The 113,965-nt window shown below is 36.4% G+C and overlaps 4 protein-coding genes and 1 long non-coding RNA gene across 14 annotated transcripts; 1 reads left to right on the top strand and 4 right to left on the bottom strand.

The window, feature by feature from the left end:
- Nucleotides 1-478: 478 nt before the first annotated feature.
- On the bottom strand, nt 479-18,325 carry tango6 (transport and golgi organization 6 homolog (Drosophila)). Of its 3 annotated transcripts, none has more exons than XM_039693098.2 (18): nt 18,175-18,325; nt 17,166-17,818; nt 16,225-16,341; nt 15,987-16,134; nt 14,999-15,105; nt 14,652-14,814; nt 14,425-14,492; nt 14,227-14,339; nt 13,970-14,146; nt 13,118-13,244; nt 12,664-12,858; nt 12,139-12,273; nt 10,706-11,200; nt 8,662-8,719; nt 7,581-7,739; nt 5,381-5,532; nt 3,890-4,003; nt 479-802 (listed from the first exon to the last, which is right to left on the bottom strand). In XM_039693098.2, the coding sequence occupies exons 1-18, from the start codon at nt 18,224-18,226 to the stop codon at nt 626-628; spliced, it is 3,210 nt and encodes a 1,069-aa protein (XP_039549032.2). In that variant the 5' UTR covers nt 18,227-18,325; the 3' UTR covers nt 479-625. The 3 variants fall into 3 exon arrangements, with proteins under 3 accessions (XP_039549032.2, XP_039549031.2, XP_039549033.2); XM_039693097.2 differs by having other exon boundaries at nt 14,999-15,108; XM_039693099.2 differs by having other exon boundaries at nt 14,999-15,108; nt 17,166-17,855; nt 18,175-18,253.
- A 1,423-nt stretch (nt 18,326-19,748) lies between these two features.
- il17c (interleukin 17c) lies at nt 19,749-21,294 on the bottom strand. Of its 2 annotated transcripts, XM_039693195.2 has the most exons (3): nt 21,215-21,294; nt 20,862-21,085; nt 19,749-20,401 (listed from the first exon to the last, which is right to left on the bottom strand). In XM_039693195.2, the coding sequence occupies exons 1-3, from the start codon at nt 21,218-21,220 to the stop codon at nt 20,170-20,172; spliced, it is 462 nt and encodes a 153-aa protein (XP_039549129.2). In that variant the 5' UTR covers nt 21,221-21,294; the 3' UTR covers nt 19,749-20,169. The 2 variants fall into 2 exon arrangements, with proteins under 2 accessions (XP_039549129.2, XP_088972531.1); XM_089116405.1 differs by lacking the exon at nt 21,215-21,294 and having other exon boundaries at nt 20,862-21,184.
- A 2,557-nt stretch (nt 21,295-23,851) lies between these two features.
- On the bottom strand, nt 23,852-61,328 carry zc3h18 (zinc finger CCCH-type containing 18). 6 transcript variants are annotated; one of them, XM_039692514.2, is made up of 19 exons: nt 61,144-61,328; nt 59,058-59,944; nt 58,027-58,111; nt 55,364-55,515; nt 55,180-55,275; nt 54,741-54,898; nt 53,827-53,856; nt 53,081-53,192; nt 52,531-52,817; nt 32,597-32,782; nt 32,165-32,296; nt 31,955-32,050; nt 30,686-30,886; nt 26,773-26,886; nt 26,471-26,667; nt 25,733-25,923; nt 25,548-25,647; nt 25,270-25,366; nt 23,852-24,882 (listed from the first exon to the last, which is right to left on the bottom strand). In XM_039692514.2, exons 2-19 carry the CDS (start codon nt 59,931-59,933, stop codon nt 24,657-24,659), a joined length of 3,336 nt encoding a protein of 1,111 aa, XP_039548448.2. In that variant the 5' UTR covers nt 59,934-59,944; nt 61,144-61,328; the 3' UTR covers nt 23,852-24,656. The 6 variants fall into 6 exon arrangements, with proteins under 6 accessions (XP_039548448.2, XP_039548447.2, XP_039548445.2 ...); XM_039692513.2 differs by having other exon boundaries at nt 25,548-25,644; nt 26,773-26,883; nt 30,686-30,925; XM_039692511.2 differs by having other exon boundaries at nt 26,773-26,883; nt 30,686-30,925.
- A 2,448-nt stretch (nt 61,329-63,776) lies between these two features.
- Nucleotides 63,777-82,477, top strand: trhr2 (thyrotropin releasing hormone receptor 2). Its single transcript, XM_039691802.2, has 4 exons — nt 63,777-63,961; nt 66,498-66,894; nt 68,810-69,227; nt 77,743-82,477. Exons 1-4 carry the CDS (start codon nt 63,952-63,954, stop codon nt 78,442-78,444), a joined length of 1,527 nt encoding a protein of 508 aa, XP_039547736.1. The 5' UTR covers nt 63,777-63,951; the 3' UTR covers nt 78,445-82,477.
- LOC148977430 (uncharacterized) lies at nt 66,815-99,562 on the bottom strand. Of its 2 annotated transcripts, XR_016145385.1 has the most exons (4): nt 99,277-99,562; nt 77,735-78,070; nt 69,836-69,950; nt 66,815-66,901 (listed from the first exon to the last, which is right to left on the bottom strand). It is a non-coding gene; the product is annotated as an uncharacterized LOC148977430 (long non-coding RNA). The 2 variants fall into 2 exon arrangements; XR_016145384.1 differs by lacking the exon at nt 66,815-66,901 and having other exon boundaries at nt 69,513-69,950.
- Nucleotides 99,563-113,965: the final 14,403 nt, after the last annotated feature.

Genomic DNA, 113,965 nt, shown 5'->3' on the forward strand with positions numbered 1-113,965 from the left:
TATATATATATATATATATATATATATAAATACACACACATGCTTGTATATGAAGAGTTCAGATGCAAAAGCCTCTAAATGCCATTTGAAATTTTCTTCTTTAATGATGATTTTTATCAAACTTGTATATTTAAGTTCAGTAATTTCACTTAGATAACAATTAATAGGTAATTATCATTGCCATTTAAGTGAAATTACTGAACTTAAATATACAAGCTTGATAAAAATCATCATTAAAGAAGAAAATTTCAAATGGCATTTAGAGGCTTTTGCATCTGAACTCTTCATATATTTATTTAAGAAATATTTTCATGTATATACTGTATTTAGATTTATATATAATTTATATTACGTGAATATAAATATTTGTGATAAAAATCACAGTGCACCCACATATATTATGTAAACACAAACTTTTATATGGGATGCGATTAATCGCGATTAATCGTTTGACGACCCTAGTTTTTTGGTTTGACAATGGAAATGTGGGTGTGAAAACCGATTATGGAGAAGAAGAAAAAAAGCTGAAAATGTATAAATTATTCAAATACTACAAATCTAAACGGATGGTAGAAATCTAAGAGGTCTACAAAAAAGAAAATGTTATGTAATTTCTGGAGCGCTTTCAAGGAAGTACCACAATCTTTTTCTCAAGTTTTTGCTGAGGGAAGATGAACCTCCTCATGACATCATCCAGCTCCTCCAGAGCGAGCTGAGCATGGAGTACAGCCACATCATCTGGGTCCGACCGCACCACCCCTTTCAGAGCCCGATACAGCTCAGATAAAACATCCCCAAGAACCTGAAAAAGAAGAAGAGGAGTCGGAAAGCACTTGGTAAGCAGATTTACTGTACAACTGAAAGCGAGAAAAAGAACAAACAAGGAGGAATTAATGAGTACAGTATACGTCTCTTGAGGCAGGTGGTCTTTTGACCTTCTCCCTCACAGCAAGAGAGCACTTTTGTAAGCAGTCAGGTGTTTTAGCCTCACACTTAGAGGACACCAGGCGTTGTGACTTATGGTTTACCTGGACGAGCCGTCTCATTACTCGCTGCAACAGCTGTACCGAGTAGCAACAGTTTCTCATACAAGAAGGAGTTTAATCAAGCTCCATCCTGGGAAACTCAACAGGCGGCGATGACAGACATGACTTTACACCCGGGCTTCTGAGTCTAGTAAAACTTGTCCAATAAAGTGCATGTGCAAATATTTCAAGGATCAGGGTACCAACTAGGGTGGACATTGGTGCTGTAAATCAGGGGATCAAAAGTTGAAAAGGTCATTTGCAGCAGCAGTGGCCAGTTCGGTCATGGGATCAGTTTATGTGCATTTATAAAGGGGTTTTAAGATGTTTTATGTGGACAAACACCCCAAAAATTCCAAGTGTTACAAATTAAAGTAGTAAAAAGGCAGAAGATTTAGGGCAAACAAGGCCCCATCCTGACATTTTGTATCAACCTCTCTACAAAATTAAACGTATCATCTTATACAAGAAGGTCTCATTGTTACACAATGTAATTATATATTTAAGTGCCGAGTAACATGAATCAACTACACATACTTACTATAGGTTTTAAGGTAGGATTAGGATTTGGTTGAGGGTTATGTAATTATGCATAATTTCCTGTGGTAAGTACATGTAACAAGGACAAAATAAGGTGTTACAGAATCTTATTATTACAAAAAAAACAGTCTACAAATATTAAACTACTTTATACTATAAAATTAAGAAGTTTATAATTTAATTATTTTTCCTTATTTATAATCATTTAGGTTGATTTTTTTTCTGTAGAACATACTATGATCACAATGGGAAAATCTGGCAAATAAGATGTATAGAAATACATTTGATAAAGGAAATAAGCAGCATCAACGATCAAGAGTCTCTTTTTTCATGAAAAGTGTGACAGTCTTGTGATTCATACCCTATTATATTTACATAAATATGTTTTAAAAGAGTTAACTGAAAAAAATCATCACACTGTATTTTGGGAGAACAGATCTGTAGTCTGGGAGGTTGGAATGTCAATCTGCCAGTCTGCTAACAACATCAAAAAAACTATAAAATATACAAATTTCAGTAAGTGTGGTGTGGTTCATATGATCTCACAACAGGGTAAACATCTGTTGAAGATGGCTGCTAATAGTCCAGGGGATCAGAGACTCAATGTCCTCACATCTATGAAAGCTAATACACACCTCTGATTGGTTAATGTAGTTACAGCTGTAACTCTGAACTTGTGATGCATCAAACTTTATAGAAGACTTCTCAAAAAACTTAACTCAGCCTGCACTGTTACCATTATGGACATTTATTATTTTTTGTTTAACCTCATGGTCACTAATAAGTACCATAAAACATTGTCTTGGCAACCTCCTTCAACACACTAGCATAGCAGGGATAAATTATGCATGAGCAAGGACCAACTTTCCTTATAAAAAGCTGAAAAAATGGTTATCACATGATTTAGATCTATTCATTTAATCATCATGCACCAAATGACCTGTAGGAGCTGTAGTCGGAAATGAAAGGCATTGCTGGGAAAGTGATCAGGGCCGTGGGAACAAGAGTGTCTCCTGAGAGTGACGATTAGACAGAGCATTGGTTGTCTTATACTGCAGGTGACCTCTAAATAAGAGAGTAGAACAGCTGCTGCTCATCAGTCCAGATACTGGAAGAATTCCTCCCACTAAACACATGCATTGATGAATCAAAACATCTAACAATCTACTCAATATCCTCACACACAACAAAACACAGTGATGGGACTTCACACCTTTAAAGAAATATGTCTGGTTAAAAACATACTGTAAATGGATAGCATCTGTGGCATGCTGTTGAATACTACCACTTACCAAATACATTTATAACGCTACATAACATAAATCCTGAAAATGTGCATCAACTTTCCCAAAAATATTACGCAGCACAGCTGTTTTCAACAGGGATAATAATAATAAATGTTTCTTGAGCACCAAATCAGCATATTTGTCATGATGCTGAAAATGCAGCTTTGCCATCACAGGAATAAATAACATTTTAAAATATATTAACATAGAAATATAAAATAATTTATTTTAAAATGCTGAATAATCAATACATTTTAAAGTCCTTTCTAAAAGCTTTTCATATTCCTTTAATACCAGCCACTGGATAATCACAAGTTTCATGTTTAAAGCAGTAGTTCACTTTAAAAAAAAAAACTTTTGCTGATAATTTACTCACCCCCTTGTCATCCAAGATATCCATGTCTTTCTTTCTTTAGTCAATAAGAAATTAAGGTTTTTGATGAAAACATTCCAGGATTGTTCTGCGTATAATGCACTTTACTGGTAACCAAACAGTTCAAGGTCCAAAAGACAGTTTCAGTACAAACTGCAAACTGTTCGAAGGGCTTTAAACGATTCCAGACGATGAATAAGGGTCTTATCAAGCAAAACGATCGCTCATTTAAAAAAAAAAAAGTTTAAGTTTTATAAGCTCAAATGGTCGCCTTGCTCTGTTCTGTGATGCGCGTTCGTGACTCTCCTGTTCGAACTCGTTCATCAAAATGAACGAATCTTTTTGGGGAAATGGGCGACCATTTGAGCTTATAAAACTTTTTAAATGAGCGATCGTTTCGCTTGATAAGACCCTTATTCATCGTCTCGAATCGTTTAAAGCCCTTCGAACAGTTTGCAGTTTGCACTGAAACTGTCTTTTGGACCTTGAACCGTTTGGTTCCCATTGAAGTCCATTATATGGAGAAAAATTGAATGTTTTCATCAAAAACCTTAATTTCTTTTCGACTGAAGAAAGAAAGACATGGACATCTTGGATGACATGGGGGTGAGTAAATTATCAGCAAAATTTTTTTGAAAAGTCAACTACTCTTAAAAAATACTCACCTGAGTGGTTTTATCACTGAGGCCCCTAAGGACCAGAGCAATGACATGGACCGCAGCCCTTCGAACCTCTGCTTCTCTGTCTGTCTTTATCAGGGCGGTGAGACACGTGCTCAGCTGCAGGAAACACACAAACAAAGGTCAAATACAAAGGACGTATGCAGGCCGCAGAGATCTGCAATGCTGCACTAGTTGATCTTTACGTCAATGTAGCGGGTCGATTGATGTCTAAACACACGCACACGGGTTTGCAGAAGGCTGATGCTCAAGATGGCCTAGAACAGCCTGTTGCAGGGGCTCTTTCATGAATAAGCAGCCCAGTTAGTCACACTGACAGAGATGCTTATTCATGAAGATCTATAGACCACTGCTGCAGCTCAGCGACTCGAGTAGATTTTCTCAACGACCATATACACAAGCCCTGAAAAATAAACAAACTGCTTTCCAACTGCAAGGCATCACACATTGGCACAAAGTATCAAAGAACTCTAGATTTGTATTTCCTGAAGGAAACATCAATGCTTGTAAGGCAGCAAAAGTACAATGCTAAAGTCTCAGGTAAGCTTAGACTTTGATTCTACATAAAATAATGATGACATGACTGATTTCCCAGTTTGATGTGATTCTAAATCACAGGCAATTAAACTTGATTTGATTCAATGCTGATTCTTTATATCAGTTATGAATGTCCATTTCACTTACATATGATGAAATAAAATAACTAATCAATAAAATAGCCAGCTCATTTGTATTGTGAATTGGGCTGTACAAATACTGTATGTTTGCATCAGCCATTGAAAACAAGCTTAGAGTAAAAGATTGATCTTAGGATTGTATGGATCAATATGGGGAGTGCTCCATTAAACGAAAAGCGATATTTTTTCCCCCAACCCTTAAGACACTTCTTGTTTTCTATTGGCTGTGTACGAGAATCAACATAACGCAAATTCAACACATTCGGTCCACTTTCAAACGCAGCTACATATGGTTAAGTAAGTGACTAGAGTAAAAACGGCTAATCACAATTCAGTATACAAATGAATTTAAGAAAAGAACAAAAAGCATTCCAATATGCAAATATTATAGTGTCACCATATTCAGTTTTGAATTGCTAACATCATAAAATGGAACATTTTTATTTACAGATCTATTTTGAAAGCACTTAAATAAATGTGAGCATACACAATCAATTGCTACATAAAGATTTGTGGTCAAGACATTGGCTGATTTTAATGAGCAAATCAGTGAGTTCAGGTTCACTCATCTATCACCCATCTGCACCAGCAGAAACCCTGATCTCAGCACTACTAGTAGTAGTAATCTTGTGTAGTGAGGTGTACAGCTGTGCCGAGTAAAGAGAACGATGACATCAGACTAGAAGCAGCCTCAGGGATCTGCTTAAAAAGAACTAATTACAGACTAAACTGTGCAGATTCAGCTTTTCATCAGCTTGTCTAGTTGACTGTTTGGTTTTGAATACTAGAGTGGTACTACCTCTTGTGCTAGTGGTCCGAGGGAAAAGTTGAGACGTTGGCAGAGTTCACCCAAATTAGAGAGGCTGCTGGCACGCACACTACTGTCCGTGTCTCGTGTGCCACTCAGGAACACACCAATCAGAGGGCGACCATAGTGTGGAGCAAGGTCACCTAAAAGAGAAAACTTTTTATTTATTTATTTGTGAAGATATTTAGTTGTATATAAAAAGACATGCACTACTGTTTAAATGTTTGGAATAATTATGATTTTTAAAAAATATTTTTGGAATAATTAACTTATGCTCACCAAGGCTCAAATTATTTAATTAAAAATACAGAAAAAAACTGTAATATTTTGTACTATTATTACGGTTTTCTATTTTAATATATTTTAAAGTGTAATTTATTCCTGTGATGGCAATTTTGTTTTGTTGTATATTTTGTGTTGGATATTATCCTTCTGAAAACATTGAAATATTTTTCTTTTTCCTCAAATATTAATGGTACTCATTTATCAATGTTGAAAATAGATTTTGCTGCATGGTTTATGAACAGTATTTGTGGGGTATTTTTCAGGATTATTGAATCGAAAATCCAAAACAACAGCCTTTATTTGACATTTAATAGAAATGTCTTCCTTTACTGTTACTTTTGATCAATTGAATGCATTCTTGCTGAATAAAAGTAAAAAAATTATTTACTTTTTCTAAATTCAGCCCAAACGTTTGAATGGTAGTGTATCACTTATTCCACATAAATACTAAGCAGACAACTGTTTTCAACATTGATGATAATAATTGTTTCTTGAGCAACGAATCAGCCTATTAAAATTATTTGTGAAGGATCATGTGACTCTGCAGTAATGGCAACTGTAAATTCAACTTATTCATATACTTATTCATAATATTATTATTCATATATTACTTATTCATATGTAATATTTCACAATATTACTGTTTTACTGTATTTTTTATCAAATCAATTTAATTTGCTTGATGAGCATAAGAGACTTCTATCAACAACATTCAAACTCTTAATAATTACAAACTTTTGACCCGTGGTGTATATACAGACGTAAAATAATAACAAATATCACATGTACAGTGCAAAAAATGAGAGCTCCAGCCTGAACACACACAAACACACACACACAGCTGAAGTCGCAACTCCTCTTCCAATCTCTCCATCTCAGTGTGAAAGTCTGAGAAAGTCCACACCTACAGCATGAGCAAAGTCACTAAACTGGGATTTTTTTTTTTTGGCTTCTTTTTGAGCTCTGACAAAAAAAAAATCCCCCTCACACTAACAGGTATTAGTGTAAGGGGAATTTACATTCTTTATGGGAAATAAATAAGGATACAACTAGACAAAAGCTATTATAATGGCTGCCAGGTGGGTCCAAAGGGACTTACTCCCCACAGCTGATTTTTCTGGCCCTGTCCGAAATATCATTCAAACTGTATAAAACCTTCCAGAATCCATGTGCCAGGACCTATTCAGACATGAATGTCCACTTGTTAAGCTGACCAATCCTCCAAACGGATCAAAAGAGCTTTAAAGGCTATTGTGGACTAGATGTACAAGAAAAAAAATGGGTGTCTGATGGGAGGGAAAAAGAACAGGGGCAAGAAAAAGTGTAACATACGCTTCTTTGATCCAGTGCTTCTTGTTAACTGTGGCCATCTGTCCCAGCACCTTATTAAGCGACACGTTTAATTGGAAACCAGTGGCACACTTATGCAGGAAAAGGATTCATTTATTTGCCTACATTATGAAACAGCATGTTTTGGTTAGAAATTTAATTATTACAAAATCAAGGATTTAGGGATTGAAATAAGTGTCTCATTAGATAATACTCAAGGGCTGAAAATGTAAATTGAGCTCAAGTGTGTGATGTGCAGTGTGTGATGCCCCCTGCTGTGTGTGAAGGCACTATGAATGTGACAGAGAGCTGTGAGACTCATTGTGCGGTTTCAGCGGACTGCAGCAGCTGTTGGGCTTTTTCAGAGCTCGGTCTGTTAGCGTTAAGGAGCCGGGCCAAGGCGACATGCCTCAGACCCAGACTGAATGATCTCGAGACACAAAGTATAACCGCACACTTGTGCTAGGGATACGGCACTGCCCAGATCTGACAAACAGATCCTGAAATGGAGCTAGTATTTTAAAGGAAGAAAAGAATACAGAAAGAAAGAAATATGAAAAAGAAAGACTGTGCTCACCCATGGCCCTGCAGGCTCTCATTAAAACCTCGCCCACTTTGAGGCGTGTCTCTAGGGAGCGCTCTCTTTTGGGGGGACCGACAGTTGCCCCGGTCTGATACTCTCCCAGCAGTCTCTGCAGAATCTGCTCAGGAAAAGAGTCAGCCAACACTGCCAACCCTGAAACAGAAGAAAAAAACAGCTCTGAATAAAGGCTAAAACTCTGACAGACCCTTTTTAAGACAGGATGAATAGAAAGCACAACAGGCTGCCAGAGCATTACAATCTTAATTTAGCTATTCCTCAATAGGCCAAAAAAGGGATGGATGAGATGATTCTGACCATTCATGGACAAAAGGAGAAATAACATTGGCTGCAAATACAAAGAGCTGGTTTAGCTAATCAAACCAAAATATAGCACCCCAAATCTGTTTGTTGGCCCAGATACAGCAACCTTGTAGATTTCAAAGCTGTTCCTAAAATAACCTGACACACATACATAAAAGAAAATCCTCCACAACTGCCGATCAATATACCCCACTGCTCAAAAGTTTAGGCTCAGGAATACAAAATATCGTAGTAAAAAAAAAAAACAGTAATATTATAACAATTTAAAATAACTGTTTTTTCAAAGACGAATTCCCAGCAGTCTTTAGTGCCACATGATTTGGTGTTCAAAAAACATTTATTATTATTATTATTATTATCAATGTTTGTGCTACTTTAATGAGCTCAGGAATCAAATGCTTTATCTATTCATTATGGCAAAACAAAAGCCTGGTCATTTAACAAATGAAAGGTTTAACCAAACGTCTGGGGGCTCAAACACATTGCAGTGTGTTGAGGTAAAGCTGGCAGGGAGAGTTTAGCTGGCAAAAGTAAATGAGGTCAATGTTATGTCTGTGCTTTATACTTACAACTAAGTAATTAAACCAGTCAAAACCAAGCGGTTTTATTATGTACCATCCCAACTACAAATAAATCTAAATGTTACATTAATTTCTAAAAAAAAGTCACTTTTTTAAAGTGTGATTGTCATTTATTTGGTTGTATTTCGAAGGAGTTAAGGCTGGTTTCTTTCTTGAACTAATGAATCAATTACCTTGAATAGCAGACAGATACACAAAAGAGTCTTCATGTTCCAGGTTTTCCAGAAAGAGCTGAAACACATTGAAATAATTCACTGAAAGCTGAGAGCAAAGAATTAGAGCAGAGTTAATTAATTCCTTAGACTAATTATCACTGACAGTTTTTCAGCTCTCAGCACGTTTACAATAATGCAAATTAAAGCATGTCTATGGCCTGCGGTTTTAAAAGATTTAAATCAGCTCACATCACATGAGGTGAAGTGGTATGAAATGAAAATGAATACTACAGATAAGACAATTATGTGTTAAGAACTCTAACAGACACTGATACAAATAAATATTTAAAACTGAATGAATCAAAAGAAAGAAATTCACATCTATGTTAATGGGTTACTGGGTGGGTGTTATGTCACTGTGTTCATGTGTGAATTAGTTGCGTTGGACACAGAAGAGACTCTTATTACAGAGAATATTAGATGAGACATTGCAGAAAGCCGCTCATCATAACTAGATCCCACGAGAGTCTTCAGACACCCTGAAGCAAGAGGTTTTACACACCAAACATCCCACCTCATTTATAAAATATGGTCTATTCTAGACCCTCACCCTCCCTCAACACTACTAGCACACAGGAGAAAGAGAAACACTGGAAGTCACTGGCCCAATTAAACAATGTCACCCAGGGAAGAAGAGTCTACGCAAATCCCAGGAGAGATGTGCACGTGACACCAAGCTTTTAGCATCAGAGAGAATAATGCATACTGGGAGAGTAAGTGTTCATCATATACTATAATGATCGCCTGCATCAAAGCGCAATGACAACAGCGTTTTGGGGCCTGCTGAAAATACAAACTTGTGAAATCTGTTTTCAAAGGGCAAGTTTTTAAAAATACTGTTATCGTCTGCAAATGTGTGAAAACGGTGATGTCATACACATGCGTATTATATGTTCAGTCTATTGGCATGTACCGTTTCTTTACAAAGTGACGTCGGCAACAACTGACATGCATTAATACAGCATTTTTTTTTGGGCGTTTTTGCGGCTCCGCGTGAACATTGTTGCTGTTTGTTTGCGAAAAATGCAAAGGAAATCAATATCCAATTTTAGTACATAGTTGTGTAAGCGTACCCTAAACCAGCGTTCCCTAAACCAGAATATACAGTGATTTGTGAAATGGAAATAAAATGCAGGAATTAATAATACTAATATTATTTTAAAATTTTAGCATTTAAAGTATTTATTTTTCTCATGCATTTGGCAGATATGTTTCCAATTATCAAAACTATTTATTTATGTATTCCCTGGAAATAATATATATATATATATATATATATATGAAGAGTTCAGATGCAAAAGCCTCTAAATGCCATTTGAAATTTTCTTCTTTAATGATGATTTTTATCAAACGAACATATTTAAGTTCAGTAATTTCACTTAAATAACAATTAATAGGTAATTATCATTGCCATTTAAGTGAAATCACTGAACTTAAATATACAAGCTTGATAAAAATTATCATTCTAGAAGAAAATTTCAAATGGCACTTCATATATATATTATAAAGTTCATCCATTGTCAATGATGTAGCGACGTATAAATCACATCGGAATATAAATCAGAATTAATTTAAAAACCAAGCAGATTTCTGTAGATCAAAACAGCTACATTTTCATGAATAACATGAGCAAAATCCCTGATTATGCAGTTTCTGAAATTACTAGATTTTCTGAACATTTTCTGTAAATGACCACTTTCATATCATACATCAGTGTTTCCCAACCCTGTTCCTGGCGGCACACCAACACTGCGTGTTTTCTTTGTCTCCCTAATCAAACACACCCGATTCAACCCATCAGCCCATTAACCCACCTGATTATGAGCTGATGGGTTGAATCAGGTGTGTTTGATAAGGGAGACAAAGAATACACGCAGTGTTGGTGTGCCGCCAGGAACAGGGTTGGGAAACACAGTCATACATAATGAAAAAATGCCAGGCCAGTTGTATCTGCTTTAACTTACATTCACAAATACAAATACATACACATCTATACACTCACTGTTAGTAGTTTCTCCTTGTTCTGCAATGCCTCCTCGTCTCCATCTCTAACAGAGCGGGTCAGTGAACGCAGAGCCACAGCTCGTGTGGGCACATCTGGGTCACAGGCTTCCAGCAGGCACTCAGAGAAAGCTTTACTGCGCAAGGCCTCAGAAATCCCGGGATTGGGTATTCCTCCAGCTGTCTGAAGGTCTTTAACTTTGGGTGTTACACTAGGGTCTGTTGCATGTTTGGGATGTGAGATTGATTGTAAAGGGACCTGGGGTCTGGCTGGGAGGGAGTTTGAACTGCAGCCTGCAGGTTGAGTAAGACTATGGGCAGTGCTGTGCTGGCTGGCTGTTTTAGGGACAGTTGTAGGGCGATAAGCCCCGTGTGTGGCAATAGTGGCCCTCAGATCGGACGCTAGCTCCTGGATAACTGGCTCTTGGTGCTGCTGGGAAATCTGTTCCAGGTGGGGCAGCAATGCAGCCATTGATGAATAATCATCTGCAGTAAGCTGAAAGAACATATACAGTACAAGTACAAATAGGTAGTAAATAATATGTACATTAACAAAGATTTTAGGCTGTCAATTATGCTGATTAATCCATAAAAATTAATTGCATATCAATATTGCAAGGAACTTCCCCAATATAACTGGGAAATTATCTTTCAATATAATAAATGCTTTAAATATAATTCAAAGAAATTACATTAAAACATAACTTAAGATCTCTTTTTGTTTCATTTCATTTTAATCAATCACACCAAATTAACCCTATAAGTGGGCATTAGTGCATATTTTGTGTGCTGTGACTGGGCACAACTTCAGTTAGCAGTTTATTTTTTATAGTTTTAGTTTTCATTCAATTTTTCAGTCATTTCATTATGTGCATTTGTCATTTAATAGTTTTTTTTTTTTATTAATTTATTTATAATTGTAGTGCTTCAACTTCAATTTTAATTTATTACAGAGTGAACATTTATAATTTTCAGTTTGTTTTTTTAACTAATATATATTGGTCTTTACTCTGACATAAATAACAGTCAGAGTAAAGATATTCTTTATTGTGAGTTATATATATATATATATATATATATATTTTTTTTTTTTTTTTTTTTTTTTTATTTTTTTTTTCAATTAACAGAAATATTCTCACAAGTTATAGTTAACGATAATAACCCAGGGTGCAACAAACTAATTTTTAACTACTGTTTAAAGTAATCGCATTTATTCAAGGTCATGGAAATGGAATATTTAATAAGTATACAAAAATAGATCCATTCTGTTAAAAAAGTGTAGCATGCATATCACACTGCAGGTGTGTACATACTGCTTTATATATACTGCTTAATATGCAATATGTTAATTACCCATAAAAACAGCTAACAGCATATTACTAGAGGAACTGAGTGAGCAAAGAACAGCAGCAAAATGTATAAACTATACACTACCTCAGCAGCTCCAGAAAGTAGAGTGGCCACAAGCCCTATTCCCATACTGAGAGTCTGACTCTCCACTGGGCTGTCAGTGCCACGCTCCAGACTAACACATGCTCTCTGCAGCATGGATGCTATGAACCCAACCACCTGTAAGCAAAGAGTGAGAGAGAGATGTCTTGAGAGATCACACCTTATCACTAAATAAAGTAGCACAACTGCGCTCTCTCTACCAGCCATAAGAGGCTCACACATGTGCCCTAAATAACAGTCAGAGTAAAGATATTCTTTGTTGTGAGTTAAATGGAACAGATCTGGCCAGGGGATGATGTGCTCTATTTTTAGAAGGCCCATGTTTTATCTTATTAAAACCTCAGCTGAATGAAAGCAGAAAAGACAAAATGATAAGAAAGCTTAAAAGAGTTTAAAGTTTAGAATTAAAACTCAAATGTACGACTTCACTCAGGAAAAGAGTGAAGTGGTATTCACCATTTAATACATTTAAATAACACTGAATGAAGGATTTCTTCTATATCGCACCTGAGTGGGTTTGCAGAGCAGCTGTGTGTGTGGAAGACCCTCACACATGATGGCCAGTGCCTGCAGCAGAGCAAGTCTCTGTCCGTGTCCACCTGCACGCCCCAGCAGATGCTGCTCTAACTCCAGCAGCGTCATAGATGAGGTGTTCACTTCCTGCTCAACCTCGTCCTGCTCAGCAGCCACAGCTGTTAAATCCTGGAAACAACACAAAACATGTAGATCTCAGCATCCACTTTCAATTTCAAGCCGCTTTCACAATATTTAAAAGTCAAATATGGGATTTTTTTTAAATCCACTTAAAGTCTAAAAGTTCTTTTTAATCATCCACATCTTAAAGCATTTTTGAGACCTCAAATCTTGCTATAAAACAATTATGGACATCCATTCATCTTATAGACATTGTTGAGCTCCATTATAAATGGTCATGCTGAAACAGACTGGCAGAGGTCAGCACCTGCAGAAGCAGGAGGAAAAACTCTCCAGGCAGGTCACAGTCCTTCATCTCTTCCAATAACTGCACCAGACACTGCACTCTCCACTGCTCACCTGAGACCTTCTCATACAGAGCATCATCTTCATCACTGTCAAATCACAGAAAAAGAGCCAGCTAATCATTGTTATGCCTTGCAACATACACTACTATTCAAAAGTATCTTATGTCCAACAAGGCTACATTTATTTTTTCAGTTTTTTTTTTTTTTAAATAAAACTGATTCCTGTGATGGCAAAGCTGAATTTTCAGCATCATTACTGCAGTCTTCAGTGTCACATGATCCTTCAGAAATCATTTTAATATACAGCTTTAGTGCGCAGGAAACTTGAGCTATGAAAACCACAAAACAACGTACAGAAAACAAAAGAAACCTTTAAAAAGTTGTGCAACTTATTATTGAAACGATGATTTTTTTTTTTTAAGATTCACTGATGAATAGAAAGTTTGGGGGGAAAAAAACAGAATACTTAAAACTAATTTTTGGTAACATTATAAATGTCTTTACTTTCATTTTTGATCAATTTCACTTGATATTATACTAATATAAATAATGCCTAATTTGATGAAAGCATATTACAAACAAAATTAATGAAATCAATATTTTACAAAATATAACCTCTAAATTCATCACAAAACACTTAAAAACATGCATCATCTTTTTTAAGGCTTCGGTTTGTTTTAAAATTGACAAAAGTGTGATCTAGCCAATAGATTCTGCTATTTTTCCAATTAGACCACCGCCTGATAAGCTCAAAATGGCAAAATACTTTAAACAAAACATTATTGTAGGGTTCTCATTTAATAATAGCCTACCTGATAAGCTCTCTCACTGTAAGTCTGGCCCCTCCTTCACTGCCAGGTGAGAACTGAAAGCCATGTCTGACTCCACCCACTTCTCCCAGCAGTCCACACAAGCGTTTCAGCAGCAAAAGAGATGCCGAGCGCTCCGAGTGAGACAGGCACCATATCAGGATCTCCTGACAGGGTGTACTGTAGGGAACAACCACTTTTAGTCTTTTCCAAACATATCAGAGACTTCTTAAAAAAAAAAGAAAGAAAGAAAGACTGACCGTAAATGAGATACATTCTGTTTGGTGAAGCAAAAGAGATCGAACAGCGTCGAGTAGACATCTGCAAGAGCTTTCAGCAGCACTTCTGATGGATTATTACCCACCACACAAATCTAAACACAATTAAACAACGTTCTCATGTAAATTTCATATACTTGATGATATGGCACATTAGACAATACAGAATATTTGGCTTACTTTATATACATCCTCAATACAGCGAGTCAGCTCCCACTCCTCCACTGTATCCTGGGATAGGTCATCTCCTGCAAAAGCAATATTCAAGAGAATAGACTTTGCATCTGAAAATTATTCCTGTGTGTTGGGACAAATATTAGCAAAGCAACTTGATGCAGCCTTTTCGCACACTAAATGATATCAGCCACTATAAAATGCTAAACTGCAGTCACCTAACAAATACTAACCGGTTCCCTGTGCACAGCGGCGAAGGGGGGAGAGAAGAGGAAAGAGCAGGAATCGCTGGCCAAACTCAGGCTGAACCTGCAGCATGATGAGCACCGCCCTGGTGGCCACTCTCTGGAACTGCTGTGCAGTCAGCTTGTCTTTGAAATGCAGAAGCTCCAGAATCTAAATCCAGTGATTTTACATTCTATGATTAGAGTACATTTCAAAAATTATTTATAGGTTTTTAGGTAACTTGCTTTTGTTATTTGACTACTAGCATCTTTTGCAAACCAAATAAAATGACTCGAAATAACCATACTAGCAATAATCTCACTATTTAGACTGTAATGAGAGAATATTACGTCACCTGTGGACACACTTGACTGTAATAGCTCTCCGCAGAGAGGGACTGCTGAGGACAGGAGGCAAGAATCTTGGCCACAGCGTCACATTTCCTCCAGTCAGAGTCGCCACCTGCTGGTCAGCAATGTGAAACAAGTAAACATGACTGAAAAGCACAGGCAAAACATTTATAAAAAAAAAACAGAATGACTTTCCATGGAATGATAAACCTATTGGAAACACATTGGGAACTTTGTTATGTACTGGATTTGTTATGTATGGTATGAAAATACACATTTTTCCACCACCGTTCAAAAAATTATGGCTGAACCCACTGACACTGTGCTGTTTATAGAATATGCAAAACATTTTAGGTCACCTAGCCATTCTAACCGAGACATAACATGTTTGTCTCCTTCACTGTCTGCTGTTTTTTTGGGGTCAATTGACTGTAATATTCCAGGCAACAGCACACGGTTCCAGGATGTTGTGTTTTATTTATAAGTTTGCGGAAAACAAAAGATAAGCACAAACACAGATTACAATGTATTTATAAATTTGGATTTGTATTCACATACATGCATACTAAAAATAAATTGTGCAATGCATTAGCAATAAATACCAAATAGGTTATCAATTGTGCATGTTTTATTTTAGCCTGTTTTCTAGTAAATATACTAGGCTGCATTACTGAAAGAGTTTTAAAATGGGTTTTGAGTTTAGTAACAAAAATTGTATGGCTGGTATAATGCTCATTTTTATAATATTAATAAATAATAGCAAATAAGACATACATTACATTTCTGAATTTGAATAAACACTAATTGTAGACAATATTTACTCACAATTAGCTAAAAATGTTTGAGAACACAAAATATGTTTTATCCACTGAATTTTGGAACTGACACTAGAAAGATGGTCTTGAAACTTGATTCTATTCCATGAAAAACCTTTTTCAAATTCCAGTGTTTCTCTGAACCAATCACTCAGTACATTGCTAAATTCACCCTTACCTCCGGTGCCCTCTAAAATGGCCCTCACCACTGCCTGGACGCCTTGTGGTTGCATTAACCTGTCAGACAGCAACTGTCCACACAGGCGCCTCAGCCAAGGGGGAGCTTGGGATAGAGCCTTACCTCCCCCTCCAGCACACCTGCCTACCTACAGCAATACACAGGACATGTCTCTTTCAAATCACACAAATACTAACACATCAGAAAAGTATTCAGAAAGATAGTGGGCAACACACACCTGTTTAGGACCCCCTTGCAGAACAAGCAGTTCTTTGATGACGATTGGCTGATACACTTTCCCAAGAAGACTGTGGAGTGCTTCTTTGCAGGTCTTGCGCTCCTCTACCGTTAGTCCCTGTGGTAGATGAGATGACTGAATTAGTTCAACATTTATCTAGAACTCAGGATTCTCACACTTACTTACATTCATGTCATTCTTCATTATTGAATAGGGATTTTAAAAAATATAGTTGTATTTGTATTATTAGTAACACTTTACAATAAGGTCTCTTAGTTTATTTATTAATTAACCTGAACTAACAATGAACAAAACATTTGTTACAGTATTTATTAATGTTAGTTGATAAAATGATTTTAAAAAATAGTTCATTGCTTATTCATGTTAGTTCACAGTGCATTAACTAATGTTAACAAATGTTTGATTTGAATAATGTATTAGTAAATGTTAAAAATAAAACATTGATTTAGATTAATAAATGCTCTAGAATTATTGTTCATTCTTAATTCATGTTAACTAAAGTTGTTAACTAATGAAACCTTATTGTAAAATGTTACTGTATTATTTATTGATATTTTGAATGAGCTTTTAATTTTATAGTTTAAATTTTTTTTACTTCTTATACTTTAGCCTAAACATACAACAACATATTTTTTCACTTAATATTTATATTTTCAGCTTTATTTAAATTAACAATAACTCTCTCTCTCTCTCTCTCTCTCTGTATATATATATATATATATATATATATATATATATTTTTTTTTTTTTTTTTTTTTTTTTTTTTTTCATGTTTCATGACTTTTCTATCATGGATTTAGCAACATTTCCTTGCTAAATCCAGGTTATCCATGGCTTTGGAAACCCCAGATCTAAAAAGAGACCACTAGTAAAATGTATTAAAATAGGATTAAGTATTGCTTTGATATCAGTATGTATACCTTATTACTCTTTGTACCGTCTCCTTCAGGCCGCTGGGGTCGATAAGCTAACTGACACAGAGCTGCCATGATGTCACCCAGGTGGCGCGTAAACACAGGAGTCGCTAGTGATGATGACAGAGCAGACACCTCTAGGAGCACATTAGCGGTGATAAGTAGACGGCGTTCCCCTGTAGGGGCGACATCGTGTCGGACAGCTCCCTCCACTGCTGCCCCAAAGGCTGACCTCAGCCCCAGTGCCACTCCTACACCAGGAGCTAAATATGGGCAGAGACCCAGTGTGACCACAAACTGCAGCACAGCGCCCAGTGTCTTTTGTTGGGCCACACTGAGAACATCTGGGGGGAGTGGTGGAGCTGCTTCAGGGGTCGCAGGATTTGGTGCAGCAGGAATGTGGTCAAAGGCTTCCACGAGGCGGTTGAGGTGTCGTGCCAGGCAGAGCAGTAAGAGAAGACATTCCTGAACAAAGCACCAGGTTAGGTCATTAGCATCACTGCAAAACCATGGGATGTCTCTCCTGACCTCCTCCAGAAGTCGCCGGGCTTCTTCCAGCTCTTTGCCTGAAGACATGCTCTCCCGAAGCTCTGACAGGTTCCTCTGGAGAGCCAGGACAAGTGCTGTTTGTGTGCTCTGTCCATCGCTCCACTGAGCCTCTGGGAAAGAGTGTGAGTCCATCATCGCATGCCATCACTATTTAACAGATTTGCAAAACATTTAGCTAAGCCTGCATGACTTTCTTTCTTCTGTAAATCACAAAATGAGATGTTTGGGCATTCACTTTTATTGTATCGAAAAAAATATAAACTGAAAGTGTAAGCTGAAGCTTATAACATATTTAGTGTCTTACGAAATAAATAGAGAAAGTCATGCAGTTTGGATTTGGAACAACATGAGGGTGAGTAAAAGATGACAGGTTTTATGGGGGGTGGAAATATACTAATACTACCAAAGCATGTTGTGAAACAACACTATTTAAACCCGGATAACGTGTGTTATTTTTTTTTCTTACCTCGAATAGGTTTCGTTAATATACTGAGAGACTTTATTAGTGCCGTGACCATTTTACGCCACACTGCTGTGTTGTCTACTAAAACATTGTCGCGAAGCTTTAACGTAACTGTGGTTGAAAGTTGAAACTGATGAGAAAATATTCAAAATAAAAGTCCCACAAAATAAAAGCTAAACTCACACGAAAGCCAAAAAGAAAAGCAGAAATAAATAATGCAATGGAAATAATTCATTCGATAATTATCATTACTACATTGTACTCATTCAGTTTATTTGCCACACGTATGTCCAAAAACACCACACAAGACAGAACAAATACAAATAAACAAGGCAAAATACAAGCACAAGAATTAAAATACATACAGACATTTCAGCCAATGCACTCAGTCTGGACGTACCTGGAGCAGCTCACTAAGGGATTTGAGAGTGCCACCATGATAAAATACAACTTTTGCTAGAATTGTATTTTATATCAAATTCCACATAGTCAGAGCTTAAGAAGCTCCTGCAGCCCAACTTGGACTAAAGATAACAAGGTCATCTGCATACATGACATGATTCACCAGCATGCCACCAATCATACAGCCAGTGTTGCAATCATTAAGTCTCCTTGACAGTTCATCTATATATAAATTAAATAAAATTGGGGACAAGGTTCCTCCCTGCCTAACACCATTGGACACTCTAAAGGGGGCAGGGGCAGATAAACAACCACCTCATTTAATATGCATCTGCTGGTGGGTACAGCCTACCAATAGGCAAGAAACCTCACAATATACCCTTTGCTTTAGTTTAATAAAAAGCTGTTTGTGATTCACTCTATCAAATGCCTTGAAGGCATCAATAAAACACATGAGGATAGTGGAATATACAATTTCCTTAAGAGAATAAATACACATATGAATAAATACACAATCCAAACTAATAATCCAAAGAGATAAACCCACTCACTCTATCAAGAAGGATTCTTTCCATTACCTTGGATAAAATACTAGCCAATGCTATAGGTCTATAATTATCCAGGCAGCCAACTTTTCCATCTTTGTCCTTAATAACTGGGACAAGCAATTAATAACTGGGACAATAGATTAGATTGAATCTATGCCAGGGATCAAAGAACAGTAAAATGATTATAATAAAGTAAAATGTAGTAAAATGATTGCTAGAAGGGAAGCAAGCCTTAAGACTGGGATTTTTCAGACACTCTGCAGTCATAAAATCCATGTCGCATGCTTTGTTATTAGGTAATTTCCATATCAAATACCTCATGTGTCAGAATACTTATTGATTCAGTACTGATAGCAGAGTCCTCCACATATGGATCATGTTTTAAACAATTAAAGAGGGAGCTGTAGTGCGGTCTCCATATTTCAGCAAAATTATCTTCTCTGGAGAGTCCTTCAATGGAGATTTACTATTTCATACATCTCAATGGTGAATAAGAAGTACTGTAAAGTAATTATTTGAACAAATGGTACAAAAATACATTTACTTCATCTATTACCATTTACAAAACAGATTTTAAATCTATATTTAGGGTGAAATATGATGAAACAATGCATGAATTAAGATCAGCATAGATTTTATTCAACATAATACAAATTGCAACACATTTTATCGTCATCACTGAAACTTGATATAACTATTCCTGTCATTGACACAGTTATACATGGACAGCAATAGGCACAATATCAAAAGTTCACATATTTGAATAATTTATACAAAAGTTAAATAAACAATAAATAAGTTATTATTACATAAATAAATAATGCTCTAAATAAAGTAGTGTTTTACAAAAAATACACATAGATCTTCCCTCAAGAAAGACTATGTTGGTTTTTAAGTATTAAAAACATGTGACACATGCAACCTTTTCAGCTTAATCATATAAGCATATAAAAAAAATGTAAGTATCTTATCAAAAATTGCATTTTAAAACAAACACGACATGGTAAATGAGACTCGTCTCTACAGGTTTGGTTTATATTGTCCTCTCTTACTGGCGAGGGACCACACAGGTACAGGCCACAGTCACTAGCACGTGTTCATACTCTAAAGAGTATTTGTTCGGGTCAGACGGGCATGAGACCTTCTTCAGGAATAACATAGATCTCTGCACGGGCACAGAGTTGTAGGCCATATTCTCAACCCCGTTAATGATGCATCCTTCACACAAACACTTTGCTTCCTCATATGATTTGGGGTACATATCTGGCTTGTGCACAGTCCTGAAAATACAACAGATAGAAAGGCATGAGTCTTGTAGCAGGTAACTAAATTTGGTGAAATTCAATAGATATTGCAATACATACACACTGTTTATATAGTTATTTGAACACTACAAAACAGGCCTCATAACAACTCCGCCCAGTAAAATTTAGGCCTATATGATCAATAAGTTGACAACATATATTTTTACATTGCTTTAACTCATCAAAATAAGTTAACCAAGTTAAGTTAATACAAGATTCATCTAATTTTTCAGTTTAATGTAATTTAAGTTGAAATGACTTAAACATCCAAGTCATTTGTACTTAAAAAATATTTTCCCCATTCATTTTTGTTATAGGTATAAAAAAAATATTTAAATATATATTTGGTTGAGATTATATGGAGGCTGGTTGGATTAGCAATCCTTCACTGACTTCTCTGGTAATATAAACACGTGTTGGCGAGAGCTATATTTACCTTGTCCGCCAGGGGGAGAGTGAGCGCTCACTGATGTGCGATAGAGACTCAGCGGCTTTCTCGCAGGTGTCCGCCGAATGACTGGTGTCCTTCGGATGCGGGTGTCCGACGTGTGGAAGAAAAGCTTCGAGTAGCTTGTTGTGTGCCTTGTGGAAACATCCCAAATGTCTTCCTTCCACGATGTTCTCCGACAACAAGAAAAATATTCCAAAAAACAGCGAAAACTGCAAGCCAAAGAATAAATAAGTAAAATAAACAGGGTGTAACATCAATTTCTTAATGAAGAAACATACAATATTTCATAGGTTAAGACGAAATGTATTACTTTGTAAGATGTATTTTTTTTAACTCACCATCATAATTTGATTAGACTTTTTTTTATTATCAAAACTCGAGTGATGCTTCAGAATCAATGCTCAGGTTGTGGCCTCTGGACTGTTATAGCCTTCATGGTGAGGGCTTTTATACTAAACTCACCTGTTGTCCATCGCCAGGGAAAATCCAAGTCTATGAGGAAATAGTAATAAATATTTACTTCCGTGCTTCCTCTTTCATATGAAGCCCTATTTACAAAATCATCTTGAAAAAAAATCCTTCAGACCTTCACTTATTTATTTTTTTTCCATTAATTAGCAGCTGTAAAAGGATTTCGGTTATTAACAAACGAGGACCATCACGATTTGAAGCTTCCACAAAATGGAGGGTTTCTGCTCTCATTATCGCAATTATTCCTTTTGAAGTGATAAGAAAACAATTTCATTCATTAAAACGCGGTACTTAAGTAATTTATAGCTGTACATTGTGTTTTTTTGATAGGAAAGGGGAGATGTAAAACTTTTATTAAAAAAAAAATCCTTTCATTATCAGCTCCATTAATATCATTAAAAAAGAAGTGATGCAAGAGAAGCCTAAGACATCTGTTAGTCATATAAAACATTTTCCAAACTTACCCTGCATTTCATGATAAGGCTAAATCATTAATATGGAGAGGTATCACCAATATTCAGATGGAGAAAATTTCCCTTTTTCTGAGCATTTTGTGACCTTTTCAAATCCTTGGAACAGTGAATGTGGACATAAAATGTGGGAGCCCCCTGGATGTTTTGGACATGATAAAAGAGTCCTCTGTAACAGGTCATTCATTAACTTAAATGAGCTTTAATAGCACTTTTCTGTGGGGTTGCCATCATGGGACAAGACCAAGTGAATTTCCCAACATCATGATCAGCCACTCAGAAAAAACATCTCCCCAGGAGTCCCCTAAGCTTCATGCATAAATTCTATACATTCTATGGAGAATGTGAAACTGATGATACAATCACACAATGTGACTAACATCAACATTTAGATACTATAATAATCAGCACTTTTCTATTAGCTAAAAAAATAACTGGTATTCAGAGCAGATTTCTCTAATATGCGTTTAAGTAGTTCACTTTAAAAAAAAAAAAAAAAAACTTTTGCTGATAATTTACTCACCCCCATGTCATCCAAGATGTCCATGTCTGAAAAGAAATTAAGGTTTTTGATGAAAACATTCCAGGATTTTCTCCATAAAAAATGAACTTCATTGGGAACCAAACGGTTCAAGGTCCAAATGAGAGTTTCAGTGCAGCTTCAAAAAGCTTTAAACGACACCAGATGATGAATAAGGGTCTTATCTAGTGAAACATTCGGTCATTTCAAAAATAAATTAAAAAGTTTAAGTTTTATAAGCTCAAATGCTCGCCTTGCTCTGTTCTGTGATGAGTGTCCGTGACTCTCCTGTTCAAACTAGTTCATCAAAATGAACGAGTCATTTTTTTCGAGTCATGACTCGAAGGGTCCTATATAGGACCCTTTTTAAAGCCCTTTGAAGCTGCACTGAAACTCTCATTTGGACCTTGAACCGTTTGGTTCCCATTGAAGTCCATTATATGGAGAAAATCCTGGAATGTTTTCATCTAAAACCTTAATTTCTTTTCAATTGAAGAACGACGTGGACATCTTGGATGGCATGGGGGTGAGTAAATTATTAGCAAAAGTTTTTATTTTAAAGTGAACTACTCCTTTAATGAACCATCATTTTTTTAAAAAATTTTAATAGCAAACTTTTTACTGCTTCTGATTTATACAACCCAATTATTTGTTTGTTGTTAAAGATGCCAGCTACCAGAGCTATATTCATGGTGAAAAAAGTTATATAAAAAGTATAAATATAAAATAGGGAAAGTAAAAAAAAAATTTTTTTTCAAGAGTTTATTTTTGATTCAAATTTCAAAACTAAATCTGGCCTCACTTCATTAAAAATCCTTTCATAAGTGTCAACTGAACAGTAAAGAGTCGAGACATCCCACTCCATCAAAATATGCTTCAGCAATAAAGAACTTGAGCAAGACGGACATAAAGAGACGTCGCCCATTAACAAAACCGTATTAGTTAGTCTGGAGTGACAGCAAGTGTAGATAACGGTGTCCACCAACCACATGACTGATTTTGTAGTTTATCAATATGCTGATTCCATTTAGCTTGCAATTTTTGCGACATTACCATTTAAAATAAGTTTGAGGTCTGAAGGTAGATTTGGACAGCTCCAAATACTTTGAAGCCAACAGCATTGTATATTGTATTCAGCTGCACTGACACTTGTGCATCACAGTAATTTCATGATGTCTTAATTTAAAATGACTCATGAAAGAATGTGGGTGTGGTCCAGCTTATTAAAGATTATTTAACTCTTACAACTTGTGACGTAAAAATGTACAAACAAAGAAAGATGAATAATATTCCAACCCCGTCAATGAGTGATCTCACTAATTTGCTTTAGGTATTGATAATAAGCTACAGGAAGACAGTGGAACAACAAACAGAGCCATGTAATCAAATAGAAGCCCACAAACCGATGATGCAGATGTGCACATGCTCTGCAGAAACAAACCTTCATATTCACACACATGGGGAAAGTCCTCAATTACATATCATCTTTCCATCAAAGAGGAACCATGTCAACATTTATTCTCTTTATCAAAATAGTTTATTTAGAAGCTTTTTTTCTGTCACAAAAAGCTAGACGGAATTATTCCTTATCTCCAGGAGTCCCCATTGCCGCCTCTCACACTTAACTAAAAATGAGGGACAAATAAAATGGAGGTTTTCACTTGAAAAGCTAGGGGAGGGGGGAGGGGACAATGCAGAATCTTAAAAAAAGCAATACTTCACATCACTGCCATTGGTTCTCTAGTATCATACACTTTAAGCAACAGGTCATCTGGCTTTGTAGTTGTACATGGTGAAAAACAGTAATGGCTAAACACATGATGGCAGATACATAAAATCAGGCTCTGAAAAAGCCGTTCTAGATTCTGATTGAGTAGGACTGACGTCAGATGCATCCAGGAAGGTCCAAACACCTTAAGTATACGCCCGTCCGCAGTAACTCGCCCCATAAAATAACAGGAGGGAGGGAAAAAAGCAACTAGAATGCGAGAGCGAAGGGATCGTGGCAGGATGAAGAGCAAAAATGAGCACTGAATGTACAGGGGTTTTTTTTTTTTATCTTTGAGACACTACAGTAAAGATTCCATCCTCCTGTGAAAACAAACAAGTGAACAGCGCCACTTCTCAACTTTATCACATCAATATAAAATCTAGACAATCTCTCTGAGGGGAAAACGAGCAGAGACGTAACTGCGGTCTCTTTTCCCAAGGACATTATGCGAGACATCCTTAGAGTTCAGAACGGCAGCCATTTCCCCGTTTCTGGCAAACACTGGGCAAAAAAAAGGATGTCCCAGAAGTTGGATGATGCCAGCTTTATTATTTCCCAGGGATTTTGGCCCTTTTGCGGGCTATGGCGTCCTCGACAGCCTTTAGCTGTTTTAGCAGCTCCTCGCGGCGTGAAAGGGTGCTGCTCGGCTTGCCTGAGCCAGAACTAGAAGCGGAGCCGGAACCGGATCCGACCCCGGGCGCAGGAGTTTTACCTGCAGACACGGCAGCAGGGCCTTTCCCAGAAGACTTGGGTGGAGGAGATAGAGGACGCTTCCTGGAGAGAGAAGAATTAAGAACATGGGATATTTTTAAATCTTTAGTCTTAGTCACAATGATAAAGCTTTTGTTATAAAACACCCTTGATCCATCATGCACATAAAAAGGGAACTAAAGCGGACCAAACATGGGGATTTTTTTTAATAAAATAAAATCTGGACTAATAATATTAACAATAACTCACTGCTTAAATTAAAGAATGAGACATCTGCACGTTATCTACACAAACATACCATATCGATGGTTCTCATGCGAACAAATCAAATGAATAAATTTACATACAAGCAAAACCATTATCAGACAAGAACTTATCAACTGATGGAAATCACCATATATTTGAAGGGATATTCAGGAGAGAGTGACAAAAGAAAGTGGCAGTGGGTACCTTTCTCCTTGCGGAGGCATGGGCCGAGGACCCTGGCCTTTGGGCCGATCCATTCTGGGAGACAACGGGGGTCGCCCGGGCATTCTCCTGTCTCGACCTATGGAGAAATCAGAGAGTGATGCTTGAGGAACCGAGAGAGCAGATTGCAATGTGGTGCACCACCTCTTATTTCTGGACATCTCTTGAGCAAAGAGCTAAAAGCACAACAGTATCTGCTCAGATATCAGATTTTTGGAGGGGTTTTCTAATGGGCATTAAAGGTGTCATGTGTTGTTTACCTCTGTCAGGTGACATCGCCATCCTCTTGCTGAGAGGCGAAGGGGGTCGCTCTTTATCGGCAGGAAAGTACCTTTTCCTATTGCCTCTGTCGGTTTGCTGCTGGCCAAAGAGGAATAAAGTCGTCATTGATCCATCACGCACTTCAACACGGCTGCCTGAACGTGAAAGCGCCTTCTCCATTTACCTTGTTTAACAGGGTGAGTTTGATGTCCTTGTGAGAGCCGTATCCTCCTGGAGGACCCATAGGCGGCGGGTGCATGGGGTGACCTCTGTTCCCAGATCTAGGCATGCCGGAGCTAGTTTTGGGGGGGAGACCGGAGGGGTCCACTCGTTTCCGCTCATCTCTGAATGGCTCTTCTTTCTTTGGTGGTTTTCCTTGAAAGGACACCACACAACAGTTACTTTAGGTCAATGCAACATTAGTTTGTAATCTAATACAAATACATCTAATATATATTAAGTTCGAATTCAACTAATTCAAATCTAATTCTAATAAAAAAAAAAAGTTTTAGTTTACAAAAACAAATATGTATGGCCTGTTATAGAGTCATACTTCAAAAAATGTGACAAATTCTTATCAAATCACTCTCTAGAACATTCTCATTCCAATTCCATGCTGGTGGAATGATCTGCCCATCATCATCCGGAATGCAGAATCCCTGACAGCATTTAAAAGACAACTGAAAACTCATCTCTTCTGTGAGCACTTAATATATATATATATATATATATATATATATATATATAAAATCCTTACTTGGTTTATACCACTCTGAGCAATGTTTGAACTTTGTATTTTGAGCACTTCTTGTGTTGTTGTTGCCTCTTCACAATGACTTGATTTAGTCCTCAGATGCAAGTCGCTTTGGATAAAAGCATCTGCTAAATGACTAAATGCAAATGTGTCACTTAGCCATAGTACCTCTGTCTTTGTTGGGCCCCCTGTCCCGTGGAGGGCCCCTTTCTTTGCGGGCATGGCCTGGAGTGGGTGATCGTGAGCTGGCGGAAGACACGGGGCTGGCCAGGTCAGCGTACATGTCATCCGAGTCAGCGCTCCTGACCGAGCTACTGCTGGATGAGGCCGACGATACAGATGACACGCTACTGACCGACAGAGACCTGTGAAACCACACAGACATTTGGTTATACCATGATTTGAACATTTCAATGCTTTTGAATGACTCTACTTTTTACACAGATTCTACATCTGTGTGCATCCCATACCTAGACTTGTGCGAGCCGGAACGGGACCGGGAGCGTGAGGCGGAGGAGGAATGGGATTTGGAGCTGGAGCCAGAGAAGCTGCTGCCACTTACACTGCCACTCACTGATCGCCTGCTGGAGAAAAAGAGAAAGCGAGAGAGAGAGAGAGAGGGAGACAATGAAATGTTGGTCAAGCACTGGAGACAGAATTAGTATAGTTAAATAAATGGTGCAGTATGCCTGTCAGTGTCCCGGTAGAGGGACTCTTGTCACTCTTTTTTTATTGCCTCATCACATATTTTAGTAATCATCTTAAATCATATACAATTCATCCTGTGAAAATAAATTGAAATTGTATGATGCTTTCCCATGGAAACAGTATTTTAAAACCTTTTAGCAGGCTCAATTTTTGTGATATCAGCTTCAAAAGTGGAAAGCAACTTAGTTAGATAGGCTTTGATTTTAAAAGCAATTTTAAAGTCCAAATTATTTTGTACTGTATATATATATATATATATATATATACACACACAGTACAAAATACATTTATAAATTTATTTTAAATGTGTTAATAACTAATATAAATAATATTAATAAATTTATTTATTAATACATACTTTAAATTTATTTAAAATATATAATATATATATAGCTAGAAATAAATGTTTAGGTCTGCTTTAAAGTAAACAAACTTTTTACACTTTCATTTTCTGACTTTCACTTCTGTTGAGTTGTCTTGTTTGTGAAGATCAAACTTAGGGTGCGTCTAAATTACAAATCATGAATTACAATCATTCAAGTTCCCATCTCTTTTTAAAAAAAGGGTGGCGACAGTTTACAGTTCAAGGTTCATTCAGACAACAGAACATTTCTGTAATCATTACACATCTGCAAGTAAAAAATCCAAAGCACAGGGAAGAATGTACAAAGCATCCGTGTCACAACTGGCATTCTTATGCGTGACAACCGAGAATGTTCCTCTTTGACAAGTACAACAAATTTTTGAAATGGAAGCTAGTCCTCAATTAAAATCAATCTCCAGGGAGTTTGTCAAAACAAAATGATAACAGGTCCTACATACTTCCTTAAAATAAACCCCATTTCAGCACACAAATTATTATAACTAGTTATATATAATACCATTCATCATAGTAATAAATTAATAAAAAAATTTATTCAGGACTTGAACATTTTCCACAAAAGTGTGGAAAAGTGGGTGTAGAGGGTGAGAAGAGTGGAGATAACCAATAAAACAGGCCTAAAATATCGGTAAGACAAATTATTGTTAAAATATGAGCAGAGAAAGAAAAATCTGTTTCTTATTTTAAAACCACATCCCTATGACAATAAACTCAAAAATCTTATCATTAGAGACTACTAACAACTATCATGAACAAATCAAATAAGTTTTTAAGAATTTTTCTTAGAAATATAAAAAAAAAAAATCAGCATAACTTTTCACAACTTTTGTATGGAAGCTTGTTTCCGCCACTTAATGAAAAAAAAAAAAAGTAATTGCAACTTTTTATCTCACAATTGTGACTTTTTTTTCTCACATTTGAGACTTTACATCTCGCAATTCTGATAGTCAGAATAGCGTGATATGAAGTCACAATTGCATGTTATAAAGTCAGAATTGCGAGATATAGTCAGAATTGCATTTATAAAGTCAGAATTGCAAGATATAAAGTCAGAATTGCGAGATATAAAGTCGCAATTGCATGTTATAAAGTCAGAAATGCATGATATAAAGTCGAAATTGCGTGTTGTAAAGTCAGAATTGTGAGATATAAACTATTCTGAGGTGGAAAAAAGTTGAGTCTTTTTTTCCCCTTAGAATTGGCCTGATAACTTGCAATTGCGAGTTTATATATCACAATTCTAAGAAAAGATGTCAGAATTTCGAGATGTAAACTGGCAATTGTGTTATAAAGTCAGAATTGCGAGATGTAAATTCGCAATTGCAAGATATAAAGTCGCAATTTTGAGAAATAGTCGCAATTGTGAGATAAAAAGTCTCAATTCTGTCTTTTTTTGCACAATTGCAACTTTATTTCTCAGAATTACGACTTTATTTCTCACATTTCTGACTTCATATCTCGCAATTGTGAGATAAAAAGTCGCAATTATTATTATTTTTTTATTCAGTGGCGGAAACAAGCTTCCTACTATTGATCTATATGAAAAACGAGGAAAAACATTTAAAAGGTCTAATGATATTTTCATTACATTTATGAGTACTACAATCTCTGAACAACTGACATGCATCCATTTAACACGGAAAGAATAAAGACAGACTTTTTTTGTCTTTTTGACTTCTTTGAATATTTTCTGTCTATATCATTGTCTTCTGTATATCAGAATAATTCATAACATCAAGTTCATGTTCATGATTTGCCCATGGCAACAAAATGACATGTTGAAAAATCCAAACATGTGAGCTGTGGTGCATGAGGTGTGATTTCTTTTCTGAGTGATCATTTTTTCACCATTTTAGAGTGGTGGAGAATAAGGCAAAAATCTTGGAGACGTGGCCAATTAAACACCCAACAAACACGCACAATGCCCAACTGCAGAGCAAGAACTTAAAAATTTTGCACGGGCAAGCACCAGCCACATATCCAGATGTATCAAATGTGTCCTAAACAGCAACAGCATCTGGCCAAATGCCATGATGACATAATGAAGTTATGATAACGATGACAAGTCAACAAAAGCTTCTTTGTGCTGAGGCATAAGAACCAGCGGGACAGGAGATTTTCCTAAACACCCACACAGGGTATTCCACATCCACAGTGAAACTTCACTCTCACTGCTACAGATTTCAGAAGTGATCACATGCCGCTTCCCTCTGCTGACAATTGCCCTTTCTAGACACTCTCGTGCTCTCACACACGCAAAAACACACACATGCTGTGTTCAGCCTACAGCACTGGTCACTGGATAATGGTTCACATGCAAATACACTCAAAACACAAAATGTAAAAAAAAACACAAAAAGCACACCATCAAGCTAGAGACAAAACCTCCAGTTATTATGATGCAATCCCTAAAAGAAAAAGTTCTACCACTATTTATGACTAACCCTCAGGTAAATTAAAATAAATAAATGCTAACAAATCAATTATTAATGAATGTGATAAGGGTCTTGCTTTAAGTTCCAAAATGGCGAAATTAATAAGAAGAAATACATCAATTATCAAAAATGTCATTTTGGAGTTTGAAAATCCCAGTCCTCATCACCTCATGTGTGTCACTTTTTGTGTTTAACAAGAGCAGAGATTGATTTTCTTTGTCTTTTGTTCTTTGATTAACCTAGCAGACAGCAGCAGGAATATTAGGCTGCTATCACTTTAAGAGCTTGCACCTATCCAATAAACTGTTACACAACACGTGTTTTCTCTCAACTATTTGCGTTCCAAAAATGACTGCATTTTCTTGAATTCTTGGCAAGACTGGCATTTTGACAATTTTGTATGTATTCGATCATTTAAGCCACGAAAAAGTCGTCAATATGGTTCTCGCGAGCTTATGAGAACGCTACTTATATAGATCAGCGATGCACACATTTTAGGTGTGAGTGTGAAACCTGTGAGAATTAGTCAAATTATGTGCAATACAATCACCATTTAACCGGAGTGAGTGAGAGGAGGTGGGTGTGTGTCAATACGCTGTCGGAGAGAAGAGAGCAAGAACGTGCAGCTGGTATAGGTGTATCGATACTGGAGAAAAGGAGTATTTGAATCGTTTCAGATATTTCATTATCAAAACATTTCGAAATATTAATATTTTTGAGAACTCTAGTTTGGAACAACATAACGAGTAAATAAAATAATTTTCAATTTTTAGTGGACAATCCTTGTAAATGGCCATAAAACTTTGCAAAGAGCGATAGTTTATGTTAGTGGCAGAATGAACGTAACGTTTGCTGTACCTTCGAGGTGGGTTGTGCTGTTGACGTTCTTTCTTACGTCCTTCTCTCATGTTGGGGGGTTCTCTAGGTTCTCTGGGTCCAGGAGGTCTTCCAGCTGGACGGGGGTTGGGGGGCTTTCCAGCCTCTGTGATTGGCTTGGGTGGTTTCCCCGGCTGTTCAGGCAACAAGGGACTGGGCATCATTTTGGGAGGTCCTTTCTCCCTGCGAGGAGGGGGCAGTGCACCAGGCTTCAACGGGTGGCTGAATGAAAATATGCATTTTCACGTGCATGCAGTGAATGAACAAATGGAATGGGTTCTGTTCTGATAACTAAAGATAGAAACAGCCAAAAGGCTAAGCCTCTGTGTTATTGATTTAATTGGCTGTGTTGATATAGACTAGAAGTACACAGGTGTTCAAAAGTATGGGGTTTTTAAAAGATTCTCAAAGTCATACATTACGCTCACCAAGCCTCAAATTATTTCATTTATATATATATATATATATATATATATATATATATATATATATATATATATATATAAAATAAATTAAAAAAATAATTTTTGAAATTATAAAAAAAATAAGTGAAATATTATTACAATTTAAAATAGCTGTTTTCTATTTTAATATAATTTAAAATGTTATTTATCCCTGAGATGGCAAAGCTGCATCATCAGAAATCCTTCTAATATGCCGATTTGGTGCTCAAGAAACAGTTGTTCTGCTTTATATTTTTCTGGAAACCATGATTCTGGATGTATTCAGGATTCTTTGAGGAATAGAAATCAACATCTTTTGTAATTATTATTAGTGTCTTTACTGTCATGTTTGATCAATTTAATCAGGTACATAATCAGCTAAAAAGAAGGATATAATGTCAAGAGCGATTTGATGGAAGCCATTTCATTCTCAAAACTATGCATTGTCAAAATTCAACTGCCGATTAATAGCGTTTCAATGCTGATTTTTACTCGCATTTGGCGCTTTGAACCCTGGCTATGCTAATGGTATACGTGCATGAAATAAATGTATTAGAAAACTTAACATTTTGCAGCTTATTTAGCAATTGTTTAATGTAATTTTGAAATTTCAATCATTATATAGCATTACGACAATTCACGTGGGTCATATTTTTAAGGTAGGAAAATACAGAAAAAAAAACACACCACTAAGCATCATTGCTGACTAAAAGTATATCTTTCATAAATAAGAAAAATCTTAATAACCCCAAACTTTTGCAAGTGTATATTCCAAATGGGTTTTGAAAGCATGAGTGTGTGCATGTACCCTTTCACTGCAACAGGAGGCTGCTCAGCTTTGTTTTTATTAGTGTTTCTTTGTGCCGAGGGGGTTGGTGAGGGTGAGGAAGAGAAGGATCGCGATCTAGACAATGGAAAATAAAGTGATTAATAAAAGCAAACATTCACAGCAAAACCCAGCCATTTATAAATGTGGTATACTAAATGTTCAGAAAGTCATTAAATCATCATATCTTACCTAGAGCGGCTTCCACTGAAAGAACTGTGCTGAGAGGAGTGGCTTGAGTAGGAACTCATTGAAGAAGACCGTGAACGAGATCGGGAACGGGAAGAGCCAGAACCTGTGAATGATGAGGACCGGGATGAAGACCTGGAAAATTGGAGAAATGGATAAATGAAACCACCATCTCTTAAAAAGCAACTTGAAGGGGTAGTTCACCCAAAAATGAATATTATTTATATACTCGCTCTCATGTAATTCCAAATCTGTATGACAAAAGAATATACTTTTTGACCATATAATGAAAGTCAGAAAACAAAACCAAAAAAAAAATCTATCTAAATATCTTTTTGTGTTCCAAGAGAAAGAAAGTCAGACAGGTTTGTAAATGAACATGTAATAAAAAACAATTGGTAAACTATACCTTTAGCTAGAAAACGATTACCTTACCTAGATGAATTGGAAAGAGAAACTGAAGATCCAGAGGGCCTGTGTCGTCTGCGGCCACGGGGAGGGGAGCCCAAGAGACCAGGTCTTCTCCTAGGGGATTTAGACCTGCGCCAGGGGTCCTTCCATTCATCTGGCCTCTTGGCCAGTGGGACCATCTCCTTCTTTGTCGGTGGCTCTAATGGCCCTCTGAAAAGAACAGCATATAGAATGCATCAACAAACATTTATCTTAATGAAAACCACTGTTGAATTTCCATATTCTCTGTAAAAGAAAGAAGCCGTGTCATTTACAATGTAAAGTCGGCACTGATTTGTCATCTAACTGACACTCAACTGAAGTAGTCTTCCTTGTCAAAAATATTTGTTAATTTCCTGAAAAACAATTTAAAAAAAAACCCCAAAACATGCAATTGTCGTTATAAACTAATACCATTATGTAAACAATATTAAGTGATGCTATTATCAGATGGCATAAGTTACAGAGACTTCACCATGTTTAATTATTCACAGAGTGGTGGAGTTGCAACAGTGATAAAAGACATTTCCAAATTGAATTACTTATTGTAAAATGAAAGTAAACTGTCATTACAATTCAAGTCAAGTAATTTTACTTAAAGGCAGCAGACTACATCCTCTTCACTGATGTTGGTATCCATCCAACTACTCACCAGGAAGCTAGAGCTGCCAAAAAGTTTCTCATAAGTGTTAAACGTCTATTCATTTGTATTCATTCATGGGACACTCTATGCAAGTCTCATAAGAAGTTTCCCCACTTTTCCCCAACAAAAAAGTCCTAGAAATGTATTTTAGTCAGCTGTTATTCAAAAACAATCGATTACGTCGATGGCCCTGTAGTGTTAAACTATCATTGATGACTTTAGCCAACTAAATTTACTGCTATCAGGTCCCATGTGTTTTTAAAGGGTAACTAAACCCTAAACCAACTTTTTTTTAGTAAATGATCTGTAAGAATGTGGCTTTATTAGCGCTGATCATTGATTTGAGTAAGTTTTTTGACATTTGGGTATAAAGTATTTTAATTATACAATATATGGAGTAAAAACATCTGAGTGCTGCCCTCTTCAGTTTGAACGGTGGCTACGGCAGTTGAATTGGATTTTAGCGGCTCTTCGTGACATAAGCTGACGTAAGCACATTCCAGCTCACCACACCCTTGGTACGAGCTACCCCGCCCTCGGCAGTATAAAAAAACATCTCGTTTCGTCAAAACCACTGTGCGTCTAGAGTTGGAATTATGAGTATTGAAAACGATCAGGACAGGATATCTATTTAGCATAGCATTTAGTTATTTAGATTAATTTGTGTAGCCTAGTTAGTTAGCAGCATAGTACAGTTAGGATAGCTTCAAGTTAGCGTAGATTAATCTGTGTTTAGTACAGTGGCTGGCCAGGATGGTTACGGAATAGAGGTGGACATGGGTTTCTACCTCTGGAGAAAACAAACGCGCCGGTGAATTTTGCTGGATTTTTTCACAAAGCGGCAAAATATCATTATGAATATATGCCAACAGAAAGCGCACTATTGACATCAACTCGACAAAACTCAGATGCCGATCACGATGCGGGAGTTAAGAGACTGCAGTTTGAGCCAGTGGCTTGAAATGATATGGCCCTGTGTCCACAGACAATTCACCCTCCTCCACTTCAGATGAAGGAGAAAAGTCCTCGACTTCAAATGACCGCTCTGTTGCAAAGCTACTTGCATCACTCCAGTCACTATCCAACACTGTCCGTATGTCAACACGGACGCTCTGAACTCTCTTTCTGCTAATCGGCTTTATTTATTTATTTTATATTTATTTCATTATTAATTGTTCTGAAAGGGTCTATTTATTTTATATTCTCACCAATTCAATGTTCAATCAATATTCAAAAGCAAAATGTTATCTGTTTGACCACAAATGTACTTGAATATTTTACATGGCATTTTTACCCCCTTTTTTTGAATGAGTGCATCTTAAAAAAATAATTTATGTAAACAGTTCAAATCAATTCGGTATAGTTTTAAATTGTTTTATGCAAGTTTTTCACATTGACAAGTTTGAGGTTGACATTTATCATTTTTTTCTATTGAATAAAATATGTTGAACTGTTTTTCTTTTTGTTTATTGCACTTTTGAGCTATTTATCTAGTTACTATTGATTTATTACAGACATAGCCTTCAAATTGGGAGAGTAAGGATTATTTGGATGTATGGCATATGAAAATGCTCAAAAGAATGACAGCACAGCATATGAAAATAATATAAATAGAAAGATATACTCTGGTGGAATTGTTCTATGGCAGGTCATAAAGGGTTAAAGGGAGATGACATCAATGCTATAGAAACACTTGTCTATATCTTGTTTTGAACCCTTGAATTCTGGCAACTTGATATCTAGTTTTCAATCTTAACTGCCGTTACTTCCTGCAGAAGAGCATGAAGATTTCCCCTGTGCTTCGGTTGAAAGAAATGATAAAAAATGATAATTTTTTTTTATTATAATGCAAATGTTAATACCATTTACAAAATATGTTTAAATATTTTTGCAGTTATTATTGGCTCTCCAATAATCCTATGCGGATGTTCAATTTCTCTGGGAAGTCTTAACTTGAGCTGTGCTAAATCAGACTCAGAAAATACATTACTGACTTCCAGTCCATAAAATCCAGCACGTAGACCTTAGCGATCATTTCACCTGACCAGCTGGCCCTCAAGTAATCCCATTTCCAAGTTTAATTTATCTTGCCTGAACCGCTTTCTTGAAAATAGAGCAGAAATATCCAAAGTTAGAGAGTGGGAGTTTTTGAAACAGTTGCATATTAAACCTCTGGTTAATTAAAGATCATTATATTACAGAATTAGTCAAACAAAGTGCATTCCACATCATCTACATTTAAAGTATGCCTTTAAATGACTAACATAATCCAGCCTAGTAGGAACTGGAATGTCCTTTTGGGTGACGTAAAAGTAAACAAACCTCAGGCAGACCAAGTATTGCAGGGTGTCTAAAAATAGCACAGACAAGCTGAGCTATTTTTAGATGTGAAATCTAAATATCTTAGGTCACTTTCCTGTTTGTACGGAAAAAAGGAAGGAACATCCTTCCGTGAAATTCTCGATACAGAGCAGTAACATGGCAAATGCCCAATTTAAAAAAAAAAAAAAAAAACCCACAAATGTTGCCTTGGCTTTTGGCTTGCTTAGTTAACTTGGGGACATTAAATATTCAACAATATTATTGATCTGTGTTGTATTACTTTCATGTTATCACTGTGAAGCTGCTTTGATACAATCTGTATTGTAAAAAGCGCTAGGTGACTTGACTTGACAATTAAGTCACAAAACATAGGAGACAAATGCTTAGTTCAATATATGTTCAGTTTCGGATTTATTAAAGTAATACTTTTTGAATATCATGTTTTACTATATAATATGTCTGATGTAAAATGGACTTCGTTATTCATTAAGACTTTCAGCTGAATAAAGATAAAGTTGCGTTATAATTCAAATGACATGGTTTTTAAAGCAATTAGTTAATAACTGCACATGACATGTACACTACCACTCAAAAGATTGGGGTCAATAAGATTTGTTATGTTTTTGAAAGTAGTTTATGTTCACTGTAAGGATGAATTTGGAATTTCTAAAGGAAAATATGTGCTGGTAGTGATCATGGTCTGTAGGACAAGATGTGTGTACATTGGGGGTCTGCTAATTGGCACACCTTTAATACAGTGGGGGAAGTTGTAGTCTTCTGATTGGTCAGTTTGAATGTCTAACATTTGGGTTTTAGTCACATGGTCAAGGAAATGATCAAATACGACTAACTTTTCTAGGGGCCTGTTCTTTGACTCTCTTTCTCTAGCTCTAGTCTTGAGGCTCTCCACCTTGACTCTCTTTTCCACAGCCACTCTCTTTCTGGTAACATTTTACACATATGCTGGGTACGATTAAAGGTATAGACCATTTCACAAGATGTAAACAACACTGGTCCAGAAGCACTTCCTGTTTCAGTTTTTTAATACTACATAAGAGCTGGGATAAAATACAACCAACAGAACATTTAAAACTGAATCAAAAAGTTAAACAAACAACTTTAAGATGTTTTCTTTACATGTGAAATAAAGAAAACAGTTACAAACTGAAACAGGAAGTGTTTCTGGACCAATGTTGTTTACATTTTGTGAAATGGTCTATAAGTTATCTCATACATCTATTTTTTTAAACTATTTTAAGCATAATCAACCAGATATTGCCATTTAAAGCTACACTGTGTTATTTTTACCCCCATCTAACAGTGAAAAGGTATATGACCATCCAGTGAATATTAGTTTCTGTTCCTCTCAATTCCAATTTTGGTGGCCAATGTAGTCCAAGATTAACATGGCTTCCAGTTCGACCTCGTCCATGAGTGTTAACTCAAACATAAACACGAAAGGCGAAGCTTGAATTTACGGGTATGTCCCTCTTTGACTCATGTACTTTCAAGATGGAGGGGCAACATGGCGACCGACATTAGAACCCCTTACACGTATGTGTTTTCAATGGCATATTATACACTCACGAGAATACTTTATTGCTTGAACAAAGTAAATATACATTAATGAGCACATATATTTTTGAAAGAACTAAGTGTTTTTAGCTAAGAATAAACTAAGAGTTACACAGTGTAGCTTTAACCATTTCAATTACAAATGATGTGCAAACTAGTTTTGATTTGGTATTAACATTTATGTGCTATCTATTGCAATACAATATTGTCACACTTTAGCAACACCGTCGTTGGTATAAGTAGCAGGTGATAGACTAGAAATGTACAGTTTTCCACCATCTTGCTGATAACGTTTCTTTAGTAATTTGCCAATCCTGCAGCCTGAACAACTGTAGGAAAACTACTAGTGGTGGGGGAAGAAAATCGATTTTGTTCAGTATCGCTATATTTTGCGCACGCAATTAAATCGATACAGTATCGCAAAGTATTTCAATATTTATTTGTTTCACTTTCAGGTTTTCTCTGCTTTATGTTACTCAACTGTATTTAAATAATTTTAAGTTATGTGCTAGGAGCACACCATTCATGTGAGAGGTCTCCAATTCAGAGAATAATTACGTCCTGTGCCCTGAATGTTCAAGGACAAAAGTTTTTGCTCTATCCACCTAATATAAGTCTTTGGACTTCAGTTAATGTGTAGAAGATAATGTTCACAGAATTAAATGCGTCATTTGAAGTGAGTTGAGCAGTCTTATTTTCCTCACTTTTTGTAATGCCTTGAATAATATGGGGGACATGAATCGCAATATATTGCAGAATCGAGTCGTAATACTTGCAAGAATCGCAGTAATATTGAATTGTGGCCCAAATATCGCAATTGTATCGAATAGTCACATTTTTGCCAATTCCCACCCCTAGAAACTACCCTTACAAGATGAACAATACCAATAAAACAACGGATCTCTAGGAAAAAACAAACAAAAAACGTACCGTTCCCCACCCACAGTTCGGCACACACTTGAACTATTAGAAATTTTATCAGATTATTTTGACATATATGAACAAAATGTTTCCTCCAAGTGATACTTGGAAAGGATTGTAGCTTGTCAGACGATACAGCTGATAACATCTCTTAACTGTGATTTATGGCCCGAAGCTCCCCGAGGAACTTTCTGATTTAGTGCAACATTCATATATAGCCTGCTCACACTTTGAAATATGACGTCAAGGACAAATTCATCACATGAAACGGGTTGGCACTTCTTGAAAAAGGGGTGTAACCCCAGTGTCCTGGCCAAATTCCACCACCTCCATTGAATTAGCTCTATCACTCTCTCTCCTCTCCACTTGTGCTGTTGTACGGTGGGTGCTGTTGCATCATCCAAGTGGATGTTGCACACTGGTAGTGTTTGAGGAGAGATTTCTTGACATGATTGTAAAGCGCTTTGGGTGTACAGTACTACATGAAAGCGATACATAAATGCCTCATTCATTCATTCATTCATTCAAGGTGAACAAAAATGTGATAATTAGCGGCCAAGACCTAACTAAAAACCCAACTCCACCTGGATAGTTGCTCTGATTTTCACGCAAATTGACCCAGATCATCTTCAGTATTGAAAACCCCAAAATCGCAATTAGAATATTGTGAAAAGGTTTTCATAGGCATAATCATCAATTATATTAAATATAGCATCAATTACAACAAATAAAGACTTGAAATATCTCACTTTGCATGAAATACGTCTTCATATAATATATTAGTTTCACCTGTCAAGTTGAATTAGTGAAATAAATTAACTTTTGCATGATTTTTCATATTATAATACTTAGGGGAGGTTTAAACACCTCACTCATGGGGTGAGTGAGGTCAAATTGCAGAGAAAACACTGTAGACCATCACAAAATCTGATCCCTGCAGAAAACAGTGGAGGACCTCGTTGGCCTTAGATTGCATTGTTTTCCTTATCACAGGATCAAGATTGCTCTAAAAAAAAAAAAAAAAAAAAAAGGTGTAACCCAACCTTCAGCAGATGATGAAACTTCCAGACACACCTCTTTGAGCAGGTTATAAAGGTGTTCTGTACTAAAATCAGACTCACACAGGAAGAAAGTCTTAGGTCAAAAAGACAGCAAACAATGCAGCTCGGCAGATTCACACAGGCTTACGTAATTAACTGACAATCCCAACAGTTACAATATACACAACCGAGCAAAGGTTTTGTAATGTTTTTGAAAAGTCACTGGTGCTAAACAAGGCTGCACTTAATAGATCGAAAATAGAGTAAAACAGAAATATTGTGAAATATTACAATTTAAAATTTTATTTTTAAAATTATTTAAAAATAAAAATGTAAAAAGGTATTTTAAAGCAAAATTTTTTAAATCATTCTAATACGCCGATTTGCTGCACAAGAAAAATATTTGTGCTGCTTAATGTTTTTATGAAAACCATGATCATTCTTTTCAGGATTTTTTGATGAATTGAAAGACAGAAAAAAAATTATCGATTAAAGCTGTGAAAAGGCAAGGAAGCGGGGGAAAAAACACCAATAAACAAAGACCTGCACATTACTACAAATGAATATAAAAATATGAGCAAATAAGTAAAAAATAAAAGCAGTTGCATTTTGCCCATTCTTCTTTCAATTTTTGGTCTACATTATTGTGTTCTGTGTATCAGAATAATCCTTCATGATCAGACATTGTATCCATGTCCATATTTGCACATATTTCATTTGAAGATATGATGAAATGTATGCATACACTGTGCCGTTTCATGTTTAGAGTAGAGTATGTGAAATATATCTTTAAAAATCTGAAACACGCTTGCTCTGGTCCGGATATGAACTGTGATCCGCATTCCCAGTATTGTTAAACTCATCACATAAATCAGAAACCGCTGTCATACACACATCGCATGTTGGTTTTTTTCAAATTAAATCATTGCAGGCATATTTTTTGTGTGTATTAAGTCAAACTAGAGTTCAGATCTCATCCCAGGAAAAATGCAAACAACACTTTCGTGCAGAGTTGAACAAGCACGCAGAACAGGTCTTGTCACATTTGAATCATCTGCTGTAATGAGATCTCATGCATAATACAGCGCAGTGATATGACTAAATTAGTATATTCTCAAAAATAATACAGATAAATAACCACTTTTCCCTTTAATAATAAACATGAGTGCTATTGTTGTTTTCAATGACATGAAACCTGTACATTTCTGTTAATTTCTAAAAAAAAAAAAAAAATGTTCAGGGTTTTATGGCCCTTTAAATAGATTTTTTTTAATATAAAAGTCTTCACCGTCAATCTAATCTATTTAATGCAACCCTCACATGAATAAAACATTAATTTCTTTTTTTGGTCTGTACTTTGGCTTAGACTAGAAAAGGATAGGACATAGACAAAAAGGATGTAGAATAAATTCTTATTAATTTTACATTCTGCTGAATATGCTTTAAAGTACACAGAAAAACTTCCATCCACATGTACGTTTTGCATCAACTAAGTGCAAGAAGTTCTATATAGAGTCTAGACAAAACTCTCTGACATTACTCGTGTTTACAAAGACCAAATCTGAATGAAAATCTGTATGATTAATCACCTTTACATTAATCACCTTTGTGACGTACAATGATGAAACCTAAAAAGTCAACATGAAAAATGACGCAGGAGCACAATTCCAGTATTGCAAGAGCTGCCTGGTGAAAACAGCCAAACAATAGGCTACAACCTGTTTTGTTGCATACATAACCCTTCTGTGCTATAAATATGAAAAAAAAAAGTTTTGTTTTGATTTTTATTCCTGGCATTGTTCCAGTTCCCTTCGCATTTTTCTTCACAGGTGAAAAATGTTTAAGCACACGTGAATAATAGTTCAAAGTTTTAAGAAAACGTGACAATGAAAGAAAGCGTAGAGTACATCTATGAACAAAGTGGTAAAACCACAGAGTAACCGCCAAGTCAACAAACACTCATGACACACAAACCATTCAACAGTTCAATTAATATTTCGAAATGCCCTGACATAATGGTGAAGTCTGGAATATCACATCACATCAAATGATACAAATAATGGAGAAGCAGAACAATAGATCAAAACAAAACAATGAAAGGGGCGACACAGAGGAATATACCAGACACCAACACAATGGAAAAGAGAACACGGATCAATTCCTCTTCTGGTCTCTCCACATCTTTGGACAATCCTGATTCCATAAAAATAGATTTCCATTTAAACAACAACAAAACCTTTAACAGAGATACTTCACAATAAACCTAAAAAAATGTATTATGACTGTCAATTTAAAAATGGTATTGTAAAAAGCATGCAGTGCGATAAAAACATTGACAATTAACATTTTTTAAATTGAAAATTTTTTCCATAATTTTGCCGGTATAGAGAGAGCGCATCGCGTCATAATTAGGGGTGGGGTAAAAAATAAATAAATAAAATCGATTCTTAGATCGCGATGCAGACGATTCTGAATCGATTCACAAATGTCAAAAATTGATTTTCAAAAAAAAAATTATTAGATATACGTTTATAATAACGTCATTTTGCAAAAGACGGAACTCTGAAGCGCGGAAGTGCAGTGCCCGGACCGTCTGTGGCGTGCACAGAGACGCGATCCATTCCATTCCAAACACTCTAGTTAAAAGCTGACGTGTGGAAATATTTTGGCTTCTGAAGTTGAAGGGGGAAAGGAACTGGACAAGAGCCACACTATTTGTAAGCTTTGTAGAATAAAACTAAAATATTTCGGAAACACAACAAATATGAGAAGCCATATGATGCGTTTCCACCCAGAGGAGGAAAAACACTCAGCTGTACCGGTCGTTGTTATATTATTAATTTACTACAAGTAAGCTGCTAGTTCAGGCACACATTTATTTTCCTGTTGGTTATTTGCAATGTTAATAAAATATATTGTATGTTAATTCTTTATGGGTCATTTAATTTGTACTTTTAAAGCAAAGTATTTATAGTCACACATACACACACAAAAAGATTCAGATAATCGATTTAGCATCGAATTGGACCCATCTGAATCGTAATCGAATCGAATCGAATCGTGAGGTGCCTAGAGATTCCCACCCCTAGTCATAATCTGAAAACCAGGAGAGGGGGCAATCCAACCAACTCCATTTACTTTGTATTGCGCGATGCTGCCTCCTTGTCATTCCTGACTTGTAACAAAAAACAAAACGTCAGTGTGACTGAAGTTTTTATAAGCTGTTGTGTCGACCCCCCAAAAAAACTACCGTCTAAGGACACAAAAGTGGATAGACAATGAGACGTTAAATTCTTCAAATAATATATGTATATTTGTATCTTTGCTTTATTGTATTTGTTATATTGTTCCTCTTATTTTCAATAACTAAAGTAAAACAAAAAATAACTATCATGATATAAATAATTTTTCACAAATAACAATTTTTCATTCTGTGAAATTAGATTTTTGATCATATCACCAACCCCTAGTATCAGTTAGTCAAATGCTGTATTGAGGCAGTTTCAGTTATGAAATGGTGTTGCATTTCCACTATTGCCATTTCAAATGTTAATTTCCTTAAACGATTCAATCTGTATCTTAAACCGGAAAACCGATTGAGTAGCGATGACCCAACATTATGCAGGCATATCCACACATGAAAAAAAAACAAAAAAACTTGCCTTGACACATTCAGGTAAAGCGGTGATTATGCACACCTTTCAACGTCACAGGGAGTTGCTTCTTGCAAACAGTGTCAATCGAATTTTAAACTCCTATCTTCACCACGCCTAGGAAATGCTTCACACAGAGAACATCCAGGTTTAATGATTTCCTTCCTTCATTCATTCCTCTGACGAGCCAAAAATTCCCTTGTTTCATGATCACGTGCTTGCTGCTATAATGAATGGTCACAATCATTTTCGTCATGTCCTTTTAAGGCGTAACAATAACAATTAGATCAAACTTTCACCTGTGGTGTAGGTAATACAAAGCTATGAAGTAATGTAATCCAAAATCATGCAACATCTGCTAGTTGCAGAGGCTTCATTTCCACACGGCATTGACAAGTTTCATGAGGATATTAAATGAAAAAAATCTTACCTTGACGGACTTACAACATATACTGCACATTTTGCACAATAAACACACACATACATACATGTACACACACACACACACACATATATACATATATATATATATATATATATACACTCACCGGCCACTTTATTAGGTACACCTGTCCAACTGCTCGTTAACACTTAATTTCTAAGCAGCCAATCACATGGCGGCAACTCAGTGCATTTAGGCATGTAGACATGGTCAAGACAATCTCCTGCAGTTCAAACCGAGCATCAGTATGGGGAAGAAAGGTGATTTGAGTGACTTTGAACGTGGCATGATTGTTGGTGCCAGAAGGGCTGGTCTGAGTATTTCAGAAACTGCTAATCTACTGGGATTTTCACGCACAACCATCTCTAGGGTTTACAGAGAATGGTCCGAAAAAGAAAAAACATCCAGTGAGCGGCAGTTCTGTGGGCAGAAATGCCTTGTTGATGCCAGAGGTCAGAGGAGAATGGCCAGACTGGTTCGAGCTGATAGAAGGGCAACAGTGACTCAAATAACCACCCGTTACAACCAAGGTGGGCAGAAGAGCATCTCTGAACGCACAGTACGTCGAACTTTGAGGCAGATGGGCTACAGCAGCAGAAGACCACACCGGGTGCCACTCCTTTCAGCTAAGAACAGGAAACTGAGGCTACAATTTGCACAAGCTCATCGAAATTGGACAAAAGAAGATTGGAAAAACGTTGCCTGGTCTGATGAGTCTCGATTTCTGCTGCGACATTCGGATGGTAGGGTCAGAATTTGGCGTCTACAACATGAAAGCATGGATCCATCCTGCCTTGTATCAACGGTTCAGGCTGGTGGTGGTGGTGTCATGGTGTGGGGAATATTTTCTTGGCACTCTTTGGGCCCCTTGGTACCAATTGAGCATTGTTGCAACGCCACAGCCTACCTGAGTATTGTTGCTGACCATGTCCATCCCTTTATGACCACAATGTACCCAACTTCTGATGGCTACTTTCAGCAGGATAATGCGCCATGTCATAAAGCTGGAATCATCTCAGACTGGTTTCTTGAACATGACAATGAGTTCGCTGTACTCAAATGGCCTCCACAGTCACCAGATCTCAATCCAATAGAGCATCTTTGGGATGTGGTGGAACGGGAGATTCGCATCATGGATGTGCAGCCGACAAATCTGCGGCAACTGTGTGATGCCATCATGTCAATATGGACCAAACTCCCTGAGGAATGCTTCCAGCACCTTGTTGAATCTATGCCACGAAGAATTGAGGCAGTTCTGAAGGCAAAAGGGGGTCCAACCCGTTACTAGCATGGGGTACCTAATAAAGTGGCCGGTGAGTGTATATATATATATATATATAATTTATATGTATTTCTATATTTAGATGTATTTCTAATTTATAGTTTTCTATATATTTTTATAAAATTAGTTTATTTAAATTAAAGTTTATTGTAAAACTTTCACATTTAATCTAACAAATAATGTAGAACCAATATAAAGACGGCATATTTTAAATATTTGTTTAATGGCATACTTTTACTATACACTAAGAATGAGTATCGTTCCAGATCAGTGATCCCAGTATCACTGATACCAGTACTGATACTGAGGTCCCTATTACATGGATTTTACAGAGCCACTCTGAAAGACACGTAACCCTACACAAGTAAATAATATAAAATATATATATGATTTTGGCTTCCCACGATCAAATTCGCATGATTGAGCGATATTTTAAAATGCGTCACACCATGCAGCTCAGTGTTGGGCAAGTTACTTTTAAAAAGTAATTAGTTACAGTTACTAGTTACTTCTTCCAAAAAGTAACTAAATTAGTAACTCAGTTACAAATTTTAAAAAGTAATTAGTTACTTAAGAAAGTAACTATTGCGTTACTTTCAAGTAAAATTACATTTTAAATGCTCAAATGTGACCCCACCTCTACCCCTATTTAACGGAACTTAAAACACGTGTGCATGTTCAATTATTTATGAAAAATCTGAATTTTATAATGAAATGGACACTTAATACAATACATTAACAGAAACATGAAACATTGTACACACATCTAAAAAAAATGTTGCTGTGGGACAAAGTGAGACTAGTGAGACTCCAATCAAATGCCATGTATGTAGATATTATGTTTATATAGTGGATCAATGCAAATAACACAATAGATGTTTTGGAACTTTTGATATTTATTGCCCCTCAACAGGCCACAACTGGGCAAAATTAAATTAAGTTTGTTAAGCTGCTGAGTTATATGTTCTCATTAACTATATTATTTTATGTTTCTTACTGTTATTTTGTTTTTACTTTATGCTATTTACTGTTACTAAAAATGTGCAAGAGTTCATTGTGCGCATGTGTGAACAAATGGGGACTTTTATTTTGACTCAACTTGTGTTCCTTCCTTGAGATGAATGTCGTGCTGCTGCTCCCTCTCTCACTGATGTTATGCCAGCGCATTGAGGCGAAAACTAACAAATAAATAACACTGAGAAATTGTATCTGGATTGTTCTTTAGAGGATGGATGATCGCAATATAGTGCATGGACATGACAGACGGAAATGAAAACTTAACATAAGCAATACCATTTAGAGAAGGCTACTTTTGGATTATTTGGGCTCGTCGGCATACCTGTCTCTCGTTGACTGACTGGCTTGTGTTATTCCTTGTGTCCGTTATTCCTGTCCGACTATGCGTTATGATGGGTCGTTCGCAATTCATGAGCGTTAGTCGATAGTGATGATGGGTCGTTCGCGGAGGAGCGGAGGTGATGATGGATCGACTCGTTCGCGAATGAGCTTTTGATGGGTCGTTCGCGATTCACGAATGAGCCGACTCTTTTATTTCAACGTCGGGAGCTGGCTCGCATATCTGAAGAGCCGACTCTATTTTTACAAATTTAGCCTATAGAAATTAAATAATTATATAATAAAAAGTGAAATATTATAGTCAAAGTCATTTAAAGAGCCGTTTGTGAGCCAAAAGAGCCGACTCTTTTCAGAGCTGAGTCAAAAGAGCCGAATGCTCATCACTACTATGCGTGCTTTAGAACACCCGCCCAACTCTACCTCTGATTGGCTTACAGTGACAGTTTACTCTACCTCAGCCAATCGTCAGCATTTATGCGCTTGTCTCGTGCTCAATGGAAGAACAGTAAAAAAGTGTGCCTCTCGCTCAGAGATCTAGTTGGTCTGATGGAAAAAAAAAACAGCTTCATCAGTTGTTATAGTAACGGGACGCATTTTTGGCAGTAACGGTAACGGCGTTGTTAAGATGAGAAGAGTAATTAATTAGATTTCTCGTTACTGGAAAAAGTAATGCCGTTAGTAACTGCGTTATTTTATAACGCCGTTATTCCCATCTAGTGTTGTCAAAAAACTCGGTACTTCGGTACCAAGTCGGTACTAAAAAAAAAAAAATGTTACGGTACCAGCTTTTCTAGGTACCGAATACCAGGTTAATCCAGTTCTAGACGCGCTGTCTGAAAGGTGCACAGTTGCGTCCTCTTCATAACGCTGATATGTCTCTCTCTCTCTGAATCCACTTGTTGACACGAAAGGAGGAAAGAGCCACATATGGAAATATTTTATATAAGAGGTATAAGAGAAATATAAGAGGCCGATTACATGCAAATTCGCAATTTCAAATATAGGCGCGAGGCAAGCGCGCTCATAATAAAAACTCGTTGCATAGCAACGACAGACGCCGCGTGAGAGCAAGCGCTTTGGAAAGAATAAGCACGCACAAAAATATAATAAAAAAAACACGCGCGATATGTGAACGGCCTCTAAAGTGGTTTCGGGGTAGTTTTACGAGTACATGAGCACAGTAGTATCCACCCGACACCAGAGTACTGGTATTAGTATCGATGCATCCCTATTTATGTCATTTAATGTCAGTGCCAGTTCTAGGCGTATTCTTGCCTTTATAACTCAGCAGTTTTAAAAAGCCTTTTCAAAATTAAATATGAATGCAGTTTTAGATTAAATAAAAGTACAGTCAAATCAAATAAATTTTTTTTCTCTCCTGTAGCCTATAGTTTGGTAATGCTACAATAAGATACCATTTATCAACATTAGCTACTTCACATCAACACATTGAGTGAACAATATATTTTTACAACATTAATTAATGTTTGTAAATGTTATTTAATAGAAACACTTGATTGTTCATGTTTGTTCACTTCATTCATTGTGCATTAAATAAATGTTAACGGATTAGAACTTTACAAACAACTTTAAAAATGTGTTAGTGTGTACTATTGTTTATTTTAGGTCATTTTATCTAATTTTTTTCTAAAGTGTTTATAATACAAATGTACAGTTTCCATTCTTGTAACCGTGATAAACACTTAAATATATGTAAATTTAAACTAAGCTTTGGTACCGAAATTGGTACCGAGAACCGTGAATTTTTACTGGTATTGGTACCGAATATTGAAATTTTGGTACCGTGACAACACTATTCCCATCACTGATGCAGCTTAGTTTCTAGAGGTCGACCGATAGTTGATTTTACAGATACCGATATTTAGGTTTGACCGTACATGCCGATAACCGATAATTCAACCGATATTTTTTAAATGTTTTTAAATATAATTATTATTTTTGCTATTATTATAACCTATTATACGACTGCATGAGTCTTTTATGTGCATGTGCTTGCCAAATGTCAAACATTTTGATAAAGATAACATATTGGACCAAAAAAAAAAGTTTGTGATTGTCTGCATTTGAGTGTGTGTCATGAGAGTTTGTGAGCATGTGCATCTGTGAGTGTAGTAGAGAACAAGTTCTGACATTAAAAATAAATCCTGTTAAGATTTCTGATTTGTATTTTTCTTTATTTTTTATAAATTATTTATTGTTCAGACAGCTTAGGTCCCTTTAAACAAAAATATACATATTTTTGAGCACTTTCTTTAAAAAAGCAAATGTAAAGTATACATGTGTATGTTTTTGTGTTAGTCCATTTTTTTATTATTATTACTTTAACAGCTCAGGAATATTCAAGGAGCAAGCCGTTTGTGCACTTTCTGATTTTTTGCAGTGTGAATTTTCACTGTCAGTTGTGTTTTTGAATAAAGGGCTGGAAATTAATGCTTGCTTTTTTGTTTTCAGTTTTTTTTTATCAGATTCATCAATTAATCACGCAGCACACGATTAAAATATAAATCAACAGATTAATCGATTATTAAAATAATCATTAGTTGCAGCCCTAATTTATGCAGTCAGATTTCACAACTAATCACTGACACTGTACCATAACCAGGTTTTGCGTTTCTTAAGCGTCAAATAACAAATACTCTAATGAATTTGATCCATTAATCGAACTTCCATTGTGCATAGTTCTGCTTTGAAATGTTTGGTTACATTCTGTTATGGAATATTTGTTTTTTATTGATTGTATATTTTAGAGTTTTATTCACATCCATTATGTATGTACAATGCAAGTTTATATTTTCCTTCCTAAAATATATTTACACAAATGTAAAATAGTGCCCTGTTGAAGTTGCTACATTTTCGTTTAATTTATTTGTATTTATTCTCATGATTATCATTTTGGCCATAATCGTACGGCCCTAATATTAAACCCGCAAGGCATATATTTATTTAATTGAATCACAGTCTTTGTGAATACACAATAGCACTATGCTATAGTATGGTTTTAAAATATTTTTAATACATTGTGCAGCCTTAGAAAACGTTTGTAATAATTCATGGATTATCAACCTTTGAAAGAACCACTCCCAGTGTTTTGCCAGTTACTTGATATTGGTAAATTGCCCTAATATATACAACATGTACACACAGTGATATTCAATAATATTTTTTTAAATAAAATATATATATATATATATATATATAAAATAAAAATATCCATGTATATAAAAATATATACATGGATACAATGTTTATTTATATATTATTATAACATTTGTCTATGCACCTCATAAAATGTAAAGTATTTTAGCAAAGAGAAATTACACAATTCAGTTTTAATAAACAAAATGTACTGTGTGTGTTGTAGTTTTCACTTTCAAATAAGATCAGAGGAACTGAAACTCCATGTTTATAGATTAAAGACACAGGGCCAGAAATAATTAAATGATAGTGCATTTTTTCAAGTTTCAAGCTGACCAAATTGTTACGTTCACACAAAATGGGGAGAGATACATCAGTTACATGAAGTTTAGAAATTTGAGACACAACAGCATTCTTTGAAGTCAAACAAACTGGATAGGTGTGAATCTCTTCCTATCCTGCCAGGTAAATGACTCTATGCAAAAGTATCATGGGACAGATTCATGCATTTCATAGTCTCCCACTGTGGAATACTGAGAACACAAGGGATTTACTTGTGTAAGCCGGAACATTTGTTGTGTGATCTTGGCTTAATTGGTGAAATGCGATCTTTTTTTTTTATTGAGGAAAAATGAAAGCTGATGACATGACGTAGAACGTCAAAGAGCAGCACTGGTGTGGCCATGAGATATGAATCTCCAGGAAATTTCCCATAAAGTGACCATAATCAAATATGCAATCTGAGTCTGTGGTTAAGTCAATACAGTGATAAAGACATTGCTGTGAGGGGAAATAAACCCAACTTGAAAAGACTATTGTTATAATGTCAGGAAATGCCAGAAGAATTAGAATGTGTATTCAACTTACAACTGCAACAACTAGGGGTGCTCCGATCAGGATTTTTGGGGCCGATCACCGGTCCCCGATTAATGGAAGCTCTATCACCCGATACCGATCATCACCGATTACAGGGTCTATTTGAAGCCTTCTATTTATCATGTAGCATTATTATTAAACTATATTTTACAACAATGTACATTAAGTATTACATTTAGAGGACAATGTATCATGAATTTACACCTCTGTATTTATTTGCAAGCAACATGTCCAGCATATTATCTTAGCAGCTTGTGCTTGGTTATTGGGAGCAGCTTAGGACTTGACATACAACTTTCCTTTAGCATATAAAATAAAATAAATAAACATAGAACATCTGAGTCTTTAGCTTTAGACCACGTAAAACTAAAAACTGCAACAAAAAAGGCTATAGCCAAAATAATGTTTTGAGTCAGACAGCCATTCGTTTTTCTAATACACTTAAAGGAACACATAGTAAAGTGCACAGCAAGAAAAAATACAAATAACTAACAACTTCCATATCTGTATATACCCATAACTTTGGGATGGTTAGTTAGAATTTGTGGGCATTTAGAGGAAGAGAGAGAAAGAGAGAGTGGGGATAGAGATTATTAGATTCAGTTCTCTCCCAAAGCTTACTTCTTAAGCATCAATATTTTGTTAAAAAAAAATTGTGTTTGCAAGAACAGTTGCCAAATTATTTTAAACAGATTAAGAAAGCCACCACTGCTGGTCACATGGTTAGATTGATATGTTTAGAGCTAGTGAAGCCATGTCCTACCACTTTAAGGATCAATTTTGTCCCCCACCAATTTTTGTAACATTGAGGCACGGACGTACCAAATACAAATAAATAAAACATCAACTAGCCTAGCACAGCATTCAAAATCAAATCAAAACCTAGCGCTAAAATGTGTTTGTTTTTGAACTCAAGCTGAGCGCTCGTTGCCGTGGCGATCAGTGGATACAGTGTTCTCTAGCTCGCACAGTCTGCACTCGGACGCGCGCTTCAATCTATCGCCGTTGCGGACGGACTCTATTCTTTCCGGTGATTTTACGAGTTAATCAGAGAGGCTGCACAGTGGCGTGGTACACACATTGAACATGGATTGCTAGTGAATTGATTTTTCACACACCTTGTAGAATTGCCAGACAGCTGAAGCCATTTTTACCAGGGCATAAAAAATTGTTTCGCGAGTTTTGCGCCATCTGACCGCCGATTACACATCCCAAAGCAATTATCGGCCAATTGTGATCGGCGACCGATCAATCGGAGCATCCTTGGCAACAACAGTGCAAATAATCTAATAGAAGAAAAGGCACCCTGCAGTTGTTAATTTTATGTTCATTAACTTTTTAAACATAACATACAGGGCTAAAACAGCTACATGAACATTATTTTGTTTACATTTTATCCTTTTATTTTTTTTAAAGATATTATAAAACTATAATTTCAACTCTTCAGTTTCTCAACTCCACAATTTGTACTGAACTGGAAAACGTTGTGACAATAGAAATAAGAATTATTCAGATTTTTTTTTTTAAAGGGGTGGTTCAGGATTTTGGGCAAGTTAGCCTGGGTAAAAATTTTCATACAGTCGTTCCAGTTGCATAGTTCACCAGTGCTAGGCTAGCGCGAGTCAACGGTAACTGCTAGCCTGCCATTAAAAACAGTTTTACCCATTCCACAGTACAGCAAAAGCAAAAAAAATAACAACGCGGGACTATCGATGTAAATGTCTGTTGAGAGAATAATGTTAGAAATCAATCATATTAAAGTTGTTGCTGTTTATTTGGCAAATTAATCATGGATGGTTTTAATTACAGGTTAGAAACGTAACCCCTGAATTGTTATTCTGTGCTTAAAATTAAGTGGTGCAACAACTAGATTTAGACACATGAATAAAAACTATGAATACCAACAAATGAATAAAAAAACAATATATTGACCATGTTCTGTTTTCTATCATGCGGCATGCACAACTGTGATAACGTAAGATCCACCCAAGTGCACCATGGGTAGAATCAAGTTGAGTGTGAAATCAGACAAATGCTACGGGGGGCGCCGGGAACAATCACGCTCGGACCGCAGCATACGTGCCCAGTGTGAAGCCCCTAAGTATTAACTTGGTACCGAAGTACAAGTCTTTTTGACAACCCTATCAACATGGAGTCTGGTGCAAATAGTAGCTTATTTGAAAAGAAACTTCTCGCTAGCCAGAAAAGAGACAATATGACCAACATGCAAAATAAGTATGACCACAGTTTGTCACACAATTAAATCTGAATGTGATCCAACCACAACAACAGACCAGCATACAAAAAGGGGACTCTCGCTGTATTTAAAACGCAGCCGTCTCTGTGAAGATATTGTATAGAAAACACCAAAAGAAATTAGTGGAAGTGCATGTAGATTTGTGGTCAGAATTTCCATCCATCCAAAAAAGAAGTACCAAATGACCTTAAACGTTCCACAATTACAAAATACAGGTATTATTATTAATTATAAACCTAAAAACCTCCATCCCAAAAAGATGCATAGCAGCCAGGCAATCAAACTGGAACAGGCAAATTTCATCAGTTTTGTGATTTTGTGACATTTTTTTGACCTCTTCGTTATTTTGACTTTAAACTTTGTTTCATCTAAGACTGTAGGAAGCTTGAAACTGACCTGGGTGGCATGTTTGTGGGCGAACGTGGTTTGAGTGGCTTCTCCTTCTCATCCTTTTTCTCCCGTGGCTCTCTGGGAGGCCGCTCTCTTGGCCTTCCCTCCTTTTCGTCCCGTTTCAGACGATCTCTTTCCCACTCCTCCTTCCTTCGCCGGCTCTCTTTCTCCCGTTCCCGCTCTCTCTCCCTTTCTCGCTCTCTCTGCCTGCGCTCCCTCTCGCGGTGGTCTCTCTCGTTCTCCCGTTCCCTCTCCCGGTGGCGCTCGCGTGGATCACGCTCCCGCTCTCGGTCCTGATGCGCAAGAGAAAGAAAAAAATCAGTAGTACAAATAGAGGTACACAGCTCTCAGGGATACTTAATTCTGCTCAAATGTAGCACTGAATGGTTAACTATTTTTGTATTATACACAATTTTGGCATAATTTGGTATACATATCATTCACATTGTGAATATTTAAAATTTAAGTAACTTCGCAATTTAGTTTTATGCTAAAAGCCCTTTGGAAAAAATAACAAAAAAAACTAATGAAAACAGATCAACACTACATCACTCACAGGGTAGTACGGCAGTGGGGTCTCTGTGTACTGCACTCGGAAATTCTCATACTGGCCTCCTCGCCAAAAAGCTTCCATCTCATAATCGTAGTATGGGTCACCATATGGATCACTACCACAGAAAAGGTCGTTAAAAACACAGTTGGGAAGAGCGATAAACTGGGTTTAAATGAATAGTGAGGGTAGGGGTGGGCAATATGACCAAAATTTTATGTCACAATATAATTTTATTTCATGATACAATATATATATATATGGCACAGTGGATATAACACATCCCTTTGGTGTGAGAGGCCTGGGTTCGAATCCACTGTGACAGCAATGTGTCCCTGAGCAAGACACTTAACCCCTAGTCGCTACAGAGCCGCGCGACCTCTGACATATATAGCAATTGTAAGTCGCTTTGGATAGGCGTCAGCTAAATAAATACATGTATATACATCAATCAGTACTCACACGCTAAGAAGCGTACTGAAATGAGTTGTCTTTTGCTGCTCATTGCGCTTCAACTGTTTAAAATCACCTTTATTTAAACCGCAATGCTTAAAAACACATGCAAACGATAAGCTTTCGTGACGGCGTACCACAGCAATGTCACATGAGTGTAACTGTGATAGAGACGATGGCCCAAATTCTCTACCGGTTGATCGTGTTTACCGGTATATTGCCCATCCCTAAGTGAAGGGGTACAGGTTAATATACATACAAATTGTATTGAAGGGAAGCATTTCATTTATAGTACTCACCCGTAAGCTGGATCTCTGAACTCTATATCACTGCAATGCAGAGAGAGAAAAAGGGTCAACATTTGAGTACTTTTTTAATCAACAATAATTAAGTTAAAATTTACATGAATATTTAAGGATCATTGTTTATTTTAGGTGCAGTGATAGGTCATCATTTAGGCTTATTCCATTTTGCCCTTTGAGCAAATGAATGAGCAAAACAATAGTTTTAGATGGATGATAATTACCCATTACTATCTAACAAACTACCCACTACGCAAAACGAAAAAAAAAAGTTATCACTCACTCACCCTTATCATATCATTCCAAACCCGTAAGACTTTCGTTCAACTTCAAATCACAAATGCAGATATTTTAAAAGAAATCTGAGAGATTTTTTGTCCCCTAATTAAGTCTACGCAGTTACTACTTTGTCACTTAAAGAGATCGTAAAACTAATCCATATGAACCGGGTGGTTTAGTAAAGTTTCTGAAGAAATTTGATCACTTTATATGATGCTTTTATTTACATTTAAACATTGATTAGCGAACATAAACAGAAGCTCAACCGAACTTACTGAATGTGTAAGAAACAAACCTCATTGGTTCACGCAGAAGCTCAAACGGCTGCTTAACACAAGAATGAACCTCAATGGTTCTCGCACATCAAGCGAACATGCTTGAGCTTCCAAGTACCATATCTGATGTGTGCATTGATAAATGTTTTGTATGTGAATAAAAGCCTAAATTAAATCTGTTCGTCATAAAAAGCAATCGTGTCTATTCTAAAATTTAGGGTTTGTAACGACATGAGGGAGAATAAAAGATTACATAACTTTCATGCCTTTAAAGCAGCAGCAGAAACGTATCACTGACCAAAGATAAGTGGAAGAGATCACACTCTAATAAGCTACCGATAAGTTATTGTTTCTTACCCAGCATCTCTGATCTCTCTGGTTATACGATACCCACGTTCCCTGAAGTAGTCGTTTTCTTTGTCAAAGTCTCGATCATCTTCACCTATGGTTACGGTAAAACGTTTTTCCTCGAAATCCGGTTCCTGCTCTTTACGGATGGTGGCTTTCTTCAACACCTTAAAGGAAAGCAGATTTTTTTTAAGTTGGAATCTTACAATGTCTTCCTTAATATAATGTATTTTGATACACAGGCTATGCTAAGTATAATACTTTCATTATGTTATCTCAGTTACAGAGTTGAAACTTGTGATCACAAAACCATTGCTCAACACACTAAAGACTTATTTGAATGGAGGTATAATAGTACTAATATAATATTACTTACCTAAAATTTTTAAACCTCTTTAAATAGTTGACTCAAAAAGGACCAAACAAAGTACGATGGTGAAAACTGTACCTCTTTGGCATGTCTAAGGCCTCTTTCCCAGGCACTCTCCACCGGAGGATCTACAGGCGGCGGAGGGGGAGGCAACTCTTCAGCAGCAGGGGTTCCCTGAAAGAAATGACGATTCAAATGTTGAGTTGAAAATGAAACAATTTCAATTCAAGAAGAAACAAAATAGTAGAAAACAAATGCATACCCAGGGGTTAGCAGGCATGAGGGGGTGAGGTCCTCCTCCAGGAGGAGCTCCGTTAGGAGAGAAGGGGTCTGGCTTGGAGATGAGGGAGTAATTGCCTTTATCGTTGACTCCTGGATGGATGAACCTACAGATCATGCCCCATGTGCAGTTACCTGTCAGAGACCAGAGAGAAGCCATTATGATATTTAAATATATTGAGCTTATTGAGCTGATATATAAAATCATTTTTTAATGTATATATATGTATAAAAAAAAATATCATTCCAGTTGATACCTTTTTGTACCTTCATGGTAAGCTCAATATATCGTATCATGTATACTGTATCATATGACGACAACTCGTACATGGGCATTTTTTTTTACAGGGAAAAAAATGCCCCTGTACGAGTTGTCATCAAATGGTACAGTTAAGCAATCTCACGAGCATAAAGAGTGCACACGAGTGCTTTTTTATCCTGAATAGCATATGTGAAAATGAGATATTGATTTTACACAAAAGTTCAATCAAAAAGTTAATAGTGTAATATTTTAGACAAATATTTTGCTCAATTGTGCCAACAACAATATTACCTTTAAAACCAGAGCAGAAGTGTTGTACATTTCCTAGCAATAGACAGCAGTGTTTCGTTACTGAATGAATCCGCGTTTTGAGTTAATCGGTGAAGTAATGATTCAACGGCCAATTCATAAAGAGATTCCTGAATGAACCGTATGAACAAATTGAATAAATGAATGAATGACATTTACTCAATGACATTTACCACCATCTACAGGTAGTTTTAGTTTCTTATTTAGAAAAATTTCATTAAAAAAATAATTTCATGTTATAGGGATTTCCCCCACCCAAAATTACAATTGTGTTTATTTACTTTTACTTAACCTCATGTAATTTCAAACCTGTATGACTTTCTTTTGCGGAACATAAAATTAAAAGAGAAAGAAAATACATTCCTTTCTTTATTATCAACAACATGAAATGCTTTAAATATCACAGATAATGTATAATTATGAAAGAAAGTAATAATTATGAGTATAACAAAAATATTACATAAAAAAGTTTTATAAAAGAGTTTCAAATAATTTAAAAACTTGCTAAAAATAATATAAAAATATTTTGTTTACCCGCATGTCATGTAACTACTAACCTACATTAGTGAACCATGAGCTTTATTATATTAATTATCTTACAATCATTATCATTTTTCTTACAATAATATTTTAGGTCAAAAGCTGGGAAATCCCTGCATGTACATTTGAAATAACATGAATTTGTAGAAAGTATTTAAAGTATCTGTTAGAAAGTATAATTTAAAAGATAAAAATGTAGTTGTAGTAGATTACAAATGAAGTTTGAAGTTGCTGATTCCGATTTTCTTTTCAAGAATTATAATTGACAAAATATGCAAACAAAAATCTACTTTTCTTCAATGCAAAATTGTATTCTCATAAACAAAACAAGCAAAATGTCAGTAATGAAATAAGAACAAATAAACAAATTGCAAACAATAGCACAAATAAATGCAATAAAAACAGCTTTAAGTTTAAGTTAAAGTTAGACAGTAGATTTGTATTCTCAGCTAACAAATACTACAGAATGTTAAGTAATCAACTGGATAGTTAATTCATTGTAAAACTTAAATACAGATTAATGCTTAATCATAAAAGTTATTCAGTCAAAAGCAGCGAGTGATTTTCTCAGTCTTTTGTTCTTTGATTAACCTGACAGACAGCAGCAGGAATATTAGGCTGCTGTCACTTTAAGTATGCGTTTTCTCTCAAATACTTACGTTCCAAAATTGACTGTTTAACTGAAAACTTGCCAAGATGGGCATTTTGACAATTTTGTGTGAATTTGACCGTTTAAGAGCATAACCACTCATTTCAGTACTTGCAACTCATTGATTGAAAGGCGGCTTTTTGTGCGTGCCCCTTATATAGATCAGTGGTGGGTACACTTTTGGTGTGAAGAGCGAAAGCTGCAGAAATTAAGGGGTCCAGCCCAGTACTAGCCAGATATAACAAATAAAGTGACCAGTGAGTATGAGTGAGTGATTGTCTGATGTCTGTGTGTGTCTAAACTATATTTTGGTGACAAATTGGTACCCACAAGTGACTAAAACCTAATAATATTTCCAAAAACCTCCTTTTTGTGTCATCCTCATTTGTAAATCTGGTATAAAAATAAAGTAATTCAAGTTTTTTTTAAATGTAAAAATGCAGAAAGTTTCGTGTGATGGGTAGGTTTAGTGTAAGGGGATAGAATATACAGTTTGAACAGTATAAAAACCATTACGTCTATGGAATGTCCCCATTCAGATGTATGTGTGGTTTCATACTTTTTAAATAATTAAATTAATTTATCACGTTAACATCAAAACCACCTGCTTGTTTGCAGGATTTGCTCTGAAGATACATTTGCTCAAGGTAAAGACAATGTATTCAATTGCTCCCCCTACTGTTGTAATTTGGGTATATACATCAACTAAATGAATGACATCCATATCAAACTTGATAAACTTTCCTTGATAACAGACTTTCTATGTATTACCTATTATAAAAAAAGACTACAAGTTAGCTCAGATATTAGCCAAATCATTACATTTACAAATGCTGTATTAGAAGATGTATAACCATTCAGAGAATTCAGACGAATGAAGAACTACCTTTCATGAAAAACCTGCAGATAGGTCGGGGTCGGATCTTTCTGTCCATGGGGTCCTTAACCTCCCCTTCTTCAAGGTCATCATCCTGAAATGAACAGGAAAAAAAACACCTATTACAGCAATTCATAAAAACGGGTTACTGATGTTATTGTTTTAATCTAAATCAATGGCAAATCATTTACTCTACCATTCAAAAGTTTGGGGTCAGTAAGATTTTTTAATAAGAAATTACTCAGCAAGGATGCATAAAATGCATCAAAAATTACAGTAAAGACTTGTTCACAGTGTTACAAAAGATTCCCATTTCAAATAGCCTACCGGTAAATCCTATTCTACAATATTTTCATAAAAGAATCCCAAAAAAGTTATCACAGTTTACACAAAAATATTAAGCAGCACAACATTGATAAATAATAAGAGATGTTCTTGAATTCAACATATTAGGCTGATCATATTAGGATCATGTGACATTGAAGAAGACCGGAGTAACGGTGCTGTTCCTTTGCCATTCAGGAATAAATTAAATTTTAAAATATATTAAAACAGCTATTTTTAATTTAAAAAATATTTCTCACTGTTGATGTTTTAAATGGACAATGAATTAATAGAGCAATGGTGACTTTTTTTCAAGAAAATAAAATAATCTGACTGCCCCCAAACGTTTGAATGGTAGTGTGTGTGTGTGTGTGTGTGTGTGTGTGTGTGTGTGTGTATATATATATATATATATATATATAGGTGATCCATTGAGAGATTAAGTATTTTCTGATTTATATTGATTTTAATTTTTTTGATTATTATTTATTAGATATTTTTTGATATTGATTTATTTTGATTTAAAAAAATATATATTCAAAGGCTCCCTCGACTGTTGTGGCCTGGCCAAACAATCCACAAATGTTGAATGAACTAAACTAAGAAAGGATAAATGTTTCATCATGAAACCATTAAAACTGTTACAAATGGCTCAGCAGCAGTGAACTGAGATTGAACAGCTCCATTATCATCACAAATGATTTAAAAATACTTACATCTATCTCTCCCTCATCAATCTCTCCATCATCTTCCTCTTTCTTTTTATCACGGAAAGAATCTCTCCTGCCTCTTTCCCGTGAGTCTTCCCTTGAATTTCTCAGTGGAGTGTCTTTATCTGGAGGCAGAATTGGTTTTCTTTCCTTTTTCTTCCGTCTCTTCTCCTCCTCTTCGTCATCCTCTTCCTCGTCTTCTCCATCCTCCCCAGCAGGACCCTTCTCTGCATCGTCCTCCTCAGGAGCAGCAGCGCTAATCTCTTCTGGAACCTCCTCGTCATAATCCAGCTCATGTTCATCCAGATCTCTGGACACAGAAGATTCATCCTTCAAATCACTCACTACCATCGCCGCCCTCCTTCGCCTCCTCCTCTCTTCTTCCTCATCATCGTCTTCCTCAAGCTCTGCACGGCCTGGCTTGGTGTTCGGCTCATCCTCCTCGTCTCGTTCCTCCTCCGCCTGGGTGAAAGGTAGCTCGTGTTCTGGGCCCGGTGAGTCAGGATCCGGTGATCTCGGCGTCTCAAGGATTTCTTCCTCTTCCTCCTCCAGGAAAGCATTCCGCCTGCTTCCTCGAACCGTCGAATTAAGGTTTTGTTGGTGGATGTCTTCCCTCTCCTCTCGGTCTATCTTGTCGTCTTCCAGGTCTGAAATATCCTCTGGATCTTCTGCACCAGTAGCTGCTCTGTCTCCATCCTCAAAATCTGAGTCTCCTCCACCCTGTACTTCATTTTCATCATCATTCAAGAGCTCACTGTCTGACACTCCCTTGTCTACTTCCGCCGGGGACTCAGGCGACTCCAGCAACTCGTTGTCAGAGAGACCCTTCTCTTCCTCCTCGGGAGATTGTGGGGACTGGGTGGGGCTCTCAGGCGTATCCATCAGCAAGAACTCTGAAGTAGACATTCGAATGAAAGCCAAACAGTTAATTCAAACTTATTCAACATTGAAAACAGACAATTTATCTTCAACCCTCTACAGCAGAATTACAACACTGGCTGCAATAATATCTAACATATTTGTGGTTGTGTATACATAAAACAATGACCTGTACCACAGCAACAGTTTAGACAAGAACAAAAGAGGCTTTGCTTGCTGACACTACTGAAAACACCTTTAAAACAACTTTAGTAAAAACATATTTGGCATGTTTTTTAAAAAGAATATTACTACATTATATTCAATAATACATTTCATGAAAACATAATAAATTAAAGTCTGCTAAAAAAAAAAATAGCTCCTAAAGCTCATCTTGCTAACAAACAAACAAACAAACTAACGTTAGTGTTAAGGATTTGTCTACCTGACGGTTGACTTGATACTAAATATAAAACCATTATAAATATTCCTATTATCAACATATCAAGAAACTTAAACATATTTTTAAATGAGCTATCAATTGTAAAATTACTAAAGAAAAAGCTTTACTGTGGTGTGGAAGATATCTTGTACAAAACTGCCATACAATTTTGAATGACAGTAGTGGCTGGCTAAAACAAAGTTAAGATAATATCAATGTTATTTAGGAGAAAAATATAGTTACCATGATAATTTTATGCAAATGTAGTCCTGAATATATGTAGCTCATATTAAACGAATGAATTACCTTACTAGTTCTTCCATAATAACACCTCTGACTATATTAGCCTGCTAACGTAAAATAGCTTAAACGAATTCAAACTTTAAAAATCAACTTCCCATACCACACAAAGGCCAATCATTGAATCATCTGGAACTTGTTTACCTTTTTAGATCTAAGGCAATGGATTCACGAGAGGGAGACCGACACATGTCTTACTAGCCGCTTTATCTTTAACGGGAGAGCTCGTTGATGGCGATGCGGCTAACAGGCCCGAATCCTGCCCGCACACTAGAAAACGACACCATTTCCGACATTTCCCGAACGACCGCGTCGCTTAAACGCCGAGACTCGAGCTTAAATAACACATACGTAACTTTCTAAATCTAAATGCGCGACTTACGGCGTTGCACAATGTTTCTTCGATGCGCACTGGCTAAAATCTCATGCAACAATAAAGCGTTCCCTCCTGCACAACACACGGACATCGCGTATTAAAACACATTCGGTCACCTTTCAAACCACAGAGTCTCGAGAGACGGGGTCTCGGTGTAGGGAGTCACCCGGTCTCTTTCCTTGGGGTGACTGTGCTCAAAAACTGAACGATCTGTCTGGGGTTCTTATTTTTCTCTACCGGAGAAATTCATAAACCCTGCACGACACAGTGAAAGCGGCCATTACCCAGACGTCATCAAAGCTCGACAAGATGATTTTTTGAACAGAATACAATTCAAAAAGAAATATTATAGGAGTACATTATTATTAATCATTGCTAGGAAACAATAAAAAAAAAAGAAACATATTAAGTACACAATAAATAAATATACTGAGGCGTAATATCATACATACAGGAACAAATATTAGCCTACATAAAAAGTTGTAAAAAATAAATTAAATCAAAAGAGAAAATGAGGTTTACAGTCACCATGAAATCAAAATGGACAATTCCTACTTTTTATGAAATATTGCAGTATTTATTGTAAATGATTTATCCGTGCACATAATTGTTTTTCACAAACAATTCATATTTAAAGTCACCATTAAAGCAAAATAGACTACTCTTATTTTAATGAATATTCCAGTATGTAATAGCTATTATATGATTTAATGATTTGTAATAATAATAATAATAATAATAATAATAATAATAATAATAGGCTAATAATAATAATATGCCCTTCCCACTTGCAGCATCTCTTCTCTGGCGGGTTTATCTCTCTAAGATCACAGCAATAGTAAACCATAACAACTCAGCGATCCAATCAATTCCCTATAGACAAAATCAAGTCTCGCCCTACATTCAAGAATCAGCTCATTAAAGAGATAGTTCACCCCAAAATGAAATTTCTGTCAGTAATTACTCACCCAAATGTTGTTCCAACCTCGTAAGACTTTCGATCATTAAAACTTGCCGGCCCAGAAAAGTTATGAAAGACATCGTTAAAATTGTCCAAGTGAGTGGCTCAATCTTAAGTTTATCAAGGGACGAGAATTCTTTTTGTGAGCAAAAAAAAAAAAACGCTGTTAATTTCCTTCTGTGGGCCTAGAGTTATTTGACATACTGTAACAGCGCAGTGATTCAATCACACGTAGGCCCACTATTAATACTACTATCCAACGCTGGTCATGTGTGTAATGCATGTGACGTACAACACAGAATCACTGCGCTGTTACACTATGTTAACTAACTTGAGGCCCACAGAGAAGGAAATAAATAGTTGAATAAAGTCGTTATTTTTGCGCACAAAAAGTATTCTCGTCACTTGATAAACAAGATTGATCTACTGTCACTTGGACTATTTTAACAATGTCTTTAATAACTTTTCTGGACCAGCAAGTTTCAATACCTTAGAAGCCTATGGATTTCAGATTTAATAAAAAAATATCTAAATTTTTCTCCTCCTAATCTCCTCACTTTAATCTAAACGAAAGCATTCAGTAGAATTCAAATGTGTTCGATGTTTTCTGGCATGCTCCAATTCACGCAATCTGTGCTATCGTGTCTCTGGACTGGAGCACCCTGTGGCGGTTCGCGTGACACTAATGTGAAACCAGAAACCATGGAAAGCATATTTATTTACAGTGTCTGAATCATTCCCTATATCCCCTATGCATTATGTGCCATTCACCATGTAGAAAACAGTAAATGTTTGAACAAGTGACCGATTTTAGCCGGAGCTCTAACGTCTATTTATAATGTAAGGAGCGGGATGCTTTAAAATTCTGGAGAGCATTTTATTGGACAGGAAATCTGATGAGAAGCAGAAGTGCAGTGTGATGTCATCAAAATCATAAATCCATATTAGCAGAAGTGAGAGATACATTTTAAATGTTTACATCTTCTAAATGTGAATTTTGTCATTTTGGAGCACACTAGCTTATAGATAACACCAAACGCTCTATCAAATGCCAAAAACAAACAACAAATGGTAGTAATATACACTTATGGTGTGCTTTAAAATCATGTAAAATCATGATCCTAACATTTGTCACCATACCAAAATCACAGATGGCCAGACGGTGATTTGTCTAATCTATAAAATATGGTGTCCGGGATGCCATGAGCAGTTATGGGAGATCACCTTTAAGCTTATGAAATATGAATAAATAGACTAATAAATGGCTGTTGAGATATTCTCACTTCTCTTGGACCTGGATATGGTATTCCTTACAACGCAAGTTAACAAGTGGATGGGGAAGAGCAGATTGCGACTTCCATTTTTTATTAACAAATACTTAATACTCATAAGGCATATAGGCTATTTGCTTGATACTTGTACAATCAATACTTACTTTTTGGAAAATCCAGAATGAACTAGCACCCTGTCAACATGCCCCAATGTCAAGACAATGGGTGAATCCAGGGTGATTTGGACACCTTTTTGCCATTGAGATGACATGATGGAAAAGTGTCTCAATCAACCTGAATACGCCCTACCAAAAATAATCTAAAAGAGTCTCACAATGTGGATCACAAAATAAGTAGAAAAAACTCACACAAAGTTATCATATGAGTGTAGATCATTTCAACATTTTTCAAATGTAGGCTATTAGGGGTACAAATTTGTGCGCCTGTGTCTCAAATTACTCATGATACACACACGAATTATTATTGCTTCCACTAGGGGAGGCTATGGTAACGAATGGATTTACAGTTGAGAAGACTTGCAGTTAAAATAGTGCATTTACTAGCGCTTCTGTACAAGATCAGATTATTTGCTCGTCATTTCAAATACTTCATATCAGTGCATTTTGTTTTTTTTTCATCAGGGGTTAAGAGCCGACACTGCATGAGAGCTGTTTTGATTCAACACTACAAGAATGATGTCTGGTAAGAGACGTTTTATTCTATCTTGAGAAGTTATCGATGACTGTTTCCATAATGCGTACATTTTAAGTGATTTTCTTTTGGCTCAATTCCGTTGCTAAAAGTATTTTTGAAGACAAATTTATTTATATAATATTTATATATTTATATGATGCACTTTTAGCTTATATGTGAACATTTTCGAAGACAAATTGCTCATGAGCTATATTTTTACTGAAATTCTTATTTCGTTCAAGTCTATCTAAAGCTGTTCAGATAGAAGACCGCGGTGCTAATGATTAATGTTACACTATGTAGTGAACCTTTTATATATTGCGATATAAACAATATTTTTGAAAATAGACAGGTTCACGTAATCAAGTTCACATTCTTCAAGCCGCCAAACTGTTTTGCAAAATCAGCTTTGCTTTTAAGATTGTGTTGAGTTATTCAGTTTCACGTCAGTCGAGAACTATGATTATTTTCAGAGGATTAATGAAACATCTGCTTTCCGGTTCAGGAACAAATATAAGAGAGACGGTGATTCTTACACCAACACGAGGCTGTCTACCTTTTGCCAAGTAGCCTATATATTCCTGGATCAACATATTTTGTTGATCCTGGAACAACATTCTTGTCTGAAAATTGTATCCTAATATCCCTACTCAAACCTAACTGTACCATTAGTTATCCCTAAAATCAGAGGGAAATGATTGGTGAAAAACACCTAACCCTGGTTTTAAGCATAAACTTTAATTGTAAACTTGTCCCTCAAAACTGATTGGTTGATTGGAATGTAGTTCCAGGATCAAATAGATGTTGATTCAGGAACATGTTGTAGCTACTTGGTGAAATCATGTTCACCCTTCCTAAAACTAAGAGACCTCCCTACCTACAGCGTTTTTAGGCATAGCATTTTTGAAACCAGTCAGAGGTGCCCCAAAACGCCAAGGTTGTGAGACTGTGCTGTTTGCCTTAGAGCACATTCTACTGATTTATGATTCTGGTGGTGATACAGTCAATTAGGAGAGCTAAACAAATGTGAATGACAGCCCATTTCATAGCAGCACGTCTGACTCTCACCATTAATGAAAATCTCTGAATCAAGCATAGAAAGAAAAGGAAGAGCTCTCCTTTATGTGACAGCTGGATGTTATAGTGCTTTTGCTGAAAACCAGATGTAGCCATTCTTTTTTATTTATTTACATATAATTATTATTAACATTTAATTTGATATTATTATGGTTTTTTTTCTTCCATTTCAATCACGTCCCTCATATGAAAATCATGTGTTTTTCTTAATTCATGCAAAGACATCGGGAAACCGCAGTGCTCTTGTCCATATTTACATTGCCAGAGCAGTAATGATGGAATATGAAATATAAGATATGAAGTCCGAGCAGGGTTTTGCAGGGTTGGGAAGCCGGGATTGAGTTAAATTACTTTTCACATCGTGTCCACCTCAATTTATTAGGGATCCCCGAGAGGCAGTGCAGTCTTATTTACAAGGCAAAGAGACAGCTGAAAAGAGCAACAGATGTCTGGATTTTTAAAGCTTCTGCGTATGTTTTGGCACCATTTAGTGGCTTTAATGGATTTCACAGCACTATTTTCAAACTAGAATTAATGTTGAGAATTAATGTTGAAACATTGTGTTCTTGCATTATGATGATTTACTGATATTTACATCATTTGCAGTCTTTTGTGCAATATACACTGAAAAACTGCTGTCATTTGTAAAATCATTCAATTCACAGAATAAAAACAATATAGAGGTTGCATTTGATTTAAAGATTTTTCCTTGGTTATTAAATATGCCATTTGCCACAGCAGCTGTGTGTGTGTGCGTGTGGCTTTAAGTCTTTCTGTGATTTCCCCTACTTATTGCCGTGGACCACTTAAAATGTCTCATTTAAATAATTAAAAGCTTCTCATCCTGTCTCAATAATGTTCAGAGGAAGTCTCCTAAAATCTTTACTAGAGCAAGTGTTATGGGAATATTTGTAAAGAGAACAAATAGGACGTCTATGTTAGTCTGCATCATGTTATTTTAATATGCGATGCTCCCAACTCGGTGTACTTCTGCATTCACTCTTATCTTTTTGTGCCAGATGAAATGGACTGTTATTTAGCAATTAACAGACGGCTATAAAATCCTTTTAACAGTGATTGAGACATGCTTTTCCCCTGCTGACTTTTATTCCAGGCCTGGGTGATCAATTGGATGGAGGATTGCATTAACGTGGGGAAAAAAATTGACTCTGGATTTCATTGTGGCGCTTTTAATGGAAGGATACTGTTACAGATTAACACAGAAGAAATAATGTGTTGCAGTCAGCAGAGGAACATCATTATGTGGTTGAAGCCAAGAAAATTAAACAAGATACTTAATAAGAGAAAAGACCGTCAATAAAAGCTGGAACTGAATTGATAGTTTTATACACAAAGTTTGCATACCTTCTTCAATGTTTTGAATATCAAACAGATTCTGCTTTCTTTCTCCTCCACCAATTTGATTTCTGCCTGTTCCTTCACATCTTATAAATATTCCCACCAAGAGGACTAATAATCATGCCAGAAAATGTGAGCTCCAGAATGGACACTCCCACCAACATCTCCCTGGTGGGGTCTGGGGACGCTGTGTCCGAGTCCCTGGAGTATAAGACTGTATCTGTGTTCCTGGTGCTGCTGGTGTGTGGCGTTGGCATAGTAGGAAACATCATGATCGTGCTGGTGGTTCTTACCACACGCCACATGCGTACACCCACCAACTGCTATCTGGTGAGCCTTGCAGTGGCGGACCTGATGGTTCTAGTGGCCGCGGGTCTGCCGAACATCTCTGAGAGCCTGATGGCCACCTGGGTGTACGGGCATGCTGGGTGCCTGGGCATCACCTACTTTCAGTACCTGGGCATTAATGCGTCCTCCTGTTCAATCACAGCTTTCACTGTGGAGAGGTAAGCCCTGAAATTAAAGGAAGTAACATCAAACTGAATGAAATTCTTTTGAATAAAAGGAAGATAATATGAATGCTCTAAGACAAAATGAATAATCATATTCTTTGTGGCTTATTACTGAAGCACCATGGGTATACAAACTAATTGACGAGTTAATTTCTTTTTTTTTTTTCTTTTTTTTTTACCATGAAGGATTTCAGCATTTTAAATATCAATATTTAACCCTCTGGTGGTCTGAATTATTATTTTTTTGTTTGCAAAACTTGGTGACTTTTGACAACACATTCTCATCCCAAAAAGTCATATAACTGACGTTTTGGGACGTCTTTTGACCATACGTCAATATTCGCCTTTTTAGGGTACCCTTAAACGTCGGTAGATGGCGATCCCGGGTTACCTTTAACGTCAGTTAGGTGACGGGTTAGGTTTAGGTTTAGGTCTGGGGTAGAGTTAGGATCCCATGACCTCATCTACCGACGTTTAAGGGGGCCCTAAAAAGGCGAATATTGACGTATGGTCAAAAGACGTCCCAAAACGTCAGTTATATGGCTTTTTGGGGTGAGACTGCGCTGCTTTTGAAGCACTTGCTATGTGAACACAAAAAATTGTGGACTTGATTAGAAAAAGCTAAATGTAACACTTTACTTGAAGGGTGTGCATAAAACTGACATGACACCGTTATAATCATGACATGACACATTTCATGAATATGAAGGAGGTTTTATGCTGACAACAACTTGACATAAATCAATTATACATCATAACCTGTCAGAGTCTTTGTCATGACAACTTGACATTACTAACACAACCTGTCATAAACATGACATAGCAGATGAATTATCAAATTTAAGAAACTACTTAGCTTTATTGGTTAACATTACATTAAACTGTCATGTGGTTGGTTTGACATTGGCTGTCATGAAGCCATTATAACCTTTTAATGACAAATTCAGTTAGTACCACTGTAGTTGAGGTCACGAAAAATATTCATGACACAGTTATAATGGCCTCATGACAGCCAATGTCAAAGCCAACCACATGACAGTTAAACTTAATTTAATGTCAAGTTGTCATGACAAAGACACTGACCAGTCATGATGTATTGGTTTATGTCAAGGTGTCATAACAAAGACCTCTCAAACAATGTCATATTTGCATTCAAAATGTCATTACTGAGTGAAAGACACTTAATGACAGTTGTCACAAACATGCAAAAAACCTCCTTAATATTCATGACATATGTGATGTTATGATTATGAAGGTGTCGTGTCAGTCTTATGCACACCCCTTCAAGTAAAGTGTTTCCAGCTAAATAAAATCACACATAAGAAAATTAATGTGAGATTACAGAGGAACAATACAGAGCCATATTTTTTTGGTGGGGGTGGGGGGTTCAATCTACAATCAGCCATGACGAAGTAGTCTTTGATTATGTCTATAAATATATATCCAAATGTAAAACATACAAAAAATTAAGTCTGAAAAAACACTTAATAGCAACTAGGGAATACACAGCCCTTTATATTTAGAAGCATCTAAGTGGCTAGACTGGTATTACAAAAGATTTTCTTTATTTCTTCCATTAGATAGCACAAATCCACCTTCTATGTATTGGATTTTAAACACCTTTCCTTTATTTTAAACTTTTAACACTCGTTAATTGAAAATAGTAAAATAGTATGACTTTTTATAATATTTGTATTGTTTTATATAGAAATAATAATGCAGAGGTGAATATTGTCCTCAAATACAAAATATTAAAGAATAAGTATTACTGAAACAAAATATAGCATGTTACATTATTGTCTTCGGTCTGTTTTGACCAGCGAGGATCACAAGTGTGACACCTAAAAGAGGAATAGGCCTACCAGAGGTTTAAATATTTTTAATACACATTACTATCTTTGTTTCACAGATACATCGCCATATGTCACCCAATGAGGGCTCATACGGTCTGTACGGTATCTCGAGCCAAACGCATCATTGCCGGGGTGTGGGTTTTCACCTGTGTCTACTGTATGCTCTGGCTCTTCCTGGTGGACATCCAGGTGAACCCTGACGGTCGTGTTCAGTGTGGCTACCGCGTCTCTCGAGACCTCTATCTGCCCATTTACCTTATCGACTTCGCCATCTTCTACGTTATCCCACTGCTTCTGGCCATTGCTCTTTACGGTCTCATCGCCCGAATCCTTTACCTGAATCCTCTGCCCCACCCACCAGACTCGGGCACCGTAACCGCCCCCACTCTCAGGAGGAGCTGCAAAGAACCGGTGGATGCTGGAAAACCAGGTCGTCAGGGACGGCCAAAGAGTGCGCTTTCTTCTCGGAAACAGGTCTGTATTTTACAATTCTGTATTTTAATAACCACTGAGATTGCAAAACCAGGGGTGGTTCTCTTCTCCTGTACTGTGCCTTGCGATTAGTATCTCATATTTGTTTTTTGAAAGGTCAGTTCTTTTTTTCTGAGAAGAATGTTTCACTCTACTAAATGTCAATTTGTGGGAAGAAGAGTGTGTTGAATGTTGATAGTTTCCTGGTGCAGTTTGAAAGAGTGTTTAACACATTTAATTGGCAAAAAATAGATAGTCAAGTCAAGAATTATTATATATATATATATATATATATATATATATTGGAATTTTAATTTGTTAAATACAAAGTGCCTATAAAAGAGAGACAATCATTTAAAACCTAGTTGCCATTGGTGGCCATCTTAAACTTAAAATATCATCACACAGAGCACATGGCAGTGTTTCCTGCACACCACAAACAACACAGTGCAAGGCTTTGACACGATTCACAAACATGATACCACATTTTATTTTTGATAATTCACTGCTTTGAATTCGCTCACGAATCAGAGGTTTGAACCAGATCTTTAGGAGTCGTTGTTAAAGGGTTAGTTCACTTTGAAATACATTTTTGATATGTTTTACCTTACCTCAAGGGCATCCAAGATGTAGGTGTCTTTGTTTCCACAGTATTTTCAATTTTGACATTTTTCGGTCAAACTGGTGTTGTCTGTCAGTCATATATTGCAGGTTTAGGGGGTCCACCTTAAAGAGCATGCACAGAGAAGTCAAAATTAAATTAAACATGATTTAATGATTTAACAACTGAACCATGAGTCATTTTTCAGCATGTCCAATTCAAAATTAACCAGTGGATTCTTTACAAGACTTACACCAGTCTATTTATTGACTTGTTTATTTGACAATGCTTAACTTAAGATGCAGAGTTTTGTGCTGTGAATAAGGTCCAATTGTACATTTGAACTGAGCGTAAGAAAAACTCTGTTTCGGTAATATTGTATGTTGGAACAACACTCTTTCCTGATAGTATTAAAATGGAATTTTTACTAAATGTTTTCTAAATGATTTTTGTGTGTCTGAAAACTGTAGACAGCACAATAATATACCTTCTTTTGTGCAAACAAACTCATATAGATGCAGACCAAACATCTGAGCTCATTTTTTTTGTTATGTGAAAGGGTACATGATGGCTAATATCATCATAAAGCAGGTCATTAGGACCTATCTCATCAGAAGAGAGGCATTAGGGGCCATCGGGGTACAGTTTTGGGTCTACATTGCCATCACTGCATCAGCCACAGCTCTGTTGTGACACTGGAATAATGGGCTCTGTGATAGATCATAGACACTACAGATAGGATCTATGCATGCAAGTAATCAAACTGTTTTTTTGGTTTATTTTATGGGTTTAGTTTTAGTTGTCTACAATAACCCAGCATGGTAAACAGAGAAGTTTATGATAGTCTAGACTTCAGATAGACTAAATTCAGGCCATTCTATGGCCTTAAATGAACCTGTCAGTGTGGCATGCTATTCTTATACAGTATATCTCCATGTTATTTTCCAACTACCCTCAGTGTTATCTGAGATTGTATTATAGATGTTGTTGTTTTTTTGTTGATGTTGAATTAGTTTTAAAAAATCATTTTCATTTAGTTAAAGTTGTAATAATATATCGTTGTTTTTGGTTATTGGCTTTTGTAAATGTGTTTTTTATTTCTATTTTTAGTTATTTTAGTATATCAAGTTCAATTACATGAAAATGAGAAATGCTGCATTGGCAACTGTAGCTGAAATAAAATTAATGTACAGTTTTGTATATATTTTTATTTTATTTCAGTTAGCTTTTATTCAATTTTTTTTAAGTTAACTATAATAATCAGATATACATATACTTGTACTTATTGTAGTCCCCAGACTGATATTTCAGAGTTGGAGTGTCATGTCACCTTTATTCATATACTGTAGCGCTTTTTACAATACAGATTGTATCAAAGCATGCAGCTTCACAGTGATAACATGAAAATAATACAACAAAGTTGGTTTCTAGAAGAAAATTGCATCAACTTCCTGCTTAAGTAAGGTAGATCAATAATATTGTTGAATATTAAATGTTCCCAACTAAGCAAGCCATAAGCCAAACAGTGCCAAGGAACCCTTGAGACTCAGTCAGAGGGCCAATTCTCCTCTGGCCAACGAAGGAACAGTGTATGATTCGGGCAGCATTACAAGTCAGACTGGATCGGAACATTTTGAGTATTTATCCATTTCCATCTGGTTGGAAGTCAAAGTTATCACGCCAGTATGGAGACGAGTTGTTGAAGATCAGTCCTGGATACAGCCTGTATCTGGTGCACTGCGGTAAACTTCGGGATAAACAGAGAGACTAATATTAGTGTAGACACCATCCTTCTTATGATGTACCAAGTACATCAGGATTTACGGGACGTGTTCCCGGGTGATCTAAACTATGCAGCTTAACGTTGAATTATAGAAGTCTATAATATGTTATGTGTATGCTAGGCCAAAGAGATGTGTTTTTAGTCTAGATTTGAACTGACAGAGTGTGTCTGCTTCCCGTACGATGTTAGAAAGATTGTTCCAGAGTTTTGGTGCTAAATAAGAAAACAATCTACCACCAGCAATCGATTTTGATATTCTAGATATTATCAACTGGCCGTAATTTCGAGGTCACAATAGACATGAAGGACTGTAAAGTGTTAAGAGATCATTCAAGCACTGGGGAGCTAAACCATTTAGTGCTTTGTCATTTTTTATGACGGAAAAATTAGGATACAGATACTGGACACAGGACTTCTAAATGATTGATTGGTATCAAAAAGCACACCCAGGTTCCTAACCGACGACAAAGACTTAACAGAGCAGCCATCAAGTGTTAGACGGTATTCTAGGTTATTACATGTGGAAGTTTTTTGTCCAATAATTAGAATCTCTATTTTTTTCAGAATTTAGTAGTAGGAAATTACTAGTCATTAAATTTTTTATATCAGCTATACATTTCGTTAATTTTGTGAATTGGTAAGTTTCATTAGGTTTTGAAGAAATATATAGCTGACTATCATCGGCATAACAGTTAAAAGCTAATTCCATGTTTCCTAATGATATCTCCTATGGTAGCATGTACAGAGTGAACAGCAGTGGTCCTAGTACTGAGCCTTGTGGTACGCCATACTGAGCTTGTGATCGATAAGACATCTCTTCATTTACTGCTACAAACTGATAACTGTCAGATAAGTATGATTTAAACCATGCTAGTGCAATTCCACTAATGCCGTTTTCTAGTCTATTTAAAAGAATGTTGTGGTCAATTGTGTCAAATGCAGAACTATGATCAAGTAACACTAGTAGAGAAATACAACCACGATCGGATGATAGAAGGAAATCATTTGAGCCTCTGATGAGAGCTGTCTCGAAACTATGGTACGGTCTAAATCCGGACTGAATATCCTCGCAGATATAATTTATTTCAAGAAAGGAACACAGTTGTGAGGATACTGCTTTTTCCAGTATCATTGACAGAAAAGGCAGATTGGAGATTGGCCTGTAATTGACTAATTTTGTATGATCAAGTTGCGATTTGTTTAACTAGCGGTTTTATCATAGCCAGCTTAAAGGTTTTTGGTATATATCTTAGAGACAAAGACGAAATAATGATATTGAGAAGAGGATCTATGACATCTCGAAGCATCTCTTTCAGTAGCTTAGTTGGTATAGGGTCTAACAAGTTGTTGATTTAGATGAATTAACACGTTTGTACAATTCTTCCCCTCTTATAGCAATGAATGAACCAAATTTTTCCTCAGGGAGACTAAAATGCACTGCCTGATGCGATACTGTAGTAGACGGTTGCATAGTTATAATTTTGACCCTGATATTATCATTCTTATAAGTGAAGAAGTTCATAAAGTCATTACCGCTGTGTTGCTAGGACACTTCTGGGCTTGAAGCTTTCTTTTTCATTAGTTTAGCCACTGTTTCAAATAAATACCTAGGATTATGTTTATTTTCTTATAATAGGGTTGAAAAATAAGCAGATCTAGCAGCTTTTAAGGCATCTCTGTAAGCAATCGAGCTCTCCTTCCATGAAATTCGAAATACCTCTAGTTTATTTTTCTTCCAGTTGCGCTCCATTTTCCTGGCTGCTCTCTTAAAGGGATAGTTCACTTTGAAATTAATTTTTGATATGTTTTAGCTTACCTCAAGCCAGGACATCCAAGATGTAGGTGTCTTTGTTTTCACAGTATTTTCAATTTTGACATTTTTCAGTCAAACCGTTCTTGTCTATCACTCATACACTGGAGGCTAAGGGGGTCCACCAAAAAGCATGCACAGAGAAGTAAAAATTAAACATGATTTAATGACTCGTAAATGTAAGTACACATTGATGGCCTAAGACACGAAACGAGCGGTTTGTGTGAGAAAACGAACAGTATTTATATTTTTTTTACCTCGTGTAATCCAAGTGATTTGAATCAGTTATGCAATGTCCAACTGAACCGAACTGAATCAGTTCAATGTTATGCCGGAAGCAATTGCTTGCGTGTGACATCACTCAATATTTACACGGAGATTTCGGAAGTTTTACCTTTTACTAAACATATTTAGATATACCGAAATCGTCTTCCATTGCGCTTTCCCGTATATCTAAATATGTTTAGTGAAAGGTAAAACTTCCGAAATCTCTATATAAACAAAGAGTGACGTAGGCACGCAAGCGATCATGCGCAGACCGAAGCGCCCGTGCCGTCAGATCATTTTGTCATGGCTATGATTACAAGATGTAAATACTGTTCGTTTTCTCACACAAACCGCTCGTTTCGTGTCTTAGGCCATCAATGTGTACTTACATTTACGAGTCATTAAATCATGTTTCATTTTGACTTCTCTGTGCATGCTTTTTGGTGGACCCCCTTAGCCTCCAGTGTATGAGTGATAGACAAGAACGGTTTGACTGAAAAATGTCAAAATTGAAAATACTGTGGAAACAAAGACACCTAAATCTTGGATGCCCTTGAGGTAAGCTAAAACATATAAAAAATTAATTTTTGCAAAGATTAATTGTAAAGATTATTGATAAAGCCATCTTTAGTGGCAGAAGTTATAGGTCTAACATATAACATAACACGGAGTCGGCTTTGCTGCTTTGGCTGAGTGAAGTTTACACGAGACTAGATAATGATCTGAGATGTCATTGCTCTGCTGCATAATTTCAACGGCATCAACATCTATTCCATATAATAGTATTAGATCTAGAGTATGATTACGGGAATGAGTAGTTCTTGACACGTGTTGTCTAACTCTAATTGAGTTTACAATGTCTTTAAATGCCAATCCCAATGCATCTTTTTCATTATCTACATGTATATTCAAATCAGCAACAATTGGTACTTTATCTGCAGCCAATACTAATTCTGATCCGCAAATTATTTGATAAAATCTTTATGGTGCACTGGTGGCCTGTATACACCAGCCAGCATTAAGCACCAATACTTCAAAAGAAGTATAGAGGGAATGCATTGACACGTGACTTTCCCGCGTGACAACCCCCCTCAGCCTGACCGAGTGGCAAAAGATCTGCTGCGTGACTGGATTCAATAGGGGAAAACTGCGGAAATGCGACTAAATCGAACAATTTTATCAATTTAAACTAAATGTTGGACTCAATATAGTGTTCCTTACAACTTACTAAAGATCCAGTGATCCATGGATATTGACATGCAGCCAGGAATCGTTTTGCCTGACATTTATTGCCTGATTTCGACACTGGGGAAATAAAAGCAAGACCTAAACATAAAGCAAATTTGCCTGTGAACGCTTTATATAAACATAATATAGGTAGGTCTAAATCCGGGTGATCACTTATATCAGTGTTATTTCCTATATATACCATATCGTCCAGCTCTAAAACTTTATACGTTTTTTGGTCAGTGTTTATTAAAAAAAACATCCAATAATGCAGAATATGCAATGATAAGTATTTAATTGATGAGCTGTTAATGTAACAATACAAAATATACGGGTATGGTTTTACAGCTAAATTCAGCATATTGACACAAAATGATAACTGCAAATCCACCTTTCGCTGACTGGAGTCCAGTTGTTTCTGGGAATTGCAGCGATCCATTTGCTCCTCTTTCCATAGCAGTCTGTAAAAATATACCTCCGATGTTTTGTCAAATCTAGTTGTAGGCCTTACAGTCAATCGCAAAGCTCTTTCCCACTTTATTTGTGTGTGTTGTGTTTGTTTTTCGCGGTATTCACGCTGAACACATATACAGCCGCTCAGTCTTTTTGCCACTCACTGTGAGGAACGGTGACGTCACGCGCATTCCCTCTATATTTAAAACTAGATCTCTTAGTGGTCAAACAGGTGAAAATTCAGAACATTCGGTGACCCTCCTTGTACGTGTCCCCGCGAGTGAGTGCACTTATGTGGAGATGCTCGCGTGCGCCTCAGATCAAAATCTTGAAGATTCAAGAGGGCCCCACTCGAGTGGAACATTTGCATAAATAGGATTTGTGATGTTCACTCAAGTATGCTTAATACTCCTAGAGATTATGCTCTTTGAGGTTATAAGAGCGGCTCCCTTTCTTTCGCTTTTGTACCTCATTTATGCCGCACCTCAAGCCCTTTGATCACTTCATCTGCACATTTCATAAAGTTCAATACGATTCAAGAAGCCCGTGCCACCGCTGTGGTTGAGTGAAGTTATCTCTCCTATGAATCTGATAAAGTCATCACTACTGCAGAGGCTCCCCTTTATTTAACCTAATCATGAGTAGCAGCTGGCTTTGTTTGTGCTGTGTTAAGACCTTGTTTTCCATTGATAAGCAATCACAATAACCAGATATTCCAAATACATATTCAAATTGTCACTGCCAGTCATGCAGTCATTATCTCCTGCTTTGTTAATTAAAGGAGCTTCTCCCAGCCTCACACAGCTTCACTTAGATGCTTTGTTGTGCAGACAATTTTGTCATTATTATTGAAGGTCTCCGTCACCGGTTGTCTATCTCCAGCGTGAGACAATGAGTACGCTCCAACCCCTGAGGACTCCCTGTGAATGTTAATGGGAGGAATTTTTGGATTTATTTGTCGCTTGAACTAAGGCGGCACTGGGGAGGACTGCTTTGTTTGCTTTGACAGTCAAAACATGGTGTGGATATATTTACATCCTTCTCAAAGTGTCTGTTAACTGTCACTGACATAAAGATTATGTTTGACTGATGTTTGACTGTGTCTCCGTCTCGTTGTCTCTCTCTCTCTCTAGTCTAGCTCATTCTTTCTACCGATCCCTCTGTTTTTATACCATGAACAATAATGTAATTGTTTCTTTTTGAGCTCTAGAAGATAAGGATGAATTAATTTTAAAATGTAATTCAAAGCACTCACGCCACCAGGGTACCGCCATACCGAGCCGTACCGTACCGTGCCGTACCATACCATGCAGTGGAAAAGCACCATAATGCTACCAAAGCAGCATTTATTTAAATAAATGCACGAAAAACAATAATTATGTGAAATATATATTTTTAAATATAATGATTGTCCAGCATCTTTAGTCCATGCTTCAGTATCACATGATCCTTCAGAAATCATTCTAATATGCTGATTTGGTGCTTGCACTGATTAATGTCCGTTGTGGAAAACCATGATGAATAGAAAGTTTAAATGAACAGCATTTATTTTCTGACTTCAAACTTTTGAACTGTAGTGTAAAAAGAATAGAAAAAAAATAGAACAGAATAAAAATGGCTGAAACATAGCTATAATTATTCTTTTTCTGCATTTTGTCTGTCACAGTTCAAAAAACAGTCTGTCAAATGTCACTGTAACTTGTTACAAAAACATTATTATTCAAGATTCATATCATTAAAACGAACTATTCAAAAGACTAAGGTTAAATTGGCGCATGAACATCTTTTCACACTATTAACAGCGTCCTGTTAATGGCATAAAAAACAGCTAGTAAAAAAAATAGTACAGTTTGTGTCCACGAGGAACATGCTTGACTTTCTGTAAAGGGAGTCTTCTGAATTTATAATCTTTGAATAATCATAAGGTGTTAAAGGGATTGTTCACATTTTTGGGAGGACGATCCTTTTAATACCTTTTGATAACTCCTAGGAATTCTGTCATCATTTACTCACCCTCAAGTTGCTCAAGTTGTGTCTTCTGCTGAACTTGAAAGAAGATATTTTGAAGAATATGGGAAACCAAACAGTTGATAGACCCTAGTGACTTCCATATGAAAAAAAAATACTATAGGGCACATAAAGTCAATGGTTAAAAAAAAATCATGTGTTTGGTTACCGACATTCTTCAAAATATACATTGTTTGTGTTCATTAGAAGAATGAAATTCATACAGGTTTGTAACGATCTGAGGATGAGTAAATGATGATCGAATTTTAATTTTTGTGTGAACTCACGTTTATTTCTGTATATGCGACTATATATAGAAACTTTCATAATTTAATATAAGAACCACTTTTATAATTTCTCACCTCTTCAGGTCACTAAGATGCTGGCAGTGGTGGTTGTGCTCTTCGCCCTGCTGTGGATGCCGTACAGGACCCTGGTTCTAATTAACTCCTTTGTGAGCACACCATACCTGGACGCCTGGTTCCTGCTCTTCTGCAGGACCTGCATCTACGCCAACAGCGCGATCAACCCTGTCGTTTACAACCTGATGTCACAGAAGTTTCGATCGGCCTTCCGCGGGCTGTACCGCTGCCGTAGGGAAGACGTGCACCAGCGGACACTCTCCATGCTCCAGAGCGGACACAGCCTAGGAAGAGACCCTCGAATTTGCAGCAACACCAACGGCACCAGAGACACACCTAAAAAAATCAGTTCAGTCACTCCTGAGCTGAAACAACACAAAGGCATGGAGAACAAGAAAAACATGGACAAGCTAATAAGCGATGGTGTAAGAAATGAGATCGATCCAAACATCAACAAAAATGCAGTTGAAAACTGCAAGATAGATGAATTGAAAACCTCAGTAGTCAAGGAGATGCCTACAGTGGAGAACGTGGACATGAGCAAGATTGATGATAATGGGAAAATAATGAAGGGAAGCGCTAATACTACTCAGGATATTATCGCTGACATGAACAACACAGAGCAGACACAGCTAGCCTGCGGTCAGGTCCAATCCACTCTGGGGGAAGCTGAACAGAATGACACTGAGCTAAATCACAGCACTGTATAGAATAGATCAATCCACTATATTTCTATAAACAGTTGTTGTTCATTGAGCCTGGTTGTTCATTTCAAAACAAGATCTTGAATTTGGGATCTTTTTTTGGATGTACTAACAGGCATCATCCTCTCTCTCAAGTGGAGGTGGCAAGACTGTAGCCACTCAAGTGAAACCATTTGGCTGTCAGCACCAGCTTCACATGCCTCCTACTAGTGCTATTGTTCCAACTAGAGTTACTTGATAAAAAAAAAAACATCGACCTATTATTTTGATCTCACATTGCTGCTGCTTAGAAATGTAGATAAAAAAGGCTGGAATCTGCTACATGGCTTTTAGATTTTATGCATTAAACACCAATTTTGTAAATGGTTACAGTGGAAGGATCACACACAGTTGTGCTTTCGTGAGATCTGTGGAGTGTGGAGGTTCGAATGTTAGATGAGCTCGGTTGCCTCAGTAGAGCCGTGTCATGGGTGATAGCACTGCGCTAGGCTAACACTAGGCTACGCTACGCTAGCTGTGTTCTGCCACTGCGCTTTCAAGTTGTTCCGAACACAGAAGTCCTGCAGAAACATGCTCATCATTGCTAGGAGACACATAACAGGTGAAAACAATATGTTTCTTCTGATAGACTGGATAGAATCATAATCTAAAGCAACATACATAAATAAATAAAAAGAAATCTGAGCCTAAGTGATTCTATGTGAAATCTGGGAAATCAAACTGCCCAAAATCTGCAGACTGGCTATGATATTCAGCAAGCTTTAACTCTTCCAGACTGCAAATCTGGGCAAAAGTTGTGTAGTGTATTCCAGCCTTGAACTGTTGCTCCTAGACAGCAATGAGGTAACAGTGAAAGCAAGTTTTGATGAAAGAGATCTACTCAAAAATGTTAATTATTTATTACCCTCATGTTGTTCCAAACCTGTATGACTTTCTTACTTCTGCGGAACACAAAAGAAGATATTACGTTTTTTTTTAAATTATTATTATTCAGTTATATTCCGTACAATGAAAGCCAATGGGGTCCAAAACAACAAATTTCAAAGTAAGCCTATAGCCTAAAAAAGACAAAAAACACACACACAAAAGAAAAGTCTGCTGCGAATATAAATAATTACTCTTTAAAGTCAGTATGAAATGCATCTTATTGTGATTGATTCCTACAGTTTTTGTGAAACTGACTATCAAAATGTCACATCTCAATCCTCCGATGAAATGAGACTTCTCTTTTCTTCCAATCGACTGCAAGATTACGTTCAGATCTACCTTCGCCCAATCAACAACCAACATTTTTCCATTTTCGATAATCTGTTTCACTTGGATGTACGTCACAACACGGAAAAATTGAACTGTTGCAACTTAAAGGATGTTCACACTTAAGTCCTCTTTAAAAGAACCAAATTCTTTCCGTTGACCCAAAAGTGAACTGGGTGAAAAAAGACTACACACAAAACATTTAGGCTCCTTCACTTTGACACTTCAAACTACATATTTAATTAAATCGCTGCATTTCAATAATCACACAAGGCCATGTCGCAATTTGGACTTGAATTTAATTAGTTGTGCAGCCTTAGCTCCAGGATGTGTCCTCTCTCAACACAAAACCCACTTTTTTGCCCACTTTGTGTCTTCAAGCACAGCAGAATGAGAAACAAACAAACTCCATCCTGCTTTTAAAGCACAGACGCTTTCCCATAAAAACATTCAGGATGCTACAGGGCATAAGATCCATTTAAAATGCTTTCGTCCAACAATAAGGCCCAAAGCATCATGACACATTTGTGTTTTCCCACAGCCAACACAAGACATTTGCCATCGCTGGATGAATTCCATAGTATGTGGAGATGTAATGCCTCGCCATTTGTTCCTGCCCAAGTAAACAGATCCGATTCTGTGTGCCCAGCGGTACGTCTGAGCTTTTTAGACCCCTTTTACAACCTCGTGGAAGATGAGCAGAGTCACGCATCCATTTGTCAGGTGCAGTTATTTATCTTTATATTATGTGGAGCGCAAGGAACAGCTCTCACACAGAACAGAGACGATGTTTTCTATTGGCGCAAGCAGACGGTTGTAACCATAACTCATCCATAAACAGAACATATCCTTCCTGGAGGAGAACCGTGGAGCTGGAGAGTATTCTCAAAGCACTTTGTTGTTTAGCAAGCGCAATCACCTCATGTTTATGCAGAGACATTTAATACTAAACATTGGTGTGATTATCTGTTATAATTCATCATTTTCTGGCTGTGTCATGACTTTGTAAGTCATTTTAGTTTAAATGTGGACCCGTTGCTATTTTAGTGAGGTGTTTTGTTGTTGCTCTGGAGAAGAATGCATCTCCTCACTTCAGATCATTTGAATACAGTTTAATTATTTTATATTATATATATATATATATATATATATATTAGGATATATTCTTTATATCATTAGTGTAAAGAGACATTTGAAAGAACAAACATTGCCTTGCCTATGAGTTTTTAGACAATGCTTGTCTCTTTACCATGATGTTTCGCAATTGTGGATTGCTGCGATCTTGTTTCTGTGCCAGGAGTGGATTTCCTCTGCAGGCTGAATCTGCATTCATGCCATGTTGTAATTACCGTAAATAAGAGATGAAAACATCTGATTCTGTACTTCAAGCTTTTCATGTCCTCTTGCACTATTAAAGGGATAGTTCTGTCATAATTCTGTTAGTAATCATGTCGTTCCAAACTTTCATCTTCTGAACACAAATGAAGATCTTTTTGACGAAATCTGAGAGCTTTCTGTCCCTCCATTGACAGCTACACAAGAATTAGAACTAATCCATATGAATTGAGCGGTTAAGTCCAAATTTTCTGAAGGGAATATCGCGAACGCTTTATATGATGAACAGACTGAATTTAGGAACTTTATACACATATACAGTAAAGCGTAGTTATGATTAACAGAAGCGCAAGCATGTTAGCTTGATGCTCGAGAACCAATGAGGTTTGTTCCCGCGCGTCAAGCAGGTTCAATTGAGCTTCTGTTTATGTTCACTGATCAATGTATATGCAAATAAAGCCTAAATTCAATCTGTTCATCATATAAAGCGATCAAGTCTCTTCAGAAAATTTGGACCAAACTGCTCAATTCGACACATTCTCATCCTTTGGCGTCATATAGGTGACGCCATATGACATTTCATCGAAATACTACGCACATGGCACACTTTAGCGTCAATATTACACGCACTGTTATGGGTAGGTTTAGGTCTGGGGTAGGGTCTGCGTGTTATATTGACGCTAAATGGTGCCATGTGCTTAGTATTTCTACGAAATGTCACCTATCTGACGCCAAAGGATGAGAACGGGCTCAGATTAGTTTGACGATCTCTTTATGGACTTTTTGAAGCGTCATAGTGGTAGTTGTGTAGCTGTCAATGGAGGGACAGAAAGCTCTCAGATTTCATCAAAAAGATCTTTATTTGTGTTTCCGAAAATCAACAAACGTTTTGTTAATGGCTTGGAAGGACATGAGGGCGAGTAATGACAGATTTTTCATTTTGGGGTGAACTAACCCTTTAACTTCACAATAAATCTGCAGTGGACACGTGGTAAGTCATGTCTCTCAGAAAATTAAGAGTCTTTTAATTACGAGTTCTGCAATCACGTGACTGCTTTTTACAAGTCAGTATAGTAATTAATTATACAATACTAATCAGTATAATTATGTCATGGTGTGAACACACCTCGCTTCATTTGGTGTTGCCTAAGAAGTCATTTCCATTTTATGAGCCTAGAAAGCTTATTATCAGCTTCTATTTATAAATAATCTATTTTGAAACCCATGGTTGATATTGTGTTGTTATTGCAATGTGAAGCTTCTATTTGCTTTTGAACCCGTTCTGTGTTTGCTCAGACTGTGGTTGCGCGTTAAAATCAGAGTAATGTGCAAGTGATCTGTGAGCATGTTCAGTTTTCTGCTTATTTTTAAAAACAGATAAAAACATACAAATGAAATCTTACTACTTTCTGGTTTCATGTGAGAATTAAAGCTGGATACAAGTGCAGAATTTTAATGAGTTGTTGATTTATTCGTGTTGAAGCTGCCACATGTCCTGAAGGGGGGGTGAATTACTGGTTGCCGAAAGTAATGATAATTTCACATTGCATGAGATCTTGAGCAGTCAATAGCAGGACTGCACTCTGAAGTAAATGAGCCAATAACATCAGCCCATACAGTAGGTGTAAAAATGCACATATGGGTCAATGACAAATATAAAAATGAGGATGAAAAAAAAATCTTTGTAATCATACATTTTTCATACATTCGTTATGACAATGAAAATATCAAAATATTTATTTTAATAAAATGGTTAAAAAATTAGGGGAAAAAAGTATTATGACCTTCTATAGTGAGTCTAATTTTATATTTTTCTTGTCACGTGACCACAAAATAACCCTCTACTACAATCTGACTGATTTAGAGGAATAAGATTTTCACTGTAAAAAAGTGATCAGTTGGTTTAACTTAAAAAAAGTGAAAAGACCCGTTGCCTTAAAATGATTAAGTAAATAAACAATGCGTAATTAAAGAAATACGTTATGTGGAATTATCAAGTTCACATGCAAAAATGCATGCAATTTATTTACGGGTTACCTCAGACTGGTCACATTTTACAGTGTTTAGATATTGATGACATTTCAAACAACCAAACTTTCCTGTTTTGAAAAATGTTCAATTTCAGGCTGCTTACGTCATCAAGATATTTTTAAAATTGAAGTTGAGAAGGTTATTCAAACATGTACATCATTCAAGAGGCGCATTTTTATTCGAATTTAATACAATAACAGGACTGACCGAGTGCCCCATGTAGAATAATAGTTCTTCATGTAGTTCTTTTCTAAAACATTTGTATAGTTTTCTTGCATTCTCTGTCAGCGCACTTGAAGTGTGGTGTTTATCTTTGCGGGACATGAGCTATTGGCTGTGTAGTTTTCTCTTAAAGGTCAGCACACATAGCCACACTCAAACACAAATACTCTTAAATGTGTCACACTCTCCCTTGACCAATCGGCATGCAAAAGAGGCATATTCTAACACGTCTATAAGGTAAAAATAGCGACCTTATGATAATGTTTGGCTCAACATGGAAAGCATTGCAGGTAGCTTGGCAGCTGGTTGCTAAGGTTACATTCTTTTTCACTTCACTTTTCCCTGATTAGATTGGAGGATTGTAGCCGGGGAAGATAAGACGCTCCTGAGAATGGATTTCCGGCCAGGTGCAGTGGTGCCAATCCTAGTGTTGATAAGCCATCTTTTCAAAACTGAGGTGTCATTCAACAAGATGAGGCTGCCGACAGAGTCGTGTTCGTCAGCGGCCCTCGCTTTTCTGCCATGTGCCCTTGGCCTTCAAAATGCACAATATTAAAAACTTAATAACACATATCCATTATGCGGGTTAGATCTAAATCGTTTTTTTTCTTTCTGTGCCATCTTTTGTTCATTCGGTCTGTGTGAATCACCCACTTATGAGTAACTGTCAAAAGTAATTTCCATAGAGAGCTGAAAACAGATTTTCTCTCTAAGAGAGAGTGGCGGGCAAGCACGTCGAAGTGTTGTGCCTTGACGGAAAAGATGGACAGATAAAATTAGATGAGTTCCTCAGAACGGGAAACAGAAACACTTCATCAGATTTGCTTATCACCATCTTCCTCTCATTTCAGCTCTCTCTTCTTTTCACTCTCTCTCCGATGGCATCGGTTCACAGATCCAGCTGATGATGTCAGATGCCCGTGAATGAATCCTTTCATCACTGAAAGCCACTGTTCAAGACAAATACTTGCTCTTGCAAGATGTGATGCCTTTCAAGATTGTCAGAGTCCAAAGATGAATTAAGATGAGTCAAAAGTTCCAATCAAAAGGTATATAATAAAAGAATAAACTTCTCAGATAATGAGACTAACTCCATCACAGTGTAACAGAATGTCTACACACAAGCAATAGCCGGCAAAGAACAGAGAAAACCAAGGAACTTAAGTATTTAATGATAATGAACTAAAAGACTTACAGGTGTGATGATCAAATGAAAGGCCATGATAACTGATTAGAGCTGGAAAAGTGAACAAAGACAACAGGAAGTAATGAAAAGCAAACTAAAAGTCTGTGATAATGATTAAATATACAGTATGTGACAAAGATAAAATCGTCATATCAAAGTAAAGATTGTCCATAATATTGCTTGAGATACCAAAAATCTATACAATTCTTACATTTTGTTATCTTTCAATACAAAAATCAATGTTATGTTGATAAAAAAAGCTTTAAAGGGGTGGTAAAATACCATTTTCACAAGATGTAAAAAAATAAATCTCTGATGTCCCCAGAGTGTGTGTGTGTGTGTGTGTGTGTGAAGATTTAGCACAACATACACCACAGAATATATTTTTACATAGCATGTTAAAGTTGTCGCTTTTTTAGGGTTTGCAAAAACGCACCGTTTTGTGTTTGGCCCTTTAAATGCAAATTAGCTGCTGCCGAGGGCGGGGTTTCAAGAGCCCAAGAGTGTTAGCAGCTGCGATTAACTCATGCAGACACTAAAATGACAGAAAGTGTTCTGCCTTTAATGTTAAATCGGAGTCAAGACTCAAGAAGAAGTGACAACATGTACATATATTGAGTGAATGATTCATTACATAACTGACAAACAATTCTCAGTAGACTCATCAAAACCAGACATTAGACTAATCAGAGCGCCCCCTAAAGATATTCATGAGAAATAAAAGTGACAATTGCAGCTTTCGAAACATTTCTGCCCTTTTCAAAAACGACTCACAGTTTTACATCACAGCAAGACTGATAACCTATATTTTTTCTTTGTCTAGCAGTCAGAAACATAAGGAAAGAACCCAGGAAAATGAAATCCATCATGATTTTGTTTTGATGGTGCTCTTTCAAAGAAACCATATCTGCAGACTGGAGTATCACATGTTCTTGCTCTCACTAAAGTCTTTGCCCTGTCAGATTGCTCGTATCTTTTGGTAGAAAAGCTCAGGATTTGGTGGAAGATCAGACTGTGAGGATAAGCTCTCTGCTAACCATGACACAGATGAAATGATCAAATCTTTGCAAAGGGATAAAGGAGTGAAAGAGACACAGTAGCTCTGAGAATTGTTGAGCTAAAAGTGTCACACACAGAGACATCATCACACACACAAAAAGGATTTAATCTCAGTCCAAAAAAGGTTCAATTACTACAGTGAACTGTTGTTACTTTATCTAATGTCAAATGTAACCTTTTCTTTCTTTTTTACCTTCTATATGTCCAGTGATTTAAACATCTGAACGCCACTGATTAACTAAAGGTGTTTTTAAATATTCTTAGATATTTCTTATTCATTTTGTCATATTGTCATAGCATTTCATTTCCAAGTGAAAATGCTTCTATTTTGCAGTTTTGCTCGTTGTATTTTTCATTGCAAATTAACATTCAGAAATTCTAAAACTTTACATTAATTCCCCCCAAACTGAATTAACACAAATTTTAAATAATTCTTAAATGTTCAGTTTTAAATATTTCTTTTGGTAACACTTCACAATAAGGTTCCATTTTTTAACATTAGTTTAACTGCATTATAACATTACTGCATTATACTAACAATGAAAAACACTTCTAAAGCATTTTTCAATCTATTTTTCTTGTTTCTGTTTCAAAAGTTTTTGTTAATTATTTACTAATACATAAACAAATTCAAATCAAAAGGTGTAGGCTATCTGTTAAAATTATTTCATGAACTTGAGATTGTATTTTTATTAAATAACTTTAACAAAGATTAATACTATAACAAATGTATAGCTCATTGTGGTGGTTCAGGATTTTGGACATTGGACCTCATTTCCAAGTTAGCCTATGTGTTATTTATCAGTGGAGACAGTTTCAAAAAATTTCCATCCAGTCGTTCCAGTTGCATAGTTCGTCGGTGCTAGGCTAGCGTGAGTCAACAGTATCTGCTAGTCTGCCATTAAAAACAGTTTTACCTACTCCACAGTACACCAAAAGCAAATAAGTTATAACACCAGACTATCAATGTACATGTCTGTTGAGAGAATAATGTTAAATAGTTTAACTAGGAACTAGTTTCTCAGCAGCGGCGGAATTTTACTTTACTCCGGTTAGTAGTACTGCGTCGAAAAGTAAACACAGAACAAAAAAAAAGCACTCGGGAGCAATATTATGAGCGCACTACAGTCGGGACTACCTGTACCATTGATATCCATAAAGGCGGAGTCTCTATCGTCATCACCGTCGGCCATCTTGTCACAGGCAAGCTTTCTGGCGGCTCTGTGCTACCTGATGTAAGATGAGTGATCTGCACGAGCACAAATACTCTAATCTCGTTGAAATCTTGATGGATTTACAAATGGTTTGGTTTCTTACAAATGTTATTAACGTTTATGGTTATTTAAAAAGCACCATTAAAACACAATGTTACGAGTGAGGGAGCCTGTGACAAGATGGCCGCCGGGTGTGGCCTGCAGCGCCATAGACAGTATAAGAAGTGGACAGAGCCATCTCATTGGAACACAATTGAGACTAGTGAAGCCCATTTTTAGCGATTTTTTAGGTTTTCCATTATTGACGTGCAGACTCAAACAGAGCTTGATGACGTAGATGTGACGTGAGCAACCCGTCTGTCTTCTAGTGGCTGTGGCATGAGAAATCTGAATCATTCCCTCCCAAACATGCAGAGGCGGAGAGTGTGAGTAGGAGCTGTCAATGAGCGAGGCGCAGGCGAAACTTTTGCTAGGTATTCTGATTAATTATTTTGTCATTTTGCCTCCACGTTTCCCCGATTGTGCGCAAGCTTCTCTTCCTGTCCATACGGTAATATGTCTACTTTGCGACAAAGTCGCGTGGTTATGACGCAATCGTTATCCTACTTTTACAAACAAAACTGCTTCTACGGGGGCCATAACGTAAGCTACAAGGTAATAAAGCATTTTATACATTGTCGTGTTTCTTTAGAAATAAATAATGGACAAATGGAGTCTTCAAACGCCTCAGATGTAAAGTTTTTCGCTGTCAAAGTGACGCCAAAATGAATGGGAGTCAATGGAAATGCTAACTCAAGTGAAGTTCTGCTACAAGATGGCAGCACCCGGCCGGCTTCAACTTCCGGTCGATGGATTACCCCCTTGAGCAGTGCGGACAAGACATCTAGCCTTTATTATGGATATCTATGACCTGTACTACCTCTCTTTAACTACTTCTCTCGGTTGCCTAGGTAACTTACAGTAATATCACTCTGTCGCTACTGTAGACTGTGCTAATACAGGGAACAAAGTATTTATTGCAATGTGATAAAAGGGTAGTTTGATTTCTAACATTCTCTCAACAGACATTTACATTGATAGTCTGGCGTTATAATTTATTTGCTTTTGGTGTACTGTGAAGTGGGTAAAACTGTTTTTAATGGCAGGCTAGCTAGCAGTTAACGTTGACTCGTACTAGCCTAGCACTGGCGAACTATGCAACTGGAAGAACTTGATGACTTTTGAAATCTGTCTCCACTGATAAATAACACCCAGACTAACTTGGAAATGAGGTCTGATAATTGGTTCCAAAATCCTGAACCAACCCTTTAATGCATTGACTAACATTAATCGGACCTTATTGTAACAACCATTTTTCCTTCGTTTTAAATATTTCCAAATAATTGTAAGTTAACTAATGGGATGGGACCTTATTGTACAGTGTTACCATTTTTACTTTGTTTATACATTAATATACTAATGCTTGTATTTCCAGTTTGAATAAAAAAAATTTAAATAAAAGCATTCCCCAGTTTCATTTTGGACCCCTGTAAGTTTACAATTACAGCAGAGATGATGTCCGTACAGGATTCTAAGGAACTTTATATTCTGAGTGTTTTTCCTACTGTTCTCATTAGCTTCAAAGGCATTCCTGCCCTCCGTTAACACTGTTTCATGTATGTCAGTGTGAACAGGCTCTACACGCCGCTGCTTAATTTGTCTTTTCCAGCCTCCGCAGGGTGCCGAAAGCCAGATCTGCTTGGCCATGATACTACCCCGATCACACAGTGACTGCGTTTCCTCTAAATCCGGTGTGTGTGGAGGCGTGTGGGTGCGTTGTTGTGTTTAAACATATGTTCCTTCTTCTGTGAAAAAAAAAACATCTACAACCTTTTAGACATTGATAATTTAACCCATTCAAGGAGTTTGGCATGAAGTGTGATGTTTTGCTTTAGAGGGAATGTGGAGGGTGACTGATTACCTCCCCTGCTGTTTAGTGCTTGAGGCGGGGCAAAACTAATTTAATAAAATAAATGCTAGTCAGTCTTGTCTATTCAGCAATATTGATCAGTACTCATAATAATTACAATCCTGGCCTATGTCAGTGGGAAAGCTTGCCTTTTTAGTATGTGTGGACGCAAGGTGGTCCTTTCCCTAAGGCTCAAAATGATTCATACATTCAAAGAAACAAATTGCAATGCCATGCATCTGCTTAGCAATTGTTCATTGTTAATAAAGACAGATTGCACCTCAGAAATGATGCTAACAATAATAGTATTTACATTTTGCATACAGTTTTCAACAAAGAAAGCTCTTTACAGTAATTCACACACATGTGTTTACAGATTTTCTTTTGTGGGAACTTTGACTAATTGATGCATTTCATTCGCATAGAAGTGAATGTTTATCGTTAGCTGTGTATCATTAGTTGTGTATCATTATCATTATCTCTCTGGGTGCCGCAGTGCTTGTGTGGTGTCAAACCCCCGCATCTCTTGAAATCGGGCATGTGGATTCACAAGTTGCCGTTCAATAGGAACTTTCCATGTTGAATGTAAAGTTGCTGAAACAATACTAAAGAGGAAATACACACTATTCAAAATCTTGGAGTCGGTTGCAAATATTCTGTATCTCAAATATAAAAGTATAATATTGTGAAGTATTACAATTTAAAATAACTATTTTCTATTTTAATTTTTTTTTTAATGTTCCTTATTCCTGTGATGGCAAAGCTGAATTTTTAACAGTCTTCAGTGTCACATAATCCTTCATAAATTATTCGAATATGCTAATTTGGTGCTCAAGAAACATTTCTTATTATCATCAAACAGCTGTGCTGCTTAATATTTTTGTGAAACCTGCGATATATATTTTTCAGGATTCCTTTATTAAAGCTACACTGTGTAACTCTTTTAGTTTATTCTTAGCTAAAAACACTTAGTTCTCATTAATGTATATTTACTCAATTAATAAATTATTCTCGTGAGTGTATAATATGCCATTGAAAATACATACGGGTAAGGGGTTGTAATGTCGGTCGCCATGTTGCCCCTCCATCTTGAAAGTACATTAGCCAAAGAGGGACATACCCGTTAATTCACGCTTCGCCTTTTGTGTTTACGTTTGAGTTAACACTCATGGACGAGGTCGAACTGGAAGCCATGTTAATTGGACTACATTGGCCACCGTAGGAATTGAGAGGAACAGAAACTAATATTCACTGGATGGTCATATACCTTTTCACTGCTAGATGGGGGTAAAAATCACACAGTGTAGCTTTAACGTTTTTTTTAACAATGTAAAATTACTTACTGTCAGGTTCAGCCTGTTCTCATCCCAAGACGTCATCTAACTGACACTTTTAACCATACGTCAACATCCGACGTTTTAGGGTACTCTTTAACGTCAGTTAGATGACGCTATCCCTACCCCAGACCTAAACCTACCCGCGTCATCTAACTGACGTTAAAGGGTACCCTAAAACGTCGAATGTTGACGTATGGTAAAAAGCGTCAGTTAGATGACGTCTTACGATCAATTTAATATATCCTTGCTGAATAAAAAGTATTAAGCATACTTTTTTTCTTACTGACCGCAAACTTTTGAACGACAGTGTATTTCAATGCTTATTTGCTTAGTTGGATGCTCCGCTATAAGGCCACAGCTGCTCCCATGACCATTTTTAGAAAAAGAACCCAAACTTGTTATTGTGAACATCTTGTACTGTGTGCACTTGTACAGAGGTCAGAAACTATCATGACCTCTCTTTTCATGGCAAACACAAGTGCACCTGCTTCTCTCTCTAAAAACAGTCACGGTAATGAAATAGCAATTGTTAAAGCTGCCCAGCTGTTCTTGAGCTCAAGGTCCACTCGTTTGATGTCCACACTTGAATGATCACTTTTGGATTACAGTGTTGATTATTACGCTGATGGATGGAATGGATCACAATAACCACGTTGATGGCAAGACAATGAGTTGTATGGTAATTTAAAATAAAGTGTAGGAAGAATAAAGGACTGTGAGGGTGAGCTGAGAGCCTGTGTTTTTTAAATGTGGAGGACACAAGCTTAGGGGATACATGTGCTTTGTTAGACAACAGACGGAGGATGGCACTTCAAACACATGGGTGCTGTGCTTTAGGGAAGGCGTACACACACAAACCCAGTACAGACACAAAAAAGAGCACTTCACATGCTCGAATCAGTCGTATGATCTCATGTCTGATTATACTGCCGTATTCTTGGTACATTTGTAATAAAAAAGTAATGTATTGAAAGGAATTATTAAGTCTATAGCAATTAAATAACAATGTAGAATATACCCGCCTCCAGCAGACTAGCACTGAGAGCCCATGTAAAGCAAAAGCATTAAAGGTTAAAAGCATGCCGCCTTTCAACATCACAGAAAGAAATTAGAGCAAAATGAGAAGTGGGGGGGATCTGGATGAATTTGAAAAGGCCTTCTAGATAGAAGATATCCAAAAAATTGTCAAGACGCATGCGCTTTTGCATGTCTTTTGGCTCGGAGATGAACATTGCTTGACTGGAAATCAAACCGGAAATCAACATGTGATGCTGTTCTTGAAACTAGAGAAAATTAAATATTCTCTTAGAGGATCTACCAAACGTTTTTATTCAGTGTGGTCCCCAATGATTTCCTATTTAAAAAAAAAAAACGTAACTCTTCCCCCAACTAATACTAATATTTTTACCAAAAGCCCGGAGCACATTGGAACTGATAATGCAATTCGACACAATGGGCTAACAATGATGTCAATTATTTTCTCACTGTTTGTAATATAAGAACTTTGAAATTCTGTTTTTTCATTTGGAATTTTTTTATTATTTTTGATTTATTATTATTATTTTATTTTTAATATATCATTTATATATTTCACTATATTATTTTTTTCTTCTCTGTTCAGTGGGTGGGTTGTGAAAATTGAAAAAAAAATTGGAGCATTGTTAACTTTCTGTATGATACGTCACTCTGTTCTTCCTTTAATAAAAATACAAAAAAAGAAAAGGCCTTCTTGAAGGAATACAAACTAAGAAGCCTATTTCCAGGCAGGAGGTTTTTTTTAGGCGTGTGGCAGAGAAATATTTTAAATATGAGATCAACTCTCTAACCTAAAAAACAAGGAAGTGACATTAAATATTAAACTGCTGAAAGACAAGGAGGGCATTCAATGCTTTCAACAAACCAAACAAGTGATTACACACAAATGACAAAATAATTTGTAGTTGTTTAAAAGTATAGCATAATCTAAACCAAAACCATATTCAGGATGTCATTTTAAAATATTTATATATATAAACTGGTAATTTTTTAAAAGCACTGGGCAAACTATTGTGTGGAAAGCTGCATGAATTATTAATTCGGTTGTTTTTGTCAGAGTAAGTTAGATGTGATTTATGTCTACCTTCTGTTCCACAATGATTTAGCCACAAGTTGACAAACGCGAGGGGTGGACAGGTTGTGGGGGTGTTGTTTATCGTCATGGCGATAGACAAGGTTACTTTAGTCACGGATTGTGTGCAGGTTGAGAAAACCTCATGTGACATTGTTCTACATGGAGTGACTTGAATGTCAGACGTAGCCTACTGTAAGAGGGAATGTAAGTTGCATTTTGTGAATGATAGCTCATAGCAGGTGTGAGAACACTTCAGGAGACGTTTTTGATAATATTTGAGCGATAAAAAATAAACTATTTGTAGCCTACTTTCTACTTAATGCCACTATTACACAGGGGTGTGTTTCCCAAAAGCATCGTTAAAGGAGGAGTTCACTTTTAAAAAAAACTTTTGCTGATAATTTACTCACCCCCATGTCATCCAAGATGTCCATGTCATTCTTTCTTCAGTCGAAAAGAAATTAAGGTTTTTGATGAAAACATTCATTCTCCATATAATGGACTTCAATGGAAACCAAACAGTTCAAGGTCCAAAAGACAGTTTCAGTGCAAACTGTTCAAAGGGCTTTAAACGATTCCAGACAATGAATAAGGGTCTTATCAAGCGAAACGATCGCTCATAAAAAAAAATAAAAAATCAGTTTAAGTTTTATAAGCTCAAATGGTCGCCTTGCTCTGTTCTGTGATGCGCGTTCGTGACTCTCCTGTTCGAACTCGTTCATCAAAATGAACAAATCTTTTTCTGAGTCAATTCGTTCATTTCGTTCGTTGAATGAACCACATGACACAAAAAAGATTCATTCATTTTGATAAACGAGTTCGAAGAAGAGTCACGAACGCGCATCACAGAACAGAGCAAGGCGACCATTTGAGCTTATAAAACTTAAACTTTTTTTTTTCATGAGTGATCGTTTCGCTTGATAAGACCCTTATTCATCGTCTTGAATTGTTTAAAGCCCTTTGAACAGTTTGCAGTTAGCACTGAAACTGTCTTTTGGACCTTGAACCGTTTGGTTACCAGTAAAGTGCATAATATCGAGAAAAATCCTGGAATGTTTTCATCAAAAACCTTAATTTCTTTTCGACTGAAAAAAGAAAGACATGGACATCTTGGATGACATGGGGGTGAGTAAATTATCAGCAAAAGTTTTTTTTAAAAGTGAACTCCTTTAAGGAAAATATGGTCGCAAGTTCCATCGTTACCTTGTTCTACGACTCAGTGTTTCCGCAAACAGTATCACGAATTTGAGTGTTTGGAACGACAGACATCAACCAGACCATCGTTTTCTTTGCATGATAATCCTTATCTTGAGCCAAATAAGCACGCTGACATTCAGAAGGCCTATGCTATCTATCTTTTATTTTGAATAGGCTATAGCCTATACAAATGTAGCTAATTTTCCTCTTTTAGTCTGTCGAAATTTAAAGCACCGTTTTTGGAGACTTTGGATGTGTGTGCGCACTTAGACCTACTCTAGTAGCCTAGCCTACGTAAAACCAGATTACGATTGAATATGGAAACAAAGCAAGATATTTTATCCTTTTTAGCAAAACAGGCCTATTCGATCTCAAACGGATTCATTAAAATAAGTTATATTCAATGACATCATCATTAGCCAACGTGGTTAAACAAACAACAAATTTGATTATTTGATCCTAAATACCAAATTCATTTTAGTTTTCAATCTGACCCAATAATCCCTCCATAGATCAGAAGCGAACACTAAAACACTTTAAACCTGTAGTGCATAGGACCTTGTGAAAAGTTACCATGTGAAAAGTAGCCATGGAAACAAGTCTAACCTAATTTACTCTTGCTTTTAGTTTTTCACATTTTATCTTTCAAATTAGAACATTTTGCTGCTCCTGATAAAATAAATCATAATCAAATTCCTTTACAGAAGAAGCTATTTTTTTTTGATCAACTCGAATTGACTCGCTTAAATCATTACTGTTAATTATTAAATTAGCTTACAAAAACAATGCACCGATATGCTATTCATACTTAACATATTCATATGCCACAATTAATTTTTAATCAGCAAAGAAAATTAATCTTGCGAAGCAGTGTGGAAAAAAATGGGCTTAGTGAATGAGGACACCCCTTTGAGAGATGATGAAAATATCAGAACAAGTCAAGTGAGAGTGGTAGTGCAGTGCATTGAGGAAGGCTTGCTGGAGAGCTTCAGGGTTCAGCGTTGTGTGTAACTATTCAATGGCAGTCACATGCCAGACTGGCTTTATGAATTAAACATGGCAGAAACACTGGCACAAACACAGCTGCATGCCCGTGGAGTGGTGATAACCACATTTTGACTAGGAGACCGACCTCCAGAGCACTTTAGCAGAGCCAGACAGAGGAAAACATCCATCAGAGACAGGAAAGCTTCATGACAGCACATCAGCTGCTCCTGTTGAGCATTTCCTTCTGACTGAGTCTATAAAGGTGTAGCTGGAGGAATTGTATAAAAATAAATCATAGTGATATTTTACTTATGATTTAAAAAAAAAAAAAGTCCAATACTTGTAAACTAATATAATCAATTGTTTCTTAGTCAACTTTTTTATTTAAAATAATTTTGGATGTCAGTCAATTTCATTTTTAAAATGGGCTAATTTAGTGAGGTGGAGTGTAAATGAGCTTGTCACACCTATGTGTATGTGCATAAATACACTGTATATACAGTATGCATGCACAATTTATGAACTACAGTTATTGAACTGAACTGAATCAACACTGAACTGACTTGCTGTATAAAGGCTTTTTGGCTTGTTAGAGCCGCTTTACAGCACAATTGTTACAATTGTGAATCTCTATTGTATAAAGCACTATAAATAAAGGTGATGATTTTTATGTATATTATGACATGTATATTATGTATATATTTACAAAACAGAAATGCAGAAAAAAGTATAATTTGCACAGTTTTGTGGTATATGAAAACTTATAAGCGATTGTTAGATTTAATCAGCGCGATTTACGGCAATGTCAGAACCCGAACAAAAGTAGATGTTACTTAATAGTCCAGATGGCATTTTCTGGTGAAAATTCTTATGTTGGTCATACTTCCAAAAAGAAAAATCTGCAATTCTGAATGCCAGTATTCACACCATCGCGGCGACTGACAGCCTCACAGTCTACTCAAACATTGTGTTCATCCGCGCTGTGCCGTGTCCAGAGTGTTGAAGTACAACTCGCGTAAAGTTGATAATTCCGCGAATAACTGCAATTGCAGATTTCGAACAGAGATGGCGACAAAGAGGAAAAGTTTAAATGGTTCAGAGTCGCCTCTTTCTTTTGAGATAAACTAACTTTATTTACGATGCACTTTCAGCTTTACAACTTTGCAGAATCTTTACATTAATGTACAGCTACATTACACGCATAAAAGATAATTTTTAAAAAATCCATAAATAAGGGCACTTTAAAAAGCTTTTTAATCTCCACTAAAATGTACCTTTACGTCTAAACGTGTTGTGATAATGTCTGCCTAGCTTGACATTAAAACAGTTCAGTTTGTATCATGCTTTCTCCTGAGAAGCACAAAACCCACAGTTTTTGTGTGTGTGAGAGAGAGATGATGTATGACTCACTGTTGTGAATCAAAATAAATTAATCTATAAGATCTATATGACTCAGATCTGTGGGCAGCACATGTGTACAGTAGTTTTATGTTCTTTCTGAAACAAATGTTACACACTCCTGGCGATTCCTGATGGGAAATGGATTAGCATTTCCTCTGTGGCGGCAGAGAAATTGTCACACTTAATCTCACGGTTCAGCTCTGCTCTGGAGGACAATCCTCCTTCTGGCCCCCAGGATATGCTGAGGTGAGAGGAGTGATTGACGGCTGTTGGGGAGCTCAGGGCGCCTCAATTCAACTAAAAGTAATCGTAGATCAATGACACCTGCTGTCAGTCAGCCTAATTTGGGTTCTTCTCTGCCTCTGTTTAGATGGGAAAATACCCATTGTGTATATTTCAATGGGGTGTTTTTAATATGCTGTAAGACAAACCATGTGCAAATTCATCAAGTCAACACCATTGCTGACTTTTTTTCTCCTTAAAATTGCAGTGAACCAAAGACAACCTTGTAACTAATCACATCAACATATGGACGGGCTTTAGCATATCATAACTTTGCTGCGAAGGAGGGGAGACTCAAGAGAAGGCTATCCCTGTATATTTTTCTGTTGATAAAAAAAATCAGGTACATTTAGCAATCTAGCCAGTGAATTATGAATATGATGTATATGTTATGTTAAACTATATGCCAGTTGTTCAAAGCGTTTCTTAGGATACTGATTTTTATTGACTTGTAGACGGGCCTGCAAAATTCACTCTTCCTCTTCTTCTGAATCAGTTTCTGGGTCAAAGATATATCATGGCTGAATTAAACCAGTATTTCCACTTGCCATCGTGTAGCGTATAGTAAAGTTGACCAAGTGGATCTCTGAGCTTGTGTGATTGATTGGAGGCGGGTACTCATTTACATATTCATGGTTCCGCATATACTAAATGAAACAAGGGAGTTACATTCAAGTTTTTTTTAAGGCATGAATAAATTATTTTCACAAGAAAAAAAATGTTAAAGGGTAACTAAACTCCTGGTCAGAGCCTGACTCGACCCACTGGCAATATTTGAAAAATGCTGAAAAAGTGGGCAGACCCCAGCGGAGATAGAGGGAACGAAATAGATGGTAAAACACTCTATCCTGATAGTTTTCAATACTCGCAATTTCAACTCCTGACTCCCTACAGTGATTTTGACGAAACAAGCCGGTTTTTATACTGCCGCTCGTCAGCTGAAACCTGCGTACGTCAGGAAGTGCGGAACATCCAATAGGAAAATTCAGCTGCAGTGGCCACCGTTCAACCTGAAGAGGGCAGCACTAAGACGTTTTTACACCATATATTGTAGAAATAAAACACTTTATACACAAATGTCAAAAGATCTCTAGTTACTCTTTAAAATATCTAATTTTGGTGATCAAAGATGCGTTTTAAGGGAGAAAAATGATTGACTACAGATTGATTTAAAATTATGAATTTTGACTCAAACACCCACACAAACGCCTAAATAATGACAACGAGTCGACTGTGTGTCCATTAAGCCTTTGTCAAAATCACACCGGAACATTAAAATCTGTGTTTACGCTGCTGCGGAGCCAGAGAGAGCAGTTATGTAGCCTACAAAAGATATGAAACATCTTCAGAAACAGTCTTTTCAACCACACAGTTTAGTTATTTCTGTTGCCATTAGTAATATTAGCACAGAAGTACTGGGATAAAAATGTATAATTCAGACATAAACAATGATGTCTATGACAATGATCAAAATAGAGTAAATCCAACTTTTGAAAGCAACAGTGCTTCAAATAACGATCAACTACATGGACAAGTGACTTAAATATATATCATTGAATCATTCATTCAAGAGATTTGTCCAAAAATGCTGATTCTTCCAGAAATGAAAGATGCGAACTATTTAGGAGTGAGTCATTGAATCATTCATTCAAACATAGATAGACCGCTGCAATTAACATTTTGTCAGAACCTCAGGTAAAATACATGATATTTTGTTTAGTTGTCTGTCCAGAATCGTGATCCCTGTTTAAAACAACAACAACAACAAAAATCATGATTCTCAATTCATCATGCAGAATTGTGCAGCTCAAGTCAAGTTGCCATAAATTAAGTTGTAAACATCTGCTGACAGTTGTGAGGGGCAGAAAACACATCAGCTAGGCTCTGCCACCATTTATCTGTGTGCACCAGAAAAACGGGTGTGATAAAATGATGGCTCAGTGCAAGAGTCTGATGTTATTACTATCGTTTATGTGCTCTGGTTGTTTTTATGTCTGTATCAAGAGGTCAATCTGGCACAGGTTTCGTTTGAACATTTAAAGACATGTCTCAACCCTCCCTCCTAAACCAAAACAACTAGCCTATGCTACTTTCCCACTATAACCACAGTAATTTGGAAGAGATGGAGATAATTTGTAAAAGATATTATAATTGGCAATTATATCAATGCCTAAATCTGCAGCAGTGGTGATACAGGTCAGAGCTCTTTAAATGTGTTTGTGTTAATTATTTTGGTAACACTTTACAATACGGGTGCACTAATAAGCATGCTTAACTAATGCACAGATAATACTGAATTAATGTGTAACTAATGATTATTTAAGCTATTCAGTAATGATTACCACATTAGGAACTAATTAAGAGTCTGTAAGTTTAATGTATTAGTTCATATATTAATTGTTATTAATTAAATGTCATTGTGGATTATTTAATTACCAGAATGAGCCAAAGTCTTGTATTTCAGCATCCAGATAATATGACAGGTACACTAATATGCATCAATACATGATTAATTACTACATTGTTAGTGCAAATTCATGTGCAAATTACTACAATTACTAAATGAATAGTTAAAAATGATGTGCCCCAACAAGTAAAGTCATAACATAATGATACCTTTGCAGATCATTAGCTAATGATTAATTAAAGCAGACAACTGGAAGTTGAAGTGCATAGCATTGACTAATTGTGGTAATTAACACATTAATTTACACTTTTAGTTAATAAAATATGTTATAAAGGAATTAAAACACAATTACACATTGAATTAATAGCAATTCATGTATTACGTAATCTATTAATCATATAGACTCTTCATTAATTGCTGATGCATTAATAATTAATTAATGGTTTAGTTCTTCATGAGTTATACATTAACTCATGATTATCTGTGCATTAGTTAAGTATGAATTAATGCATATTAGTGCAGTATTGTAAAGTGTTACCATTATTTTTATAATGTTATGTGCTTTGAGACATGAGGTAGTTTAACACCGTCTCTCGTGATGCTTGTGTTGCTCCCTGCTATTTTGAAGGAGACGTGGCTTTGTAGAGCGCTCTGAAGGGAGCGTGGGATCTTATGCTTTCAAAGCTAGCTCGCTATATTGCCAGTCACTCGGAAAATTGCCTACCCTACCTTTGATGTGTATAGTGAGCTACTAAGCTAACAGCGGAGGCCTCTATGACTTTAAATATAATGTATGCATTCAAAAATGTAATGGCATTATAGAAAAATGTTAAATTGCCTGGCGTGTTAACCTCAAAACATCACCTACCTCTTAAGTTAACTCTGCCCAGCAGCATGAAATGCATCATGCTCGTGAGCGATTGTCATGCCAGCAGGTAGAGTAGATGCCTTGTGGGAGATCATCAACTCTGTGGTGGGGCCGACCTTCGCTGCTTCATACTGATCTTTAATTGCCCTGTAATTAAATTAAGCCCTGTCAGAGAGTCTACCCAGATTATCTGGGTCATGTGCAATTTTCTCCGTCTCTTTTGCTGTGTGCAATTGGCTCCACTGAGCACTCGAGCGTGGATAAATATGATGACAGCCCCTTCCACGTGAGCAGAATGTCCTGCATCTACAACACCTGCTCTTTATGGACTCAACCTGCCAGGGAAAAAGAGAGCCAATGAATAAAATAGTAAGATACGGCTGGAAGAAAGAGAAAGAAGGTGTAAATATATCAAATACATGGTACATAAAGACAGTTTCTTACCTTAAGAGCCATATTTAGGAAATATTATGTAAACTTGGGGGTGGACAAATAGCAACAACATAGCAAGTCGGCACCTTAACAACTCCCTAGTAATCCCCCAGAATGTGACAATTCCCAAGAAACAACTTAGCAACTATTAAGAAACACTTTAACATGGTTTTAAAAATCTAATTATATTTACAAATGCCTTTGGTGCAGCTAATAGTGCAGAAATTATACGTGGCACATACGAGCTGTTTATTGCAGTTGTTTTAAATCGTGCCCATCATTGTGAGCAACAAAATGGTTACAGATCGAGTGTGCGATATGCATCTCTGCAGTTCACGATTGCACTCCTGAGGTTTCTGACAGTCACAGAACTTGATCATGTTGCATCTGATCTGTGCTTCTTCCTGGGGAACAGACTGTTAAAGTGACCTTTGCCTTCAGATTTATTTATGTTCTCTCATGTTATGACCTCTACCCTTGTGTTCAGGTCATTTTGACCCAGAGAGGATTTTCTTTTCCCTGAAAATGTTAGCTAATTTTATCGCATTGAACTAAAACTTACGGACTTCTCCCACACAGTGTATAACTATACTTCCCAACATTTTTTTTTTTTTTTACATTTTTGTACTTTTTTGGGGATTTTTTCCCACCTTGTTTTTCAAACATGACCGACCTACAAAAAATAGCTTGTAACTCTTATCATCACCAAATATTGCATTTAATCTTTTTTTCCAACTTGTTTTCTTTCAACTAGATTTTCTATTTCTTTTTTTGGAACTGACTGATCATAGACCTCATTAAACTGAGTTTATGCACCTATATATACACACTGAAAAAAATAATATGCTTTATCTAATCAATAAAATTGTGGCAACATATTACAAGCAATATTATTAATTAAATTGTACAAATTAGAATTAATTAGAATGTTAATTTGATTAACTATTACTCAATTCTAATTTGTTCAATTTAATAAATAATATTGCTTGTAATCTGTTGCCACAATTTTATTGATTAGATAAAGCATATTCATTTTTACAGTGTATATATATTAAAATGCTTTTATTTTGTACAACCACACAACATTCTAATTTCTTGTGATACTGTGCTTTAAGAGCTCTTGTTTGTGTGCAGTTGCATTTGTTCATAATGGCTTAATGCTTTCTGATCTGTGGAAATAACTGATTTATTTATATGTATGCACATGCAATTCTTCTATTGTAGTATGCTAGGCCACTATTCAGAGTTTAAAATGTGTGTCACACCACTCTCTCAAACAGCGCAGACAAGAAAACAGCAATAAGAGCGATAAAACCAGCAGTTTTCTGAGTGCTCTATTTCTGAATTGGACTCCAATTATGTTTTTCGCTCTCCACAGAAGATGACTCTAACTCTTTTTTTTTTCTTTTCTGCATGGCCCTCAACATCCAACACCCCTTACTGGCTCCATCAAATGGCTCAAAGAGATGCATGAAAAACAAATTCCCTGCATTTGAAAGAATAGAGGACATTGATTTGGGGTTTGAGCTGCTTCAACTGAAATGAGGAGAGACAAAGCAGGTGAATTGATTGAGTGACTGAAAAGATGACGGGAAACTGGGGACAGGGACAGCATGCTGATCGATGGATGGGAGAAAGAGAGAAAAAGACGGAGAGAGAAAGTGCCTATGATTAGAGGGAAAACAGCATGTAGAAGGGGTGCCATTCTTTAGTTATCTGAGTGTCAGGATCACATTGTGGCTTAGAAAAATAACTGCACAAACTACAACAACTGTAGCCCATAGTGAGGTGAAGAGGCAATATAAACCATACTTAATTACTAACGTAACCTCGGTTCTCTCTAGAAGAGGGAACGAGTACTGCCTAATATCTTATGCTCGAGGAAAACCTCTTTTCTCCAAGATATTGAAGCCAAAAATTATCCTTAATTTTGAATTAATGTAAAATGCATTGCGGCAGGACGTGACGTAGTGGCCACGAAGCACCCCCATTGGATCTGACATCGCCAAGGGCCTCTCTCGATAGGCTGCTGCAGGACAGCCAATAGGCACGCAAGCCGTCTTGCCTATGTCTGCAAGCTGCCGCAACGCGTTTTACATTCATTCAAAATTAAGGATAATTTTTGGCTTCAATATCTCGTGGAAAAGCGGTTTTCCCCGAGCATAAGATATTACGCAGTATGAGAAAACCTCCCGTAAGAGAATCAGAAAAATCAGCCTCATTGGTTCCTACAACCCTAAGAGGTGTTCTCTCAAATGTACCTTTCTCAATATCTTGGAAAAGACAACACCAAATCTCTCATAGTAGTATAGATAGAAAACATAGCTGTTAGCACTTGAGAACATGTCTCAATTTCCAAACGTCTGGCATCTCTGCCAAAGTCTGCTTACAGTATGCTGAGAGAATTGCTGTTTTTAGAGCTTTGTAGAAATATACAGTGAGTTCTACGCTGAAAATTAAAATCTAATTTAAATGTGAAAATAAATAAAGTTTTAGGATTACAAGGCATTTTAAACAAAGAAACATTGTGATTGAGAAATGTTTAATATTCTGTACTATTTTTAGATCACTAGTCTAAATAAAACATTGTGCTACTTTGAACAAAAATGAGTGCTTGCTTCCACTGAAGCACATGATGCTCTTTGGGTCATTTGCAAACCATTCTAAGAACACGAGCATCAGGTTTTACACTAACTTGTGGAGCTGAGGGAAAAGGGAAGAGGGAAAAGGAGAAATTTACATTTTTAATGAGTTATTTTCTATTTTAATATATTATTTATATTGTTTAGAAAATATATGTAATATATTATTATTATTATTATTATTTATTCCTGTGATAGCAAAGCTGAATTTTCAGCAGCCTACTCCAATCTTCAGTATCACATGATCCTTCATAAATCATTTTAATATGCTGATTTAGTGAACATTGTTGTTTTTGGAAAACATGAAAATTATTTTCAGAATCCTTTGATGAATAGAATGTTCAAAAGAGCAGCGTTCATTTGAATATTATATTTTGTAACAATGTAAATGTTTTTTCAGTGACTTTTTAACAATTTAAATCATTCTTTTTGAATAAAAGTAAAAAAAAAATTCAAGAAAAAAACATGACCCTAAACTGTTGAATGGCATTGTACATTAAGACATTGTATAAAATAATTTTAGATAATATCAAATTTAATTCAAAAGTGTATTAAATTATAAAAATGCAAAATAGAATCATTTTCACTTCTGGTTTCAGACATTTTTGCACCATATTGTATATCACATTTTACTTTTATACTGTAACTGATGACCATATGTTTCAAATGTTTTTAAATGCTTCTCATACTCAGTTTAGAATAAAGACAAAACCAGACTTTTCACATGTTAATATTGTGCACATACAAGATGTGGAAAAGGTAAAAAGTTGTGACTTTCTGTCTGTAATGAGAGACAAGGTTAGTTTGAATGGAAGAGATGAAAAAAAATGTTAAATGACATGAGGTAAACTGATCATGTTGTAACGGGCAGGATTATATGTTCCTCCCATTTCTGTCATTGAATCACTCTAATTTAAACCATCACATAAACATTTGTCTACAAAATAGAAGTGTTTCTGATATGTTTGACTCCATAAATGGGAAAAAAAACTCAGTGAGGGAAAAAGAGAAGCTCATTTTGGTATGCTACAGGAATGTTTGGATTTACCAGTACACACATGGCAGACGTCCACACAAAACAGTACAAATCTTCTATGTCTCATGTTTTTCATTGCCGAGTTCCCAAACTTGCCAACTAAAATTAACTGTCTCTGGTGACATTGAATATCCTAAACTATGACTCAGATTGTATTCTGCAGTCTGCGTAGTGAATGTCAAAAATACACTACTGTTCAAAAGTTTGAAGATTTTTTTTTTTTTAATATTCTTGAAAGAAGTCTTATGCTGACCATGTTTGTAAAATACAATAAAAACAGTAATATTGGGAAATATGATTCAAATTTAAAATCATTTCTATTTTAATATATTTTTCAGGAAGCAGATACTCTTGTCAATTAAAATCTATTCAAGAACCATCTATTTAACCTGGCATACATAATATCACATTTCAATAATTGTGAGACTGCATAAATTGGGTCAAGCGGAACCGGGAACACTTCCCATAACATCCAATGTACTTGTTACATTGTAAGAGGAAAGGCATCTACGCTGATATTAGTCTCTCCGTCTCATTCTTAGCCCGAGTTTACCGTAGTTAGCCGGGAACAGCTCTGTATCCAGACCAGATGGTGGACCTGCACCAAGAGACGACCACAACAGCCCTGAATGTCAGCGGAGAACTAGACAAGCCCTAGAGACAGAACCCCTGTGAAGGTCTCATTGACTAGACAGCCATTGGTACAAGGGGAGTGCCAGAAAGTCTGAGCAACCCTTCGAGAGAGCAAAAGCCTCCTGGGAATAAACATTTGACCCTCCCTTGCATAATTATGTAACAGCAACATCCCATACACAGTGATAGCACACAGTGCAGCTCACTGCTCACTTTGACAATCTCCCCCTTCTCCTCCGCACCTAAAACTCACTGAAAACTCATGAAATATTAAGCGTGTACAAAAAAGTAACTTTTTAGATGTTTGATAACATTTCAAATTTCTCAGTGCGCCTGGTAAAATCGTTATTATGAATTGGATTTTGAATTATTGCTTCATTACCTGGTCAATAAATTGTAAACATTTAATTTTATGATGACTGACTCTAAGATTGTTTTCCCAAGTAGATTATCGGATTCGTCTTCCCACAAGCTTGCGTCAGATTAGTGACGACTGATATTTGACATCAATTCAAGTGTACTTGGTTTGCAGAGACAAGTTAGTTGAGGGCAGCGAAATGCTGTTTTGATCAACCTAAATCTGGGTGTGTCTAATTACCACTTAATTAATTAATACCTTTTAAATTAATGTACTTTAGATACATAAATCACGGACTTGGCCAATCCAAAAGCTATTAAAAGAGAAGTAAAGTTGGTCGACTTCTGTAATAGTGGCCAATACCTCTACTGAAGTAAAACAATTATATTAATTTCAAGTGTATGCAATTCCTTCAAAGTATCAAGTATCTTTGATTGTGTAAGGGTAAGTCCGGCCGTCTAAGATAATAGCCATTACCTCTGTTTGATGAACAAAACTGGCGAGATTGTGTTGTGAGACCTGCGGAAGACGCAAGGACCTCTAAGTGATATAGCTTCCTAATCTGAGCGGGTAAAACAAAAGTAAAGAGATTATTTACCAAAAAATGTTTTCCCTCCGTTTCTGTCAACTGATAGAGGTTGAGGTTCCTTGCCACTGTTGCCTTCTGATCAATTATTAATTCTTTAAAAGAAATCTTTCTGACAGTCAAATCAAGTCAAGTCATCTTTATTTATATATCGCTTTTTAAAATACAGATTGTATCAAAGCAGCTTCAGTGATGTATACATAGACTGGAAGTATAGCATGAAAATAATACAACACAGATCAATAATACTGTTGAATATTAAATGTCCCCTAGGCAAGCCAAGGCAACAGTGGCAAGAAACCAAAACTCCATCAGGTGACAGAATGGAGAAAAAAATCCTTGGGAGAAACCAGGCCCAGTCGGTGTTTGAATACAGTATGAACAGTATTTACATTTAATGTTTCCCTTTGCTCAGCTAAAATTTATACAGGCTAGAGTAAAGCTGAATTTGATTAAGAAAGTCATTAAAAACCTAATGGTACAACATCATCCCTGCAGATATAAAGACTCCCTGAAAAATCATTGCTGATAGAATAACGGATCCAAGACTCCCGAGGGATCAGAAGTCAAACTTGGTATAGAAAGGATGTTCTTGAAACTTAAAATGTCAGAGCGAACACAAGCAAACTTGCAGAGCTCGCTCCAAGAGGAAATCCTTGACCTCCTGAGCGCTTTTGCACAATTGTAGACAGAAAAACGGCTCTTATTCACTTAAAACAAAATCAGGAGGGCTCTTCTCAGTCATTCATGCCAACCAGCTGACTCTTTTCCATACAATTAAACTGAATGACTACCAGGGCCCAGTTGTTCAAAAGAAATATGATTGGTTTTCTGGCTATGAGATTGGATCAGATATAAAAAAAAAAATGTTGTTCAAAACAAGAATAAGAAAAAATATGGTAACACTTTACGGTAAGGTACATGAATTATCATGAATTCATGTATAAATTAATGCATGAATTATGCATTCATTCATGCATTAATATCTCATTAATCATCAGGAACTAACACGAGTTCAATATTTTTCATTCATGACTTCATGGATGAACAACACCTTAATTAAAACATTAACTAAGATATCATCATGACTAATGATTTATTACGCATGATCATGATGTTTTCTTTGTTCTTTGTCTAGGTCAGTGACCTAGTCACCACTTTAGTAGTGGGGCCACACACATAATGAAGTCATTGATAGATAATGCTATGATGACTACTGTATTGGACGGACACCAAAAATAGACCAATCACAGCTACATATATACAGCTAAACAAAGTATATATAAAAGAAAGATGGGAAAGGGAGGCAAACATAGTGTTGCCAGGTCAGGATTGGGGGGAAATAAATAAATATAATTGGAAAACCACAAATTCCTCATTTTGGAGGGAATATGGGTGGAAAAATACAGTAAGGTATTTTGCAACCCCAGCCCAGAAAAAACTCTGGGAAACTAAATGTTGGAGATCTTGTGGTGAAACTAGAGCAAATCACTTCCATATCTTTGGGGTTGCTCTCATATAACTCAATATTGGACACAATTAAAAGTGGTAACTGATGAGGTGACAGAAACAGAAATACCAGCCAGCTTTGAAATTACGTATCTTGGGAGAATGGAGACTCTAAAATTAAAGCAAGGATTGTCAATGAGGAAAATACATACCATACCCCGGTTCTAAGCTACAGTTTTTTTTCTTCCTGTTTTTCTTGTTGTTGTTTGTGTTTTTCTTTGGTTTATGTTTAAAAAAAATGTCTTATCACAAAGGGCTTTCAGTTATGACTGTCTTTAAACATTGTATATGTATGCCCGGTTGTACTGTAAAATTCATACTGTGGGAAAAACAACAATAAAAATATAAACGATAAAAAAAACGTATAGTCAGTTGAATGTCTGTTGGGGGACCAACAAAATAAGGTGTTAGCAGATATTAAGCTGACAGTCAACTAATAACGACAGTTGGTTGACATGTAGTTGAAAAGTTACTTATAGTTAGTAGAATGTCTAAAGTGGACTATCAAAATAGTGTTACCATATTTTTTCTTTCTTTGTCATTTATTTGTGTTACGTGACTGTGTTTGTAACAAGCCAATTAAGATATTATTTTACATGGCATAAATGTATACTTTATTTCTTAGTTAGGTTAATTTACGTTTTCTGTGTTTTATTTATTTACCTGACGCCAATTTGGAAATACAACAATTGAGCATGTGAAGACATGCCTGTCATCGAATAAATACCCGTTAAAACTCAGGAATGACTTGAGCCTTTATTAAAACTCGAGGGGAGTAACAAAAGGCCTTGTGAAACGTCATCTTTTTCTGAGATAGCCAGAAAAAAAGACACTTGACTACTTGTATAACACATAAACTTATAGTGACCTTTAGAGTTCAGATAGTGGTAGCCAAGGTAGTGAAGTGTGACAGACAAAATGCCCAGTCAGTCGCAGCTGCCTGCTGGGCCATTGAGCCGTTACCACACACTGAGTCACTGGGGAAATAGTGGATGGAAAATATAATTTCAAAATATGATAACAAAATCTGACACACGTCCAGACGACAACTATCAAGAAGACAAAAGCGAAAAAGAAGCAGGCAATGGCCAGCTGATGGACACAAGCAGGTCCACAGATACACAAGTAATTTCAATATAAGGAAGTATACACAAAATGCACAGACATTATTTAGTCAAAATTATTTTTTATCAAGAGAAATCAGGAGAATGTTGCGGCGAATCTTTTGAGCCTTTGAGGAGCGGGCTTCCGTAATTACAAGCCAGATAATAACCTGTGTGATATTCTCAAATCGTCTTTAATAATGTCTCATGAGGGAGCGTTGATGAGCTGCAAATGTGCAGAAAACTGATGGAGAAAATCCAGAGATGGAAACACAGGGATGAAATGAAGCGACTATCAGTGAACTTTTCACACGAGGCTGTTCCCAGATTGCATGTCACTCTGTGCCTAATGAAAATGAGTTTTTATCTGTAAGAGCCTGGTTGTCATGGCCTCTTTTTTCTCTTCTCCTTTATGTTGTTAATTAGATATTCCACCGACAGACTGCAGAGATGTCATTCCTAACGCCCCGCGTAACATGCTGGCGAGATACTGGTCATGATTGTGACTCAATATATCGCAACTGTAAGGCTGCAGAATTAGACAGAAAAACATTAATTATGATACGAGTCTTTTTTAGTGAAATTCACAGCCACTGATAAAAATGTATTATCTGAACTCCTGGGTTGTCAGTGAGTAATAAGTTCTGTATTTTTAAATAAAAACTTATAATTTTAAAATATACATATTATTTTATACAAATTTCCATTCATTATTTTAATCTATACACACATACATACACACTATTTTATTTTTATATTATACAGAACATAATGTTGCTTTAAATGATGCTTTAAATTGACCCTGTTACACTTTTGTAAATATGATGTGATTTTGGAAATGTAAAAATAAGCTTACTGACTAAACTTTTAAAAATATATAAATCATTTGAGTGAATAACTGACTCGCTCATAAAGACTGTTACTTGTATCGTTCTGAAACGGTTATCCCCGATGGCGCAACCTTCAAATTGAGACAACTACTCAGTGTTTTTGAAGGAATCGGTTAAGTGAATGATCCAATGACTCACTCATAAAGGCAGTAATTTCCCGTCACCTACTTGCTACGAATTGGCGCCAAAATGTCTCAATCGCACCCCGGTGGCTGGTCCTAGTGTGCCGTGTTATTCGACAGCACGTGAGACCAACTAAACAATTAAATTACACTTCAAATATCGTTTTTACAAAGATGGGTTCTGTCATTCACTGTAATGTGTATCACGCTGATGTAATTTCAAGTGTTTGTTTTTAAAATAAATTTGTTTTTAGTTGGTTATTTGAGATGCGGTGGTGGTGACGTCAGCTGTGATTGACAGTCTCTGAGCGAAGTAGTCACTGAAGCACCAACAGAATTTTTTTCGGGATCTTCGGAGGACTGCGGCGATTGAAGCTTTGAATTTAAAATCTAAATTTCTATAATTAATTTTTTTAAAGTGCAGGAGCATGTGCTTGCGATTGATTCTGCGAGAGTGAGGGCGGGGCCTTGATTTCGCGGCTTTACTTCTGCTCACGACTGCGCATGCGAAATCGCTACTGTGCAGACTCAAGTTCCAAGATGTCAACGCCATAACGGGACAATGGCGGCTTCACTTCTGAACAATGGAAGAGAGCAAATGGGCGTCGTCCATCTTTTTTTACAATCTATGGGACTGACAGGATTATGCAGATTAAAAGTGTGGAACTGTTGTATAATAAAATATATAACTATATAATAAAAAATATTATATAAAAAATATGAAAAAATTAGTTATGTACAGTATTTAGCAGTATTGCTGTACAATTACAAATAATTATAAACTCTTTATTTTATATCATTTATCCTTGTTTTTTTTTCACAGCTACTACAACTGATCTGTTCTCTATTATACAAACAGAGCCAAGAAACAGCATGGTGAAATCACTCCTGCCAGCATTCAGCTTCTGCGTGTGACCTCGGGTCTCTGAACAAATATAACTTGGAGGGGGCGAGAGAGAGAGATAGATAGAGAGGAGGGGGAAAATGAAAGAAAGTGTGCAAGAAAGAGAGAGGAAGCATCTGTCTTCTCTTTAGCCAAGAATTTCTTTTAATTCAAAACTGAGTTCTCAGGATTCCTGTTGAATTGCTCACTCGTCTAGAAGTGAAAGCACATGGTTTTAGGGAGCGTCATCATTCTTGAAGGTCAATGTAGTTTACCATCAGCTAAATCTACACTCGAAGTGCTGATGATTCTCAGATTTGTGGTTCATGGCTGACTCATCTCCCCTCAATCAATCTTCAGTCATCTACTCTCATCCTCCATCTTTAAACCAATTTCAGTCTAAGGGCCCTCATGGTACAATATAGTAGTGATTCATGTCAAATTCACACTGCATTCAGCATTTTTCAACTGGTACACATAATTCAGATCTGGAATAAAGCGGACAAAATCGAGTCAGCAAGTGGATGAGAGTTTTATAGTGTTTTGATGTCCAAAAAGGGCATTGGCCATTTGGCAATCTTGAAAAGACTTGGTTTTAGGTAGCCTACTTCATGCCTGAATTATAAAAAAAACAGAGTAATACTGTTGTTAATTACAGCTACTATACTACTAACACATTTGAAAGCACCAGAGCTTAATGACAAGTATAAAACAAGTATAAAATCAGTAATCTTCAGTATTAAAAAAAATCAGTAATAAAGAAAATCACTTATTTTTACTATTTTTTTTTCTCTCATCAATGAGCAGATGGCCAAAACCACCAGGCTGAGTTCCACTAAGAAAAACACAGTCTAAAAGCCTAATAGATAATGATTTCAAAGGTTGGTGTTTTCAGCCCCCCTATTACTGTTGTGTAAATTAACGGCTAAAAATGCATAAAAAGGTTTCCATTTTTACAGTGTCATTCAAGCCCCCCTAAAAAGAACGTGCTCCTCGTCAGTTTCAGGGGTCATTTACACAAAGCCAAGCCGTCCCTGACTCAGACTCCTATATTCACTGAGAAACACCCATTCAGTGCTATTACTTCAAATGCACTAGCCCACAATGCATTGCGTACTACAGTACAAAACCATCATCTATAAATGTTGAAAATGGGCTGTAATTAACAGCAGTTGCTTTTTGTGCAAAAATATTGGTCAAATGCATTGTTTTCCACAAAACATTAATGTTTTAATGGAAAACACTATAGCTATGTTACTGTCAGAATTTGGCCATTTTTTTTTTTTTTTAGTGTTGGTATGACTCACTGCCATGGCAACCGCATAGGAAAGAGAGAGGGGGGAGGGAGGTGCCGACTGGTTATGCAATTTCTGTGTGAGAAAAGGGCAACTTACTGACATCAACACTGATGATTTCATCAATATCATTGAGGGGATTAAAACCGGTTCTGGTTAATGAAAACACTGTGTAGGAGTGAGGGTTTATACCACTATACACACAATTATGAGACAAGCCATGATTATCACAGATTGAGTCACAGCTGTCTGAAAACGTACATGAGACATTGTCATATGAAACCCAAGTAATATGGCTAAAGCAGTTTTTGAAAGTCCTCCCAATAGTGTTCTCAGATGGGCATCTGTTCATTTATTCACATAGCTTGGAATATCTTATAATGCTTGACACTTTTAACATTAACATAAAAAAATCATTTAGCAGGCACTTTTACCTACAGCCTATTTGTTCATTTATTTTTTACCATTGAGTAATACTTTAATACTGTAACAAAACAAACAAAGATAGACCCACTCAACTTTGTTTAGACTGGTGTTCCTATAATTTTTAACTATAGTTTCCAGCTGTTTTATCATTGCTTTTGGTGTTAGATTTAGTTACTTGCTGTTTTGTGACATCTGGAGTTCATTTTCGCCTCAAAATGGCACATTCATTCTCAAAAATTATCCAACGAATGTTACCGTTATTGTGTATTGTGTTTCAAGTATTGATATCTCCGTGTTCAGGTGGGCATGTTACTTCTATTATGTATCTGTTGTCTACTACACGATATCTACTGTATTATTTACTTCGTTTAAAAGCATGACTTAAGTTTGTTTGTTAATTTTACTTAAAGGGTTAGTTTACCCAAAAATGAAAATTCTGTCAGTACCCTCATGATGTTCCAACCCCGTAAGAAACAAATTAAGATATTTTTGATGAAATCTGAGAGCTGGATCACTCCTCCATACTAGTCCATATAGGCTTCTTGAGGAATTGAAACTTGCCGTCCTCGAAAAGTTATTAAAGACATCGTTAAAATATTCCAAGTGACTACAGTGGCTCAATCTTAATTTTATCAAACGACGGAAAAACTTTTTGTGCGGAAAAAACAACAAAAATAACGACTTTATTTCAACTATTCATTTACTTCTCTCTCTGCCTCGAGTCAGGTTACTAGTTTAATAGCGTAAGCTTCTGTCATTGTACGTCACACGCATCACACACATGACCAGCGTCGGCCAATAGTGAGCCTACGTGTGACGTAGCTCTACGCTATCACACTACGTTAACTGACTAGAGGCTCATAGAGAAGGAAATGAATAGTTGAAATAAAGTCGTTATTTTTGTTTGTTTTTGCGCACAAAAAGTGTTCTCGTCGCTTGATTGAGCCACTGAAGTCACTTGGAGTACTTTAACGATGTCCTTAATAACTTTTCGAGGACGGCACGTTTCAATTCCTCAAGAAGCCTATGGACTAGTATGCAGGAGTGACCCAGCTCTCAGATTTAATCGAAAATATCTTAATTCATGTTCCGAAGATGAACGAAGGTCTAACGGGGTTGGAACAACATGAGGGTGAGTAAATACTGACAGAATTTTCATTTTTGGGTGAACTAACCCTTTAACTTGGTTAAGTAGATTATACATAATTGCATATGTGAAATTTACTTAAACCGATGCATACAAAAATTTCAAATTAAGTTTGAAAAATTAAGTACATTTGAAACTTTTTTTCAGTGTAGATTTTTTTTTTTGTAGAAATTTCTAACTGAACAAAGATGGATGGATGGATAGACAGATAGATTGTGATCAACATCAAAATGTGCATTTCAAAGTGAAGAATGAACAAAGAATTCTAAGACTACAACAATAATCATCCTTCTAAATAATCTATTACTGAATGAAGCATCATCAGCAGGAGTTAATTGTATCATTCATTTTCAATCACATCCAGAATTATTTAAGTGGAAATGTGTGAGTTCACATTTGACCCTGAAGAAGAGACTTCCTCGCTGAAAGAGACTCTCATGTAACATGAAGACCCTGAGGTCTTCAGAGCCCAGGGAACTCAACGGGCCTTGCTTATGGCTGATAATTTTCCAATCAAGCAGTTCAAAGTAAAGCATCTACTGTAGCTCTCAACTCAATTCGGCTTAGGGCATTATAACAGTTCAGAGTTTTTTCTCTCTTCCCTCATTTTCCCACGTTTCCATGGAGACATTTATCAACCAACACTACTGTAATTGCTTTAAACGTGTTTTCCTTCCTTCCACAACATTATAAACACATTTAAGCAAAAATTTGATTAACAATATTTTGTAGAAAATGCAATGAAATACCATTTTCCCAGGCTTTACAGACATCTGTCACTCTACTAGTTTTCACTGGAGCGGCTGCCATGACAATTTATGTGCAATAATTAATCACTAATGATATTCATGAATGAAAAGAATAAGAGCTGTGAATAATTAGTTAACCTTTCGAAAATCATCCAGCCATCCGTCATAGGTTTTGGAAGGAACATGCACGGCCGATCTGCATACATTATATTGCAAATTAGCTGTGCAGAACCCTGTATCATTTACCACCACATGCCTCTCTGTTAAGTAATCAAATAATCCAAGAAAAACATAAATAAATAAATAAATATTTTCTAAATATATTCTGTGGAGCAAGGTTAAGACATATTTATGATTGGCACCCACTCATTCTTTCGGAGGGGAGATCAGGACTCTGTGATCTGACAAATATAGCAACCCTGTGTCTCTAATTGCTCTATCATTTGAGATTTAAACCTGCTCAGTAGAAATCTCTGGAACAACAAAGAATTTTTTTTCAAATTGCAGAAGTCAGATTTGTGTCTAGTGGGTTGTCTGATACAAGTCTAACTCTAGTTTACATTTCAAACACATAATGGGTAACACTTTAGAATACGGTTCCTTCGTTAATGAATAACAATACAAGAACCAATGAGTAACACAATATAATCTAGTAAATATTATTAACTTACAAGAAACTCTGATTAACGAATAAGTAAACTTAGCGAACAGATGAAAGTGATACTTCATACTTCTGGGAATTACTAATAGCTATGCTATTACATATCAATAATGTAAATAACCTTGTGTATTCTTTTACAGCAGTTCAAATGTTAATGTATAGTGCTAGTCATTTGTCCTGCATTGGTTATCGATTAGTTTCGCATGAATTATGAAAA

Source organism: Pimephales promelas, chromosome 10 (genome assembly GCF_988280905.1).
Source record: "Pimephales promelas chromosome 10, fPimPro1.hap1.1, whole genome shotgun sequence".
Taxonomy (NCBI): Eukaryota; Metazoa; Chordata; class Actinopteri; order Cypriniformes; family Leuciscidae; genus Pimephales; species Pimephales promelas.

Coding starts and splice junctions, on each gene's coding strand:
- trhr2 (XM_039691802.2), top strand. Junction 66,895..68,809: donor ACAGCTTTCACTGTGGAGAG/GTAAGCCCTGAA, acceptor TTTGTTTCACAG/ATACATCGCCATATGTCACC. Junction 69,228..77,742: donor CGCTTTCTTCTCGGAAACAG/GTCTGTATTTTA, acceptor TCACCTCTTCAG/GTCACTAAGATGCTGGCAGT.
- zc3h18 (XM_039692509.2), bottom strand. CDS start 59,933: ATGGATACGCCTGAGAGCCCCACCCAGTCCCCACAATCTCCCGAGGAG. Junction 55,516..58,026: donor CTGCAGGTTTTTCATGAAAG/GTAGTTCTTCAT, acceptor GGTCTCTGACAG/GTAACTGCACATGGGGCATG. Junction 53,193..53,826: donor TTCAGAGATCCAGCTTACGG/GTGAGTACTATA, acceptor TTTCTGTGGTAG/TGATCCATATGGTGACCCAT.
- il17c (XM_089116405.1), bottom strand. CDS start 21,130: ATGTTACACCCTGTTTATTTTACTTATTTATTCTTTGGCTTGCAGTTT. Junction 20,402..20,861: donor CTCTCCCCCTGGCGGACAAG/GTAAATATAGCT, acceptor TTGTATTTTCAG/GACTGTGCACAAGCCAGATA.
- tango6 (XM_039693097.2), bottom strand. CDS start 18,226: ATGGTCACGGCACTAATAAAGTCTCTCAGTATATTAACGAAACCTATT. Junction 17,819..18,174: donor ATTAACGAAACCTATTCGAG/GTAAGAAAAAAA, acceptor ACTCTTTCCCAG/AGGCTCAGTGGAGCGATGGA. Junction 15,109..15,986: donor CATTTTAGAGGGCACCGGAG/GTAAGGGTGAAT, acceptor ATTGCTGACCAG/CAGGTGGCGACTCTGACTGG.